Raw genomic sequence first — 136,415 nt, 5'->3', positions numbered from 1 at the left:
TAATTGGGACACACTCGTGGTTGCATTAAGCAATTCTGCGCCAAACGGGAAGCTATCGTTGGCCACGGTGACAGACAGTTTATTTAATGAGGAGACTAGAAGGAAAGGCTCGGGGATTTCCATTCAGTCTGAAGCTTTGGTTACTGAACAACGGGGAAGAAGTCAAAGCAGAAATTTCTCTTCCAAGCATAGTAACTCACGTGGCAAATCGAGGGGTAGATCAAAGTCGAAGACGAGGAAAGTGGTCACTTGCTATCACTGTGGAAAAGAGGGACACTACAAAAGGGAGTGTAGAGCTCTGAAGAAAAATCAGAATGGCAACGGTGAGAGCAAGAAGGAAGAAGGCACTACAGCAGTGGCATGTGATGGAGAGACCTACATCATTTGTGATGAAGCTTATGTGAATTTCACATGTCAAGACTCTACCTGGGTTGCAGATACAGGTGCCTCGTTTCATGTCACTCCTCATCGGGATTTCTTCTCATCTTACACTACCGGGGACTATGGTTATGTGAGAATGGGAAATGGACAGTCATGCAAGATTGTCGGTACTGGTGATGTCTGTCTAGAGACCGAGCTTGGCTGCAAGTTGCTTCTGAAGAAGGTGAGGCATGTTCCAGAAATTCGCCTTAACCTAATCTCGACGGGTCAGCTTGATGATGAAGGCTACAGTAACGAATTTAGCAATGGGAGATGGAAGCTCTCCAAGGGTTCGTTGATTGTGGCACGGGGTCAGAAGACCGACACTCTCTACAGGCTGCGTGCCAGACACAATTCCGGTCAAATTAATGTTGCTGAGGATTATCCTATCGAGCTATGGCATAGGAGACTTGGGCATATTAGTGAGAAAGGTATTCAAATTCTTGCTAGAAAGCAGTCTTTGCCCATTAAAGGTATGCACTTGAGCACCTGTGATCACTGTTTAGCTGGTAAGCAGAGGAGAGTTTCTTTTGTTAGAAGTCGTCCCTCTAGATGCCATCATATACTTGATCTTGTGCATACAGATGTTTGTTTTATGTCGGATAGATCTCTTGGTGGTGCTCTCTATTTTGTGACATTTATAGATGATCACACCAGGAAAGTTTGGGCTTACCCTATGAGAACTAAAGATCAGGTGACTGAGATTTTCAAGAACTTCCATGTAGCAGTGGAAAGAGAAACAGGCATGAAGCTGAAATGTGTCAGAGCTGATAATGGTGGTGAGTATAGAGGTCCTTTCGAGAACTATTGCAGGACTCACGGTATCAAACTTGAGAAGACGGTACCGAAGACACCACAACAGAACGGGCTTGCAGAGAGGATGAACCGCACAATTGTTGAGAGAGTTCGTTGTATGCTTTCTCAAGCGAAACTGTCTAAGCCTTTCTGGGGCGAGGCAATGAGGTCAGCGGTTGATCTTATTAATCTTACACCGTCAGTTGCACTTGATGGAGATGTACCCCAGCAGGTGTGGACCGGCAAGAAAGTATCATACAAGCATCTCAGAGTATTCGGGTGCAGGGCATCTGTTCACATTCCTCGAGATGAAAGATCAAAACTTGATGCCAAGGCAAAACAGTGCATCTTCTTGGGTTATGCACATGAAGAGTTCGAGTACAGGCTTTGGGACCCTGATAGCAAGAAGATCATCAGGAGCAGGGATGTTGTCTTCTTTGAGGACCAGACAATCGAGGATTTGCAAAGGTTAGAGAAGGCCAGTGTAGGCAATCCTCACGAGATCTCTATTCCTGTACCGGTTGATGTAGAGCATCCAATGGAAGAGGTACCTGGTGAGTATGAAGAAACCACGACTGGGGGTGAGATTCCTCAGGTAGATGATGATGTGACTACGGATGATACAGGCTCGCAGTTACAGTTAGAGCCTGCAGATCTACCTAGACAATCTGATAGAATAAGACGATCATCTACAAGATATCCGCCTCATGAATATGTGCTACTGACTGACGGGGGAGAACCTGAGTGCTATGATGAAGCTGTGGCACATGAGCACAAGGAGCACTGGTTGAAGGCGATGAATGAGGAGATGAACTCCTTGTCTGAAAATCACACGTATGACCTAGTGAAGCTACCGCAAGGTAAGAGAGCATTGAAGAACAAATGGGTCTACAGGTTGAAGACAGAGAACTCGCGACCTCGATACAAAGCTCGACTGGTAGTGAAAGGTTTCAACCAGAAGAAAGGAGTTGACTTCGAGGAGATCTTCTCGCCCGTTGTCAAGATGTCATCGATCCGAGTTGTTCTCGCACTGGCAGCTAGTCTAAATTTGGAGATCGAGCAGCTCGATGTAAAAACAGCTTTCCTACATGGTGACTTGGAGGAAGAAATATATATGGAGCAGCCTGAAGGATTCCGAGTTAAAGGTAAGGAGCATTTGGTGTGTAGGCTGAGAAAGAGCTTGTATGGGCTTAAGCAAGCACCTCGGCAGTGGTATAAAAAGTTTGACTCTTTCATGTTGAGCCATGGCTACACACGGACAACTTCAGATCATTGTGTGTTCGTGAAACAATTCTCGAATGGTGATTTTATCATTTTACTGTTATATGTGGATGATATGCTACTTGTTGGTCATGATATGAGCAAGATTACAGAGTTGAAGAAGGAGCTCAACAAGTCCTTTGCCATGAAGGATTTGGGACCGGCAAAGCAGATCCTTGGGATGCATATTTCTCGTGACAGATCAAGTGGAAAACTTTGGCTTTCTCAAGAGAAGTACATCGAGAAGATTTTGGATCGGTTCAACATGGGTAATGCTAAACCAGTTTCATCACCACTTGCTTCTCATTTCAAACTTAGCTCGAAGCAATGTCCTACAAGTGAGAAGGAGAAAGAAGAGATGAAGAAAGTTCCTTACTCATCAGCTGTAGGAAGTTTAATGTATGCCATGGTCTGTACAAGGCCAGATATTGCTCATTCTGTTGGTGTGGTAAGTCGTTTTCTCTCCAATCCGGGGAAAGAGCATTGGAATGCGGTTAAATGGATCCTGAGGTATCTCAGAGGAACATCCAAGGTGTGTTTACACTTTGGCACTGGTAAGCCGGAGTTAGTGGGCTACACGGATGCAGATATGGCAGGAGATATTGATTCCCGGAAATCCACTTCGGGATACTTGATGACTTTTGCAGGGGGAGCTATCTCATGGCAATCAAGGCTTCAAAAGTGCATCGCTTTGTCTACAACGGAAGCCGAATACATTGCGGTGACCGAAGGTTGCAAGGAGATGTTGTGGTTGCAAAAGTTTTTGCAGGAGTTGAGCTTGAAGCAAGAAAGGTATGTTCTACACTGTGATAGTCAAAGCGCAATTCATCTTTGCAAGAATCCCACTTTCCATTCGAGGTCGAAGCATATCGATATCAAGTTTCATTGGATTAGAGATGTGTTGGAGTCCAAGCTGGTGAAGCTAGACAAAGTGCACACCGATGAGAATGGAGCTGATATGATGACAAAACCTCTCGCTAGGGAGAAACTTCATGTTTGCCGAAGTATAGCCGGTATGCTTGAAGCCTCCAAATAGTCGGGAGGGGGAGTTTGTTGGGTATCCCTCCAATTTGGAGGAAGTTGGGCTCAAATTGTATTGGGCTTTTATCGGGCCTTAATAAGCCCAAGAACCCATTTTATTAGGGTTTTTGTTTCAGCAAATCAGCTGAGGTATAAATAGCAGCAGAACAGCTGCAGATTGGAGTAGAGCGGCAGAAGTGCAGCAGCATAGCAGCACAAAACCAGGGAAGAGCAGACAGCAGAATTCTAAGAGCAGGGGCAGCGCGCAGCTGGAGATCAAACCTCGATCGGGACATCAAACGAACTCCGATTGGGACGAAATTTTGACAGCAGCTTCACAACACGTGGGGCTAACTTCTGAACGGTCAGAATTTCTATTCGAGCTCTGTAGGTGCTGTTTCAGCTGATTTTGTGAACCACCCGGTGTGGGTGACGAATTTAGTATTTGGGTGATCCAAGAGAGTGTTTCTCTTGAGTTTGGTGATCCAAGGGTTTACCCTTGATGAAAGACATTGTATAACCTTCATAGTGGATCGTTGATTCGGAGTTGGTCCCGTGGTTTTTCCCCACATTGGGGTTTTCCACGTAAAATTCTTGGTGTTGTTTTACTTTACTGCTTGTTGGTTGATTTGATTAGTTCCTATCTCGATTACACTAGAAGGGGAGGAAGATTAATCGCTGCGTTATTGTTTGGTTGAGTACATCCCTAACCCCCAACAAGCCACCATTCGCCAACAATATGCAGAAAATGAAAAGAAATAATTGCATATGGATAGAGACGGAAAATGAAGCCGGCAATGAAAACGGGACAACACCTGAAAATTAATTATAGATAATATATTACCTACCTGCAACCCAAAAAGGTACCAGCATGATCCAATAACATGGCTGCAAAACACGAATGCAAGGATATTCATGTTGAAGTTGGCCCATCCTGACTCGAAAGTGAAGCCAATCGAAGACATACCAGAGAGCATAGTAAAAAATCTATACAATCGAGGAATGGATTGAACAAGAACAGCTGCAATTAAAAGGTTTTCGGTATAGTTTGCAGCAGATGATCCCTTGAATTGAGGTAGAATCAACAATATCATAATCTGCCAGCAATCAAATAAAATTAATTCTCTTAGATGGTCTTCGACATCATTCATATGTTGTGCTGTAATAAATGATACTGAACAGATAGTGCACAAAACGGCAACAATGTAAAGCAGCACTTACTTGAGGGAACGGTATTGCAATGAAGAGATCTATGAAGAAATACCCTTGCAGGTAATGGAGGGCGATTTCCTTTGGATTGTTGACCAAATCTCCGGCACCAACCACTCTCAACTCGGGAGCTATATAGGCCAACCTAAACTGCAAAAGAGTTGGAAAAACAACACTATTAGTCTATTACAGAGTCTACGACTTGAGACGAATGCCAGGAGAGCAAATATCTTGCACAAATACTATTTGCAAATCAGCATTAAACGACCGTCAGCACCAACGGGAAAGATAATGGAAATTGAGATGTTGATGAAGTTGCGGCTTACCTGAAGGAGTATGTGAAGGATGTACATGAAATCTGTCACGCATCTGAAAACACCTATCATCGTGGTCATGGTTCCGTTCAAAACTATGCACTTATTATCCTGCAGCCAAGGATCCAAAAAACACATAAGAAAAGTAATCAAGACTCTTCAACACTAATTCGATTCAAAGTGAAGCTATAGAGCGGTTAGAAAGAAGCTTTAAATGAAGAACAAGCTCTCCAAGTTCACATTTCCTTCACTCTCTCGATAAGCAGGAAGGAGGCAAAATAAAAGGCTGAGCTTTACCGATTGAACTCCCAGCAAGAAGAAGAACAGAGGGTCGATGAAGAATGCGACCAAGCAAGGTACGACAAAGAACTTGTTCCACAGCTGAACAACTTTAGCATCAGATGCCCATCCGTCCGCATCCTCGAACAGGGCGTTATGGAGCTGCAATAAAGAAACAACAAAAGCAAAGCAATATATGAAGCAACTGATGCCAGTGTAGAAAGAAACTTCATGGCGAAAGAACCTAGTGATCTGAAGATAGAAAGGTACCGAATCAAATTCCCCCGAACTTTTTGATGTTTTACGTTTTGCTTCGTCATAATGGTAATAGGTCGGGCAAGTTCTGCAGTAAGGGTCATTGCACATGTCCAGCTGCCCAGACATCAGGAAATACTCATTTCTATCAGCATTACTTCCTTCAGGCCAATCGTTCGGATCCTTCATACTGAAAGAAGGAAATTTCTGTGTTGTAAGTTCCACCTCCCTGCGCCCTTCCCCACCTCGGTTCTTGTGGGAGAGAGACTCAGGTCTCGGAGCACCATATATTGGCCCGCTCACTGTTGAGAATCTCGTCTTTCTTTCGCTACGTGAAGGTCCCGTGTAATCGACAAGATAAGTTTGATTTTGATCGGAGTCTTTGGAGCTCCAAGGAAGGGATATTGATGCACTTTGGGTTCTGGGTGGTAGTACCCGAATCTGAGGATCTTCATAATCGGCAGAACTTTGCTCTTGTGCTGCTGATGTATCAATATCAAGGGATATTGATACATCTCTTTCGCTGTCAGCCATCTTTCCCAGAGTAAACCTGCACTAGATAATTTATAGGGACAAGTAGACATGAAGACGGGAAATTAATGTCTAAGAGGTGACGTAAAACTTATCGTATTAATGCCTATATCAACTGAGAAAATCCATTTACAATACGTATATTCAGTTTACGAGGATCTAAAAGTTGACAATGAGACGCATATAAAATGGCATATCTTTGCAAGAGAGGCCACCCCCAGAATAGCTTGATAGCTTTGATTTCAAGAGGATTGCTTATTTCTTATTGACAAGAGAACTCTAATCGTGTATAACGATCGATGAAGTAGTTAAATAATCCTGATCATGAACGGCAACTCATAGCCACAGACAGGACCACAGGATACCTTACAATTACATGGTTTCGACAAGAAAAGGGGCGGCCCGTATAATTCAGTAATAATTTGCACCGGCACGAGTATCATGAACACATTCCATATATCAAAGCGTCCTCCCACAAAAAACTAACAACGAGATGATGGTACTATTCTCATTTTCTTCAGTTTCTAAGGCCAAAGACATGACCAAGCCTCGAGTCACAAAGAGCAGTGCTCAAGATTTCAACTAACAATCAAGTTACAAATTACAAGGCCTGCTCAGCTCCAACAGCTGAGCTCACGGCTTTCGAAGAGCAAGTGACCGGAGAATCCGGCCGGACTGACCCCGAATTCTCCTGACTTAGTTAGTTAGTTAGTTAGTTAGTGCCGCTGGAGCTAGCTAAGCTGGAAGTACTTGAGCATTACATCACCTCACTGCAACGAGGTGACGGTTGGGCTTCAGATCCGACCACTGGATGCCCCAGATGCAATGTCCGAACCGGCGAATACAGAAAGCTGACTGAAGGAGAGTGATGGAAGAGACTGTGCCTCGAGAGAGGGAGCGAGGGATATTATAAAGAGGCAGAGGAGGGGAGTTGGACACGGGCGCATGTAAGCCCACAGACGCGACACTGTTAGTGTATTTGATTTTAGAGTTAAATAGAATTAAGTTTTGATTTTAATTATGTTATAATGATTGTGTTATTGAATTATAAGAAAAAAAATGTGAAAAAGTAATGAATAGTTGAGAGAATTTAGTATTTAAAATTAAATTGAATGGTTTAAAATTTTTTTTAAAAAAGTAATAATTGTGTTGTTGACTTTTATTGTATAATTAGTAAAATTAAAGTTAAAGTTAATTTTAAAAATTGGCCCTAAAACCAAGTGGGTCTGCAAATTGCGTGGATGCGCCGGGTGCATGAACAAAAGCTCAATTCCCATCACTTCATATTATTATCCCGGACATAGGATCTATCCGCCTAGTACCTCTCGTTGAAAATTCAGCTAAAAATGTACCTCTCATTGAAATACAGCCAAAAAAAAAAAAGAAAGGAAATCCTCTTTTTGAAAAGATTTTCAGTAAAGAAACACTAGTTGACGACTCATTCCGAATTCGATTCCCGTAATGACATATCTTGAGCCTTTATTTCATTGTTTTTTCAAAATCATGATTGATTCTCCCAATTTGGGGTGGGTGATGGAGGTCACGGGCGGGGACTTTGATATTGACGCGATGTTGGCTCCGAGTTCTTGGGTAAAGTGTTCGTTAGTCAGTCTTGATACATTGCTGGACTTTCTTCTACCATGAATTATGATTTGAGATGTAATGATAAGTATGGTGCTTTATTTATTTTTCACCATTTTCTTATTAAACTAGTCTATTAGACCCATGCACTGCACAAAGTTTATAAAGAAAATTTTACTATGAAAGTTTAAAAAACAATATGATGAACTTATAAGTCATATTAGTATGTAAATTTCTATGCGGCAAATTCATTCTTTTAATAGAAGAAAAAATATATAAATTCTTAAGTAAAGAGTTCATGTAATACATATATATATATATATATATCATTGCAATTTTCAATTTAATTTCTAAGAAAAAATAATTAAAAATTTAAATCTTTTTAGATAAAATCGTGAGTTTTATTTTATGAAAGAATAATACTACAATAAAAACTTTTAAACTTCGCTATTTGCTTGTGCGCCTTTATTATAACTGATATTTTATATCTTAAGTTTATAAATTTAAACGCGTTTAGTTAAAATGATCCAATCACTTATATGGGAGATTCACTTAATTAAGCTTTAATAAGATTAGCTATAATTCTTAAAATTTGTAAAATTAATTTTAAGTTTATATAATGATTATTTATTTTCTTAAAATGATGAATATATTTATTTATTAAAGACATTGTAATAAATGATTAAAATATACTTTCATGCTTCTTTGAATACTTTATTTATAATATGTCTAGTACATTAACATATAAATTAGTAAGGCTGCTAGCATTTTAACCCTATTTATTGTATAGAATTCAACTTTATGTTTATATATATAGTTTAAAAGAGAATTGATTAAGAATTACGGATTAATCAATGCTTAGAATTACTTATATACAGTAACTAAATGGAATTGAACAAGAATTACAAATTAATCAAAAGCACTTAGATTTAGAGTGACCTTTCTATCCCTATGATATTGCAACATTTTCCCTTTTGACCCTTTTTATTGTTTTGTAGTCAAGTTTATATATACTAGTTTAGGGGGTATATTTCATGTTCATGTTCGGCTTCTCTGAAGTTTTTGGTCAAAGAATTTAATATAAAAGTTCGGACTCGGTGTTGGTGGGATCTGGTCATATAAAGAGTAGAAGAAATATACGGCATGGAGGAAAAGTTCATATTTATTGCTGCAATACAAAATAACATTAATTATGATGAAGTTGTGGAGTTGAGAGAATACTTTGCTATACACAATATTCTTAGTGGCTTGGGTATTTCTCATCAGTCTCCACAATGAGTATATTGAGTGTTTGAGGGGAGATTACCCTTCACAGTGCAACATACAATTGTTCATGAGAAAATACAGGTTTTGGCAAATACAATCCGATAGAATTCAAAGACTGACCTTGACTTTTATTTATAGTCATTGCATAGCAAACCTTTATTGGGAATTATCTCCTCCGCAAAACGAAAGGCCACTTGGAGTTCTTTGCTGTCAAAACTATTCACGGGCACTCTCGCGCCAACATTGGTTCCATTAATTATCTTTGCTTCGATTATCCAAGCCCCCAACTGCGTGTTGGTGAGTCTTGTTCCGTTACACTTTCCTAATGCAGGATTGATGTTCCTAAGAAGCATCACTGGCATTCCTTCTTTCAGTTGCATACAGTGATTTGGGATTCCCGGGAGATTAAGAGTATTTAGAAATTCAACATTATGCAAAATTTCTTGATCGGCAACATTGTTTGATGCCTTGTCGATCTCACCCGAGCTTCTGTATTCCCTGCTTGTCCCATGTCATTGATTTCATCTATAGTATCATTCAGTGGGGTGAGAATTGCCCTTTCTCTTAGATATTATTCATCTCGAGCATGATTTCGAAAATTCTGATATGTACAGTCGACAATCTGCTGTACTGGATGATCTGTTGGCTGCACTAAGTATTGTTCTGGTATTTTTGTCCAAGTGGGAAGGTCTTCACCTTCTCTACAGATTGAAGGAACTGTTACATCCCCAAATTGGAGAAGTTAAATGAAGTTAATTAAATTATACAGTAATACCAAGGCTAATCTTGGTAATTGAGATAAGTATTATATATGATACGGAGCTGATCCAAGCACCGGGGACGATAGTCAGGTACAATCAGCTCCAAAAGGTGCTCAGCTCGCCACTTGCTGTTAATCTGAATTAAACTGTGAATTCCGATGATTGGTTTTTGCACCGTGCTACTTTGGATTCGATTTCTAATAGTAAATGCTAGAGGGATAATGATGAGAAGTTTGCAGGAAATGATAGGAATTGTTGTATTACCTTGTCTTCGGGAAATCAAAATTCTTATGACAGCCATCACAGCAAAAATTTCTGGCTGTTTTGTCAACTTTCCTCCTGCATTGGGTGCATGAGGTATAATACCAATCACTTTCCAGCAAGATATCATTGATAGTTGCAGCGCAATAAAACTATTGCTTTCTGTACGTCGAAAAGAAACAACTGTTAACTGGACTGATCATTTTTTTAGGGGATGAATCAGTTAAAAATTTCTTGGTCGGTTAAATATTTACCATATTATCCCTTGATCTTGCTATATCCAGAATCTATAAATATTTAACATATTAATGCATAATGAATATAGACTACTAACTATAGAACACATATGAACATGATATTATATTATATATACATATATATTTATAAATACGAACTTGAAATGTTGTCGGAGCTCATTCGCTTCTGGTATGTCCAAGGTCACATAAATCTTGGTTGATCTTGCGGTCGAAACAGATAAATTATCTGCAGGTAGATGAGATTTTGTATGTGAGCAACGTATATGGCTTAGGCAATTTCAGTAGGTTAAAGTATGCTGAAGCTTTATATTACCACGAAACTCTAGGACTGTTGATGATGAGAAGATTGAGACATTCACTTCAGCACTATTTTCCTTCCTCTGTTCCTCAAAAATTGAAACATAGTCATCCCAAATTGTGAGGCACACATCGTTTCCTCTGCATTAAACAAATTAATTGCTCTGAGTAGATGAATATAATTATAGATTATAAATCATTACTACCATAAATATGCGGACTGAAGGCTGAAATTATCTAAGATAAGTTAGTCATTGTAAGTGATTTTCCGTACTTAAGATCTTCCAACTGAATGGTCATTATTTCAACTTTCCCTTCATCGGTCATCTTTTCTTCAATAGGACTTACAGCAATAATGACACCAATGAGATCTGAAGCATGAACAAACGGAAGGAATGTTACATTTTATTTTTTACAAATCAGTACTTAATGTAGGGAATGTTATAGGCAATTGCATATATGGCCATTTTGAGGGAATCACCAGTCAAGACATGTAGGCCACGTCGCGAGCACAAATTTTCAAAAGCCACAAACTCAAAAATGTGGTGAGCAATTACTGTGTCAACAAGGTTAATTTCCTTTACAGCAGTTGTAGCAAAGAAATAGAGCATATAATAGTTCTTCTCAACCACAGCAAACCTGTCCTTGTTCTTAGACACCGAGAAATTCTCAATTGAATATATCTTGCCCTCTTTGAGAATAATTTTAAATCGGGCAATAGAAGCATGATTGTAATTGCTCCGAAAAAGACCGAAAAGAATTAGATTTGAACAAAGTAATTATAAAGTATTATTACACAGGAGAGAATATAAAAGGAAGGCTTAGACATTTTCATCTATAAGCAATGCTGATCAACTCTTCTCTTCGACGTATATTCAATGTGTCCCACAATCTTGGGACCCGCACTTTGATTTTCCAGTCATCTCTGCTAGATGAAAGATCACTGAGAAAGACATATTCATCGCTATTGATTGTTTTTCTCCTAACAAAAATATACAAAGAAGTTAATAACAGTTGCGAGACTGAAACAGTAGTTGATAGCTACAGAGGAAGGCATAATCAACTTCTAATTTTACAGCTAATGAACACGGTAATTTCACATTCCAAAACTTATATAATGAAAGGGAGTTTTATCCCACTTGTTGATGTATTTCATCAACGATGTCATCTTAACAACTGCACGACCAAGACCAGTTAGAATTTTTCGCAGGGCAGAAGCAAGACCGAATATCCTTTTCCGCCGAGTAAATTGTGTGAGATTATAACGCATCATCTCATCTTATATAGCCATCGTCATCACAAGTCTAGAAATGATAAGAATCTACCGACAATAAATTAACATGAGTTAACATGAATTTTAGTGCTTTCATACCAATGTCCTATTACTAAATTGATTAGATTAGATAATTAGCCATATTATCTATCTATTATATATATGGAAAATGTCCTATTACTAAATTAATTAGATAATGAGTCATATTTATTATATGTTATTAGGATATCGAAGTTATGATCAGTGTGTTATATGAAAAATTTCCTCTTACTAAAGTAAACTCTATTATTACGATATCGAAGTTATTATCTGTGTGTTATACAGAAAATGTCCTCTTAGTAAATTAAACACGACCATTTATTACTATCTTAAAAGATACTGCAACTCTTCTTTTACTATAGAAATACATAGACTTACTAAATTAGACATGACCATTTATTACTATCACTAAAGATAGTGCAACTCTTCTTTTACTATAGATATAAAGACTAACTAAATTAAACATGATCATTTATTACTATCATTAAATATTAGTGCTTTCATACCAATGTCCTATTACTAAATTGATTAGGTAATTAGCCATAATATCTGTTATATATATGGAAAATGTCCTATTACTAAATTGATTAGATAATTAGCCATACTTATTATCTGTTATTAGGATATCGCAATTATTATCCGCGTGTTATATGGAAAACGTCCTCTTACTAAATTAAACATGACCATTTATTACTATCATTAAAGATAGTGCAAGTAAATTAAACTCTGTTATTAGGATGTCGAAATTATTATCCGTGTATTATATGGAAAATGTCCCCTCACTAAATTAAACATGACTATTTCATTACTATCATTAAATATAGTGCAAGTCTTGATATAAAGATTTGCATGTGCATGTGCATTGCATGGGTTGATTAGATAAAATTTATTTCGCAAAACCAAATTAATATTGAAAATTAATATAATTTTTGCACTTTTTATTTATGTGCATCGAGAAATGTTAGTATGGTACATTCTTTAAAATGTATTTAACTAAAAAAAAAAGTTAAAAGGAGGTCACGTATCATATATTAGGATTCATAATCAACTAATTATAATATTATGTCAATTAGCAAGGTTAATATCCCACATTCAATAAATAAAAAACTTGAAAAAGGAAGCTTGATATAATAATTATAAATCATGACGTTTTAATATATATATATACATATTTGAAAAAATAAATATATATATATGAAATTAAGTTTACGATTATATAAATATTTACTCCTATTAATCGCATAGGAGTCAAACTTATCTATGTAGACAGACATATAGATATGATGAAATCTTTTAAAACAATTGACTATATTTTGTTTATTTAAATCCTAAAGTTGAATCTTTTTAATAGTTACTCCTATTAACTGCATGGGAGTAAAACTTATATATGTTGATATATATATATATATATGATGAAATTTTAAAAAATAATTGACTATTACTTAAGTCCTAAGATTGAATTTTTTAACCTATATATTATTATTTATTTTAAAATAAAATTGCATATTATTTTATAGTAGTTTTTCATTATTATTTATTTAAAATAATTATCATTGTACTTAAAGAATTATATATAAAGAAAAATTAAAGAAGGATTCTAATCACTTATTGTTATTGCATTCGTAAAATGTCAATCTATATGTACGACCCCATTAATGGAAATACTATATTACCAAAGGTATATCTATATATATAAAATTGGCAACACCCTAATATATAGGGTTAGAATAGTACATGTCTTAATAAATTAATATACTATATGAAATTAAATAATAATAGTAATAATTATTGTACTTAAAGAATTATATAGATATATAGAAATGATGAAAAGTTTAAAAACTATTGACCATTACTTGAATCCTAAGATTGAATATTTTTCAACCTATATATTATTATTTAATTCAGAATAAAATTTCCTATTTAAAATAGTTTTTCATATATTTTTCTCCCAATTTTCTATTAAAGTTTGGCATTTAATGTATTATCAAATGTAGAATTTATATTTTTCTTACAACTAGCATTTATTAAGGTATTGACATTTCTAACCCTCCTAGACATTTACCTTTCTAACCCTATTTATTATCTTGTTGTCAAGTTTATAGATAGATAGATAGATAGATAGATAGATAGATGACCGAATTTGTTCTAATAAGGAGATGCAAGTAATTATAAGGGGAATGATCTTCTTATTGAGCAAGAAGGGTATCAAATTTTCTTTTATTGCAGTTTATTTTCTCTCCTTTTATTTGCATAATATGGATTATTTTATAATTTATCAAGAAGTTTAAACAGGTCCCATTACCAAAAAAAATTTTAAAAAAAGACTCAACAATAAGAAATGGCTTTTCCGGTAGAAGAAATTCCAAAATTCGGGTATTATTTCAACAGGATTTCTATTTAACTGCTCTACATATATTTCAAAGCATAACATCAATTCAGCAGTAAAAGCATATAAGGAAATTTCATAAAGTTATTTATTTTTTACAACTTATTCAGTTATTCTAAGAAAAATTAAGCATATTACTATATCTAGAAAGGGGCTATTCAAATTCTTTATTTAGAAAGAGTGATTAATTGCTCTACGTACATGCACATATTTCACGAGCAAGTCATTCGTGTGCAGAACATTAATGAAACAGTTGGAAATGCGAGTAAGCAAGTCGAACAACAATGAAGTAGGCCGAGCAATCCCGGTATTTTCTAGTATGGGTTGCATATGACTCGCAATAAAAATTCATTTTTTGCATATAGAAGTTTAATCGTCAGCTAGTGACCTCGACCTATGTAGGAAATCCATTGCAGGATATTGCTCTTACAACTAGTTCAACCCTTACGCGACATTATCACTGCGCAGAAATGGAAAGTGAATGCAATCTAAAGATCATATTTTACGATCGTTTATCATCTATCTTCTTCATGACCACTCTATAAGAACTCTTAAATGGGCTTTGGGGTATTGCACAGTGTACTCGAACTCCGCATGCCTATATTTATTCCTATATGCGATAACCTTTATGATGATCGAAATGAATATTATGAACCAAAATATTCACAAATTTATATTGTACAAGGTAGGAGTGCACATATTTTTACTTGGGAGAATATTGGATGAGGATATCATGTCATGTACTAGATTTCCCATTATTTATTTTGACCCAACGGGGTTTATATCGATGAACATCAGAAGATCAGGAATTGAGAAGATTAGGGTATACCCGAAATCTTTGTTTCACGTTCTTTAATGGAAGAACTAAGAAGAGACATGACATGACCATATTATGCATAATTAATTTTACGGGAAAATATAATTGCACCTCCCCAAACTATAGCCTTTTGTAAAAGACGCTCCCCGTATTTTAAATAATAAAATCCCACTCCCTCAACCAACACAGATGGATTCAAACAGTTTGACGCTTATTCCGCTGAAGTAAGAACTATGATTCGAGTCCATATGAATACAGAAAATTCACGCTCGGAGAGCTTTACCCCTTAATGAATCAATCCAACTCGACTAGATTAGTCAGGCTCAATTAAACTTTCGAATATCAAGGTTCATACTAAAAAAATCTTACTCCCTCAACTATAAAAAAAAATGAAATATTACTCCCTAATCATAGCAAAATGACAAAGTACAACCCATGAAAGCAATATTTAATTGAAAAAGTAATTTTTAGATGATCAAATAAAGTTATTTATTTGTTTACAAAAGTAAATTTTACTTTACTTAACTTTAATTTATTTTATTTTTCTTTCAATTCAATAACACAATCATTACTTTTTTATATTTTTCTTCAAATTCTTTCTTATACTTTTTCTTATTTATTATTACAATTAATTTTTTAATACTAAATTCACTCAACTATTGAACATTTTTCCTCAATTTCAACAGTTGTTTTTCTCAATTTAACAACACAATAATTACTTTTTTATTTTCTTTTTCAAAGTTTCTCACATATTTTTTTCAACTACTTTTGTCTTCATTTCCTCAAATCAAATTTAATTTAATTTAACTTCATTACCAAACACAATGTAAGGATCTCCTTATTGGATGACAGCACAACATGAAAAATTAATTGGTAGAAGTTGTTTACTTCTAATTAATAAAGTATTAAAGAGAGAGAGAGAAAATCGTTTTGGCGACACAAATAAAAAATTTACTCTATTGAATTCCATATGAGGAAAAAATTAACTTTTTATATTTTCATATATAAAATTTTAATATATATATATATATGTGAAAACGAAATCCCAAACTAAATTCTCACGCCGTCACATCATTAAAAATATAAAATAAAGCTCTCTCGCAATATCACGTCATCATTTATAAAGTAAGAAAATTTTATATTTTTATAATATAAAAATAGTTATATATTCATAATATGTTTTTATCAGTATAATTGTGTAAATTTTATATTTGCATATATCAATGTACCTATATATAAGTCAATTCCAAAAAAATAATTATGGATATATTTCCTTTCTTTCAATAAAGATGCCAATAATAAGTATGGTAAATAAATCATGTCGTTGCATTTACGATTACTTATGATTCTCTTTCATTTTATGTTAATAGTATATTCTCAATTATGATTTCTTTACTTATAATACATAAAAATATATTTTAAGTCGTCATGTCCTTATTGTAATAATCATATTTAAGATCCTATATATATTGTAATGAAGAAGACTTTTTCTCATTTTCGTCATGTCCTTATTGCAATAATCATATATAAAATCCTATATATATCATAATGAAGAAGGCTTTTTCTCATTTTTCTTGGATTTACCAATGGCTATGGCTTTTTCAAAAAGAATTACATGTGAGAGTAAGCTTTTGCATTCTCTCCTCCAAATTTTTTTTAAACTTCACTTTTGAAACTGAGTTTTTCTGGTATAATTGAAACTGATCCTATAACGTTAACTTTTTTGGCTTCAATAGGACCTTTAATCAAATTTCAAATTGGCTTCTCAATTGTAACACTGACACTCTTTTGGTTTATTTGCCCTTAGTATTTCTTTTTCATTCTTTTCCATTGAAGATTTTTTTATAAACTTTGGTTGAGTAGTTATACATTACGATGATGATTCTTATCATTTCATAGTTTGACATTTTTTGTTTCATGAATTTTGCTTTTCATTCTTATATGTATATGGGGTTTTAGAAGCAAGATGTTGATTTCTGGATGCACAGACGACTAATTGGAATTTTTTCGATTTTCTCTTATTTATGCAGGCTCCAATTCCATAATTGCTTCTTAATTGTAATACTTTTTTGTTTTATTTTTCCTTAATATTTCTTTTCATTCTTTTCCGTTGATTTTTTTTCCATAAGGTTTTAGTTAAATAGTTATACGTTAATATAGATTATATGTATATATTGATTCTTTTTGCATATATTACAATATATTCCGTTTGTATTATATATATGCATATATATTGATTTAGTAATTTAAAACTTCTAATCTGTATATGTATATGTGCATGTGTACGTGTGCGTGTAACTTATCAAATATATATATATATATATATCAATTCTTTTTGTGTATGTAACAAAATATATTCCGTTGGTATTATATATAAGCACAACGTTATTTTAATTATGCAAATAATATATTCAATAAAATATACCAAATTTCTTATTTGGACTTAATTATAGGAAATTTTTATACCTGATATTACTTAAAATTATTTTAAATTGCATGTAAATGGTAAAAGAATTACAATTAAAAAAATATAATAATGTATGCATATATTTCTATTCCAATTATGTATATATTATTATAGCATTTTAAATATTTTATATTTCCTTTTTTTGAATTTAGATATCTTTTCAGTTGACTATAAATATGTATTTTATACCGTTCAAGTTCTTCAACAAGCAACAATCCATTGATTCTTGAATTACGACAATTTCTTCTATTTCTTCACTATTTGTTCGGAGCTTCCCAAATCGTGTTCCAATTCAAGTGGCGGAAGATCCGATCGGCTCCGTAACCGTAAAATGAGATAACTTCTTATACAAGAGGTGATCCAATTCTTTTTCTTATATATTTCTTTAGAAATTTTGAAACACTCTAAATTTTTGTTAGAAATCAAATTAAGATACCGAACCATATTTTGTACAAATAATTACTTTTTTGTATAATTAATGCATTATTATTTATAAAAAAAATTAGCACAACATGCGGGTTTTCATCTAGTTTCTAATTATTTTCATAGTGAGTTTTCTCCAACATTAATTAGTAGGATTCTTTCTCACTTAAGTTTAGAATCAACATGAATGCAACATAATTATGCTACACATTACAAAATCTTACAATCTTAAAATTGCCTTTAATTTCATAATCATGATGTGACAACCGTCTAATCTAAAAGACTAAGTTTGTAATATATGGTGTGATTTGTGTATTTGTTACTCGATACAAATTACGAGCAATTTTGGGATTACCAAAATGTTACAGCACGGAGTGCTTCGCACACTCGGAGTGTATGCAACTTCATTTTGAAACATTTTTCTTTTCGGAAAATGGAAATTCCTTTTTTTCTGCAAAATTAGTGAAACATTTGGGAAAGTATATTACTAGCAGTTGCCAGCTGCGACTGTGTTCTGTTGGTTTCAGCATTTGGTTTGAAGCAGCTATTGGCAAATCATGCTTGTAAACGAGGCGGCCCATATAAACCGGAGGTACTCAGGATTTTAGATTCGAACACCGATGAAGTATGCCGAACAACACCCTGATATTATAGTCTAGCTATAACTTCACATTAGTCGTGATGAGATTTCACTTTTAGGGTCGAATCTTACTCAACAAGGAGTGGCTCGAACGAGTAGGGTAATCTACCGACTCGTAAACAACTTTTCAGTATCCTGAAATAGAATATGGATGCAATTTAAAGATCGTAGCAAACATGTTATTAGTTATTACATATTGGGTGTCATAGTTGCTGCAAGAAGCCCGAATATATTAGCCTGATGATATCACATTCTCTGCAGATACAAGTACATAAGTTTTACTTGGGAGAAAGTGCGGACTGAGAACTGTTCTCGCGAGTTAAACGTTTCTTCCTGTATCTCCAAGCGACTTGGATTCCGGTTGCTGCAAAGCTTCTCCAGTAGGGCGATACGTACCTGTTGAGATGCAAAGCCATATCACAATTTCTCGACGGGATAAATATCGGTTTTGTGAAGTACTATGACGGAAGCACAACTTTTTGCAGTAATCAGTAGTCTGATCTGCCGTAGATATATTAGATGCTAACCTTATGGCTCCTTGAACCCGAGGATTTCGAAAGAACCTTGCGAAGAGCCTTGTGACTTCTTCAATGTCTGCTGCTCGGAGGGTGAAAACTTCCACGTTCGTCAAGCATTTAACCGTCCTATTACTCTGCAGCCTCTGCCCAAATACTCTAATTCTCTTCCCATCTGCAATGAAACCGAGCAGAAACCGGATGTTAGTTTTTTCTGTTTCACCATTCCAGATACAGGATTAGGGACAATGTTGTAAGCGAACTTAATTACCTTTGTTCAGAGAAGAATTCCCAAGGCACCATGCCAGAAGCTCCTCTCCACAAACATCCCCTTCACATAGATCCGTAACTCCGTCTTCTCCCTCGCTCTGCAATTTCCCGCGCACAATGAAGATCGTCTTATCAACCAGGCCATCACGGCTTAAGATCTTGCTTCCTTTGATGTACGTTTTCTGCCTCAACTTCTCACCGATCATGTCTAATATCGGACCATCCAGGAGCTCAAAGATGCGAACCTGCAGCAGGGTTATAAGTTGTCCTTTTATCGAGAACTAGAGTTCCCACCATCATAGAATTATTGGATATCATATATATATGTGAAAATCCTTTTGTCAAAATGTGACAGGTCGACTGTCAGACAACGTGCTCTTCGAAGTTTAGAACCGGACAGATTGAAATGGAAACTGCAAACTCAAGAATCTCATCGTTAGCAAAGAAGGCCTACTCTCTTCATAAATTTGAAAAGATGGCGTCTTATATCTCTCTGAAGATCTTCCGATAAATTCTCTAAGACCATTTCTTCGTTGATTCCTTGAGTGGCAGCCCAGTTGTACCTCTCAGCTTGACGAACTCTCCTGCACGACAGTATGGACATGATCAGATTCTCTGTCTGTCCTACTAATTATGTTAACAACGGAAAAGAAAATAAAAAAAGAAAAAAGGTCCACCTTCGAAGCTCTTCTGGCAAGCGCCTGTGCCTCATCCACAGCTCGACACCATGGCGTCTCAATGACATCTCTAACATCCTGCAGGCAAAAAAGGGGGCGGAAGATCTGCAGTCAACTCCATTGATATCTCCTAAGTCCTTTATGTTAGAGAAAAAAACAAAACATGAAACCAAAATTGGAAAATCATTTCGCATGTCACTCAAAAATTCGGTGCTTAGTAAGTCTCAGCATATAGATATTGTCAGCAAAGTCAAAAATCGCACCTTCTTCCAGGAGCCTGCAGAAAGTTCTGTATATTCCCGATAAGAAGAGCAAACAGCAAGAGGCCTAATCCGGTAATGGCCATGGTGAAAAGGACCTCCCCGACGAAATAGCTTGGACTTTGATTTCCAGCTAGAGTGCTGATTTGCTTTTGCAAAGAAACATCAAATGCCGACCCAGAGAAAAGATGGTATGAGAATCTTGTATCAAGAATCAACGGAATGAAAATGCCGGAATTATCAAAATTTCAGATGCAAGACAGCTACAAGTTGTGTGCAGCCATGTTAAAGCGAGATGCAGACGAGTACCTGGAATCCCCAGAATAATGAGTAGACATATCTCGTGACAATGCTGTGTTCTGTGGTAAGGTTGACGGCCCTAAGATAAATTCCATAACGGGAAGGATCTTCGGAAAAGCAGTTAGTAGCATTTGTATTGTCCGTCGTGTTGGTATTAAATCTATCAATCTTATCCCTGTGTCCACAATCCATATATGCATCTCGAAGACATTGATTGACCCGCTGAATCACATCGGAAAGACAGAGGAGGGTACTCTAAGGTGAAACAAAAATAACGCTAGACATATCATGTTTAGAAGAAAGTGAGTCAAGCAACCATGCGCCAATAATATGCAGAAATGGAAGAAGTAGTTGCATGCCGGGCACATGAAACCAAGGGTATTCGTAGCAGGTTTCAAATGTCAAATAAAACAACAAAATTGGGAAAAACATGAAAACATTTGAGAAGGAATTATAAACATTGATGTCACGTATCACCCACCTGCAGTCCAAGTAGGTACCAGCATGACCCGACAATGTGGCCAGACAACATGAATGAAAGGATATTCATGACGAAGTTTGCCCATGCTGACTCGAAAATGAAGCCAGTTGATGACTGTCCAGCAAGCATCGGTAAAAATCTGTACAGTCGAGGAATGTATTGAACAAGAATAGCTGCGCATAGAAGATTTTTGGGGAAATTTGCAGCAGATGATCCCTTGAATTTTGGTAGAACCGACAATATCATAACCTGACAACAATCAAACAAAATTGATCCTCTTAGACACTCTTCAACATCATTCGTATGTTCTGCAGTATTAAACGATACTGAACGGATAGTGCAGAAAACAGCAACAACATAAAGCAGCACTTACTTGTGGAATTGGCATTGTGACAAGGAGATCTATGAAGAAATCCCCTTTCAGGTAATTGAGGGCGATTTTTTTTGGATCGTCAACCAAGTCTCCGGCACCAACCACTCTTGACTCGGGAGCTATATAGGCCAATCTAAACTGCAAAAGAGTGGAAGAAACAACACTATTCATAGGTAACCACTTGAGAGGATCACCAAGAAAGCAACTATCTTGCACAAGGTCCTTGGTAAATCAAGCATAAGCAAACCCTCAGCATCTACAGGAAGGTTAACGGAATCGACGACACGAGACCTGTCAAAGATGTTTACCTGAAGAAGCAGGTGCAGGAAGTACATGAAATCAGTCACACTTCTGAAAACCACTATCGTCGTGGTGACGGTTTCATTCAAAACTATGCAGCTATTGTCCTGCATCAAAAGAACAGACCGAAAAACTGCATAACCAAAGGAATCAAGACTCTTTAAACACTAAACTGTATTTATACTGAAGCAATGAAGCGGAAGGAAAGAAAGAGGCTTTAAAAAAGAAGAGAGGCTCTCCAAGTTTCCCATGTCCCTTGCTCTTGATAAGCAGGAACGAGGCAGCAGGAATAAAAGTCTGAGCTTTACCAATTCAACCCATGGCAAGAAGAAGAATAGAGGGTCAACGAAGACAGCAACCAAGCAAGAAATTACAAAGAATTTGTTCCACCGCTGAATGACTTTAGCATGAGGATTCATAACTCCGGGCATACAGCTGGTAATATAGGATGAAAATCTCTTTGCCCATCCCTCTGCATCCTTGAAAGGGGCATTATAGGACTGCAAAAAAGAATAGCGAAAAAAGAAAAGCGTAAGGGCTCCGAAAAACAAATCATGTCAGCTGCATAATAATCCGAAATCTCAGCAATTTATTACTTAAATAGTCAGCAAAACATATTACAGAGTGCATAGGAATAACCAACTGCTGGTTGCAATATTCTATCTAGTTCCATATAGCCTACAAAGAATACAAATCCAAAGGTGTAAAAAGAAGGCTCATGGCGGAAAGAACTTAGTGATCTGAAGATAGAAAGGGCACCGGATCAATTCTCCCCGAACTTCTTGATGTTTTATCTTTTGTTTCGTTCAGATGGTAATAGGTCGGGCAAGTTGTGCAGTAAGGGTCATTGCACATTCCCAGCTGCCCAGACCTCCTCAAGTGCTTATTTTTACCAGCATTTCTGTCTTTGGGCCATACATTCTGATCTTTCATACTGAAAGAAGGGTATTTACATATCGCACATTCGACCTCGTTGCGCCCTTCCCCACCTTGATTCGGCCTGAAGAAATACTCGGGTCTCGGAGAGCCATATATTGGCCCACTCAATGTTGAGAACGTTGCCTTTCTGATGCTACGTAAAGGCCCAGTATAACCGACAAGATGAGTTTGATTAGGAGAGGACTCCGTGGAGCCCGAAGGAATGGACACTGATGCCCTCCAGGTCCTGGGTGGTAACGCCCGAAATCGAGGATCTTCATAACCTCCTGAATTTTGCTCCTGTGCTGCTGAGAGCATGGGAATTACGTCTCTCTCACTGTCAGCCATCTGCTACAGAGTAAACCTGCAGCACATGAATCTAATAAGCAGAAAACTTGACAAGTTGCTCGAAAAGCACGAAAAAATTTACAGGATCGAGTAGTATAAATTGCAGAGAAATGTAAAGTTGCACATCAAGAAAGAATATTAAATGAATCTAATTGGCAGAGGACTTCACTGGGAGCTTGAAAGGCACGAGAAAATTAATAGGAACAAGTTGCATAAATTGCAGAAAAATGTAAAGTTACACATTAAGACAGAGCAGTAAAGTTGAAGATGAGATGTAAACTCTATCGAATGAATGCTGTTGTTCTCTTTCAACTTCGGAAACTTACGTCGATAAAAGAAAATTCATCCCCGACACATAAAATCAGTTTATTAGTTCTTAAAGTTGGCAATGAGATAGAAATATAATGACAGATATATGCAGTAACGAAGCAACACTTAAGTAGCTCGATTCAGAAAGAGCTTCCACTTCAAGAGGATGCTTATTTGTCTATTGACAAGAGAAATGTAATCTTTTCACAACGAGACCTTAAATAATCCTGATCTTGAAAGGCAACTCATATCCATGAACCTGAACAAAGTATTTCCTGCTTGGTTTCGAGAACTATTGAGAGATATTCGGGATATCCGAAATACATTTTCTATTATCTTTCTGTTATCTCGAGATATTGTAATATTCTAAAGTTAGTTTTCTTCTTTTTCGGATATAGAACAGATTGTATATATGTAGCTCGTTACCCCGATGAATAGATCAGAATGATTAATTCTAAATTGGAGTCTTAAGAAGAACAAACCGATGGTAGGATTCAGCTGTTAACCAAACTTGTACAAGGACTAAACTCTCTGTTAAAGCGTCCTCCTACGATGACTTCACACAATGATAGCGATTTTGTTTCTTTCTTAGACGTTCCTTGATTATTGGTTTCTTTCTAAGGGGGAAAACATGCCAAATTCAGTCCCTATTTAATAACTCAGGCCTCCAAAGACATGACCAACCAGCATGAATCAACAAAAAAAAAAAAGTGTTTTCCATCTGAAACATAAGTAAACAAAACAGAGCTCTGCTCCTGCAATTCATTATTCGTCAATGGAAACCTCCTTATTGTATGAACAAAATGGAGAACGGATACCAGCATTGCAAGACAGACACACAGAGCGGTGTTAAGTTTCGGCCGCAAATGACCTGCTCAGCTGTCCAGCTCACTGTCGTTGTAACAGTAAGTGAACAGAGAATCCGGCTGGGCAGGCCCGAATTCTCTTGATCGTTAGTTGGTTAGTTAGCTCCATTGAAGCTAGATGGAAGTCCAGCATTACCTCACCTCGACGAGGCGGCAGTTGGCCTTCAACTTCGACCACCGCCGGCTTCTGCTGATGCAATGTCGGTACCGGCGAAGCTAGAGAGAGGGAGAGAAACAGCAAGCAATTTGAGAAGACTACGACCGCTGACTTAAAAGAGAGTGACAGAAGAGACCGTGCATGAAGACCCGGAAAAGGAGGGACAGTCTTTGCCCAACCAGTACGGCTATGTTTTCTTCCTTCACTATTTAAGAATATAAAGCGACTTTCGGACCTCTTAATTTCGAGTCGGCGTCTTATGCTATTGCACTAAAACCCTCCCCTTTTCTTTCTTCCTTCCTATTAGTTATGGTAGAAATTTTCTTTTTCTCAATTACTAATATTACACTCAATTTGTAATTTTTCTTGCCCATTTTTATTACTGTTTATTACTTTCTTCATACTAGAGGAAAAGATGTTTATCATTAGGAAAGTTATATGGTGACAATATGTCACTGTGACAACGACAGTCCACCGCCTATTAGCCTTCTTTTTGGAGTCTAGGCACGGACCGAAAAAATAAATAAGTTTTGAATTTATGATTACGGAAGTCTTATTCCGATCATTTATCATCTATCTTCTTCACGTCCTCTCTATAAGAACTCGACATTGGATCCGAAATTCCCCAGTATACATGAATCAAATACAGATTTCTAATCTGTTCCTATATAAGATAATCACACGATGATCGAAGTGAACTCCATGGACAAAAGGAGTCACGTAACTATATCGTACAAGGTACAAATACACTACTTTTACTTGGGAGGATTTTGGGACTGGCAGGTGTTGGCACGACTTAGACATTTCTTCCTATATCTCCATGCGACTTGGATTCGAGTGGCTGCAAGGCCTCTCCAGTAGGGTGATACGTACCTGTTGAAACGCAAAACCATATCATACTAGAGTAAATACGTTTTATGGAGTTATTCGATGGAAATGCACCGTGTTTGCAGTCATAAGCTCTGTTCTTCTAATATACATATCAAGAGGAGACATATATTTGAAGCTAACCTTATGGCTCCTTGAACCCGAGGATTCCGAAGGAATCTTGCAAAGAGCCTGGTGACCTCTTCAAGGTCTTCTGCTCGAAGGGCGAAAGCTTCCACGTTCGTCAAGCACCTCACAGTCCTATTGCTGTGCATCGTTTGCCCAGACACTTTTATTCTTTTTCCCTCTACAATGAAAACAGATCTTTAGTTTTCTATTTCACCATTGCATAAGGAAATGGCTAATGTTTTCTCGACATAGCAAATGCAATTACCTTTGTTCACAGAAGAATTCTCGAGGCACCAAGCTAGAAGCTCCTCTCCGCAAACATCCCCTTCAGATAGGCCAGTGATCCCGTCCTCTGCCTCACTCAGCATTTTCCCTCGCACAACGAAGATCATCTTTTCAATCAGACCATCACGGTTCAAGATCTTGCTTCCTTTGATGTACGTCTTCTGCCTTAACTTCTCACAGATCGCATCTAGGATTGGATCGTCCATGAGTGCAAATATCCGGACCTGTAATGGTTGTTCAAATTTGACCATTTAGTGCAAGCCGATCTAGTATTTTCATCCTTGTAAAATTATGCAAATACACGGATTTGGATGTGTTTGGTGCTGAATTTCTTTCGAGGATTGAATATCTTCCATGGGAAAAGAAGGTTTACTTTCTTCACAAATTTGAAGAGATGGCGTCTTATATCTTTCTGAAGATCCTCAGGTAAATTCTCCAAAAGCATTTCTTCATTGACTCCTCGGGTGGCAGCCCAGTGGTACCTTTCAGCCTGAAGAACTCTCCTGCAAAAATGGACATCATTAAATGACATATCTATCAGTAGAAAACTGCAATCTGCACATGGGATCTGATGAGATGATTCATTAGGAGGAAACAATTATGTTGAGAACAGAAACGAAAATCAGAGAAAAAAGGCTAACCTTCGCAGCTCTTCCGGCAAGCTCCTGTGCCTCATCCAAAGCTCAACATCACGGCGTCTCAATGACATTTCTAACCTCCTGCAGGGAAAACCGGGACGTGGAAAATTAGTGCATGCTGGTGAAACAAAACAGGTGAAGTGATTTTTATGCGTGGAATAGTGCTAATCGAGGCATCAGTCTACAGACTTTAATCATTCCATTAACTTGTCAGGAGGGCCTCAGTTCTAGAGTGAACCGTGCAATTGTAAGCTTCTATAAGAGCTAGAAACGAGAGGTGGGGAAAGGGAGAATCCTTTTAAGAGTAGGAAGATTGAAAAAATATGTCGATGGCATATAAATAAACTTGTTTGAAGTTAGAAATCACACCTTTTCCCAAGAGCCTGGAGAAAGTTCTGCATATTCCCAATGAGAAGAGCAAACAGCAAGAGGCCTAATCCAATGATGCCCATGGTGAAAAGGACCTCCCCAATGAAATAGCTAGGTTCTTGATTTCCAGCTAGAGTGCTGATTTGCTTTTTCGAAAAGAATCACAAATGCCAACACAGAGAGAAAAGGCAGTATGAGAATCTAGTCTCGAGAATCAATGGAGTATGTCAGAATCATCAATTCTTCAGATGCAAGATAGCTAAGGTTGTGGCAAAAGAATTACGTGTGGAGATATTAATCGAATGTTTACAGCGGTGTTAAGAAGAGATGAAGATGAGTACCTGGAATCCCCAAAATAAAGAGTAGACATATCTTGTGACAATGCTACCTTTTGTCGTAAGATTCACAGCCTTTTCATAAATCCCATAATCAAAACCATCTTGTGTAAAGCAACCGGTAGCATTTGTATTGTTTTTCCAGGAACCCCACGTCGTATTCGAGCTGAATTTACCAATCTTATCCCCATGGCCACAATCCATGAATTCACACAGACCAACAGGGCCACATGCATCTCGAAGACACTTATTGACCCGCTGAATTGCACCATAAAAGGGAGAGAGAGAACTGTTAGGTGGAGAAAGGACAATAGCTGACAACATATCATGTTTAGAAGTTTGAGATGCACAAATTAAAGGTATAACGTATCACACTGTTATTCAGATTTTATGTGTGATCACTCGGAAAACAGATTGCCTACTCTTGGTTTAAACACATTTACAGGAACTTCTTAGCTGCTAATGACTTCATCAAAATCTAATTGACACTATTTTTGATTGCTACATGGAATGTCTAGAATAAGACTGAGCATACGTCAATGATTTGCAGAAATGAGAAAAATAGATGCATAGAGAAGAAGTCAGGCACATGAAACCGAGGTTGCCACTAGTAAGTTCACGGTTCCGATGAAAACTAAGGAGAAAATAACAAACAGGGAAAACACATGAAAAGCAACTATGGTATTAATGTGGTATGTTACCCACCTGTAGCCCCAAGAGATACCACATTGATCCAACGACGTGGCCAGACAACACAAATGTGAGGAGATTCATGACAAAGTTGGCCCACGCTGACTCAAAAACGAAGCCAGTTGGAGACTGACCAGCAAGCATAGGTAAAAATCTATATAATCGAGGAATGTACTGAACAAGAACAACTGCACGTAAAAGATTTTTGGCATAGTTTGCTGCAGATATTCCCTTGAATTGTGGTATAACCAACAATATCATAATCTGCAGGCAATCAAATAGAGTGGTAATAATGTCAGAGCTCATTACATGTTAAAATTGAATGACTGAACATCCACATGAAGTCCATACGAACTCATTCACCCTCTTAAGCTTTCTTTGACATCATTTATATGGTATGCAGCTATATAAGATAATGATCAGAAAATGCAGAAGACAGCAACAACAGCACTCACCTGTGGAAGCGGGATTGCAACAAAAAGATCTACACAGAAATATCCTCGCAGGTAATTAAGAGCAATTTTTTTTGGATGGTCAACCAAATCTCCAGCGCCAACTACTCTTGACTCGGGAGCTACATAGGCCAATCTAAACTGCAAAAATTTGAAAAAAAAATTTTGAAAAAGAACACTATTATCAGCTGAACGATTAAGAGATCACCAAGAAAGACACTATCGGGCAACATTAATTGTAAGTAATAAAATAATACATCCAAAGCAAATTACTTATAAGCAACTCTCCAAAACGCCACTGGAAAGGATAAGCATTACCCCATGCAGTCGCATATACGATATTCATTGCAAAATGGAGTTTTCCATTTTTTCTCCTTAAGAAATGACTTTATGAATTAATTATTATGGGCCAGCAAAGCTGAAACTCTGACCATATCAACAAGAAACAACTACAATGGAAGAGACAAACCCTCCGCAACTACAAGAAGGATAAAGTCTACAGCAGGAGACCTCTCGAGATGCTAAGAAGTTGCAGCTTACCTGAAGAAGTATGTGGAGGAAGTAAATGAAATCAGTCACACTTCTAAAAATCACCAGCGTCGTGGTGAAGGTTTGATTCAAAACTATGCACTTATTCTCCTGCAATGCAACCAAGGATTGGAAAAAAACATAACCAAAGGAATCAAGAATCTTAACACTTAACTTACATCATACTGTAGTGAAGGGTAACAGCTCGGCGATAAAGTGGTAGAAAAGAAGCTTTAACCAAAGAATATGCTCTCCAAAATTAGTCAAGTTCTTATTCCTTTGCTCTAAAAAACAGAAAGGAGGCAACAGAATAAGAGGGTATGATTTACCGATTGAATACCCAGCAAGAAGAAGAATAACGGGTCAACAAATACAGCGAACAAGCAAGAAATCACGAAAAATTTGTTCCACTGCTGAACAACTCTAGCATGAGGATTCATAACACCGGGTATATAGCTGGAAATATAAGAGGAAAATCTCCTTGCCCATCCCTTTGCATCCCCATAAAGGGCGTTATGAAACTGCATATAAGAATGGAAAAAACACAACCTTCATTAATTTGGATAGAAAGTCAGTCCCATCTACATGAAGAAGCATACGTTCAGTGGTTAATTACTCAAAAAGATATATATATACACACACACACACACAGAGAGGGCACGGGTTGAACCAACTGGAAACTGGAAGCATGTGATACTGGTTGAAATATTATTTAACTACTTCATCCAGATAAATACATTTCTCAGACTAATCCTTGTAAAAGTAAGATATGCGAGATTTAATTACAGAGAACTGGTTATTCTTGAAGATTGAAGCAAAAAACAGAAAGAAAAATCATGCAGAATGTATAAAACCCCATCAGGACCAGCACTTACTGCAAATCCAACCCAAACCTTACCCCTGAAGGAGGAGAGAAAATTTGAACTCCATTAAGTACGACCTTTACACAAATATAGGCATGAGAATGTGTTGATAGAGACTACTCGGTGGACAGGGCAACATGAAACTGAAAATTTGTGAATGTGCAGACACCAACACATGTTGGCATTCCTACTTTGTGTATAGCCTACAGTTTTTGAGCTAGATATAAGCAGCACGACTCATCCATAAGAAACCGGGAATCCTTCCAATTTGAACGCCAAATGCTCTAATTAAACTGTAATTTTTTTTGGACTTCCAACTGCATGATGTGAACTCAAAGAAAAGAAAAATGGTGAACTTAAGTATATCATGGTTAATTTCTTTGAGATAACAAATAATAACACTAAATGCGTCATATGAATTTGATGAGAAACCAAAAGATGAACTCCAAATTTAGCACAATTATGTTGAAGGGAACAACTGATGCTGTAAGCCAAAGAACTGGTAGAGTTTATTAGTCTTTCGTCCGGGAGAAGACAGACATTAAAATAAACAAGAGGATTTCCAAAATTGTCAGAATAATGGCACAACCCTCGGAATAAGAGTTCATTGACGAGTGGAAGTAGATTTCATTGGTTATTGTAGTCGTTCAACTGCAAACCCAGAGAGGCAGAAAGAAGATTCTTGATATGAAGATAGAAAGGTACCGGATCAAATATCGCCGAACTTTTTGATATTTTACTCTTTGTTTCTTTGGAATTGTAATATGTCGGGCAAGTTGTGCAGTAAGGGTCATTGCACATGCCCAGCTGCCCAGACCTCAACAAATGCTCGTTTTTACCAGCATAACTGTCTTCAGGCCAATCATTCTCATCCTTTATACTGAAAGAAGGATATTTCTCTTTTGTAAGTTCTACTCCTTTGCGCCCTCCCCCAAATTGATTCAGGCGAAAGGGATTCTCAGGTCTTGGATACAATGGCCCGCTCATTGTTGAGAATGTCGTCTTTCTTTCACTACGTAAAGGTCCAGTACGACCCACAAGATAGGTTAGATTTTGGTTGGAATCCATGGCGCTTGAAGGAATGGACATTGATGCGCTCCTGGTCCTAGATGTTAATGCCCGAAATCGAGGGTCTTCATAATCGGCTGAATTTTGCTCTTGTGCTGCTGAGAGCATTGGAATTTCATCTCTTTCACTATCAGCCATCTTTTGCGGAGTAAATCTGCAGAACCTAAAATCCCATCAGCATAGAACTTGAGACTACATTCCATTAGGACAGAAAAGTAAAGTCGAAGATGAGACAAGCAATGCATTTAAATTGCTATCCTAAAAAGTTAATGGTGAAAACTATCGAATTAATGCTTTCACTCATTTTCGACTTTTGGAAACCAATTTCAAGAAGAGTTCATCTGATTCCCTGCAAATCAATGTGCAATTCCATTTACAATACATATATTCAGTTTACAAGGATCCAGAACTTGGCAGCGAGGCAGAGATAAAATTGACAGATCTTTGCAAGAGAAGCAATGCATAAACAGCCTAATTCAAATAGAGTTTTTACTTCAAGATAAAGTTTATTCTTCGTTCAAGGAGAGGACTTTAATCTATGTATAAACACGACATTTGGTGATCCTGATCTTGAATGGCAATGCGCAGCCATGAACATGGACAAACAATATCCTATTCAGTTTCAACAAGAAAATGGGTGGTAGGATTCAGTAATGAATTGAACAGATGAACAAGACTTTGCAGTCTATGAAAACATCCTCCTACGACAAACCGGGATGATCTCAATCTTTCCTTTTCATTTAACATTCCCCACTTCAGTTTTTTTATCAGAGGAAAAACTTTTCAGTTAAACTCTCTTCGTGAATTGTGCCTCCGAAGACATGACCAAGATCACGGAAGATCAATCAAAACCAGAAGCTTTCCCATCCAAAGCACGAGTATCCAATCTAGCTAACCTTATCCTACTCGGGAGCTTGCCAAAATTCAATCACAAAGACCATCAAAACTGCTCCTCCGACTCACTACTTGTCAACCCGACCCTTCTTTCAGTGTGAATGAACCACACACAAGTGACTACATCTCTGCTCGGAGCTCGCTCGCACTACGGGGCAGAGAGCAGAATTCAAGCACGATGCAGCTACAGCTACAGCATGCCGAGTTGCTTTAGCTCAATACCGGAACAAAATTCGGACTGACCTGTACACCGAAAAAAAAAATCGTACTGGCCTGAATTGATCTTCTGACAGTTAGCTCCGCCGGAACTGGAAACAGAGCATTATCTGAACGCAGCAAGCTAACGCTTTCAATTCCGACCACCGACGTCTCCTGCTGATACAATGTCCGTACCGGCGAAGCTAGAGGGAGAGGGAGAGGGCTTAGACTCCGTTCATTACGTGGAGAAGAGAGACACCATTGAAGAAGACTGAGAACGCTGACTGGAAGAGAGAGAGAGACTTTGAAGTCTCAGACACAGAGAGAGAGGAGAGAGATGGCAGAGAGAGGGGGGAAGAAAGTGAGAGGTCCATGATGCTCTGGACCCGGCGCATGTGAGCCCAGGGACGCAGCCTGACGGCATCTCCAAGTTGCTTGGAGCGAATATGTCCGGCCTCTTCGTAGCGTGGGCGTACATGCGGCGGGCGCATCTGTAGGGACCGCGAAGGCGGCTTGGCGTCTTGCTATTGGGCAGTTGCCGAGAAGCTCAGCCTTAGCCTCAGCGGGTTATTGTTATTGACTCGGACGGACATAGACTTTTCCCAATTCGTACGGCAATGCTCTCTTCTTCTTTTCTTATTTTATTTTATTTTATTTTAAAAAGTTTATCCTCATTTTTTTATGTTCCTTTTTATTGTCTATATTTTTATTCATAATTTAGTTTTAGGAACACATGACGTTCGTCCTAAAATTTGTAATTATAATCTCACTCGCGCTAAATAACATGCCCATTGCCCCAAAAAAAATGCAAATTTCGATGTCGTTTCAGTGGATGGTCACTACAACTACCTAATTTGATTGTGACCGTGACAACTCAAGAAATAATATTTGCCATTCGAGTTTATTCTCGAGAAGAACTTCTAACCGTATTAGTTATAATAAAATCGTATTTTATAGTTCTCATCTGATAGGTATGTGAAAGGGAATGCGTCGTATGATTGGAGGACTGTATTTGGTCTGTAATTAGAAGTTGACAATTTCTTTATAAGAAATTTAGGAGTATGTTAACGTTCATGCTAGCCGCATGGTGATGTGAGTATATCGATCTGAATGCAAAGCGCAACATATGAGAGAATTAGTGTTACAAAAGTGATTAATGTGCCATAATTTTTTTAATTATCATGATTTGGATCGCCTGGGTTTGGTATCCCTTTTTTTTTTGTGAAATTTGATTAGTGTATTCTTTTTTCAATCTATTCTCTCTTCTTCTTTTTTTGGAGTTTATTTATTTTCATGCGCATGCAAGAACAAGGGACCCACATAAAATTGTTTATTTGTTATTTAGGTGTGAAAACCGTGGTGGTCCCAACAATGATTTATAATTGTCAATCTTATTAGTTAGCGCGTAAGATTATTTTAATAATTTGGTTTGATTTGGACAAACTAATTGCATTGCGTAAAAAACAAATTGAAAAGCTTTTTAGTCATATTTTTTTATCTATATTCCTTTTCTGGAAAAATAAATTAAGGAAGATAGAACCATCTGACAAGTTTTGGTTGTTCTTAACTTATATAAAACTGGGAAATTGTCCCAAAAGGGGGGACCTACAATTATAATTGGGGGAATGACACTTGAGATCCTATATGTTTGCCAATTTTTGACATCGAGTCCTAAATATTTCAGTTTGGAAAAATAAGTTCTAAAAGGTTTGGAAAAGTGACACTTTTGGTCCTAAATCTAACTGACCGTTATCGCCATGTCACGTGGCCGTTAAATGCTGATGTGGCGCTTCGTGATTGGTCACGAGTTAGTTCGGGTCCGGATGCTGGGGTGAATCGGGTCGGGTTCGGATCCGGACATCTCCTTCTTCGCCCGACTCCCTCCCAATGTCTGAAACCCTCTCTCTCTCTGCTTGTCACTCTCTTCGATTACAGCAGTCTCCGATATTGTTCTCTAAACCCATCTCTGTTTCTATTTGTTCTTCAAAGGTCATGTTTCGTTGAAATTAAGGAATAGGGTCGATGCTGTTTTTTTCTACTCAAGCTGGGAAATTTCGCACCTTTGTTTCTTGCATGCGCTACCCTTTCGATTACTTGGGAAAGGAAGCACCTGCTCGTCCGAAAATGGGTTCTTGCCACTTTGAGGAGATCTGAAGAAGAAGAAGAAGAAATGTAGCAGAAGAAAATGGGTTCTTGCCACTTTCAATCGAACGTCCGGACCCGAACTGACCCGAAATATACGAGCAAATGAGTCTGCTCTGCTCCTCCTTGGCACAGTGACAGGGAGCGGCCGCGGCCGGGGGGGGGGGGGGGGGGGGGGGGGGGGGGGGTGTGGTGGGTGGGGGGCGAGAAAGAGTTAAAATCTAAACTGAAATCATCAATATCCTCCCACCGGCCAAATTGCCGCAAGATTCTAATTTCTCAGTCAAGAAGAAGTTTCTTTTTTTACCCATTTTGGCTGGAACTCACATTAGATCTTTCATGCTGTTTAGTGGCTACAAATTCAGAGCGAGAAACAGAGCAGACCTAACAATTTCAACAGAAAATTAATTCGATTGACGGAGAAAAACATAAGGGCTTGCGTTGGGAGAAGAGATTGATGAACCACTGCCTCCAGTAACTCCACCCGACACGGAGATCAGATCAGAAGACATAGCAGCAGCAGCAGAAGTATATCGGAGACTGCTGTAATCGAAGAGAGTGACAAGCAGAGAGAGAGAGAGAGAGAGAGTGGGGAAGCTCCACAACACAGCACGGCACAAAGAGGAGGAGAGAACAGAGAGTTTCGGACATTGGGAGGGAGTCAGGCGAAGAAGGAGACGTCCGAATCTGAACCCAACCCGATTCACCCCGGCATCCGGACCCGAACTAACTCGTGACCAATCACGAAGCACCACGTCAGCATTTAACGGTCACGTGGCATGACGGTAACGGTCAGTTAGATTTATGACCAAAAATGTCACTTTTCCAAACCTTTTAGGATTTGTTTTTCCAAACTGAAATATTTAGGACTCGATGTCAAAAATTGACAAACATATAGGACCTCAAGTGTCATTCTCCCATTATAATTGTAACATATTTAATAAATTAAATGTCTGGCTCTGACTGGTTCTTGCCTGATAAAACTTAGGGATGAATAGATAGATGAGAACCTTATTTGCGGTATAATCTTGTTGATGAGAATAATTTAATAACAGGAGCTAAGCTAAATCAAGGTTATGGTCATGAATTTCTTTGCTCACATTGAATATTAACTTTTTTGGCGACTTCGACAAAATAACTTAATTATTGTGCATTTGGTGAAATGACGTCAAAAATCATATATAAAGAATGTTTCCAAAAATTTGTTTTAAAAAGAGTACTTATATGGGGAGACTAAAACGACATGTTTATGTATTTGTCAGAGCGCCTTTTTTTTTTGTCGAGAAACTATTCTTAAAATACGGTTTTCGACAACTTGCTCCAAGGTATTATTAGAAAGAACACATAAATACATTCTTTTTAATGAAAAGGTTCACTTTTTCGCACAAGAAAGAAAGTATTCCAAGGGAAAGTAGCTGGCACGAGTCATCAACTCCTACTCGATTTTTGTCAATAGAATTTTCATGCCCTTTTATTTTATTTTTTTTAATTGTATTGAGTCTATAAAGTTTTATTGTAAGTGAAAGAAAATATTCCAAAAGTGATCCTTGTTTTGCAAAAATCATTGGGCTATATTGAGCTTTGTACAGAAAAAGCTCTATGTATTTTATAGTTAAAGTGGAAGCTTATTTTCCGAAAAAGAGGGCAAAAGTTAAAAAAAAACGGAGCATTATTTTTTTTTCTAAAAAAATGAAATTGCTTTGCCCCTTTTTCCCTTTCGATAATTAATAAGAAAACTTTGAATGGCTTTTGCTTTATTAATGCTTTTAAGCTTTCAGTTTCCCGTCATGCTGCCAAATTAGTTGGCATGCAGTTAATGCCGATGCAGTTCTCGCCTAGTTGCATGGGAGCTTCTTGTGCAATTACCGCGTACAGAAACAGATGTGAATTTTTGGCTTTACGGTACCGTACCGGCAGTGTCTTCGATAGCATGTCCGGCTAAACGGTTATCACCTAATATAGTTCGTATACCGACTCGGCCGAAGCTGTAGTTGCACCGGGAAGAGTACTCCTGTATCTGAGAATACGTATATATCAACTATCGGATCGGTCCATCATTTGGCTCTGTCAACAAGAAAGGCTCACCAATGACCTTGTGGAAGGTTGAAGGCCTACATCTGGTGGCCAGGTCCCGCGCAGGGCTAACCATCGCCATCCGGCCATGAGCTACGGGCTAGTTCATGTTGAGCTCAAGGCTAGAGGCTCAAGAGAGGCCCACCGTAGGTGCGCTGTTGAGCTCAGGGCGACGCAACCTAATTCTCGAGTTTTGTCGTTTGTTAAGCAACTGTCTTCGATGCTTTATTTGTTAACTAAATGAATCCTGAAATTCTCTGATTCCGAATTTTTACTCAATCATATGAGATTTCATCGGAATCTCAGTTTCGATCTTCTCGGTTCTTTTGTGTCCCAATTTCATCATGTCAAGCCAAATGCTCCCGTTAGATTACGATGTGGGAGTTGCAAAATTTTCAAAAATTGGTTCTTCCTAAACGCATTGAATTGGACTTTCTTTTACACCAGACCATGAAATTTCTCCTCTAATTCATAGCAAACTTGTTATTTTTCGCTCGTTGGTTAAAATACCTCGAATCTCCTTGGAACAGAGATAGCACAACCACCATTCAACTTCTTTACGGATATATATATATATGGCAAGCATGTATGTGCTCCACAAAATATTCAACTTACACGTAATAGTGCAAAACCTCTCCTGATAACCTTGAGGTTTTAGATTTGAAACTCAAAGAGATCACCCTTATTATTTTATTAGTTATTAAGATTTTCATTTCATTTTACTAGACTCATAGACTTTCGGGAAAAAATAACAAACTTAGAATATTACAGGCCAAAAAATAAATTAGATGAAAATGAAACTTTAAAATAAAAGTAACGTCAAATAACCAAATCGACTAAGACATTTATATATATATATATATATATTAAACTTAAATAGATGAAGGGAGAACTGGTCCAATTAAGTCCGGCCTCGTCGAGGCCAATAGATATCACATGCTTTGGAAAAATCATTTTGTTTTAGGCGATGCATAAAAATCAACGTTTGAAATTTCTGCACAAGAAGAAAGAGTTCCAGTGGATCCAGCATTTATCAAACTTAATTTTATTATCAAACACAATGTAAAAGTCTCTAGTTCAATCATCATCGATAGACTTGTGTGCCTTTTTAATTATTTCGCTTTATTACCCATACTCGTACTAAGTCATTGTCATCGGCCACATTTACGATCAAAAAATATTCAGCGAACCAACTGCAGAGGATCTCAGGGCTGTTTGGTTTTGAGCCTGAAATCGGAATGAAGGGAAATTAAAAAACGGAATGACTAATTCCAACGTCTATTTGGTTTACCATGAGATTAGAGTTCAATTCCTCTGTTGACGTTGGATTTGATACTTATCTGGAATGAACTTTTGTATTAAGATTATTATTCATAATAACCTTTTCTGATAAATAACCACCATCAACATAGAGCAGACAAAGCTCGGTATCGATCAGGCATAAAAAGATAATTGGACGACACAAATTTGAAAGTCTTCTACAACATTATCTATAAAATATCCTTAAAAAATATTATCATTTTAATTTCGATGAAATCTATACCGTATATAAAAGTACGATAAATTTCTTCAATTTTTAATATTTCAAAAATGTCCTTATACCATCGTGACTTTTCCACGCACATTTTCGATTCGTGACTTTTAGTCACATATTTTCACTATATATATAAACTGATTTTTTCTATTCATTACTCATTTTCGACACTTTATTAACTCGCATCTCTCTCAACCGAGTTAGTCATTCATCACATGTATGTTTGTCATATTATTATTTCTTAACGATTTATAGTTCCAAATTTTAGATGCACCATATGTTTGTTTTCAACGTCTGTTGTCCTAACAAATTTATACATTATTTGTCTCATCACTATGAATCACGTGATTATTTTCAAAATTTTCTATTTTTCCAATTTTTGTAAAAAATATTTGTATCCTTCGTAAATTTCTACATTTTTCATACATTTTACTCTCACACTTTTGATGTGCTTTACTGCTTTGTTAGTATGACTTTTTTTCACGTGCTTTCAACTTTTTATTTATCGCTCATTCTTGGCATTCGTTGGCTCACGTGTCTGTCATATATTGCCTCAAACGAGTTAAACTTTGTACATCTCTTCTAAAATAAGACCTTTCCCAAAGTGTTTCTCTAACTTTTTTTTTTCATTTTTTCCCTTGGTAAATTAATAATATTACTTTTTTACCCCTTACTCAAATAATGCGAATGTTACCAAACATCACATCTTTTCAGTAGCACGACAGCTTTTCATTCATTTTAATAGTAAGAACTTCCATATATTCTTTCTCATGATCTTTTGACTTGAAAGCACCATTTTCTACTTTTTCATAATAGAAACTATCTAGTATGTTCTTTCTTATAATTATTCACTATGACGAACACATCAAATATGAAATAACTTCTCCATTCAACTCTCATGATTCCTCTCTCCACTTTTCTATTTACATTTGTATCTTTTTTATTTTCTCTTTTGGTTTTTAATTACTTCTCTTTTTAATTATTCTTATTCTTTGACTTTGTTAATTGTTGGAAAAAATTTATTGTATTCTCTTTCTTTAACCATAATCCTTTTTTTTTCAAGTTTCAAAAACCAACTTATACCTATTCTGTCTTACGACCTTTTGATTTCAAGGCACCATTTCATACTTTTACACTATAAAAACTACCTAACATGTTCTTTCCCGTAATTATTTACTCTGACAAACGTATCAAATATGAAATAACTTTTCCATTCAACGCTCACAGTTCATCTTTCCCGTTTCCTATTTACATTTGTATCGATGGATTCCTAAAATTTATATTAAGAATTTTTAAAAATTATTTTATAGATGGATATTTTCTAATGAGTTACTAGCATACATACCGTGATTAAAAAATTTATTTTTTTACGAATTTTTCAAAATTTTATATTAATTTATTTAAAAACTTATTTAAAACATTAAGCCACCGGTAATTTATTTTCAAAGTCATAGTAAAATTTTTTATGGGATTTTATGGATACAAAAGTATGCATTTGAGAGAATAAAAAAGAAAGATAAGAAAAGTTTCAAAAAAAAGAGATATCATATTATTAATTTCTTTTTTATTTAATTTTGTCTCCTCTCATCTCATGTTTCTTCTTCTCTCCCTATTATTATTCTCTTCTACCATTTTTTTCATGGCTACTGTAGTGTCTACCACCACCACCTACTAACAATGTTGCACAAGCTTAAAGTTTTCATCCTGTCAATGTCCTCCTTCATGAGCTCTATATACATTTTTGTTCTTACTCCTCGAGGATACATGTGTACAAAGGGAGAGATAAGTTGCTTCCAACATAAATTTAATATCGATTATCAATATAACTTATCAGTTTGCAACTGAAATTAAATTTACTCTTGTGCCTTAGATGGGATCTAAAGTGCATTGTTTGCTTTTTATTTTATTTGTTAAGTATAAATTATAATATATAATATAAATTACTAAAATAAATTTATATATACATAAAATCAAGTCTGATCAACTTCCTTCCAATATTCTTTCTTAAAACTTAAACCCAACCTTTAAGGTCTTCAATTTTTGGAATTTTTGATCGATTTGGGTCGGATTTTTTTGAATTTTCGAGTTATGGGTGTCATTGCAAAACTATTCGTGAAAATAATATTTTTATTAATTATTTTGTAAGCTTTTATTAAAAATTTAAACTCATTTCTCTATTTGTGCTTTAGGATATTCTATTGAAATGAAAGTTCAAGTCAGAAAAAAATACATATATATAAACTGAAATAAATTTCTTGAAATGAATTATGTTAAAATTGCATTAATCTCATTTTTTAAATTTGTTCCAATGTTTTAATCTTACTTATCAATTTTTTATTATTCATACACTAGATTTTGCATTAACGCTATGCGCAGTGTGAAAAAAAACATACTTTAAAACGTTGCATCTATATTTTCACCATTGTATAACATTTGTAATTCTATATAGTTGTGCTATAATAACAAAAATTAAAAAAGAATTGTGATGAAAATTAAAAAATATTTTTTTAGTGAAAGAAAAGAAAAATAACTTAGGTTGAGATAGAGATACAGTGGGTGTTAAAGACAAATAAGTAAAAAGTAGAGCGACTTATCAAAAAAAAGGTAAAAGTAGAGCAGTAAATGATCACGTATGAATTGATGGAGGAGCAAGATAAGATGTATGAGTTTAAAATCTAAGCAGTTTTATAGTTTTATTGTTACTTTCAGTTATACTTTTCTTTAATAGAATAAAAAGTAATGGGGATAATTTCGTAAAATTGGACAAAAACTTATACATATATTTAGATATAGTGATTTGTCATTAGTATGTTAATTTTTGCATATATTTTTTATATGTTACACATGTGTAAATACTATTATTAATATATACATATATGTGGAATTTAATATTATATATTTATTTTATTATAAAATCAAATGAAATATTTTTGTGAATATTATTAATTTCCTTTAATAATTTTTATTTTTAATTTAATATTTAAATACTCTATGGGGTCCACTTGATAGATTTCCACATACCATGTCTGTAATGTTAGTGCCATATTAGAAAAATCAGTTAAAATTGATAGGAAAGTGATGGCACACTAGACGTGATAAGAAACTCATAATTTGTAATTTTTTCAATAAAAAAATTGTGCTAGAAATAATAAAAATGTCAAAGTTTTACTTTTTTGGGTCATCAATCTTCGCGAATATTATTAACTATTTTTTATTTTATTTATTTATAAATTGATGTAAGAACAGATTTATAACTAGAAATTTTCATAAATCTAATCAAAAGGAGACAATATTAATTTACTTATAATTTATGTATATATATATAAATATATTTTAAAAGAGTTTTCTTATATATTATGTTGTTCGAGTATTATGTATTTTAACTTTATCGAAAATGGTTTCACGTGCAACACGCGTGTAAATTTACTAGTACGTCTATATGCATATCTGCACCGCACATATATATAACCATTATACTGTACATATAGTATAACATATATGTTCGGATGAACAGATTGGCGAGGCGAAAATGGGAAAAAGAAATATTACACTGACCAGTCTATGAAAATAAAAAAAAAATTTAAAAAAATCTCATTCCCGAAGCTCATTCCATGGGGAAGGAGTGATTCCCCACTTTAGGTGAGTTCTTTTTGGAGTTTAGGGGAATCAGAATCGAAACATGAAACATTCACAATTAGAAAGAGGCGTTCTAATTCCGATTCCATTTCATTTATTCTTACGAACCAAACGGATCCTGACATTGATATCGATCAGCGAAACCGTCAAGCTCCACGGGTGGGTTGGTTAGACTAGTCCAACTGAGGGCTGAGGCCCTCAAAGAGCCTACAGATATGGGCCCAATGGACAAAGCCCACAGTGGCTTTCCCCGCCGAATCCATTATCATCGCCGCCATGAGTTCTCGTTACCGACACTGTCGGGTTCTGGTCGCTTCTTCTTCCTTGTCGCCCAAGACAAAATACAAATATATATATATATATATATATATAATTCAATTCAAGCAACTCCCTCTCTCTTGTGGCCAAAAAAAAAAAATAGAAAAATAGAAAAACAACTCTCTCTCTCTATTGAGGAAGATCGAGGAAAACCTCAGCCCAGGGAGCTTCTTGAGCATCAAGGACGGCTTCTCGTCTCTGATTCTTCTGCAGATTATAAATTGAAGCAGAGTTCTGAAGACTTCAGCAATGGTGAGCCCCGAAAATTGCCTCCTTAATATTCTGATTGAAAACATCAGGGTGTTTCTTTTCCCTTCTCAGTTTTCTCTTTTGTTTATTGATTCGATTTTGTTGAGTGGCCCATTGAATTCTCTGCTCTTCTTGTCGTCAGACGACGACGCCGCTGGTGGTCGGAGCGGCAGTGGCAGCTGCGGCCATGAGCGGGAGATTCTTGATCGGAGCATGGAATGCTTTCAAGGCCCGCCCTCGGGTCCGGAGATTTTATCCTGGCGGGTTTCAGCCAGTCATGACCCGGCGAGAAGCTGCTCTCGTCCTCGGAGTCAGGTGCGTGCTCATAATTTTACATTTTGGTCCCTGTGTTATTGACCCCAAAGCACTTTGCACCCGAAAAGTGAGTCAATACCCCACCAAGGACCCTGCAGTTTTGAGCGTGGTTCCTCATGTTGCCTTCCCGACCAAATAGGACCGTCGTCTAAAGTATTGATTTGAGACCTTCTGCAAGCGCATTTCAAGATTCGTAGGAATTGCTATGAAGTGGCGTATGCCCAAATCAAAATTTGGCAGACCATATCGGCGACCAGTAATTTTGTTGTGTGTTAATTCGTTAGCTTTTGTGGCTAACGTTGATCTTATTATACATTAGGGAGCATGCAGTGATGGAGAAGATCAAGGAGGCTCACCGGAGAGTGATGGTGGCAAACCACCCGGATGCCGGAGGAAGTCACTACCTAGCTTCCAAGATCAATGAGGCCAAGGACGTCTTGACAGGACGGACCAAAGCTTCGGGATCCGCTTTCTAACCCCCTTAAAATTCCAAGATTCAATTCTGCAATTGCGCGCAACAGAATGTACTTCCACCGTGGTCATTCTCTCCTGCTAACGTGCCTTCTGCTTTGGTGTCCAAGGCCATCTCTTGGGATATATCATTTTTTTCTTGGTGGTTTTGATTGATTATAATCGTGCATCGATATCGGATTTTACAATGTTTGATAAGATCTACTGATTACCAGTAGAGCAAGCATCTACAAAAAATTTGCATATGCATCACATCAAGGATCAGTAAATGTGTCGGTGTAATCCATCTATAAATTTAACGAAGCATCGAACTTTTCTTACAGCAGCTAACTTTAGTATCAATATTTTAGTGATATCAGAACTTCCGAACAAAGCATTACGATAGAATATATATATATATATATATATATATATATATATCAAACTCCTACCCGGGAATAAAACCAAGCTACTTGAAGCAGAGAAATTGAAACTTGCTAAGGAAGTCGATGTTCAAGGCCAAAAGTTTCTTAATTCACTCAAAACACTCAACTGAAGTGAGAAAGAACAGGATCAAAAAGAATACAATGCCACACTCCTGTATACAAACGAGTTGAGGGAAGACGAACAAACCAGACCAAGCATAGGATCTAAGCAAGCTCAACCGAGTTAAAAGGAAGGCATATCTCAATTAGGGGGGTACGAGGAGGACCTAACCAAAATTGAGAAGATCAAGCATATTTCACACATCACTGAAACTCATTTAGCTACACATGTAACAAGAATATAGACACTTCCCTGGAATGTGAAGACGGGATCTGCAGGGATGATAAATCAAGGTACAAACCCGACATCCTTGAAGTACTCATGCTCGAGAGCGCTCCGTGCTGTAATTCTCCGGCTTGGGTCCAGGCACAGCATTTTCTGGAAATAAGTTCGCAAAGAACATTCTTAGGGGGAAATGTTTACAAAGCGGGTGGGTCTTTTCTCCACTTTCTCAATCTCGGAATATAATCAACATGAAAGTCAGATTCGGAGAAGCAGATTGAAGCTGCAGATACATATCCTCAGACTTGGATTGAAAGAGTATATATCGATGATATGTTAAGTGATAGCATTGTCTTTGCTTCCTGATAATCTTCTAGTCTCCACATCTTTTCTTTTGGAGGTCGGCTTAACTTCATTCTACTTCTATATTTTTACATGTTTAGATATCTTCAACAATGATTCAACTAAAACTAACAGTTGTTCAAACTGCATTAGGTGGACTATTACCGCCTTTATTATTCTGTAACTCAGAGGATATTGTTATATGTTTATGCTTAGAATTTTTATTCACAATGATAATCATCAACAGAGAACAACAGTGCAAGAACGTTCATGGTTTTCATTCTCATTTCCGGCCCGACTTGGTTACTCTATTCTGAATGAAAACATAAGAAGAAAAACTCACAGAAAGGAGATCAATTCCAGCTGAATCAAGGCCTGGAACCACCTCTTGTAGGTTCTGCGAGGTATAAGTAGCAGGTTTTAGTTTCAGATATCAATTATCTGTGTCATGAGCAACTTATTTTATGAGAAAGCATGATTAATTGATATCAGAAAGAACCAGAGGATAGGTCAATTACCTTTGGTGGCCACTTCGGAAATGCAGATTTAAAATCAGGCAGAGAAGTCACTCCAGGCCATGTGTCTTCATTTGGAGTGCCCATGATTCTTCATATCAGGAAAAGAAAAGAAAAGAAAAGCAGGTTAATTGAATTATGTTTCTTTCTCCTATGAAAGATCCAATCCATGAAGAAAACCAAGTGAGTTGTAAGTTCTGAGCACTAGGCAACTCTTAATTCTGAGCATAATTTAATGACCCAAGAAGTTTTAGATATGCAGAAACCGATATTTGACTAGCAATTTCAACGACCTAATCAAATATGAATACATGAGCAATAAAAGGCAGATTGAAAATGGCATTTCTAAAGATTTCGATAACAGTTAGCACCTGAAAATCTTAAAAATCTCATCAATCTCGGAATCTCCAGGAAATAAAGGACGCTGGTTCACCATCTCGGCAAATATGCAACCTACTGACCAAACATCCACAGGAGTAGAGTAATGACGGGATCCAAGCAGTATTTCTGGAGCTCTGTACCATAATGTCACCACCTACATTGAAAATTATTTATTAAGTATGTCTAGAACTTTTACATAAGAACAGTGTATTGATCATATTGTAATTTAGTGCACATTAGTACAGATAAAATGACACTGTGGTGGCAGATCATACAAAAGTTACATAGAAAGGGTATGAAACAAAAGGAATACCTCATGTGTAAATGTCCTAACAGGGATTCCAAATGCTCTAGCAAGCCCAAAGTCAGCAAGCTTCAAAGCATTGGTTCGGCGGTCTATAAGCAAATTCTGAGGTTTCAAATCTCTGTGCAGAACTCTATGAGAATGGCAATAGGAAATGCCCCGTAGGATTTGGTAAAGGAACGTCTGCGGGCAAAGAATATGGCCATTAGGTAAAATCAGGTAACAGGCATTATCTTTTTCAATCAATACTCATACAGGCAACATGCTACACTGCGATCAGGGAGAAGGGAAGGAGAGATTCTAAGCGAGAACCTAAACAATTGTATATCAGCAGGATCCTCCTGAGTCTTGCATATAATTAAATAGTTTGAAACATCAATTTTTCTACATTCAGTTTAGGCAAATCTTTCAAGCATAAGAGTGAAAGAACCTCCTAAAGGCACACAACTTCCACTCACTTTGACTAAGCGTGGATCCTTAGAAAATTCTGGACATGAATCCATGTGCTTCTTCAAATCCAAATCCAGGTACTCAAAAACTAGATACAGGCGCTTCTCGCTATGCACTACATCCTGCAACCTGTGAGCCACAGAGTCAGAAAATTCATTTGTTATATTAAGGAACAAAATTAGTTAAGACGAGCAATTCCTAAAAAGTATGACTACCTATGCAGAAATTCAATCCAAAAAGTTATTTCAAACCTTTTAGAAGGATAAAACAAAAGCATTTCAGAGTGCATTTTTAGGCAGGAACATCTTCTTGTACTTTTTGCTATGAATGCCATTATTATATACTAGTACTACAGGCACGAAAGCATATAATGCATATAAATCAAGTTTGAGTGCTTGTTGCCCCAACCTCAAAAACTGAAACCAGTCACAAATTATTAGACTAAGATTGGAATCTACAAAGTGTGCCACAAACTAGTTATCAGCTGAAACCTCACATTATGATTAGACTAAGGCTGCAATATACAGCAAGCAATATGCTGCAGACCATTGTTTAACTTTCTACTTTGTGCATGCATCTGGACAGTATAACAAACCATAATCAGGGAAATCGAAAAGGAATAGCTAAACTTGAGATAACAAACTAGGTCAGGAAAATACACTTCAGCAAATTACAGCAGCTGCGACGCGCACCTGGAGCCTAGGGAGGAAACGGCATTCAGTAACTTCCTGATTACCTCTGTGGCCCAATTCAAAGTCGAGTTTTCTTGATATAAAGGTACATTGGGACCACTGAATTAGTAAACATACTCCCTACAAAGAAAGTTCTCAGATGGTACTAGTCTAATGCCATGCCAAGGCAATAGGATAACCTATGCTCATTATTGTATTTGGGTAGGGAAAATAGTTACAGAACAGCATTCTCAAGGTTCAGATTGTAGGAAAACACAGTCATAGGGAGCTCAATGAAATCAACCCACAATCAGCAATTTCCAAGATTGTACCTGACTATATTTCCGTGCTGCATTTCTTTCAGGAGTGAGATTTCCCGAATCGCAGTGCTGGGCACTCCCTCGTCTTCCTGCTCTAGTCGGATCTTCTTCAGAGCAATGGTCTCATTGGTTAAACGGTCACGAGCCTTATAAACCACGCCATATGTTCCTTCGCCAATTTTCTCGACTTTCTCGTACTATGACATTGCAAGTCCGAGAAAAAGAAACACAAAATCATAAAGCATAAATAAGATCGAATTGGACATAACAGTCAGAAAAAATAAATGATAAAGGGGATAGAATAACTATATACCTGATCCATGGGTCCAGACTCAATAGCCTCGGTGCCTCAGTAGCACCTGACACCAACTCCCATTAATGACGCGGATAAAAGCAGCGATAACAGATCGATAACACACCAGCATTTGATATAATCATGCATAATAAATGTCAAACTCCGCTCTTATCTCTGCACTCACAGATGCAAAGAGGCGCTTCCAATTATCTCCATCATCTACCTCAATCAGTACCATTACCGCCAATTAAATGTGACAGAGAAAGCACCACCGGACCTCAAACCGACCGAACCAGCAACACTTCGAAAGCATATCTGAGTGGAAACCAACCACGACGAGATACTACTCGAGCCACATTAGATAATTAATTAAGCTAGAAAAAGCGCCACCGCTGCTTCCGGTGATAAATCAGGCAGATCGGCTCCAGAACTAAGCAAAACCTAAGTCAGGCAACAATTCGCGGGACTCGATCCTACAGCTCGTCGATCGAGGCAGCTAGTCCGAGCGGTTGCTCCGCCGCATTGCATCGGCACAACCGATTCAGCGATTGCTTCCGGCGGAGGAGATACGACACGAGTACGACGACGGTTGCGATGAAGAGAGTGAGCAGAAGGGAGGGAGAGGGGAGGAGGAGGAGGAAGAAGCGGGAGCTTACCTGGTCGGAGGAGGAATGGCGGGTGAGGAGCGGGTGGGGGCGGGGTTTCTGCTGCGGTGTGCTTTTGCTCTGTGTGTATGCGTGGAGGAACTGCTAAGAGAAGCGCCCTTTTTATTGGGGAGAGTAGATGTTGTGGACTATGGTCAACAAGAGCCTTCTTTTTTACAATATCCCATTCCCTTGGGTAATTTCTCATTTTCTCATTTTCCCATTTTTCTTTTTTATTTATTTATTTATTTTCCCATGGATAGTCACATGATTCCCCCTCCCCCGCTCTCAAATTTTCGACTTTTATTATTATTATTTACTTGTCATTCAATTTTCTCCACCAGAAGTGATGTTTCGAGTGTGGATACTGGGTATATCCGAAATAGATCGGAATATATCCGCTATAGTAGGGTCCGAATAACTCATATTAAAAATATAGTAGGATTCGGATATTAAAATAAGGAATCGGTGAAAATCGGTTTAGATTATGATTCTTATATATTGGGTATTCATAATCGAAATCGGAACCGATATCTAGATTCGGATAATAACTTCCCCATTATATTATATACGTATAGTTATATTCATATATTCCTATATTTAAAAATATAATCACTAATTTATAAAAAAATTAAATATATATTGACATTCTATTTTGCATGGTTACTAATTATGAATGAGACATTTTTAGTTTTATTTAGTGAGACAATAAAATTTAAAGTTTCAATATGGTATTCGGAACATGTGATATAATACAGGTTCTAGATAGGTTCCGATTTTCGGCCTCAACAAGATAAGATCCGGATATTGTGAAAAAAAAAAAGGTATCCAGACTCGCACACTCGTAGTTTTAAGCTCTTGTGTGCTGTTGGATCAACTTTGCGTGGCCGACTTATATGACAAAAAATTAGCACGTTGGAGTAAGGAACGGTTTATAAAACGGATTAGATAATTTTTCGGTCTTTGCAGGTAATTGATTTTTCCCCCAAAATTTATAGATAAATGATTCTGATGATATGTATAAGAATATAAAATTTGCGGGCCATTAAATCTCATTTTTATCCACACCAATGTAACAAAAGGTGATAAAACTCAAATTACCCAATCCAAAGTATCAAAATATAATAAAATTCAAAGAATCAAGAGATTTTTCATAAACTTGCGATATCTTGGTTGTTTGGTGAATACTAGAGGAGATTCATGATGGGGAATACAAGTCAACTTAGATGATTGTGTGATTTTTCATTGGAGATCCCTTCAGTATCTTTATCTATGAACTTTCGTTAAATATTCCGAATTCGATCTTTTAGTAATGATAAAATCCTCATTACTTAAGGAGCCTTTCGGCTTTGATATGCGTCAATGGTCCACGTGTTTTCGCAGTGTATGCGTGCAATTATATGAAGGTGAATCGGCTTGCAACGATCAAGATAGTGCTAATGAGGAGCAATGACAAATATGATATTTTTGGCTAAAAAAAAGAAAAAAAACTCGAGTTCAACATGATGATAACTAGGAGAAAAGGCAAATAGAATGGACGAGGTTCCATATATGTAGTCTGATGAATTCACAAAGTCGATTCGGAACTCAAACTTAGGCATGAGCTTGGTCCAGCTCTTTGATTCAGGCTCAAGCCAGGCTTGATCTGATGATCAAAAGCTCGCGGCTTGTCTATTCGATACACAAGATTAAACTCAAGGCCCAAATCCAAATCTCCAATCTTTGCGGAGATGAATTTAGACTGGGCCCACACTTAACTTAAGCAGTTGCAATGGCTGATGGCCACTCATGAAGAAGGATTTCTTTTCCACACTTTACATCCACGCCTTTCGGCCCAACCCCGCCCCTCTTGCCAATGCCAACCAAACCATCCACGGGCTAATTTCCTATTAACGGATTAAATTTTTTTTTTTGGGTGAATACCTATTAAGGGGTGTTGAATTTTTGTCCATTAATAGAAACTTTGAAATAAGAGAAAAAAATAGAATAAATATGACAATTACTATGCTAGAAAAGATTACTTGTTCAATCAATTAATGTAAATAAATGAAATCAATAAAAAAAACTTAAATTATATAAAATAACACAAAATTTTAAATTTTTAAAACAACCGTTAGTCAAATGAGTTCGTGCAATTTTGGACTGAGTATCCTAAGTTCCAGCTCCACTTCCTTAGCTTGTACTTGGTTTTTGAGTTGAATTAGTGATTAAATTCCATTTGATTTTGTGTAATAATTATAAGTGTTGACAAATATATTAATGTGTGATAATATATATGTATGTATATATAGATATGAAAGTAAATAGAAAATTTAATAATTAAAAAAGATTAAAAAATATAAATGTGAGAAATTATTATTAAATGGAAGAAAAAAGATAAAATAATAATTATTATATTGTTAAAATTTGAAAAGAATAGAGTTCAGTTGAGTAAAATTGAATTATTATTTAAAAAATAAATGGAAGTACCGAGCTTGAAAATATAAATTCAAAATCAAGCTTTTATCAAGTCGAGCCCGAGTGGCTCGCACCCCGTGAGAGGCTATTTCACGGCCGGAGGGACGAAAATAGAGACTTTTCAATGTAATTTTGTGCGGTGCACATGTTAGGGTGCGAAATGAACTAAGCTTCAAACTTTAGGGTGCAAAATGAAATTTCGCCAAAAGATCGCTGGAATGGCGTCATCACCCTCACTCCCTCGTCGTGGCGCGTTCGGCGTCGACTGACACTAGCATCTTTTGCTTTTCACAATAATCGATGAAAGGATGAGCGGAGATGCTGTCGTTTTCGTTCACTCGTAGCAGTAGCTGCTCCTGCTCCCCCGTCCGCCTGGTTCAGCCGCTGCCGATCACTTCTCCGACGGCCGGCGGGACTCTCTACGGTCGCCTGGTCTGCGCGTCCCCGCCCAACCGAGCTCCTCCTGCTTGCTCTCGAGCTGCAGCTTCAAGCTCGAGGATCACTCCCATGGAGTCCGATCGCAGCAGCAGCAGCGACGCCGCCGATCAATCGCCGGCAGGTTTCGGTTTCCTCTGTAAGAAGGCCTACGCTCCTCCTCCATGGGCCTCTCATCTTCGGCCCCTCCCCTCTCACGTCTTCTCTCTCGGCCACGTGAGGCTCCCTGTCCCGCTCTCTCTCTCAACTGTTCATCTCTGTAACAATCATTGAGATTTTCCTTCATCACCATTAACTACTGAAATTTGTATTGATGAGAGTGGCTTTCGTTCTTGTTCAGCTACCAACGCCAATTCACAGATGGAACTTTCCTAATCTGCCAAAGGGCACAGAGGTTTGGCTGAAGGTGATTTTTTTGGATTCCTCAGCTTTCTTCTTCCATTTATCTTGTAATGGTTGGCTGCGTAGGTTCGAATTTGCTCAGAATTGATGCTTGAAATCCCATTTTCACTCATATCTCGAAAAAATGTAGCTACAACAGTGGTTGAACCCACAAACTGATCGACTAGATCAAATATTTGATATGTTTCTGAGCTGTCTAGGATGTTCTGATTCAATTCTGTGTTCTGTTCAGTTTGTCTGTGGTTTTCCTTAGCTTGTTCCGTATGTTCGTAATTTCTTCTTCTTTTTTTTCTTGATAACGAGGGTGTCTGGGCTTCGCCCGACTAATCCCACGGTCCACATGAACACCCTGCAAGCCCATGGGACACGTAAGTCCAGCCACAGGCCATGCAGATCCCTCAATAGGGAGTATTCTCCTGCATGGCGTCCGGGCGTGATTTGAACTTGGGACTTCCCCTTGGTCGTCACACCCTTAGTAATTTCTTTCCGTGTTTATCTTTCTTTTGTATTTTCTGGGTTGACTGAGACAAAGAAATTCTGGGTTCTACAGCGAGATGACCTTACAGGTATGCAATTGAGTGGAAACAAGGTCAGAAAGTTAGAATTCTTGCTGGCAGATGCAGTAGCTCAGGGTGCTGACAGTATCATAACGATTGGGGGCATCCAGAGTAACCATTGCCGAGCAACAGCTGTGGCTACAAAGTATCTGAATCTGGACTGTTATCTTATTCTACGCACCTCCAAGGTCAGTCCTAATTAATCCTCTAACCAAAGCAGTGAAAAACCATTGATGCAATTTTCCCTCATATGTTGCAGGTTCTCGTTGACAAAGATCCAGGATTGACGGGCAATCTTCTGGTAGAGCGCCTAGTTGGAGCTCATGTGGATATCATTTCCAAGGAAGAATACGCAAAAATTGGAAGTGTGGTACGTATCTGAATGCTGAACTCATAATTATCGTTGATTGCAAACTAGATCCTCTGTACAGCATATTCTATTGTAGATTCCGGCCCTAAATCCAATATGAGAGCAAGTATGACTGCACTTTATAATATATAAAGCTGCAGCAGAATCCCAATAAGGGGTTGCGTCCTCTTTTGGGATATATAGTAAATGGAACTAAAATGTCTATAGCATTTTAGCTGACTTATTTAGGTTTTTTCCTACTCATTGAAACCTAATTAGTATAATATTACTTCAATTTCATGCCATATGGTTCTTTCTATCTTTTTTGATATGTGAATATTGTTTCCGCCATTTTTTTCAGACCCTCACTGAAATCCTGAAAGAGAAGTTGATAAAGGAAGGAAGAAAGCCATATGTTATCCCTGTTGGTGGATCAAACTCCTTAGGCACCTGGTGAGACTAGGTCATTATAGTCATCATCTTTCTTTGAATGGCTGTCGCAATTTGATACATTTAAATTTTACTTTCAAAATTGAGTCATTCATTATCCTTCGAATTGTTACTTATGGATTTCTCCCTCTCAATAAACTATTCCTCTCCAGTATTAAGGTATGAATCTTATATGCTTCAATGAGTATGAAAATGGTCTTAACCTTAACTGCTTATACTTATCATCTTTGTCTATGGATGAATATGAAGGACATGAACAATTTACTTGGCAACGATACTTTGTTCTTATTATTGGAGTTGATAGATGTTTTGTCTGTGTTATAGATATTCCATCTGTCGCGTATATTCTTATTTTCCTGTCGGGATAGAATTGTGTCTGTGTTACTCCACCAGGCTGGAAACCAAGAACACCGATCTTTTCTCACTCCATTAAATATTATCTGATAACCTGCCCCACTGTGTAAATGATTATATTTCGATACCATTATTCTAATATGCATCCACTAAGCATGTTGACTTTTCATCATCAGTTAGCATCATAATTTCTGAGCAAAGAGTAACGGCAACCACATATCTTAAGTTTCAAGGTTTAAATTTCGCTGAGGTTCCTATTACAAGATAGGATTTAGCTGCTCTGACAATATAGGGTTGTTTGATTGCATGCAGGGGTTATATTGAAGCTATTAGAGAGATTGAACGGCAGCAACATTCTGGGAGTGTAAAAGTTAAATTTGATGACATCGTTGTAGCTTGTGGCAGGTTCTTATCTAACTCCATTTCTTATGTCTCTTGCAGCAGAACATGCTTTATGATGAAATTTTCTTCACTCTTCGTTGCAATCAGTAGTTTTAAGTACTACTCCTGCTTATTCTTTTCTCTGTAAGATAACAAGTATCAACTACTTGTCAGATAAAGACATCATAAATATGTGTTGTAGTAGTAGAACCCATTCAAAATGTACACTGAGATGTCAGCATGATTATTGATGTGGAGGATGGATCTGGATAATCCAATAGTTTTCTTGGTTAAAAAGTCATTGGTTTAGAACCTTTGTGTGAAACTTATAAAATCAGTCAAATTGTAGATAAGACGTTCAAGTTAATTCATGTCGTTCTTTTATTTTTTTTTCTTTTTCTAATAGTGGGGGAACAATTGCTGGTCTATCATTAGGATCGTGGCTGAGCACATTGAAGGCCAAGGTTTTGAATTGTATATTCAAGGATGTTGCTTATTCACAATTCTTTCTGAATTGAGTAACGATGTTATATGTTCCTTTTGCAGGTCCATGCATTCTCTGTTTGTGACGATCCTGATTACTTCTATGACTTTGTTCAAGGTCTGCTTGACGGACTTGAAGCAGGCGTTCTCTCTCGTGATATAGTGGACATTCACAACGTGAGTGTTTAATCGCTGCAAGTTTAATGTAATATCAAAATAGTTTCACACAGGCTACTTAATGTCTTGCACTCTCTATCACTTGACTAGTGGAGATTGAAAATTCATTTTGCTTTACAATAATTGATTTGCTAATTTTGAAATTCAGCTCATATGGCAGTGTGATCCCTATAATACGTGAAGGATATTTTCCACATATGTTTATATGAAACGGGTGAATTCCTTTATTTAGCTGTTCTGAGAAACCTAAAAAAAAATACTAGCATAGTAAAACATCACTATAAATATAGAAGGGAGTTTACATGATAGATTTTACCACGCAGGCCAAAGGTCTAGGTTACGCAATCAGCACTGCCGAGGAACTGAAATTCGTCAAGGATATTGCCACAGCGACTGGAGTTATTCTAGACCCAGTGTACAGGTATCATTCCTCTTGCCTTATTCTTGTTGTTTGTGTTGCTTCCACTCCGCCTAGACCTGATCTTGGATTTAGTCTGGGTTTTAGCCAGGACGAGGGCTGAAGGTCAAACCTCAATTTCTTTTTCTTTTTTTTTGCGAGCCTCATCCTGAAGTTGATGTTTTATCAGCATTAAAGTTGAATGTTCATATCAATACTCAGTGTAATCTTCTTCTTTTTGTTTTTGTTTTTTTGTTTTTAATTTTCGGTTGGCCTTTTCTTGTATGGGCTCAATTTTGCACCCAATTTCACTAATCTTCGACTGGGCCTATCGGGCCAGGCAGCCCACCGTTAGGTTCCAGGCTTCTGTTCATGGAGATAGTACTTAAATAGTATCTCATTTCAGACTTACGACATGCAAAACCTGTTCCTCGGTATAATGATACTTGTTCGTGGCACAGTGGTAAGGCTGCTTATGGGATGATGAAGGACATGACAGAGAATCCGAAGAATTGGGAAGGCAGAAAAGTCCTCTTTGTCCACACGGGTGGCCTTCTGGGCCTATACGATAAGGTTGATCAGTTGGTTTCCACAGTAGCAAACTGGCGTCGAATGGACGTCCATGAATCTGTTCCCAGGAAGGATGGCACTGGGAAGATGTTCTGAAGAAGAACTACTTCTCAAGGTATCTGCGGTCTCCTGTACTCTGTAGGCAGATTGAAGTCCGTTTATCTCATCATTCGGTGAAACATGTAGGATGGTATATGTTAATAAAGTGCCATTTTGGTTGTGCTTAGTACTATTCCACTGCCTGTTAGCCCTGAACTGAAGCTACCTTTATCTGTTGTGAGAGGTGCCCAGCACCTTCAAGTTATTCAGGCCGACTTCTTTCCCTACTTGACTGGTGGGTCTCGACGTCGAGCTTTCTCCTGTTGCGATATTTGCCGATGCAGGCAGGCGTTGGTCTGCTGTGTGGAAGCGACTCGCTTCCCTTTTGGGCTGGGCCTGGCCTCATCTGCCAAGACTCTGGTAGTTCTGGGTTGCGATGACCCAAATCACCTGTAGCAATTTGTTGTAATGCCGGATGGCCATACTCGAATCAGATAACCTGCTATCGTCTTGGTGGTGGTTCTTCCTGTTCGGGTAGCTGTGCCCATCAATACCTTGGGACCCGGCGATGCGATTACCCAGTGATCGGAACCTCGTGTGTTCTCCGACGAAGAAGTAATAATCCTCTAGGACGCGAGGCCCATTCGTGTGCACGGACGAAGAATAATATGTCGGGCCCAAGTCCGGCTCAGACCATATCGGGCACTATGACGGATACGCCAGCGATGATGGGGACAAAGATCTTCAAAATCGACGGATTGATTTTGACTGGGCACCATGAAGGTGACGTGGCGCGAGAGAGGTGCCACTTTTCAGAAACCAACGGTCAACGTAGGAAACGTGGAGAACTGGGAGAGGAAACCGCGGAGTCAAAGCCAAACCTTGATATTCCCGAGAAATATTGACGGTTTGTTATTATTTATTACTAATATTATTATTTTGCATAAATCCTAGTATCTGAGCCCTCGACTATTTCAGTCAAGTTGGATCGGTATACTGAGAGATAAAACTCTCTTAGCATAGATGTTTTTTTACAATGATTTGAATCCGAGACATTATTTAAGTGAAATGAGCGTCCAACTGCTTAAACCAAGTCACATTGGTAGTATATTTATTATTCGATGCTCCTTGTAATGTCAACATTCAGGCGAGCGGCCCCGTAAATAAGTTACCCTGATAAGAAAAAGTAACAATTCAAGAGGACCAGTAGTATCCGAAAAATTCCTAGTTATTCATTAGTTCCTTAATTTGTTACTCGGATTTCATTCGTCGACCCCGACTCACTAACATGTGTTCAATCAAGATGTCGCAAGGTTCTTGACTTGCAAATCCAGGATCGATATGAGACTCCTAATTGAACATATTTGCTCGACTTCAGAATTCGATTCTAGCCGGTTTGCTGCCATATTAAGATATACAAGATGAATGAGCTTTTGCCATATGTAGATTTCTTTTTAAAATTAATTCTCAAACTAGTCTCTTTAAAAAAAATAGTTCTCAATCCAGATTTTTCAATAAATTAATTGTTTCAGATTAACCATTAATTTTGAGAACTTTCAGAAATAACCCCAAAAGAAATAGCATTGCAGGGGACTAGAGCAAGCGGTGACCTTGACTGTATCAATGGCGATCGGACGCTACACCGGTGACAGCGAATCTAGCGATGGCACTATTGCTTCAGTTGAGGTGGTTTGCAACCGTTAAAGTCGTTGTCAACCTCAACTGGAGGGCTGATGTTGTTGACGAAGGGTGTGGAAGACTCATGCAGTGAAGGCACAATGATGACCACTGCCGCTCCAGTTAAGGTCGTTGGCAACGTATTAGACTGATGTCGACCTCAACTGGAGTGCTAATGGTCAGCATTGAGGCCTTACCAAATGGATCCTCCTTTAATCTCTCTTTACAGGCTAGAGAGAGTGGGGCCCAACGCCGTAAATTACCACCATATTTGAAATTGCCGGTAGTTTCAATGGTCACCAACAACCTCGATCGGGGTGGTGGTTGCTAAATTTGGAGCGCATGGCCCCTTCTTATATGAGTTAATCTATCTTTAGGGATATTTTTACAAGTTATTTGAATGCTAGAGTTAATTTGAAAATGGACTTATCCTCATAAATATAGATTGGAAAATATTTTTTGATGAAGTCTATTTTAAGAATTAGTTTGAAAAGTAAGTCTAAAATGGGCAAAGACCCCAAGATGAATCCCCTGACAGAAAGGACCGCTCCGGACCAACCCCCCGCGTTAGGCTGCCTGTCGGAAATGAAGGATCTCCGTACGGCTCGACGACTCCAGTGTATTTCGGATCAATCACAGGTTCCAAGAGTTGTCATGCCACGTGTCGCGTTGCTACGACCGGCGCTATCCGTAATAGAAACGGAGAAAGAGACAAAACAGAAGATGGCTGTTAATTACTGTTATCTCCCCTCTCTTCATTCAATTGAATTAGCATTGCATCTCATCAGCTTCGTATCTCATTAGTATACCATCTTTCTCGATCTGTCCGTGTCCATTCGGAGAATACCAGTGATAGCAAGTGAGCGAAAATGGCGATCACGACTCGAATCACCGACTCAGAAGAACATGTCCACTCCACTTTTGGCTCCAGATACGTGCGCGATCCTCTTCCCAGGTATATGCATCTCTCTCCCCCATGTGTGATCGACTTAGCTTTGATTTGTCGTGGGGTCGATATGTGTTGGGGGGTTTGATTTGAAATGGTTGTTGGAAGGTTTAAGATGCCGGAGAAGTCGATCCCTAAGGATGCGGCATACCAGATAATAAACGACGAGCTGATGCTGGACGGGAACCCGAGGCTAAACCTGGCATCATTCGTGACCACCTGGATGGAGCCCGAGTGCGAGAAGCTCATCATGGCTTCCATCAACAAGAACTATGTCGACATGGATGAGTACCCCGTTACCACCGAGCTCCAGGTCCCTAGCCTTATCTCCGCATGTGTACATATACGTAAAAACCACACGTATCCATAACGCGTGTGTTCCTGGACTTCATTGACTGCAGAACCGATGTGTTAACATGATCGCGCACCTCTTCAACGCTCCCGTGGGAGAGAACGAAAGCGCAGTTGGTGTCGGAACTGTGGGCTCATCGGAGGCGATAATGCTCGCAGGCCTAGCCTTTAAGAGAAAATGGCAGCAGAGAAGAAGAGCAGAGGGCAAGCCCTGCGATAAGCCCAACATTGTTACCGGGGCCAACGTCCAGGTCGGTCCAACACTAGGCTAAGCATGTTTATTTGATTTTTCGCGTTGTCTCTGAAAATTGATGTAATTACTCTGAAGTTTAGTGCAGTGTGCAACATGTTTTTGTTGCGTGTAATCTGTGGTAAGCTCGTTCGAATCGGGCCTTTTGCATACTTTGTATTGTTGCCACCTGCAGGTATGTTGGGAGAAGTTTGCTCGGTACTTCGAAGTCGAGCTCAAGGAAGTAAAACTGCAAGAGGGGTACTACGTGATGGACCCGAGGAAGGCTGTTGAGATGGTCGATGAGAACACGATCTGCGTCGCAGCCATCCTGGGGTCGACATTGACGGGGGAGTTTGAGGACGTGAAGCTCCTGAATGAGCTCCTCATGCAGAAGAACGCGCAGACAGGGTGGGACACCCCGATCCATGTGGACGCGGCGAGTGGAGGGTTCATTGCCCCGTTTCTCACCCCTGAGCTTGAGTGGGATTTCCGGCTTCCGCTTGTTAAGAGCATCAATGTTAGCGGGCACAAGTACGGGCTTGTGTATGCAGGAGTCGGGTGGGTGATCTGGAGAACCAAGGACGACCTGCCCGATGATCTCGTCTTCCACATCAACTATCTCGGGGCTGATCAGCCAACCTTCACACTTAACTTCTCCAAAGGTAATGAGCGTTTACAAGTTCAATCTCTCCAGGAAGCGTTTGTCGGGACCAACAGAACCAGTTTATATCAATTGGACGAAGAATGAGATGCACGAACACTTTAGGATACTCGTGATACCAGAGACATTCTTCCCTTACTTCATTAACAATCTCACTTCCTCAGTTCATTCCGGTTTAATACGTCGTTCTTCCACTCCTGACAGGTTCGAGTCAAATAATAGCGCAGTACTATCAGTTTATCCGGCTGGGATTTGAGGTAATTCTCAACTTTCTGCGTAACAGAGTTCATGAAATCGCGTTCTTTCTCTTCCGTGCTCGAGAGTTCTCTTGTGCTGGTTTATCTGTTTCCTCAGTTCTTGACCAATGTAATTGCTTGGAGCGCAAGCCTGCTAGGAATTTCTTCGGCTATGATCAATTGGTGCCTTTTGCACAAATTAATGGAACAGACAAGAGGTAGAATTCGGCAGTAACCTGTAAATATGATTGGTATTTAAGTAAATCTCGGCGAGTGGTTTGATAGAACACCGAGATCTTCCGTCGAGGATTTATGGGATCCTCTGTAATTGTTGAGTATACCTTACTCTTCCTTTATTTCAGGGATACAAGGGCATCATGGAGAACTGCATGGAGAACGCGCGGGTCCTGAAAGAAGGGATCGAGCAGACGGGAAAGTTTGAGGTCCTGTCAAAGGACGTAGGCGTGCCGCTTGTCGCATTCATGCTTAAGGACTCGAGCAAGCACACCGTGTTTGACATAGCAGAGAGCCTGAGGAGGTTCGGTTGGATTGTGCCAGCATACACGATGCCGGCAGATGCCCAGCACATCGCGGTCCTCCGGGTCGTGGTCAGGGAGGACTTCAACCGGAGCCTGGCGATGAGGCTCGTGAGCAACATTGAGAAGGTCCTCGGGGAGCTGGAAGCCAGGGCCAGTCGCATCTCCGTGATCGCCGCCACTGTCACCAAAGTCGCCGGAGAGGAAAAGCAAGTGGTGAAGAAGACGGTGGAGCAAATCCAGGAGGAGGTAACCCGGCACTGGAAGAAGTTTGTCAAAGGCAAGAACACAGGAGTCTGCTAGCTTAGTCCGTTCGACCTGACCTATCGATCGAGAGACATCATTGTATGGTTCGTGATGATATAACAGGCCCACCTCGATTGCACCGGTGGGACATGCCATGTCCCTGGAGGAGTAAGAAGTAATCTCCGGACGGTAAAGTCTACGCGAGTTTTTCCTTTCCGATAGGTGCAGGCCTCGCTTTTCTTCTGAAGCTAGGACGCCGGCCGGGCTGGTGGACTGAATAAATCTTTAGCCTTGGTTGGAAACTATAAGGCTGTTCTTGCATCTTTGTTTCGATAAATCTAGTTATCCTCCAATAATGACCGTGCGGAATGTTGTTCGATCAGATGGTATTTTCATCTTTAAGCATAAATCATTTATCTCGAAATCGGCTCGTGTCAAAAGTGTCCTTGGGAAGACAGATCCGCCTGGATAACATTTGCAGAACAGGCTAGCTCGTGTTGTTCCCATCATAACATATAAATGAATGCTATGGAAGCTGAGTTTGTCGATGAGGAGAAATGAACGAGTCAAGCTAAATGCAGGTCGATTCGATACATTGATTATGCGGTCATTCTAAGCTCGGATATCCGTTATACATATCCGTGATGCTAAGCTTGTCCGGAAATAGAGAGAGATGGACAAGGTTATAGTCTCGTTGACTGAACAAGCTCTTGGAATTTGGAAGGTCGCATCCCATTACGGAAAAAGATTATTACCGATTAATCGTCCCTTAGAATTTTCACTATATAAGGAAATTTACATGTAATTTTTTGAATTTCGATGAAATTTTTTGTCCCCTAACTCGTACTATTTGCCATCTCAAGAATCTCACCCCCAACCATGCATGACGCAATTCGAACATCGTTGATATATATATATATATATAACGCTGGAATGGAATGCACAGAGATATCACCCGGTCCAGATGTTAGTAACGAGCCCCATGATGCTGGCGGGTTTCTCCGATGGGCCTTTAACTCCTACTGGGCCTAATGATATAAATATATAAAAGATAAAGCATAGATATTTGATATACTCCCGGTGCAATGAGCCCTAAGGCAGAGAGATCGGGCGGGTCCGGTACTACTAGTTTGGGCTCACCGCGCGCCGGGAGCATAGAATATATAACCTCTCTCTCTCCCCCCTGCCTCTTTAACATTCGAGGGGGGTCCCATTTTCCCGCCAAAACTGAAGAGCCCATCAAAATCCACTTGCCGGCGCAGCAGCAGCAGCGGCGGCGGCAGCAGAGAGAGAGAGAGAGAGAGAGAGAGAGAGAGAGAGGGAGAGATGAGTGCGGTGGCGATGAGGAAGAAGGTGCAGAGGAAGTTCAAGATGAGGGGCTACGCCGTCAAGGTGGACGCCGTTGACGCCATCATCTCCTTCGCCTCTCAGTTCTCCAACGACGAGGACCAAGACGAAGCCCTCAACCTCGTCCTAGACCAGCTGGAGCACGAATCTCGTACGAACTAAATAACCTCTCCCCCCTCAGCCCACACTCTCCCCAGATTCCATTATAAGCTCGTGATGTATCGAATGTTCATTGATATGAATGTCTCTTGTGGTACTGTGTCGGTGGCAGTGAAATCTTCGATAATTGACAAGGAACCCGCGCAGCGGGTGGTGAATCTCTTAATGGAAGCCATGGCGGTTGCCGAGGATGAAAGCCCCGGTGCAGTTTCGCAATCTACGGCACTTCGGGTAATCGATGCGTTTGTCATCCCCAAGTTTAACTACAATCCAATCAAGAAGATCTTCTATGCGTACGTCTTTATATGCCGATCCCGTCCTTTGCATTGATGGATTTGATTGGACGAGTTAACTGATTAATTTGGTTTCTATAATTCTGCGTTCGCAGGCACCTTGGACCCCTGCCCATTCATGGCGAGGCATCTGCTAAGACGGCTTTGTACAGGGATAGGTTTCTGTTGCTGTCTCAGAGACTCTCTCGTGATGAGTACTTCTCGAGGCCTGCTTTTGATACCGAAATGGCACATCTTGGAAGCTGTGAGGTATTACATCCTTCTTGATGTCAGTCTCTTGCAGTTAAACACAAGCTTACTTATGTTGACTTGAAAGGTCGAGGGCATAACAATTATTTAATGTTCAGATACATCTCCACGACCTTCGTGATGTACGAGAATTGTTTCTGTCTTCACAACACTTGTTTGAATATTGGCAGATATCTCCGATCCAGTCTCTTGTTGGTCAAACCAGAAGAAGGTGGGTGATGGGCATAATATCTCAGCTGGAGGACGGCCATTTCTTTTTGGAAGATCTTACTGCTTCTGTAGAGATCGATTTGGCCGATGCAATATCCTTTATTCAGTTGCTTTTCTTATTTGGTTCTGAAAATGGACTAGATTTTGTAAGTTCGGTCCTTTTGGGTTCTTTGCGAACCACTTATACAATTTCTAGTACATTGACTTTAACTGCACCAGCCATGTTAACATTTTGAACTTCAGTGAGTCCATTAAATATGTGTTTTCAGCAACCCATGTGGAACCTTTTTCGTGGAGTGTCTACTTCCATGTATCGTCCTCTATATTCTTTTGTTTTGTCCATATTATTTGAATGGGGTTCAGTCCAATGTGAGGGAAGAAAATTGGAATATGGAGAAAGATGTTGCTAATCTGAAAGTCAATAACGAGCCATCCAGAACTTATTCCATGTCTTATGTCCACCAATATCTTGAAATGATCTGTCTTGCTTTTATATTCGTCTATGCATTCTGGTCTTACAGTTCAAGAGTTGCTGGTAGTTGTAGCTTTTACTAAGTAGATTATAATGTATGAAGATGCCACTACTGTTGTCCTTGACGAGCAATACAAGATAACAACCGGGTTCTTTTCTGAGAACACCATAGTTGTAGCAGAAGGTGAGATGCTGCTCGAGGGAGTTTTCAAGGTTAGACTTGTTCTCTCTTTCATCTGGAAGCTGTCAAATTAGCTCCTCATATGTTGTAGATGACCTTATATTTCTTGCATGCTCACTGAGTCCTTTTGAGGTTTTCCTAATTATTGCTAGTACTGAATACTAATACTACATACTGATAGTGGTATCTGAATCTGCGTCCTTTGTTTTGTTTTGTTTTTTTGGGATAATTATATGTGACTGCTTCCGGCTTCTTTAGATCAGTTTATTGAGAGAGAGTTATTCAATACAGTTTTGAGGGGTTGAACTCTTTTATGCATTATACACATTTCAATATTCAATGCGCCAAAAAGGGGCAAAACACCATCTCGTGGGGTTCATCTTGTTATTTTATCACGTTACTTTGTAGATCATGATTGCTAGTCTAGCGGTAAATAACATAAGCACGCACACAAGCACCAAAAACACATTTTGTATTAAAAGTAAAATATCTGGATTCTGCTTGCTGCAACTGATGTTCCCAATACCAAATATGCTATCTTTTCCCAGCAATCATCGTAATCTTCATTTTAATCCCTAAACAGTTCCTCGTTTTCAATATAAGGCTTACCCCAACCATGCATTTTCATGAGCGGTTGAAATTTTTTAAGTATAGTTTCCAAGAGTAGCTACGACTCCGATATCTCGTGTCTTGAGTGCTTATCGCTCTGTTATTTTATGGTTTTAAAGGTCTTCACCTGTGGATTCCCTCCTTTAGAAGACAGAGATAAGTCAATCAAAGCACTGTCAGGGCAAGACTTCTTTGGAGGCGGTATATTAACCAAGGAGGAGACTGTATCCAATGATTTTATTCACCAAAAAGGGCAGTGATAATGCTTTATTTCATTTGTCTGTAGCTTTTGAAATCATATATATACGGTCTTCCTTCACCATTTTACAGCTCAGACTTGCCGAGTTAGAGAAAAGGGCAGTCAACGATATGTTTGTCATATTGTCCGACATTTGGCTGGACAATGAAGAGGTTGCTCACCTTTAAGCTTTTCCTTTATCTGTTATCTGCTTTTCATGATAAATTTTTTCTGATTTAATTACGCTCTTGTCCTTAGAGAAGGCTATGCGAAAGCTAGAGATTGTCTTGAATGGTTTCGAGAACGAGAAGGTGGTTCCTACGTTGTTTGTCTTCATGGGGAATTTCTCTTCTCACCCGTGCAACCTTTCTTTTCATTCATATAGCAGCATCAGGTGTGGATTTCCTTGAAAGAACATCTGCTTGTGTGAAGAACTTATCTGTTTTTCCTCGTTTTGTTACAATGAAGAGTAATGAACATGGGCTTGCAGATCGCATTTTGGCAAATTAGGGCAGATGATAGCAACACACACCCGGCTAAAGGAGCAGAGTCGATTTTTATTTATACCAGGCCCTGACGATGCAGGTCCAGCAAAATAAATTGCTATTTTGGGTAAATGTACTTCTCTCAGACCTTATGAACTCCAAAATAGCTAATGTATTTCTATTACAATCTGGACAGGTCCAGCAGCAGTTTTACCCCGATGTGCTTTGCCAAGATATGTCACTGAAGAGTTTCAGCAGCACATTCCAAATGCCATTTTTTCAAGTAATCCCTGCAGGTAATTTTCAGGATAATCAAAATACATTTAAGAGATGCCCAGCAGTCTGGTTTCCGTCTTTCTGTTCCAAGAAATGCTTTTGCATTGACACTAATTGCCTTGATATATTTGCCCAACAGAATAAAGTTCTACAGTCAAGAGATTGTATTTTTCCGCCAAGATTTGTTGTATAGGATGCGTCGCTCATGTCTGATACCTCCCTCCACAGAAGAAACTAATGATCCCTTTGAGCATGTAATACTTCGAAGCATACTTTCCACAGTTATTAACATGTTATTGCCTCAACTTAGATTTGATGTTATTAGTGATACTGATTGCTCTTACTTATCACAGTTGGTCGCGACAATAACGCATCAAAGTCATCTCTGTCCTCTGCCTCTGATGGTTCAACCTATTATTTGGAATTATGATCACTGTCTCCATCTTTATCCTACTCCACACACGGTAATGCTCATCTTCCACTTCTTCCATTTTGCGGTTTGTGCATCACGACGCCCATCAAACATGAGAAAGCTTATACTTTGCTGCAATTTTTTTTCTTTTTGTTTCCCCATTCAGATAGTTTTAGGTGACAGAAGCGAGCAAAAGGCGTTCACTTACACAGGAATCACTTGTTTCAATCCTGGTTCCTTTTCAAACGACGGCACATTTGTGGCTTATCGCCCTTGTACACGGGAGGTTGAGTTGTCAGCGCTCCCAGAGTGAAAGGACCAACCCCATTTTTTCGACAAGCCATTATGAACCACAAGAATTACTTTCAGAATCATGTCAGCTCAGATGTACCATTTAAAGGGTAAACTTGTATAGTAGGGTGACCCCAACAGGAACTCTAGATAATATTATTTCAAGATCTGATGCTCTCTACTTTCCTTCAATTACCGAAGATATTCGTGCCGGATTTTGGTGGGAATTCTTGCGTTGCTTTAAATTTGTTAAACATTGCATGTATGATTTGTCCGAGATGAACACTCCTGAGAGGGATAGGCAGGTATGCCATCTGAGTAGCTCAGGTATAAGATCTGAGAACACTGCTCTTCCTAGAGGCGTCTCTAGCAATGGACCAATCAACCAACCTCAACGGTTACTTCTGTGTTTCGAATCTGGGATGCGTCATCATGAATTCAACATCATCAGAATCTAGCTTTTTCATAATTTGATGATCAAGATTTGAAATCTAACGTACACGAACTACGATTTTTTTCATTTTATACATGTATGTCAGGGAACATTAACTGTTCTTTGGTTTTCGCTTCATGACATGCCCTCATCTTGCAAGAGAATCTCGTAAATATCTGTTCGCAGATTCAACTCTTTGTCCCGCATTACTTCCTGCAAATCCGATAGTTCTTTCGGAGTCAGAACGGAACTAAGCTTGTGGAAGCCATCGAGCCACAACTTCTTAGACCTAGACAGACATATGAAGCAATGATATCCATTAGTAAGTTGCAACAAATAAACTTGGAATCACTTTATTCGAACTTAGATCACAGCAAAAACATTACAGAGATGTTATAATTGTCACATTAGAATCATGATATAATTTGAGTCCATTAAGAACTTACCATGGACAAGCATGAATAGCTCGGAAGAAAACCCGCCTTGCTGCATAATGGTTTCTAGCTACATCAATCTCATATGCAATGTAGCACCTCCAAAGTACTACTGAAGAACGCAACTTCTCATTGGTCAATGCCCTCTCAAACAGCCCATGTATTCTGTGCTCGGAATTGGCCTTCGTCATCTCGAAAGCCAATGCGAAAAGCCAGACAATCACTGAAGGTCTCCTGAATGTATCACCAGCACGATTGAGTTACTATCTCTATCAAAAAGTCGCATGTATTGTGAACTTACAAAAGATGTATTCCATGCTAAACCAATACAAAGAAAAGAGGAAGAATAAGCCAAATGATGCTAAGCTACAAGTTCCAGCTACAAGCAACCCGTTTAGCAAGATTAGGTATTTAAGGGAAAGGAAAAAGAAATACCATACTTGCAAGAGAAGCTGTCGAAGAACCACCGCAGCTTATTCGGGGTGGTGTAGACATGGCTTATGTCAACTAAAGTGCTAAAGAGGTCGGGATTGAAAGGGTAGATCTGCAAGCCCTGTATGATCATATCCCACATCTTTGGCAGGGTCAACTGCTTCTGATGCCTCCGAAACATCCTCGAGTAAAAGTTGTATAAAAACTCGAGTTGATAACTGTTGCTTCTCCTCTCTGTAGATTGGGGTAAGAAAAAAGTAAATAAACAGAGGGTTAGAAACTTGAGTTTTACAAGTATTCAATCAGAAAGACTGTATGCAGTTGAATATGATACGGAATCTTTCGGATCAATGTGGAATTATTGATCCTGATATGGAACTATGCCTACTCAAAACATAAGAAACTGAAAAATCACAGCACAAGCAAACTCTCTGTTCTAAAGCTTCATGATGAAGACGCCTCTGTCCATTGCTCCATTTAAGGTTCCACCAACTTATACCTATTAAAAAAGTTATGCTCTTCTCATATTAAAGAACATAAAGGTTCTCTAATTGTTAATACTGTATCTGCTACTAGCCTACTACTTGGTACTGAAACTGGCCCGTACAAAAGGATAAATGCGCATAGATAATGCTGGAAATTACCTGGAAGCACCATTGAGAAGGACTGATCGAGAACTTCGATACCTGCAGCCCACCCAACAGTCAACTCCTCAAACAGAGCTGCTGAGCAGACAATAGCAACAGATTGGTCATCAATGGCCCCTATTGTCCATGCAGAACGTACTGTTTTGATTCTCTCTTTAAAGCCTCGACGGGCTCTCAGCAATTGCAAGTTTGAAGGTAGACTTTTGAATGGGCTGTATGCTACATCACTCCCAAAGCAAGTTAAAATGTGGATAGCCCGGGACAAGGATTCTGAACCTTCATCCAGACCACTTGAGAGCTCCATCTCCGCATACCATAGGTGTAAAAGGGGTGCAGTTGATTTTAGATTCTGAAGGATAGGTGAAATCCCGGGTTAGCCATTGTTCAGAAACTATGAAATTATAAGGGGACAACTGTATAGATATATTGATAAAGATCATACCGGGGGAAGCACTTCAACAGATGATAAAGCCATGTCAAATACTTTTCTTGCATGATCAATGTTCCCGAAAGCAGCTTCCCTCCGTGCATAAACTCCACAAAGTAAGACATCCTGCAACGACAATAGGGAAGCAGATAAGATGAATATTCTAGAGGAACTTGGAACAAAATGCTTTATGAAAAAAGAAGGGCTGTGCTAGCAGCTGCCATGCGAAGGTAGAACTGTATAACAGCTCGAGAAAGGAGCAATACCTGACGATCTTTCTTCAAGAGGCTTTTGGCAAGAACTCGGCACGGAGTTGCAGAATTGCTAGAAGAGTTCGTTTCAGTAACAGACAACTCTTCAGCAATGAGGACAGCTTCTTCGAGGTTGTAATTTCGAGGGAAGACATTTAGACAGAGTAGGGCAGCATTTCGAAGGAATGTCATCATATTAGTCCTCTGATGAAGCTTGTTTTCGCCGCTTAGGAGGAACTCCAAGCTATTATGGCCATTAGAACAAATTTCTGCCTTTGCTAAAATATCGTGAACACTCCTCAAATGCTGAGATATATTTTCAGGGAATGCCTCAAGGCTGAGGATTTTCTCCATCCAACTTGAGCTGTTTGTGCAAACACTGGAACAGAAAACCCATAAAAACCAAAAATAATGAGAAGTCCCACAACACGAAAACTAGGCAAAGAAAGCAATCATCCTCCTCTAAATACCTCTGAGATATTCTTCCACCATAAAAATCAACAAATTGCGAGACTAGAGACAGACGTGCTTCCTCAGAGCTCAGTGAGAACAAAAACTCACTAACATCTTCATATAGTATAACACTCTGAAGCTGTTCATCGTCTTCCTTGTCAGGTTTCCCATCGTTGGGAGAGGTCCCAGCTGTAAGAGAGTCAAATTAATTTTCAAAATGAGATATAATAGCAACAAGTTCAAACAGATATAGAAAGATGATGAATGTGCCACCGTAAACTCAAAAATTACAGAAGCTTCTAGCAATGGGAAGGAATAAGGAGATAAATGAACACAAACAAATACATAGACAAAGAAAAGAGAGACCGGGTTCAGAATGAATAGGCATCCATTGATCACAATCTCTGGAAGACTCTTCCTTTGACCATCTAACCCATGTTGAGGGGTCTTTGACCTCGACATTCGCCCCAGCATCAGCATCAATGCCTAGCATTTTCAGTAAAGTTTCAGTGTCATCTTCCTGTTTGAGATCTTCAGGCTCAACCTCAAGCTCCTCTGGGAGTTCCTCAAAAGCTGCATTGGGGATCTCCACTGCATCTTCAGTTGTTTTTGCATTCCTGGATGGAGGCTCTAACCAGCCAGTCCAACCACCTTTTTCATCATCTAGTGAAGACTCTTCTTTCATAACCCTTTGCCTATCTTCCTCTTCTTTCTCCAACCATGTGGCCCAACCAAGTGCCCCTTCTTCTCCAACTCTTGCACCACCACTGTTCCAGAAATGTTCTAAAAGCCTTCGCTTGTTCAGCTCAGTCAAGTGCAAGGAGGGACAAAACAAACTAAATTCAATTTCAGCCTGGAACAATGCAGTGGCCAATTCCTGGTAACCCGCTTGCCATTCAAACCTACAAAGACTGAGAAATATATCAACAAGCCCAACCTCCAATTGAGTGGTAGCTTTATCAGGAGATCCACCAATGTGATTAACCTGCATCAAGGTCAACCATTGCCAATTATGTCCCCTTACCATCAAAGAAAACTTTTCATCAAAGTGGAAAAATGCAAGACCGGTCATTCATACGCAGAAAACTAGAACCTTATGTTTAGGTGCCTGCTCTCTTGCACATGGATAAAAAAGGTACTGGTGTTTGATGATGCACAATATAAGTTCATAAAGTCTACCTAGAGAGATTACATTGACACAAGCACCAACTTCTCTGAGTATATCAGGTTTAACAGGCTTTAGAAAGCCAAATTTCAAGCAGCAGGCGTGCACCGCTCCTACTTTTTCTGGAAAATGCTACTCGTGACACCTCTTGCTGTGATTCCTTTCACCATATCCAACTAGAGGTTTAACCCTTCAGAACTACAAGAAGCCAATCATTGGACCGTGTAGACAACATAAATATTTATAAATCATTCTTTCAACAATCAGATTCAAATGCCATGGGATTGTGAGACAACTATAATAGCAACAGGCAAGAAGTTACATCAGAAGCAATGGGTAATTTGTTTCCTAATTACTGTTACTAACATCGACTCTACAATGGTGCATAAAGTCATCTAGAGAGTGCAATATCCGAGGCATAAACCTTTTCTAGACAAACCTGGTGCCTTATCAAGCTTCTAACAAGATCTTTGACGTTGCATATCAAATGTAAAGGGAGAGGTTCAACAATAAATACAGTAACCCAATTTCCAATTAGGCAAAGAAAGTCAGCACCTGCCTGGATTGCCTGCTGCATGCTGAAGATAGGGCTTGGATTGCATGAGCATACATCTTCCTCAACTCAGAAACTTTGAACCTGGAAAATTCACCTTGTAGAACATGCAAAAACTCCCGCCACAATCTGCAACTTCCTGAATGCTGTACGAGTATCTTTTCCCATCTTCCAATGAGCGCATCACTGCTATCTCTACTCTGATAAGCCTTCAGAAGGGCAAGTAATAGATCCTCATTATCTGGATTGAGTTCAGTTGCCTTCTCTAAGATACTGATCTTCTTTTCAAGAGTTTGCAGACGGGCACCTTTCTGGGGTTGCATACTCGAAACCTTATCTTGAAATTCAGCAAATTCCAACCATATTCTCTCATCATGAGGATGCTCTCGAGTCATTTTGTTGAACTCCCGTGTCTTCCGCAGCACCTTGTCTTCCCATGACTCCTCTATCGTGGTTCTTAAGGTCGAACTACCATCAGCGCTCTCATGTGAGGTCTCAGCTTCTGATAAAGGAATAAAATCATCCAGAACTACATCATCGGACTTCTTGGGTGCAAGAATCCGAAAGCGCCTATAACTTTTATGACGTTCCAAAGCCGAATATCTGGGAGACCAATAGCGACCATCGGATTTTAGTTTACTGTCCAGTGCATCGATGTCCTCATCCCTGTCAAATACAGATCCCTTTCTCTGATAAGACCTTCCAAACCCGAGGCCAAAACCTTTATCTGAACTGAAAGGCTTATAGCGGGCAACATCCATTCTGCACAATAATAAACCGTCAATGAGTCCAAATTTGACAATACACCATCAAATCATTTGTACAAAACCTTAGAAAACTTTAGACTGTCACTCGATATTGCATCACAAAACGGAAAGATTAAGGCAATCTATTCAATTCCAAATTTCCCCAACTTAGATAACGAAATTATTGAATCAAAGACCAAGAACCTGTCATTTACAATTCATTATTAATGTAGCATGTCCTGTCACTTAAGCATCTTGTTGAAGTTGCTCAGACCTAATCACTTCTTCTATTGCTTGGCAATATCATTCTCATACTTAGCGGCAAACAAACATTGATTGATTCAAAAGCAATCTGCAAGTACCTGTAAAGACTTCCAAATGCCAAGTTATCCCGATCCCCGTGGGAATCGAAGTAATATTCCTTCGCCGGCTTAAAGTCCGGGCCGGCCCACGCACGAACACCAGATTTCCTTGCCCCGAATTCGGCCCCCACGTCTGCTCGCTCCCTCGATCTCTCCCTCTTCCGCTTCTTCTTCTTGCTCCTCCTTTTCCTCTCCCTCCTCGTGTCGCCATCCGACCCGGAGGATTCCAGCAGCTCGTATGAAGCCTTGGCGGTTGCCTTGTCCTCTCCCTCCCTGTCCTCTTCCCATTCAGGCTCCAGCTCCGCGTCGCGGCTGTGGAGGGAGGCGACTTCGACGTTTACGGTGGAGAGGTCGACGGTGAAGCTGGAGTTGCTGAGCCACTGGGGGGCGCTCGGCGTGGCGGGGATTGACAAAGACGAGCTTGCTAGAGGAAAGAGAGATGCTGCGACTTCGACCTGTTGCTGCTCTCGAGGTTCCACTGCCAGAGCTTCCGTTTCCATGACGTCTTCTCCGGCAGGTGCAGCTTCTGCTTCGTCCGCCATGGGAGCTCACTGCTCTGCAATCGAGAGGGAACCGGTGGCTTCCGATTCCGATGAACGACGACTACCTGGTCCCACCGGCGGTTATGGGCCGGTCCGAGCTCGTCCCTAGGCCCAATGCTCGACCCATTCCTTTTTTGGGCCCATTGTCACGGCGGAAAGCCCAATCTCCAGTCTACAGGAAAGCGGGATTTTTAAATTAAGAAGCTTTTGACGGAGATGGCAAAGATTACAGCTGAACGTCGGATCGCGCTCGGATCACACGGCGCAGATCGCAAGGAGAAATGATAATGGTCACATGCTCGGTGCAGTCCACACAGCCGAACAGTACCCTACCAAATCTCATATTTAAATTATCCGAATATCCGAATATTAAATAAATGAATAAATAAAAAAATTTAAACGATTATTTTGAATTTGGCATGTTAATAATTTCATAATATCTGAAGATCAAAATTACCTTCAATAAATATATATATATCCTAAAGATCCACTAAAAAATTAATTTCTAATTTAGGTTTGAGTGTGATCGGCCCTAAAAGACTAATATTTCTTCTCGATTGTAATGGAAATTTGTGAGTTTAATTCAAAAAAATAAAAAGTATAATAAAAAGGCTTGAGTAAATTGTAAACCTAGAATAATTCTTGGGATCCGTGACTAAATTTTTAGGCACCCCAAATATAAAATCCCAAAACAAGTGTACAAAAAAATTTAGAATTTGTACAATTATGCAAGTTCTATAAAAAGTTTTTATACATACAAAATCACAAACTTTTGTATAAGTACTGTTGGGGTTTCCATTTGGGGTGACTGAATTTTCAATCACAGATCCAATGATTTCCTTTAATTCCATAATGAGAATCACTCGGAACATACTAAGCAACGACACGTACCAATACCATTGTACTATACTTCCTAGCTCAAGAAATAAAACGCTTCAAATCGTGAGTTATGATTTTTTTTTTGTTTTTAATAATTATTATAATTATAATAGCTCCGTTGCGGCTCCTGCAGGCCAAAGATAACCCCGGGAAAAAGAAAATATTCTTTTTTTTTTTTTAATGCCATTGCATCGTTGTTTTGTTGCCCTGTTCATAGCAATTTGTAAAAAACATTACTTTGCTGTGTGTACAGTAGTTTTGGTCTCAAGCTCTCTGTGTGATTCTCTCTTCTTCTTCTTCTTCTTCCATGGCGACGACGGGAGCAAGAGAGCCTCTTCCCTGCTGTTCCATCTTCACGAAGTCTAGCTCCCCCTTCCCCCTCTGATTCGATCCGTAAGTCGTACTCTGCTTCTGGCACGGTTCAATTCTTTGGATTCGATCGAGCTCTTCGGAGCTCAGTGACGCTGTGAATGCTTGCCTTGGTGGATACAGAGTGTGGTAGGGTGGGGAACATTCGTTGTGGATTTGGGGTCTGTTGATTTTTTAGGGTTTTTGGGGTAGCTGTGGATCTCTTGGGGAGCTTGGAGTTTCAGCTCCGGGGGGTTTCGATTGGTGTCCACCCGGATTCCTGGAAAATGTGGGCGGGAAACATGAAGTAGCATGATTGGAGTCCTCGCTAGAGCTGTTCGGAGATTGAACATAAGGGAATTTTTTCTCTATGGGGAATATTCTGTTCTTTATTATAGAGTTGTTGCAGATTATGAGTTGCTCGAAGTTTGGGATTCGAACTTGAGCATTGGGGCAAGTTTGAATTTAGCTAACGGTTGAATGATGCCTGTTCTTCAGGACTTGTAGAGGCTCAGCATCTAGTCGGGGTCGACACATACTTCTATCTTAACAGGTGTGTACTTGCTCAACTGAGCTAGCCGATATCTTGTTAAATTTTCTGTTTCAGTTTCTTCTTGCTTTAACTTGTTTAAAATATCAAGGATTAGGGGAAACATAGTGTGCACGTGTTTTGTAGCGAGTATTTGTTAATGGCCCTGTACGTTGGTTCAGGTGGTGCTTGTGGGTCTGGTGCTTGACAATGGCTGAGTCCAGCTCAGTTGATGTGATTCTTGATTTTCTGCGGAAGAATAAATTTACAAAAGCAGAGGCAGCTTTTCGTAGCGAGCTTGGTAATCGCCCTGATTTGAATGGTTTCCTTGAGAGACTTGCCCTAGAAGAGGACTCGGTTAAATCATTGCCTGAGCAGAATGGTGATAAGCCAACTGTTGTAAATTTAGTGTCTAGCAATCAAAATAGTGGTGAAGTCTCCACAGAACTCATTGTTAAAGAAATCGAGTGCGGAACTGGTAGAAATGGCTCGGAAAGCAAATGGAAGAATGCTGCATCATCTGCAGAGCATGGAAAACCAAATGAAGTGAGTGGGGCAGCTGATAAAGGCTTTAGTTTTCCTAAAGGTTCGGATGATGCAGTTCTTGATCTGTATACATGGAAGTTTAGTCCAAGCAATGGACCTGGTGTAACTGCCGTTTATAGCAAGAGTAACGACTTCTCGAAGCTTAATCCTGAGCCTCCACAGTGCTGTACAAATGATGCTCCAGATGCTGGTAAAGCTGATGCAGTCTCTGGGGAAGAGATTATTTATTCCGGCGGAAAGAGAAGTTCGTGGATAGGGAGCACCAGTAAAGCCCAAGTGGAGCCGAAGTATGACAAAGTTGTCACAACTGAATGCAAGGAAGTTGACCAACAGCACAAAATTAGTAATGCATACTCGAAAGGAAACTTCGTGGATAATCCATGGTCCAGAAGTGAGGTACCCACAACGTCGTCAGCTGAGTTGTGGAAAGATTGTTCTGTCAAGACTGTCTTTCCTTTCTCCAAGGGGGATACGTCCAACAGCTCTGATCGCATTACTGGATCTGACAAGAGAGAAGGAAAGAAGAAAGCAGAGACAAGTGACATCAGGGCAGCGATCAAAGAGCAGGTAGATGAGGTGGGCAGAGCAATGTATTTTGGGAAAACAACAGGGAATACTGACCAAAAGTACACGAGCAGCTTGGGTTTTCCCCCATTATTTGACACTCCAAGGGAAGAGTTGCCAAGGTTGCCCCCTGTCAAGCTTAAGTCAGAGGATAAGTCCTTGACATCTAACTGGGAAGAGAAATATGACCAGGATAGACTGAAGATCCCAGGTGCTGATAGTACTTTCCTAATAGGGTCCTACCTAGATGTTCCTGTTGGACAAGAATTAAGCTCTTCAGGTTAGCCTAAATTTTCGTCCATACTGATCATCAATCTAAATGCTTCTGCCCTCTGTCATTTTTGTTCAATAGCTGCATTCGTCTAGATGATGTCTTCTCTCTGCGTTTCTTCAGACCTGCCGTATGTCTTTTATAAGTGGCCTTTTTCCGTGTACAAAGTCTATCATGTTCCTGATCCGTAATTGAAGTAGTTGTCATCCTGCATTTTATCTTGTTACTTGACTGCATTTCGCTTAATGAGTTTACACGGCTTAGATGGATTCATTTCATATTTTGTCTTGCATTTGAATTGCTGGGAAATAAGACCAATGCAATGTGCCCATTTTGTGTGTGATTGTGGACGTCTATTGGCCTGCATTTCCGAAGATGGACCATCAGATCAAATTTATGCAGATTTTAAACTATGCAGATTCATTTTCTGAAATTCCACTTCCAGAAGTTTACATTGTTTTCGCCTTGCTGACTTGATGTTATCTTTGGTAGTTAGTATTTTGAAAGGTAGTGCTTCTTTTTAGATTCTTACCATTGTCATGTTCTGTATGTCGCTAATGAATTTTCTTAGTGGTAACCCCTTGTGCATGTGAGCAACCGAATGTACTTTGCAATTCTTGCTGCTTGCATATGTTTATGATAGTTCATGTTAAATTAGGGATGATTGCATAAGCCAATGTACTTGCATTTGGTCATATCTCTTTTCAAGCTTTATGTAAATCTCTTTTTGTGATTGCCTTGCCTTGTATTTGTGTTTCCACTTGGGTCTGCGGCTGTGAATTTTTCATCTTTAAGGATAATTCAGGTGGGAAACGGCTTGCTGGAGGCAGTTGGCTCTCAGTCAGTCATGGAATTGCAGAGGATACTTCTGATCTGGTGTCCGGTTTTGCAACAGCAGGTGATGGGTTAAGCGAGTCCATTGACTATCCAAATGAGTACTGGGATTCTGATGAATACGATGATGACGACGACGTTGGCTACATGAGACAACCTATTGAGGATGAGGCATGGTTCCTCGCTCACGAAATCGATTACCCAAGTGACAATGAAAAGGGAACAGCCCATGGGAGTGTTCCTGACATGCAGGAAAGAGGTCCCACAAAGGATGAAGATGATCAATCTTTTACCGAGGAGGATTCTTATTTCTCAGGGGAGCAGTATTTTCAGTCGAAAATTGTTGAACCTGTCACAGCATCGGATGACCCACTTGGGCTGGCAGTGAGTGAGGTGTATAAGAGGGTTGATGATAATGATTTGATTGCACGGTATGATGGGCAGTTGATGGACGAGGAAGAACTGAATTTTATGCGCTCTGAACCTGTATGGCAGGGCTTTGTTACACAGTCTAACGAACTTATCATGTTAGAAGATGGGAAGTTGCTGAGTGACTCTGCTCGGCCACAGATCGATGATACACGTACAGATGAAGATCAACACAGTTCTGTCAGATCAATTGGTGTGGGCATTAATAGTGATGCTGCTGATATTGGCAGTGAAGTTCGGGAGAGTTTAGTCGGAGGCAGCAGTGAAGGTGATGTAGAGTACTTCCACGAACACGATACTGGAATTTCTGGGTCCCGAAATTCGAAAAGTGAAGCACATGACACATATCCTGGTGGGTCGAAGGGGGACAAGAGGAGAACTGAGAAGCAGGATTCTAGTAAACAAAAAGTGGGGAATGATAAGAGTGTTGGAACACAAGTGAAGGGTCAAACGGATGGGGGTTTTTCATTTGTTCCACCTCTGAGAGATGATCATTTGGTTCAGGTGGGCTCCAGCAAACCCCTTTGGTCGAACAACTCTAATGCTCTACTTGCTTATGAGAATGAAGAGACACTGAATGCTTCGGTCAGCAAGAATGATGACATGCTTACTACATGGAAGAGAAAAGGCAGCGATTCTTCAACTGCTAAAAGTTCACCAGATGAAAATAATGCAAATGCCACAAGATCGGCCAATTCTTCTCCCTCCTCGCTCTCGAATTATGGATATGCTGAGAGAATCTCAATGAAGAAAGAAGCAGATGAAAATGTTGGCAGTGCTAGGGAGGAGGATCCTGGAGCAATTCTCGAGGATGAAGAAGCAGCTGCAGTGCAGGAGCAGGTTAAACAAATCAAGACTCAGGAAGAGGAATTCGAGACCTTCAATCTTAAAATTGTCCACAGGAAGAACAGGTATATATTCTGCACTGTAAACTTGAATTGAAAGTTTTCATTGATTTCTGCTTATATTTATGTAAATACAACTGGGCAGTGGTTGCTAGAACTTAATGTATCTATTGCTAAGAGAGTTAGAGGTTGGAAATTAAGATAACTTGTCGAGCTGAAAAATGTAGAGGGTGAAAGGAAGAAAAAGGTTGTAGTATCTGCAGCTTTTCAGATAGTCCTTTTTGCCCATTAGTTTTCTTAACTACACTGCTCTACCATTATTGCAGAACGGGCTTCGAGGAGGACAAGAATTTTCATGTCGTTCTGAACTCTGTAATTGCTGGGAGATATCACGTTACAGAGTACCTTGGTTCTGCAGCTTTCAGCAAAGCTATACAAGCACATGATCTGCACACAGGCATGGATGTCTGCATGAAAATCATCAAGAACAACAAGGATTTCTTTGATCAGAGCCTTGACGAGATTAAGCTACTAAAGTATGTCAACAAGCACGACCCTGCTGACAAGAACCATATCCTCCGATTATACGATTACTTTTATTACCGGGTAAGTCACAATTACATTGACAAACATTAGCTTTCTGCTTGCAGATTGAACTTTAGTATTTGTTTTGGTTTACTTTGTAACTGTTTCTCGGATCTTATATTTGCTGGCTTTACTTGCAGGAGCATTTGCTAATAGTATGCGAGCTGCTAAAGGCAAATTTATACGAGTTCCATAAATTCAATCGAGAGTCTGGCGGGGAGGTTTACTTCACGATGCCACGGTTGCAGGTTTGTATGATGCCATTGTATTTCACCATCTATGCATGGCTAATGTGAGCAAATGCCTTACGTTCTCTTAGAATAACTTGTGCAGTCAGTGACCATTCAGTGCTTGGAGGCACTTCAATTTTTGCATGGCCTTGGCCTCATTCATTGTGATCTGAAGCCTGAGAATATATTGGTGAAGAGCTACAGTAGATGTGAGGTGAAGGTCATCGATCTTGGGAGCAGTTGCTTCGAGACAGATCATCTGTGCTCCTATGTCCAGTCGAGGTCATATCGTGCTCCGGAAGTTATCCTGGGACTCCCGTATGATAAGAAGATAGACATTTGGTCATTGGGATGCATATTAGCTGAACTGTGCACTGGCAATGTGAGTTCTGGTCATGAAACATCTATTTGCTCCTGGCCTTTTTGTATTATGCGGAATGATTTTGATTTGGTCTGTAAATCCCAGGTCCTTTTTCAAAACGATTCGCCTGCAACGCTGCTTGCTCGTGTGATTGGTATCATCGGCCCCATCGAACAAGAAATGATGGCTAAGGGACGAGACACGTACAAATATTTCACGAAGAATCACATGCTCTATGAGCGGAATCAGGTCAAAAATACATTTTAATCTGCTTAGTGCTATTTTAATGTTTGCATTAGCCTGGGTTTGGCTCCTCTAAGGCGTCTCTCTTCAACCAACAAAAAGAGCTATTACTCAATGAGTTTTCTTCATCAGTTTCAGTGTTGCATCGATTTTTCGTGCTTATCTTGTCGGTGAGGAAATCGCAATGAATTATGAAAAGCATGATAAACAACCCATACTAAGCCTTTGAGAGTTGACGTTCTCTGTGCTGGCTCATCTGTCTTTATATTTGGTATGTGTTATAATAGTTCTTTTGTTAGAATAGATGTTATTGAGTCTAAACTAGTTTTTAGCAGACGTCAATTGTGATTATTTGGCTTATCGGAAATGGTAGGTGTAGCTTTTCTCTTGCATCATGTGTTCATTTTCACTTGAAATTTTTCCTAGAAACTTTCCTCATGAAAAGATGAACATTGCTAGTATTAATCTCACCATTAATGTCGATTCCAAATCCATTTGGTTTAGGCTCGACCAATTATTGAGAAGGAAGGTGAAGGTAGGGTTTTCACCCGAGTTGCTGGGAATTCTTTCTAATTCTATTGTGCACCCCTTGTATCTTCAGGACACCAATAGACTTGAGTACCTGATCCCGAAGAAAACTTCCCTGAGGCACAGATTGCCGATGGGTGACCAAGGCTTCATAGACTTCGTTGCTCAACTGCTCGAAGTGAACCCAAAGAAGCGGCCTTCCGCCTCCGAGGCTCTGAAGCACCCATGGCTCTCGTACCCTTACGAACCCATTTCATCTTGAGCCCCTCTGAAGTGTGGCACAGTTGCCCTTTCCGTATATTTTGCTCGACAGGTGTCTTATCAGAAGGGGAAGGAGGCATGACCCCGAAACACATTCTTTGCCTGTTTGTTCGGCCATCTGAGAAGGGTCTCCAAGTAGGTCCACCCCTTCACACAACCGCCCGCCTTATATCTCCATGTCCGCAACTCTAGTGTCATAGGCGGTATTGGTTTCTCATCCTCCCTAACGATACGAAGCTTTGTTCGAGTTATTTCCTCCGGTGGAAAAAGAAGTGATTTCCGCACCCGGATTGTATCGTCATTAGTTTGCCATTCCCTTTCTTTATCTCTGTTGTATGGTGGGATGAGGACTCCTGGAAAGTGTTGTAAATGATGTGTGATAATTCTTTTTTTCACTTCATTAGGTTATTCAGTGATAGCTTTTGTCAATTTATACGTCCCTCCATTTTTGGCTGTTTCATTTATTCAAAAGGGCTCTTACAAATGCAACTTTGTTAAAAGGCTTTTAAAAGAAACGTTTCATTTAATTTCGTTTCCGGTGAATAACTCGACTCTGCTCGAGATGTTGAGCTTCTCGAGGGTTGCAGTTAACATTGATAGGTTCAAGTATCGAGCCTTGTCTCGACCGTGGTCGGGCAAAACTTGTGCAGTGCCGATAGCTAGTGCCCCGAACGGTTGGAAGCATGCAAAATTTCTTTAAACTGGAGAGAAAGTTTCAAATGTATTGATTTGATCAATCGGATGCTCGAAGGGAGTGGGAAGGTCTACAGAATCGTACGTCCAGTTGGGACTGCAATCAATTACAGACAATCCTCCTATTCTTCAGCGATGTGAAGCTACGGAGAGGAATTTTTTTTTTTTATAATAGAGAGTAAACGTACCACTGACACGTGTCGCACTGACAAGAGGACAACAAGACAGTGGGGGCCATCATCAGAGTCCTTCGCGATATTCCGGCGGCGGGATGACACCACAGCCTCCGTGCTCATCGGGAGCCGCGCAGGATGGATTTGCTGTCTGGTTCACCGCCGCCGCGTGATCGACTTCGACCTGACCGTTGACCAGGCTACTGACGGAGGCCGGGTGGAGATGAGGAAACGGCAGGAACAAGGCGTGGACGACGACCTTCGGGTTCTTCATCACCTCGGGGAACTTGACTCGCACGTAGTTGATCCTGAGCGTCGGAAGTCCGCCGGAAGACGTCACCACCAGATATTGGCCCCTGTCGAGCGTCGGCAGTACGGTTCCCACGGTGAGCTTCTCCAGATCAGTGATCGCCAGGTAGCGGTTCGGGACGATGTGGAACCGCATGTTGCTGACGTAACTGTGAGAGCCGCCGAAGATGGACGCGTCATCGATCGCGAAAATCGTGGCGTTATGTAGGCCTACGAGGTCTGGGAACTTAATCTTCAACCCGAGCGCCAGGATGCCAAATCCGCTGGTGCGGAGTCGAAGCATTGCGTCGCGTAGCATCAGACGCATCACCGGAGAAGGAGGAGCCGCCGCGGTGTGCTGCGCCGGGAACACCAGAGGAGTCATCTTCTCGACGCTGCAGGAGAACGGCGAGAGCGCCGAGACGAAACCGTGGAGTCCGTGGACGACCACGAGGCCGTTGTTGAACATGTCCGGCTTCGTGATCTCGACGCCGTTGATGAAGATCTTCGTGCTATTGGTGGCGCCGTTGGTACCTGACGTGACGGTGAGGCAGTGGCCGGAGCTCATCGTCTCGACCTTGGTGCCAAAGGCTAGCGTCTGGAGGTAGTTAAAGGCAAAGAGTCCAGGAACGACGTGCTCGCTGAGGAGGCGAGCGGCGGAGCAGGAGTTGCATGACCTGATGGAGGTGTCGGAGGGAGCGAAGACGGTGGAAGGGCCGTTCCACGTGGTGAAGGAAGGTGAGTCGGCGAGGGAAGGAACCGCCATGGCCAGTTCGTGGAACCCTAGGTGAGAGAGGATCGGCTCGAAGAGCGCTGTCGGGGAGAGCGAGTCGTGGAGCTGCTGCTGCTGAGAATGCAGCGGCGATGATGTGAAGGAATCCTCGAAGGATGTGGACCATGTGGCTGCAGTGGTGGGGAAGACGATCGAAGCGTAGAAGATGAAGGCTGCTGTGAATTGCAGAGCTCGAGACGCCATTGGAGAAGAAGGGAGAAACTGTGCTTGTTGAAAGAGAGGAATGATGAGATGCTTCTGAAGACTTTCACTGAGCTTCCGATATTTATATAGCGTTGTCCGTTGGAAGCTGTTACAGAGTCCGTTATGGGAATGAGCGCGCGTGGCTCACTCGCCTTCAAATATTTGGCGGGAAGAAGCGCGTACTGTGAACGCGACTTACTCGACGGTATTTCATAGAGTATTTTTAAAACTTACAAAAAAAAAATTCGTAGATGCACGTAAAAACTACTATTTCTCGACGATCTAGCCCCAGTAATTAAGCTCCAGTGATCTTAAAATCACAAAGAGAAAGTGAAGTCATCAATTGATTTTTTAATACCCAACCATCTGTAGGAAAAGATAGCAGACAAAAATGAGCTAGCTATGTACTCTAGAAGATGACTAGAGGCCCCGAGAGGAATGTTTCCGTATAACTACAATCGACTAGACCGAGCCGACTAGATGCTATATGAAAACCGATCCGAATCACGAAAAACTCCAACTTGTATATGTATGCGTATATATGTGACGAGTAGTAGATAGTCCCACTTAGGTAAAAATAATAACTTCATTTTATATGGAGAATCAAACCACTTAACCTCGAGTAAAGACCTAGTGCTTGTCTCGTCGCTATTTTTTCACCCCCAACGTATAACGTTCTTTTATTTTATTTCTAAATGATCTTAATGGATTAAAAGAATCCGAAAAAAAAAATACAACTCGAAAATAGATATTTTAATATAACCTCTTCACTATAGTGTTTTTCTTACACATTTTATGGTTTGATGAAAAATATCAAATTATATTATATATTATATAAGAAAAAAAACAAAGGAAATTCAGCCTCCCACCATCTATTCATTATTTTTCTGACTATACGGCAAGTTTGATGGACGCGCTACTCATGTCGCGTCGGAAGCTCCTCTAACCGTCTACTTGGCGCGAAAACGTTCAGCAACTTTAAAAAGCTCCAGACTGTGCACCGGTCATCGTCGTCTTCTACATCCACTTCTCCTCCCATGGCGATAGTCCCAGCTCCGCTGCTGACCTTCACGGCACTTTCCCTCCTCTACTCCGCCGCCCAAACCGCCGCCACCGGCGAATTTTTCTTGTCTACACCGCTGCCATACCAGCACCTCTCATCCGCTTGGCTCCTCGAGCCAATCCTAGCAAACCTCGGCTTCCATGAGCTCTCCATGGCCGTCAACGGACTCTCCGACTTCCCCGCCGTTGCCCACTGGGACGGCCCCACTACTCTCTTCGCTCCCTCGGATGCCGCCGTCGAGTCCTGCTTCTCCTGCTCCGTCCCTCGGATCCTCGCCGAACACATGGTTCCCGGCCTCTTCTCTTCCAGCGAACTCCGGGATCTCGCAGCTCACGGCACCAGGATCGAGACCATGAACCCCGGCCACTGCATCACCCTCAGCTCAGACAGCGCCGCCGTGATCAACAACCAGGGCCGAGTCTTCGTCGACGCCGCCGAGATCACACATCCCGATATGTTCAACAACGGCCTGATGATCGTGCACGGGCTCGGGGACCACCTCGTCTCTCTGCTTCACCCGCTGTCCTGCTCCTCCACCGCGAGATCTCGATCTCCACCGCCGTTCCTGGAGCCGCCCGTGACGGCCGCCGCATCTAATCCTCGGCTCGTTATGAGCCTGATGCTCCGGGATGCGATGGTCCGGCTGAACACGGGCGGGTTCGCCGTCCTGGCGCTGGCCCTGAGGGAGAGGTTCGAGGACCTCGTTGCGCTCCAGAACGCGACGCTCTTCGCCATGGAGGACCGCTCGGTGTTCTCCGACCCCCGGAACTACGCCGGCAACGTCTGGTTCCACATCGTCCCCAACCGGTTCCTCGCCATCGGAGACCTCGCCAGCCTCCCCGTGGGGTCCACGCTGGAGACGATGGAGAGGGGGAGGAATCTGGTGGTGACGAGCTCAGGCGAGCTCTCCTCCGCCCTGCAGATCAATGGCGTACGTGTCAAGATCCCGGAGGTGGTGAAGAACGCGAGGCTGGTGGTCCACAGCATCTTCCTGCCCTTTGTTCAGCTTCGATCTGGGCCGTCCATTGACAACGTGATCGACGGCGGCGGGGAGGTCGACGTCAACCGGACGGCTCCCGGGTCGCCGCCAACGCCTCGCCAGTCCATCGAAGATCAAGAGGGATGTGGGCTGGGCCCCACAGCAGTTGAGGATTCCCATGGGCTTTGATGTTGGGCTTCGGCCCATTTGAACACGTTTCTTAACCCCCCCCCCCCCCCCGGCTGTTTGTAAGAATTAGTAGTAATAGGCCGCAGGATGACTGCTATAGATAAAATTGTTAACTGTTGAATGTGATGTAATGTCGTGAACATAAGGCAATAGAGATCGATTCAATCTCGGTGTTATTCTTCGATGCCTTAGACGCAAATATTTTCCGAAAAATATGAGTTGTTCATATCAAACAGTCTGATCTATACAAACTGTTCACCTATGTGCACAAATCTCATTTTTCTTATCTTATCCTTCAATACGAAGAAACTATAAAGTATATCTTACTAAAATTTATATGTACCTAACTCTAGCCTTGAATGCTTATTGATTCATTAGATCCTGCCATTAAGAATAAGGTAGAGTGGTCCAAAATTATTTGGAATGGAAATTAATTTAGTTGCTTTGGTGGTTTCTTAATCGGTTGAGTAGTTTGATTGGGAGGGATCTTTTTGTTTCCTTCACATTTCCGTTGGAATTTCATCGCTTTTCTGATGGTTGGAGGCAGACCTAATAAGGACGTGCCTCCCTCCATTTGTTAGGATCACACTAGAAGACATATAATGTCGATGAGGACGCAATTTTGTAACATATATTCCACTATATGCTCCGTCGTAAATTCATAATCAATTTCAATGCCTCGGAATCTGAATGATCGCAGATTCTGAGCTCCCTAACTATCTATAATGAGTCGGGTTACGAGAAGTATTCAGCGTCATTGTATTCGATTGCGTGAAATATTCAGCGTCATCATATTTGCAAGAAAAATTGAGCCGAAATAGATTCTTAAGGTCTTCTAGAGTTAATAGGTTAGGAGAGGCTATATTAACTAACCCTTTTAAAGACAGAATTAATTTAATCCACCTAAAGAATTCATCATTATAAATCAACATCCGCGTGTGTTTTCCTAGCATTTTCTCGTAGTGGTCATGGAATTAAAAAAAAAAAAAAGAACGGTGGTTTCTCGGAGTATTGATCATTGATTCGCGCATTATGCGGTATTAGAGTATATAAGGACATAATTTTTGATGTCATATTAAATTTTTATTAGGCTTATACGGACATGTGTCTATATGAGTCTAATAAAAATTTAATACGCAATCATTTGTGTTTTATAACTGTAAGTAATATTTAAAGTTAAACTCATGAATATCGATGAGATAATGATTTTAAAATAATTTATGCATCTTGTTCTCTATGTATTATTAATAATGTAATGAATTCATCTTTGTAATTAAATAACGCGTTAATACAAAGGATACAAATGAACGTTCGATTATGAGCTGAGGAAACCTCGAACGGAAGAAAAACTCTCGTAGTAGGAGTATGAAAAAATTATATATAACCGATACGAATTTCAAATCCATTACTAAATGGATTAATAGTCAACGATAGTGGGACCCCGTTATGTGCCGGGGACAGGTCCATGCACCGGGCCTGTGAAGACTTTGACCGTTTGACGGAGGGCCGGGGCTTTGCTCACGCCGTTCACGAAGAAAGAGAGAGAAAACAAAGCGTAAAGCGCACCTCAGTTACGGTGTTAACGTCGGTGGCACGTTATTAACGCTACTCATCTCTTGTTTGTTATTTATACTCCATTTAGTTTCATAATTAAAATTACAAAAATTTTAATTTTAACTTTAACTCAACATACTACGCAATAAAAATACACAGTTCCTAAGTCAAAAATTTTAATTTTAACTTTAACTCGACACACTACACAATTATTTGTCCTTTTCCACAATCAAAATTAAAATTACTTTAGTTATGAAATCAAACGGATTATTAATTTATTTTCTATTGAATATAAATTAATGATTAAGAAAATAAAATAATTATCCTAAAGAACCCAAGAAATTGGAGCTTAAGAGTGGACCGGTGGTGCATCCAAATCTATTCGGGCAACCCATCTTTCTCAACCTCATGATAATTTAGTGCATTCTCTCCCATTTTCATGTCGAGGATTTAGTCGGGTCCAGAGTATGTAGAAGATTGCATAAGACAGGAGACAAAGATCGAAACAATTTCAATATATTTTTCTAATGTATTTGACGTGTAATAATTGAATCCGAGAACATTGACAAGTTAGATTTGGCGAATTACAACACGATCCGTGGACAAGAACGAGACTTAGGCATCGTTATAGGACTCACGCTGGACAACTAGTTCGGTATGTTGCACTTCTTATTAGGGTATGAGTGCGAGTGTAATGATAACTTCAAACAAGACTCTCGGATTTGGGAGAAGAGTAAGATGACATTTTGAATCAGCAAAACTTCTTTGATCTTGAATTGTTATGTCATGAGTATTAATACCGGGTGGATATTCAAAAAATATAGGATAAAAATGGACATTTGATGCGAGATGACAAAGGTACAACCTATAAATAAACATGCAAAATTAATACTAGAAGCTAAAGCAATGAATTCCTCAATTGGTCATCCGAGTTCGGATCTAACTCATTAGATCCAATGAAAGTGACTCGCCTAGGCCATATTAATCCCGTCTAACATGGCCACGAGACTGCTTTGCCCTATCGAAAATGAAATCCGATCTAATGGTTCAAAATATCATTGGATGTGCTGAGCCATATCAAGTCCGATGCAACATGGATGAGGTCAACTATTTATTAATACAGAAATGTCAATGTCATATTCAATTGCGATATAATCGACAATTCACGAGTTTTTGACTGCCACATAAAGTAATATACACTATACTATTACATAAAGCTTAAATATATGCATAAAAAATATCGACATTTACACTATATATATATATATATATTTCTTTTGCTTAGTCGAATAATGATTAATATTTATTTCCTGAAGTGAATATTGTTGATGTATATTTTAATTAATTTTTAACAGTTAATTAATTACTATTAATAATTTAAGTTAAATATTTTTGCCTAACAAGATCTATCCGTCGTTCGTTGGGATAGAAATAAGATCCCCGAGGAAACGAGAGAGCTCTCAAGATTCTCTCCCCCCTCTCCTCTTTCCACCCCTCTCTCGCTCTCTCTGCTCTCCGAGGAGAAGACCAGGCGATGGGGAAGCTCGCGGCGATGCTCGTCCTCGCCGTCCTGGCGCTGTCTTTAGCCGATCAGGCGAGATCCGACGCCTCCGACCACCGGTACAAGGAGGGTGACGCGGTCCCCCTGTATGCCAACAAGGTCGGCCCATTTCACAATCCCAGGTAAATCGACCGAGCACTTCACCTGCGAATCGCGTTTCGTGCCTTTCGGTTGCTGATCTGTGGATTAGGTTTTCTCGAGCTCGGATCTGAGTCCAGTGGCTCGACTTGGATCTAGCAACGCGGTCAATGGAGTCGAAGCAGCTGGCCTTTAATGTTTGTTCACGATTTCCTGTTAATCGTAGGGATCTCGGAGTGATTGATAGCGAAAAGAGGGAAAATTTTCAGTTTACGCATGTCAAATCGGTTCCATTTCTCCAGCAAATGTCTTTATAGACAATTGATGGCATTAAAGTTGGCTATTTTTTTTGCTATATGTGGAACATTGCTTCCACTCATACGATGAGTGAGTAGATGAAACAACGTAGAATCCTTTGGCATGTTTGCAATAAGCATTTTCCGGAAGCTCAGCACGTAGTTTGGTCGACTGATGCGAATATCTCTGCGTGGTCAATATTAAGGAATTTTTATGTTTAACTGTTTAAGCTAATCTTCTCTAGAATTTGTTGAATCGGATTGGTTTGCTTGAGATCTAGTAGGTTTTTTCGTTTGGGGGTCTAAAATGAATTTTCTGCATGCTGCAGTGAAACTTACCGCTACTTCGATCTTCCATTCTGCATTCCAGGTTTGCATCTCGTGTGTATTCGGTTATTTTTTTTGTTTATTCTGCTTCTGTCTTGATAATTGATCGTAAAAAATCCTATCTGTATTGCAGCTCACTTGAAAGAGAAAAAGGAGGCTCTTGGTGAAGTATTGAATGGGGATCGTCTCGTCAGTGCTCCATACAAGTTGGACTTCCTAAAGGATAAGGAGTCAGATGTTGTTTGCAAGAAACGGCTCAAGAAGGAAGAAGTAGCCCGGTTCCGCTCTGCTGTCATTAAGGACTACTACTTTCAGATGTACTATGATGACTTACCGATTTGGGGCTTCATTGGTAAGGTGGATAAGGAAGGCAAAGATCCTAGCGAGTACAAGTACTTCCTCTACAAGCATATTCACTTTGATATCTTCTACAACAAGGACAGAGTGATTGAGATCAACGTTCGCACAGACCCTAATGCCCTTGTAGACCTAACAGAGGACAAAGAAGTCGATGTTGAGTTTATGTACACGGTTAAGTGGAAGGAAACCACCACTCCTTTTGAGAAGAGAATGGATAAATATTCGCAGTCATCATCTTTGCCCCATCATTTGGAGATCCATTGGTTCTCAATCATAAACTCGTGCGTCACTGTTCTTCTCTTGACTGGATTTCTTGCCACAATTCTCATGCGAGTGCTCAAGAATGATTTTGTCAAGTGAGTACAATTTTCTCCTTTGCTACTGTGTTTCTTTTTCTTCCTTCTGTACATATAAGGTGCGATTTTGTAACTTTAGTAGCTTACTCTTTCTGATTGACATTGCTTTCAAATAGGTATGCACATGATGAAGAATCAGCCGAAGACCAGGAAGAAACTGGGTGGAAATATATTCATGGTGATGTGTTTAGGTACCCGAAATACAAGTCGCTGTTTGCAGCTGCACTTGGTTCTGGCACTCAGCTGTTCACTCTGTAAGTTGCTTGAATTGTCCATTTCGCAATATTAGCATCAGGGATACTTGGGGACTTTGTTTCTTTTCCATAAGCATACTTATCATTTTCTGATTTAGTTGGTACTATTTGTAGCACTATCTTTATATTCATCCTGGCGTTAGTTGGTGTGTTTTATCCCTACAATCGGGGTGCTCTGTTCACTGCATTGGTGGTTATCTATGCACTCACGTCAGGAATAGCAGGATACACTGCTACCTCGTTTTATTGTCAACTGGAGGGATCAAACTGGGTATGTCAACAGTAAACTCTTTATTTTTATTTTTTTTAAAAAAATTAAATATACGTAGTTATCAAAACTGAACTCTCAATTTTTATTCTAGAGAGTTGTTTGTTGATTATTCTTTTAACCTCTTTAATGACAGGTTAGGAATCTGTTGTTGACTGGATGCCTTTTCTGTGGGCCCCTGTTTCTCACATTCTGCTTCCTCAACACTGTTGCAATTGCATATACAGCCACTGCTGCTCTTCCTTTCGGCACTATTGTGGTAATAGTTCTCATTTGGACTCTTGTAACGTCACCATTGCTGGTATTAGGTGGGATTGCAGGGAAAAATAGCAAAGCAGAGTTCCAAGCACCTTGCCGCACCACTAAATATCCCAGAGAGATTCCTCCGCTGCCTTGGTACAGGGGAGCGATCCCGCAGATGGCAATGGCTGGTTTCCTACCATTCAGTGCTATATATATCGAGCTTTACTATATATTTGCCAGTGTTTGGGGCCACAGGATCTACACAATTTACAGCATCTTGTTCATTGTGTTTATCATCCTCCTGATAGTCACAGCTTTCATTACTGTGGCTTTGACATATTTCCAACTCGCTGCGGAGGACCACGAGTGGTGGTGGAGGTATAAATCGTATTTCTATCTCACTTTTGCCGAATGGTACCTTTATTTTATATGTTGAAGCTATGTCTCTCTTTTACAAATTCATATTTATGTTTATGTTCGATGAATGCCTTGCAGTAGATCTTATTATGGATTGCCCTTACATACTATTTAGATTGCTCGTGTATCATCCGTCAGTTGCGCGATGTTATTTTAGTAGCAGTTGCTTGTGGTTTTTTCACTTCCTGAACTCATTCTCACTTTTGTTGTTGAAAAGAAAGCTTATGATAAACTTTCAACTTGCTCAACGAGATGATCTGTACTAATATCTAGTACCATCTTTGGCAGATCTTTCCTCTGTGGTGGATCGACTGGCCTATTTATCTATGCCTACTGCCTGTACTACTACTATGCTCGGTCAGACATGTCGGGTTTCATGCAGACTTCCTTCTTCTTCGGCTACATGGCATGCATCTGTTACGGGTTCTTCCTCATGCTTGGCACCGTTGGATTCCGCGCTGCTCTGCTCTTTGTCCGTCACATATACCGGTCGATCAAGTGCGAGTAGGTAGCACGCCATGCCCCTGACGAAATCTTTATTCTTCCCTTCTTCCTCCCCTCTCTTTTCCTTTTTGTTTTGGTTCATAGGTGCTGTGTAGAGAGGGTTTTATCAAGTAAGTTTTGTAGCGCATTCTCTTGTCTCGAAAGCAGAAGCAATGGCCTCAATCTCACCAAAGTATGTTGCTTCTTTAGGGATTCTGATTTTACTTACGATATGGTTGAACTGTTTGTATGGAAATAGTATGTATCATCACTTGCTCGGAGGAAATGCATTTCTTTTCAACTCTCTCACGTGCCTTCATTTCAGATTATGCATTCTTTTTCTTTAGTTTGAGCGTTGAGAAAGATTACGATAAGCTCGACTTGTTTAGTGCCTGAGCATAGATTTGGAGCATTTAGTTGTTTGGATTGAGAGTTACGGTGGGCTATGTAGGGGAGGGTTATGAGTTTCTATACAAATTTGCATGGAAACCCGCATAATCCTCTTTAATCCCCCCTGCAATCCCAAACAAGCCATTAGAGTTCACCATTATAGACTCTGCATGTAAAAACTTTTCAACTGAGGCAGATGGAGATCTCAGTTGGCCTTTTACTCTGGTGCGACAGAAGACTTAATGTAACTCAGTGAGGCACTCTTTATATTAGATCGAATGAACCTTTCTGAGTGTGGACTGGACCGACTGATCCATGATTACCTGTAGAACGATATATTCTGTAGATGGGATTGCAATAATCGATTGTGTGCTGCAATGCACGACGACTTTGCCGAGCCTGATAAGTGGAAGTCTCAGTTAAAGGCCTTGTATACAAAACAGTATTTATCTTGTCATTGATATAGCCTTCTATTGCTAATCATGCATCACATCTATTATCTTGTCCTCGGAACTGAGAGCTAGGATCGAATCGACATTGATATTCCCTCGTGAAAGGTCTTGGAAAGAATCTGGGTATAAAGAAAAGGCTGGACTACCATAGAAAAGGTTGGAAACTGGCAGCTTCTCAATCTAACGGTTCGTAGTTCATGCCGACACTAGTAGCGAAGAAGTGGTCAAAGCTTAAGGAAAGCAAACAGGTCAAGTAGGACCCCTGCATTCGACTCCTCTCTTATATAATTCGGACGGGGTTTTGGTCTATCACCTAGTCTAATCTCTCTCGCCTCCTCGTATGATCATGCAGACCATACCCGCACCGAGTTTACAGCGTTCACAAGAATTGGTTTCTGAAGGTCACGAGATTCAAACCTGAGCCTGACTTCCTTGTGGTCTGAGCCACCCATCCGAGCCTGCAGCACATAGCATTTTCCCCGGTTTTGGCAAACCTCTAAACTCAAAGCCCATCTATGTGGAAATAGAGAAACACTTATGTAATTGTAATTACATTAATTCTTTTTTTTTCTTTTACTTTGTTCGGCACTACTCTGGTATGTGGAAGCGCAATAGGCTGCCGACTAATTCGGTCAAACTGGGTCAGCGCATTAAAATTCTCCGGAAGAAATGAATTTTCTCTATTAGGTCCCGAATCAAGTTAATTACACGGTGAATTTGAGTTTAGTGGCTGAAACTGCACGTAAAAAAGAGAAGCTTTACTTCTCTTCTGTGGACAAGCAGAGACGAAGAAGAAGAAGAAGAAGAAGAAGAAGAAGAAGAAGAAGAGGAAAGCTCTCAACTTTCAGTTTCGGCCGTCTCCTCTTCTCCTCGGAATGTCTACCGCTGCTCTCTCCCCACTCCGCTTCTCCTTCCCTTCTGCCGCCACACTCCCCACCTCCCACCCCTCCAAGCCTACATTCCCTGTATGCATCACCCTCGCCCATAATCATCATCTCTTCTCTTCTTCTCTATGGAATTCACCTGACCCCCATTGTCACTCGCCTTGCAGGTCTTCGGCTCTGCTCCTCGGAGAACTGGTCCGAGGATCCTAGGCCCTCCTCCTCCTCGTGCGGCAATCTCCACCTCCGGACACCATCAAAGTCCGTTCTTACTTCCCCATTTCTCTTCTTCCTCGATTACTCTTCTTATCGATGGAGCTCGCGTGCTTATGGAGCATTTCGACTCTGCAGGCAGCTATGATCCGGAGCTCCGGAAGGTCCTCGAGCTCGCCACGGACTCGGAGTTGTATGAACTCGAAAGGATCCTCTTCGGTCCCAGGTACTTGAGCTTAATCTTCTAGCAATTTCCATTTTTCCCAACTCTCATTAATCTGAAGAGATGTGCAAATTTTGCAATTTATGATTGAGCTACGTTCGCGGTTCAATATTTGGGTCTCTTAGTAATGTGAGCTATGAAAAGAAAAAAAAAACATGGATTCTGAGGCATAGATTGATGGGTTGATCTTTAAGGAAGAAAGTATTTGCTGTTTCTGCTTTTTCTGACTGTTCTGTGAACTGTGTGTTGCGATGTGCCCTTTAGCTACTTCAGCCCGTTATTGAAGTCAATTACGAGCGGGGCTGATGTGGACTATGCCGTGATTGGAGAAGATCTAGAAGAGAGGGAGGATTTCTTGGCAGCTCTTGAGTCGCGGTTCTTGTTCCTGGCGGCCGATGCCCGCTCAGTTTTAAGGTTACTGATCTATCTGTGTTGTTTTGGGTGTCCCTGAGATTTCTCCGATAAAGTCCAGTAGTAGACTCGTTTGAGCAATGTCGTTAAAAAGTTCATGCTTTGAGTGATTGTGCATCAGCATTTTTTACTCGATGAAGTAAAAGGAAAAGGAGCAGATTAATACGAACCGCTATTGACTGATGTTGCCGGGCGTTCTTGACAGAGGGTGGAGGCCTTCTTACAGAAATGTCTTGCTTTCCGTGAGGAAGAAACTGAATATTCCTTGCTCGAGCAAATTGTCGACTGAAGACTTGGAAGCTGAAATTTTTCTTCATCTGTTGTATGATTATTCGAGGTGATATTCCCTGTCAAAATCCTTTTTTTTTTCTTTTTGCTAGATAAAATCCTTAAAAATGCAGAAACCCTATCCAGTTGTATATGATTTTCCATTCAATTAGTTGCGCACTAAATGATGATGTTGAATGAGAGATAGAATAGATTTTCATTTGAAGCACTAGAAAAATGTGGTGTGATTCTTGAGATGCATTCTTATATGTTTCATAAATTACTGAGACTATCAATTTGATTACCAGAATAAGGATTAACGGAGTAGATGTTGATTTGGTAGTGGGACTATTGAGATGAAATTTGGTGGTCCACTACGAGCATAAATGGGCGACTTCTATATATCAATATGAAGGAAGAAGAGACCTGAATTGGAATGTTTTACGTAACATAATTGACAAGCTTTTCAGGGTTGCCAGTTTTGAGCCTTTGCTTGTCTTCACGAACTCTTGCTTTGGTCTGTATTTATGGACGCTGCTTAGTTTATTTTGTGAGATAATAAAGATATCAACTGCAGCACTCCAAAGCTGCATTGAAATGAGTAAAGTGGCTGACATCTAGTGGATACTACAACGTTAAACTCAGTCATTTGCTGCTTCTATTGTATAAACATGGTGAAGTCTTTGAAACATTCAGAGGGACCAGTTACTGTACATAAGAAACAAGATTCATCATGATTAGAAAGTTCATTTTTTTTTTTTCTGATTTTTGGCTGAGAAAAATTTAATGTCACTCAGTGGCCTTTATGTAGTGAAGAATTTGGGAGTAAGAGTGTGTGGGGATCTTCCAAAGCTTCTGATGCTGAAAGTAATCTAGAACTAGGTTATGATCAGCAAAAGATTGAAGCCCTTGCTGCTTCAAGAGTCGGGTCTCAGGAACTGCACTCATTGATTTTCAAGGTATACTACCTTTATCCCATCATTCGTTTTCTAAAATGTTTGCTGCATTTTTAACATCTGACTAATTGTATTGGATTTATTGTCTTAATGTGGTTACTACTGCATATTTTATTACCTTAGGGTGGAAGTATCCTGACTCTGGCAAAGATTTATCAAATGGTATGGCATCAATTTTTTGAGAACCTTCCCTTCTCTAGGCTTGACAAGTTATTATCTGACTTGGTTATTCTGATGGTAGATAGCTGGAAAATTATCTGGGAAGGTTTGCCTAGAGGCTGCTAACTATCAGATAAAGAAGGAAGTGCTCAAGAAGGTACATGATTGACAGTTCACCATTATTTTTGGAGATGTCAATGCATTCTTTTTCTTGGGGCATCTTTATGAACGTAGGTTTTCTGCGTCATGTTCTGAAAATGAAACTGAACTAAAGTTCTTCATTTTCCAGGGTGGGCAGTTAGCTGCTATCAACCTCGAGTCAAGGGCAGCATTGCTCGCTGCAAGACAGGTTACCATAACTACCAAACAGAATCCCAATTTCTTAATCTTATCCTGTTTCTTGAATTGCTAAGTTAGCACTTTGCAAATATCTTGATTATGAAAAACAAGTTTTACCTTTTCATAATTATTCCAGATAAAGCCATTTCATTGTTCATATTCTCTCCATTGATCTCTTCATATCCACATCCTTTGGGCAAATCTTTTCATTTGGGATCCTCGAAAGCAGTTTGCATTGCAAGTTTAAGACTGTTGGAGTGCTCATTTATGGTGTTCTATGTATATCATCTTAAGCAATATGAAAATCCCACAGTACACAGAGTTGAATGCAATCTTCCCTTCAACATTTTATGGCAATCTCATTGCTTCTCCGAGTTCTCTACTAACTCGGATTTGATGGACAGGGATTAGCTGGTGCTGCATCAACATATCTTGGTTTTAGGAGCATGATGTCTCTTCTCGGTCCAATGTAGTGTAAACCTCCCTTCACATTATGTGCACCCTTCATAGCGTCTTGCATCTGAAAACATCTGAAGAAAACCCTAGACTGTTGCTTGACTTGAGGCTTCATGAATGCATGAGCGAGTTAGTTATAAGATTGTTGGATTTTTGGTATGATTGAAATTTTTAGGACAAAAACTGTAATGACTCTCAGTGATGTAGCTATTCTATGTTATAAATAAGCAAGACACTCTGCATTTGTCATCATACAAGTAGACCAATCTTCAATTCTGGAAGAATCAGAAATGTTTTATCATGAAAATAGGTTACTTCTGGAATATAATTTGACAAATAATTCTTCAACTCGACTGCATTGCTATCGTCAGTTACTAAGATACGGGCATTTCCTACTTGCCGTGGATGAGTTTTAACCTGAAATGATTGGGGCAAATGACCTCTAATTGTTCCCTCTCTGTTAGTTATTTTTGGGTTAGTTTGGTCAGGCAGTAAGTCATGCTGTAGCATTAAACTCAAAAAATCAAATATATATAATTATAAAGGTTAATTATATTGTTTCTGCAGGATGTGGGGAACCTTGCTGGCAGATGTTGTCATTCAGATGCTTGGAACTGATTATGCTAGAATCGTCAGAGCGATTTTTGCTTTTGCCCAGGTAAGTACGATATACCAATGCAATGTATATAACAAACAACCATGCCCATATCCTTTCAGGCATATAATTCTTCTGCTCGATTGTGACTTGTATAATTACATGATCTTATCTCATGAGTGGTTTAGATGGAGGGATTTGGAGGAAAATAAGGGAGAAGATCTGGATGGAGGATATTACTCCTCCAAATCCCTCCATTTAAATCAGGAATTCTACAGTCTTAACATACATAGTCCTTTACATCAGGTGAAAAAGATCATAATTCGAATGAAGAGATTTGGAAGAATAGCGGACTACCTCATCATCATTTCCTTCCCATTTCCCTCCGGATCCCTCCACTCAAAGCAACTGTTACTCTGACCTCATCAAATAGCTTTTTTTCCTGCTATCTTGAAAGGACGTGAAACCCATTAAAAGTGCTGGCAAAGTAACCTGAATGATGCTTTCTACTTAGCCCATTGAATCTGAGCAGCGACATGGCCATCCCTTTGATCTTGGGATACAATTAAGCTTTGAGTAGCTAAACTCTTAGGATTTATATGATTACGGGACGTGGACATTTACTTAGTACTTGGTCGTCTATCTGAGATAAAAATTCGTTTCAATGGGTATATACTTGGATTATAATGCTCTACTTTCTTTGCAGATACGAATCACACGCACCTATAAATAATCAACAGACCGAGGCTCGACAAACTTTTGCAGTTTTAGCAGTAGGAGGTAATGTTATGTCTTTTATGCAGATGTAGATGCAGACTAGAGGTTTTGCTCGAAATCCATCTCCTTGCTTCTGCGGAAGCTGAAGAATATGGAGTTGCAATGTTGGGATTTTGGTGTGGAAACTGTACATAAATCTTTCCCTCTGTCCATAATATAATAGAAAATTTGCTATTTTCTGTCGCGCCAGTTTTATTGTGCTCATCTTCCTTTTTTCTGCCTTAAATTTTTTACTGGAATATCCCGTGTTTTGGAGCACCCCGACTGGTTCTTGATCGTGACGTGCAATCTGTAGCGGACTATTACAGTCTCGAGCATGGTTAGGAGAAAAGATCCTGCGCCGGTGGAGATTTTAAAATTTATCCAAACTCCTCTCCCATCCAATTGTTTTGAAAAAAATGGAGAGTTCATATGTTTTTCTGCAATTGAGAGGATGGAATCAATCAATATATAATATATTAAAGCGGAAGAGTGGACTCTGTAAAGCTTGGGACTTCTCGGCTGCTCCCGTAATGGCCACTCTTCTTCCATGGGTGTCGCTGCCCAAGGACAGTTTACGGGAAGCCAAGTACAAGAAGATGACAGATATACAGAGGGTGTCGCTGCCCTGCCGCTAACTCCACATCGGTCCCTCTCCCCAAGCTCTTCGATTTCTCTGTTGATTATCCCCCAAAATTCGCCCTCATCCGCCATCAGTACATGTTCTGTTCTGTAGCCCTCAGAGCTCTCCAGGAGAGGATCCACATGCCTGACCAGATCCTGCAGGAGTTAGCTCAGCTGCAGGTCTTCTTAGTCCCAAAATGTCCAATCTTCAATTTGTTGGGGGCTGAGCTGAGCCAAATTCTCCATTTCCAAGCCTTTTTTTTTTTTTTTTGGGTTATCACTGAGGAAATTTCAAATTGGTATCTCGAGGTCTGTATTTGCTGATACCATTTCAGTGCTCTTAGCATCAGAAATCAATTTAAGCTTCTCTTCGTTGATCCTTAGTTATGTTCCTTTGCTTTATAGCAGCAAACAAAGATTCAATTTTTCACTTTTTTCTGGCCCCATCGCATTCACCAGTCCACTGTTATCCCCGTAAGAAGCAATAAGCCAATAATAACTCAGCGGCACTTGAATGGACTCTATATAGAGACTTTTAACTTCATCTGTGTCGTGCGCGAAAACTGTTGTCGCAAACTTTTGATTGGAAAGGCTTGACAAATGAGATGCTTTTTTTTTGCAGATATTCGTTGTGGGGCGATGTTTGTGGCCGGTCTATTTGCTGTCTGAAATTCAGCAAGGTGATGAAGTTACTGTTTGTTCAGTCTTTGGTGAGAAAGATTGGGTTTTCATGATAAACATGTAGCTTGATGAATAAATAATGTACAGACTTTATGAAGTCATCAAAGATGATTAAAACCTGCACTACCGAGATATCATTCTATGCAAGTGTGATTCACTCTTTATCTGCATCGATTGGCAATTTGGCACTGACTTGTAGATATTATCTACAGAACATGTCCTGCAGAGCTTCCTTTTTAAGATCTGTCATTTGTTATTAATTTCAATTGACGACAGTCGTGTTGTTCTTAACCCGTGTAAGGATTACAGGCCAGCTGCACAAGGTCATATTAATGCAAGCTTTATCTCGGTGCGTAGCCAGTATCCATCCGAATCTATTCGAAACATTTCGGAGCGTTTATTTATGATCCAATCCTTTTAAAATGTCTCCTTAATGTAAGCTTCTTCAAGTGAAGAGGCGTCTCGGTTTATAGCCACCTAAGGTCCTTTGCTGCTCACCTACGAGGACTTACTAGGAGATGGTACTTCAGTACTTCTTGTCTAGCAATAGTGATGCTTAATAAAGGTTGTGGATGGGGTAGTTCAGGTCATTTGCTCTTTCCTTGCGTATTATTCCTTTTTATTTTCGAGAGAAAATAGAGTAAAAAGCGAGAGTTTTTCTTCCCTTACAGAGCCTCATGTTTTTTATTTTCATCCTAGGTGTAAGTCTTTATCCGCAATAAGACTTTTTAAAAATATCTAAATACATTTTCTCTAATATATAGTATTATAACGTTCTCTGATAAGTGTGGTGTTACGGTTATATTTATAATTACTTAATTAGAAACAAAATATGATGGATAAAGAGGAAAAAAAAAAAAAAGAAGCGTAAGGCCCATCCTGCGTCTACAATACTAATTTGGAAAATAATTTTAATGATCTTCCATATTGCATGCTCTCTATCATTGGCAGTAAGTTCGTATAAGCTACCAAAATATATATAAGCTATTTTTTAATTATATTTCTAGAATATGTTTCATAAATATCAATTGAAATATATTAAAATAAATCACAATACGCGGATAAGAAAACTAGTTGGTTCTAACAGTTAACAATTATGAAAATCAATTTGGCTTCTTTGCGTTAATTTCGGACGATGAAAGAACTATGCTACCACCGACCTATCACCTATGCCACCATCGAAGTTGGCGGCGGAGAGGTCGTCCTCGGCAGTTGGCAGCCATGGCCAGAGGAGGAGGTTGATGGTGGCAAAGGTTATTAGTAGCAGAGATAACGGGCAAACGTAATCAATGGAAGCAAGTGGCTGCGGCGGTCTGCAGGGCAGGTGGCTGCAGCTGCCAACAGCGGAAGCTGTCCACTGCGGTGGCCAGACAGACCAGCGAGCAGGCAGCCTGTTGTGGATGGGCGGACCATGGCGATAAGCAACGCCATGGAACCTTCTTGTTTTCAGAAATATCTTACAAGAATCGTATTCCATAAATTCTTATCGCAAAAACTCGCGAACTGATTTTCATAATTGACTGAAAATAAATATCAATGTACATCGACCATCGCATTGACTGTACATCCCCTCGGTTGCGAGTTCATTCCTAGATCTGGTCCATGAATTTCTCCTTCGAAGCAAACAGAGTTAACAGGACCAACACGAGATTGTAGGAAAGGTTCTTATTGAAAGTGATTGTCTCACATAAAAAAATTAAAAATAATTTTTAGTTTGGAAATTGTCCAATAGCTTATAGGCCCATTGAAATTTTACATGGCATCACAGCGAGTCATAATTTCACGCGCCCATATGGGCTCACATTACATAAGATCTAATGTCTCTTTGTGTTTGGCCCGTGTGTGGCTAGATCTAGTTTCAACGCAACTAAAAGTGCACCTTATATTAGTTAGGCCTGAGTGCAGAACTCGTGGTAATTAGTTTGGTTTGTCCGCAGAAACTCATACCACATTAGATCTAATTGGTTTGTCCCCCTCGCCCCGAACCTGTAAGAAAATATCCGGCTTGGTTGGAGATAAGTCCAATAGTTTATAGGCCAAGTGGTTGGAGATGGATCCAATGTTTGGCCCGTGTGCGGCTAAATTTAGTTTTGCGGCAGCAAAAAATGCGCCCTATGGTGTGGAACTCCTGATAATTTATAGTAATTAGTTTGGTTTGTGCGGAAACTCACACCTCATCAGATCTAATTGGTTTATCCTCTCGCTCGGTCACGTAAGAAAATATCCAATTTGATTGGAGATGGGTCCAATAGTTTATGGACTGAGTGAAATTTTACAGGTCTGATGGCTCCCGAGCTGGCCGTCCTTCGGTTGTCCCTCGACATTATAATATGAAACTTAGCAGCTCACGAGAATGTTCGAATATCGATCCACTCCTTCCTTTCGTTCCCATTTTCCCATTTGTTCATTCATTCATGCAACTGTTCCCAGGCTTGAAGCACATGCGATTTTCTGGGCCTCCCACTGTTGATCTGCGTACCGGTCAAAGATTATCGGCTATGGAACATGTTTTCTTAATTGTCTGATGAAACAAGAGTTCCCACCCAGAAAACACAGCATCCTCGTACACGCCTTTAGTACGAAGAAATGACACCCCGGTTCGGGATGATTTCATCGACCAGGATTCGACTCCGAAAGCCCTTACGGGCTTTCCGCCATTGGCTCATACGAGAATTGCAGGCTAACGGAAAATGTAGACCGACAGTCGACTAGAAAAGCTTGGTTACGTATTTTCCTCCTTGTGACTTTGCTCCCTAGCTGGTAGAGATTCAAGAAGCCATGTCACTATACCTTTTCCTTAAACTGTGCATTGATTTTCAAACATCATTCAGTCAAGGTTTCATTTTCCGCGGCGCGACCTGTTATTTCATTTGTATATTCATCGACTAGGAATCGGTTCACAAAGCCTTTTTACCGGGTTTCCCATTATCTGCACGCCTAAGAATTCCCGAGCTGGCAAATGATGTAAACAGGCGGACTGGTAAAAGCTCGGGTTAATATTTTTCGCCCGACTTTTCTCTCGTGATAGGGATTCTCGAAGTCATGTGTGATACATTTTTCCTTAACCTTGGCCTTTGATTTTCAAGGGTCTTTCTGTCTTCTTTTCACTTTCGGCCATGATAATATACGTAATTCCAGCTTGATTATCTTCAACAGTCAAAGTCCTTAAACTCCCCAAAAGAAGAGAAAGTAATGGACTTGTCCTCATTTGATTTGATTCGAGATAGCGAAAATGAGATAAGAGTTCGGGTTCGGGTTTCCTGAGTTAACGAAAATGACGATCGATGGAGAGATAGGTTCATCCGAAAGAAAATTAGGCTTTATTGATGAGAAAAATGGGCTGGTAACTTGGTATTGTTATGATGTACAATTTTTTACATCAAAACTGTCAATAGAATTCCTAACAGAAAACTTACAGCCAAAAGAATAATGTAAAGAATGTCCTTTCTTCCCCTAGCCCTTCAAAATGACCTCTTGATGTTCTTGAAATCGACCGATTCGATGCATTCGAGCCCAGCCCTGTAAGGGTTCATCAGCTTCAGCAGCTCGGTCGCCTTCTCCTTCGTCTCGCTCTCGCACCCGCACTGCAGCATCAGCAGGAGCTTCTGGAACGCCCCGACTTGGAGGGCTTCCACCAAAGCCTTCCCCTGCTCGTCCGATTTCTCGTACTTCACCAGCCTCCATATGGTTGAGACCGAGTATTTGTTGGTCAGGGCCGTTCCCCTCAGGAGCTTCTTGACCAGGACGGGTATCGCTAGGCAATTGTCATAAGCCTTGTCTCTCCCTTCTTCGGATCCGCAGAGCTCGTCGAGGACCCGCAGAGCCCTCTCGCAGATGCTTCCCTTGGAATCTACCAGGAGTTCTAGGACAGTGTCCAGCAGGCCTATCTCGAGAAACTCTAACTCGCTTGAATGAGACGACGAGATAAGGTTCGATATTATGCCGAGAGAGGATTTCGTGACTGTTGGGCAAATAGGCTGTTCAATGAGCTTATATAGCGCTTCAATTGCTCCTTCGAGTTCTCCTAGTTGCCGTGCATATTTCGGGTCGGAAGAGAGCTCCTCGAGGACTAAAACTGCGTTTCTACGAGTCGAAAGATCGCCGCTTTTTGAGAACAGAACGAGCCTGCTCAGAGAAGCCGGTGACCCCAGGAAGCTGTGAGCTTCAACATCGAGTGGGAGCATCCAACTCAGAGCAGATAATATCTCCTCCAACAGCTGCAGGGCTGAGCTCCGCTGAACTGATTGATCCGCAAATGCATCAAAAGCAGCAGATAGGACCGAATTGGCGCCGTTTGCGTCAATGCAGCTCCGGTTACGGTCACTCTCGCCACCCCAGCTGCTGATCTTCCGAACTGATTCCAAGCAGCGGTCCTGATCAAGCGACCGGATCGATTCCGTCAAGCCAGAAAGCATCCACGAGACCTCAAAAGGGGTGACCGGGACTCTCGGAGTAGGGACCCTCTCGATCCCGAACTGGCGGTTCTCGACGGACCAGTCCTGGATCATCTTGCGAAGGGCATGGTTCGGAATCTGATCAAAGCTCTTCAAGACCTGGTTAGTTACAGGGCAGGTAAAGTTCCCGCCTTGGAGCCACTTCTCAATGCTCTCCCTATCGTACGTGATCCCGGACGACACGGTCACGGGATCTCTCATCAGGTCGAGCGATATCGGGCAGAGGAAGTGGTTCGGGATCACAAGCTCTAGCTCGGGTCCGCCCTTCGGATGACCATTCCCAGGCCCGGTCTGTCGGGCAGCCGTTCTTGATTTTCTTCTCCAACCGAAACCCATCAGTGAAGAAACTTAAGAGCCAAGAAAGAAGCCGATCAAATTCGAAGCCGTTTTCAGGATGATTTGATTGAATGAATGAATGAATGAATGAATGAACGAACGAATTTCTCTATGTTTCTGTGGAAAAGGGGAGAGCGTCCATTTGGGTATATATATATTTTGGAGAGAGAGACTCACACGGTATTCGGTTCAATTTCAAAGTTCCGACCTTTAACAGAAGAAGAGAAGGCGCGGGGGGTGAAAGAAGAAGAAGAAGAATTCAAGGAAGGTGTTCAGACTGAAGAAGGGAGTCTTTTCTTTTGCGGGAATTTTCCTTCTGCTCCCTGAAGTATGTTTTACAAACATTTTGCGCCATGAAGTTTTCATCGCATCTAAGTGCACCCTGAAATTTGTGGTTTCATATATGCATGAGCTAACACCAGCTTCGCCGGAGAGTGTCATTCGGCTCGTGCATTAGTTGCTCTACGAGATTTTTAGAGGAGGAAAGAGCTGAATTTATGGATTTTGGATCAGATCACGTAATACTCATAATCTCATATGTAAATGTGGCATTGAACGATTCATAAACAACTTGCAAAGCATTTTTCTTTTTTAAATTTTTTTAAGGTTTTCATTACTTTTCCTGACGTGGCGTGACACAGTTCATCACATAAGCACTGTTTTCCACAATGTCAAATGGCAAAAATGCCTGACGTGACAATAAAATCATTGCGCCTTTTCTTGCCAAAAAATAAAATTTGTGCCAAAATTGATAAAAGGGTACAAAGTTCATAATTTTTTGGATCATTAACCCTAATAAAAGCATTGTTTTTATATAGATATATCATACATAACTGTTTTGCACCGTTTATAGATTACTATCGAGAAAAAATATCTATGACCTTAGAAAAGAAAAAGAAAAAGAAAAAGAAAATCTTGAATCTTATAAATTACCAAAGAAAAGGATAGTTCGGTACCAAATCATTTTGTATCAAGTACTATATATTGTTGAAGATTAACATGTGGGCTATACGAAATTTTCATTAAAACCCGTAAGCGGCATTAGAGATTACGGTGCATAGTGGAACGAAATGGAAACTTCGGAGTCCATTTTCGAGGAAGTCTAAATTTGAGGGAGGGGACCTCTATGTCAAACTTCAGGTGCCAAAAATGAAATCCATGCAATTAATTTGTGTGCTAAAGCAGAGATTTGAATATTGACCGTGCAAAATAATCAAATGCCTTAATGAGAAAATATTTGATGAAATTAATAATTCAATTAAATTCCACCGAAAAATGATAATTCAAATTTTAAAACGTCAAGATTGGGGTGGGGAAACGGTAAAACTAAAACTCATTCAAAGGACGAGTTTTGAGTCGACAAAGAGACGTTAGGTTGACCCTCCGACGTTTGACGGGTCAACGCTGATTCTCTCTTTCCTAATTCCTAATTTCCTACTACATATATATTATACTGATTCAACAACGTTGTTGCCCCTCCTCCTTACGCTGTTTAGACACGCGATTCATACAATATATATATATATATATATATGTATTCATTTTTTAAGAAAAGAATAAAGACTTTTTCCGTAATTAAAAAGTCTGCTGCAGAGGAAAATAGGTAATAGCTGTTCACAACATGCAGTCGAAATAGTATTAATTGCATCGAAATTTCAATTGAAGAGAAGTGACTCGATTCTGTGTCTTTTTCATGTTTTGAACAACAATGTTTGATGTGGCCCAAAAAAGAAAAACAACAATGTTAGATCAGAATCCGAATACAGTAAAGGTGACCGAGACATGGGCGAAACAAAGATACATATTTGATCGTAGTGGTTCGAATAATGATATATATCTTCTCTGATTATGATTACGAGTGGAGGGCGGCTACGATGATTATAAGAAGAAAGATCAAAATGATTCGTCAGTACAATTGCAGAAATTTTAAGTACTCGAAACGCGGTTGAATGGGAACATGGTAGTGCTCATGGTATGCATAACCTCATCCTCTTTTGCTTGAAATGAAAACTGGGACGTATTGTGTTCCAATAACCAACTGCAAGATCTTATCGATGTAATATGATCCAGGCTTGTAACACTAAAAATGGCTCGATCTAATCCAGAAGAGCCGTAATGATTATACACAATGCAGCTGAAAATTCCGATCGAACTCCACTGAAGGAACGACCGGAACTCAAAACTTCAACCTGTTATAATAAAGGAGCGGGCAACATTCCGCGTACAATCCTTCACGAATCATGGAGCCATCTTGAAATCGACTTTCATTATCGAAATTAAATTACAGATCAACAGTTCTAGGTCAGACAAAAAAGAGTGGCAAGGAACTGATCAATCATCTATACTACCGAACATTTACACCAAAACCTTATGAGTTATGACAAGGATCTGTAAGACTGAGAGAGTCCACCCTTATTCATCTCAGCAAAACAAATGCTATACAAATCGGCAAAATCAATAATCAACCCCCCGGAGAAAAGAAAGAAAAGCACAATATTCTGAGTCAGCATCGAACTTCACCAATCTCCTACTCGAGCAGCGACTTTCTCTGCAAATGAACATTTATGGCCCGGGCAAAAATCGATACGACTAAAGCATCACCAGCTATGCTTCAATTGTGAATGACAGATGGTTCAGTGCAATTTAAACCATCAGGTCTTACTTCAGAAGCTTCATCTCAAAAATCATTTCATCATTCTGGCCTGATGTAAGGAGAGGAACTCAGCTCCGTACTGTACATGGAGTCATCCCCAACAAACCCGAACATGTTTGCTTCCTTCTCCTCGTCCCATCTAAGAACCTCCCTCACGTACTTGAACGCCTCATCAACATATGGCCGTTCCCGAGCCCGGGTTTGCCAAACAAAGAGCTTCCGGTTACTGAGGGAGTAGTAGAGCTCCTTGAATTTCATTGCCACAAAAAAGTAAGCTTGGAGGGCAAGCGCCTGATTGTTACTGTGGGGCTTAACCGGGTTAAACTCGGTGAACCATTCGCAGGCTGATAAAGGGGCCTGGTTTATTTTTTCCTCAAAGGCATCATATTTGTTTAGAAGGAGAATGAAGGGACTGTCCCTGAAAGAAGGATGCCTTGCTAAGCCCTCGAACAAGTCCCTGCTTGCCAGCATTTTGTTGTAGAGAGGGCCATCCTTGCCTTGAGCCAACATCTGATCGTATTCACTCAATGCCACACAGAATATCACCGCCCTCACGTCTTCGAACATTTCTAGCCATTTACAGCCATCGTGGAGTCCTTTCGAGTTTATGCGGATTAGTTGGTACCTGACATATGGGAGAACCTCATCAAACAATGCATGATGTTTCCAGCAAGCAAATTAAAGAGATTAGGCTTTGTTTCTTCGGAATTGTCTCAAGATCGATTTTTTTCTAGGGAAAACTTTTTGATGCAAAAAGGTATTTCTTGGAAAGAAGAGAGCGAGTTTGGAAGGAAGCATTACTTGGCCATCGCGGGTGAGCAATCAAAATTTTCACTAAACATCTCGGACATGGGACTTCTATCATCAAATGAGAAATCAATGAAGGAAACCCCATTGCTCGGAGTGACTCCCTCAGCGTATAAGATATCCTTTTCAGAAGGCTCATACTCATTGCTCGATATCTCAATTGCCTGGACTCATAAGATAAGGACCACCATGCATTAAGTCATGTAGATGCTTACTTAAGTTTATATACAAAATATATATTATTAAATTGTGAGCATACGAGCAGAGTGGTTTGAGTTTTATGAAGGACCATGTCTGCTGTTGAAGGAAGATGCACAAAAGACATACCCGATCTAAGAAATATTTTGCAACATCAGGAAGTGAATTCAATTCTGCCCTTCTCCTGTATGTTTCCTGAATAGCAGGGTCCTTCCAAACCTCGTCGACAATAGGAGCATACTCTCGTGTTGCGGCAGGAAAGAAAGCATCTAAGTCCCCAGTTGCCATAATATCAAGCAACCACTCGGAAAAATGCTTAAATCTTTGATTTATTGAATAGATGCATTGCTTGCTTTCCTCAACTCCCATTTCACCTGTATTTTATGCAGGAAAGATTATCAGCAATGACCAGACAAGAATTAAATCCATGAGTCTCTTCAAAGCAAGAACAGAAGAAGCATGATGTGACGAGACACTTGGCCAGAACTAGAGCTAGCACAGCAACAGCACAATTTGTGCCCACAGGAGGAAGTTCAAGTACCTGAGGATTTAACAGGACCTGAGGATGATTCTACAGTTTCATTTGCACCCCGATGTCTCTCCATTAAAGCTTCCTCTTCGAACCGCTCTCGGCCTTCAAGTAATATACTGAGGTACTTATACATATTGCTTTGAATCATAAGCTTTATATTTTGCAGCTCTTCTGGACTGAACTTATTCCCGTAAAGAAATTTTGCCTGTCCAGGAAAGAAAAAAGTACATCAAGTAGCTGAAGAATTTCTGTTCACTCAAGCTCAGAACATAAATGGATTACGTTACAAGTCCTAATTACAAGTCACACGCGATGAAGTTTTACCTGCTTGAAAATAGTGCTAGTTCCAGATCCTTCGAGCCCAATTAACAGGAGTTTCTGAACTCTTCCCTGTTCCAAGTACTCTGGTACAGATCTATTTGAATAGGTAGATGGATCCTCTTTCGTCCCATGAGGATTTCCAGGTGGAACAGGTAGTGACAATAACGAACAAATGAAACGAGTAGACGCCTGCCTACCAAGAAGCAAAATTCAACTGTATAAAAAATCAAAGCAAAAATATTTGACACCTAAAATAAATGAAATAGCATTAGCTCAAGATCCACAGATTCTAAAAGCACCTTTCCCCATATGTTTCCTTTTATGTTATTTTGACCTTCTTCCTCGTACGATCCATCGTCATACACCCAAAAATGAGTATCCCGGGGGCATTGTACATTGGCAAGCTGAGATAGAAAGCAGCAAGCATAGAAATTAATATAAAGGCAATATTCACAACAAAATTAGCACATAAATTTAAATGAACAAACAATTAGTCTCAAATAGAAGATGTGCAACTTTGTTGACAAGGAGCTCTTAATACACCAAAGTAGTAAATGTGGGATCAACAAATCTTTTGATAATTCATATAGATTCTTAACTTTCATAAAAAGCATAGAACTATCATGCTTCTAGCATAATCAGCCTCTCCTATTTAATTGTCTAGTAAATCAGTAAAAAAAGTGCTCTCACGGCAGAAAGAACTTTGTTTTGCCAGAAGAATAAGAAATCTACCTTTACATTTCTAGTTTAATATGATCATCGAGATACCCGTAATTTCTATATCAAACACATTACCAATTTAATCAGTAGAATAAAGGGTCCTCACCTTTTGGAAACCTAAGATAATGAGTTTATTGACCCCATTACATGAGAGATGCCATGAGTCCTATCAGTTAAACTCCAAAACACTACACTTGTGAGAGAGAACTGCGGCACTGCCTCCTACTCCCTTTATATGTAGTAGAAGAAAGTCTTGCACCAGTCCATCTCTTAATATGTTTAAGTCAGTAGGGATACCTTTACACATGCCTTCTAACTTAATATCCTGTCTCTATCAATTTACCCAGTATGTCCATTTTACATCAACATCAGCTGTTTCATGAATATAAATTTCAACCAACCAACTGCATCCTTATTATGCCTAATAAATGCCAGGTTTCCTTAAGAGCTAGTGGGAAGAACCACAAAACTTCGCAATCATATTTGCAGGACCAAGCTGATGGCATAACATTTTAGCTAGGGATGAAAGGACAAGCAATTTCCATATTCTGAGTCGAATCATTGACAGATCTTACTGAAACACCTCACTGCAGGGTATTGCACGTAGACTTATTTCATATTCCAGCATAAACTAACCTGAGCAGCAATACATGTCTTGAGATAAAGCACTATCATTTTGCATAACCCGCAACCAATATATATTCTCAGATCTTTCTATAGCCAATGCAATACTTTTGGAGGGAGAACGGTTTCTCCTGAGTTGAAAATTGTAATAAGTCAAAAGCAATTCTGATTCATATGATTGGCTTTAACCAAGGGAATTTACCTTCAAAACCCGGAGCTCCACCTTTGTTATTTCACGGCCATTTATGTAAACCTTTGTATTCCCATTGCTGGCGTCAGTCCGAAGCTTACCCCCGATGTTCAATTTGGAGCTAATTATCCTATCAGGTTTTTCTCCTTCCTGAAGACCGAAAATCCGTGCAAGAGGTACCAGATGAGAAATCATCAAACATCAAACATCATGATCACACTTTAACATACAAGCACGACAATGGAATGGCCAATAAAAGGAGCCTTCTTTTACCTTTCCCCACATCCCTGAATCCTTATCATACCAATATTTCCCGGGTTTCAACTTCTGCGGTGGGAGTGCGCACCCCAGAATCTCGGCCAACTCCTCCTGCCTCAGCTGCCTCCCGTTCACGTAGAGCTGCTCAGGCCTCAGCTGGTTCGCGGCACACTCCTTCTCAGCCTTCATTATCTGCCTCACCTCCAGAGGGCTGCAAACCCTAGCCAAAATCCTCGAACACTTTCCCAGCCCAGAGCGCCGGGCCTCGTCAATCGGCTTCCCAATGCAGCTGACGCACTTCCTCCCCTCAGGCATCGACCCCATGGCCTTCAAGAGGCAGTTGCCGCAGTACTTGGCCCCACAAACAAGGCACGACTCTCGCTCCTTCAGCCTATTCCCCTTCCCACAGCGGCTACAGACACCCCGCTTCCGAGACGCCGCCTTCTTGGTGGCAGCGGACGGCGAACCCACGGCGGTAGCCGGGGTGCTCGACGCCGGTGACGAGGACGAGGAGTTGCCATCTTCATAGTTGTCGTTGTCTTCGTACTCGGAGTCCCTCGGCGTGTTGAAGGTGACCACAGCAGCTCGCCTCGGCTCAGCATTCTCAGCTCTAGACTCGGCATCATCCAGATTCAGAACTCGCGAGTCCACGCTGACTGTGCTCTTGTTGTCTCCCTCATCCAGCTCCGGCTGTTCCAGCTGAGCTCGAGCGGTCGAGGACGCCCTCCCGCTGTCCACAGGAGAGTCCTTGAAGACGGAGCCATTTCGAGGCCGGTCAAAGCGCGAGATCCGGCCCGGCGGTATCGGGGCCACCACGGGTATCGAGGAGGAGAGATCGGATCGAGATGATACGGACACCGGCTCGGCGATTTCGACGGGATCGACCCTGGGGACGGAGTAGGGGACCGGGGGGCCGTCGTACTCGACTGCGATGGAGTAGTCGAGGTGGTCCTCGTCTGGGAGAGGGACGCCGGCGGGGAGCATTCTCCGGATGACCTGCTCCCACCTCTTCTCCCGGTCTTCGTCCTGCTCCGTCGCCATGGCAGGAAGCTTGAGTTAGCAGGTTCCGATATCGATTTTGGGAAGAAGAAGAAGAAGAAGAAGACGGAGGAGAGAGAAAGTTGAAGTGAGATGAGAGAGAAAGAGTCAGAGGAGAGTTGGTGTTGTTGGAGAGGGAAAGTAAACGGAGCTGACTAACGGCGGTGAGGTGACGGTGGCTCTGTTTAAACTCGGTCAAGTATTCCGTCTTGCTCTGGCAGCTTCGGTTGACGCCGATCTGGCCGCCACGTGTTTGTGCATCATTGGCCCAGTTAGGCACCATTCCATTTGGTTCGATCAGAGAATCTCGGACAGGGGACAGATCGTACCTACGAAACGCATGAAGAATCAAAAAATGATTAAATGGGGGAGTGAAAAAAGTAGTGGTGGAATTCCATATGCCATCCATCCAACCATCCATCCATATGTTTTACTAGTTCCCATCATTTTCTAATCTCACCTTGGAGATGGACTATGCACTTTTGATGGAGCTGGCATCCGAGACCAAGATCCTTGATGGGTCTTCTTGCTTTTAGCTGGTGGTTGAATGTTCGAAGGAAAAGTATCGAAAGTGTGTGCTTCGATGCTTAAGTCAGGTTCGACTTCAGAGTGTATAATCGTGTGCTTAGATGAAGGCTACTGGATCGGGGGTTGATGCGGTTCAGTGATATCTAAGTCGACCTCAGATGATGTGTTGCCCGACATGGTTTGCCAACTTCAGCGGGACATTGCGCTAGATCGGCCACCAGGGGCTGCCGCACGACCAACTTCCTAGACCTAAACCAGCCAGAACTTTCGCTCTGGCAGCTTAACCAGATTGCCTCATCCTCAAGAAATTGTAGAAGGCGACAGACTCTGCCAGTGATCCCGTTCATGGTTCAGAGATTAGTGGGTGGATGAACAATTGGAGGAGACAATCTTCACGAACCCTTGAATGTGACCACTTTGATCACGAGCACTTGTACGCGAGTACTTGAACACGAGCACGCGTACAAACAATAAACACTAACTCAATGAACACGATCACAAACTTGATGGGAGAAAATCTGGAAGTACGAAAAAACACTTTCCGAAGATATGATTTGTCCCCATACTGTTACTTTTTTTTTTTTTTGGTTACATAAGTCACCATGGGGTTAAGGTAAAGAATTCTCGAGATATAACGAGATTAGATTTCTCAATTAGAAAACTCGGAACATTCACTTGCTATCACTCGTCTTCAAGAAATGTTTCGAGTAAATCAATGGCGCCAAAAGCCCCCCCTTTTTTTTTTTTTGCATTGAACGGGTACATTGAAGAGATGTTTCCCTTCGTAATAAGCCTATCAAGCGGGACGCGTCCATTCGCCACTGTAGTATACTGCAACCAATACTATAACCGACTGCATGTGCTTTCTTTTCCTCCTCAGACATGACTACCTCGATCTCGGCCTCGGCCTCGATTTCTTTTAACTGAAACCCTGATTTGATCTGCAAAGTATCGTGAATTACACCAAATAATTTTACCGATATACAATTCCATTGGATTTGCAGTTTGATTTCTCAACAGATGTGGTCGATGCATAGCCACCTGAGCCCAATCTTCGGTCATCGCCATCCTTAGCCGAATAGACGAAGGATTCTTTTACCGAGCCCACCTCGCGGTATCGCTTTTGGGCCTCTGGATTAGCCCAAATCAGAATCCAATGGGCCTATTTAGACTTATCCTAAGCAGGCCCACCAGTTGTCAATGGCCCATTGAAGTGGACCAACAGTACACGCAGTTGCAGAGGCAGAGCGACTGGATTATTCCAGTAGGCTCCTAGGTGGGGTCGGCTGGATAATATCGGAGTCCCTGTCCCTGTCCGAAAGTTCCGTCCTCCGAAGCCCGGAGCCACAAGCGGCAGTCTTCCCCGCTCACCACGTGACGCGTCATTCATTCAGCCCACCGCCACCACCACCTGATTCACGCTCGCTGTCGCCGGAGTCTCCGGTGGGCCCCGCAAACGACTGGACGACGTTATAGCGGCGTTGTTCCAGTCCTAAAAGATCTTCTCCCTCATCTCCTCATGCGGTTTTAAATTACCTTTCTAGCCCCTTCCCCCCGGGACTACTCCCTTATTTTTTTCTTCTCTTAAATTCTTTTTCTTTTTATTGTTTTCCGTTTATTAATTCCATACGTGAAGGAGTTTCATGGCTTACCCTAACAACAGTTTTTGTCTCAATTTACTTGATTTTATACTTAATCGCATACCATATTAACATAATTTTCATCTACATGAGAAGAATGCTATGTAAAAAGATTTGGTGGTTGCAAAGATCGGCATTTTGATCAAAATCAGCCATATCTTCGTAATAAAATCACTAGTACTCATAAAATTCATGTTACGCTAATTGGTGATATAATTGCTTGATATACACGTAAATATAATAAATTTATTTTAATATTAAAACGAAACATATGCAATTGATAAAAAATTGTGATCATAACACTACTTTTGGCATTAAATGAGCAGAATATAAAACAAATCGAATGATTATAACAAATATTCTAATTTACATGATAACTATTAATTACTCATGTGCATTTTAAATTTAAATATTACATTCTCAATATGTGTCATATTCCAAACTTATAAATCATCTGAATGATTAAACTTCTCAATGTGATTGTCTTGATGACCAGCAGGTGTCCTCGAACCTCAACAAAAAAAGGAAGTCCATGAAACACGTCTCATTTCAAAGGAAATTTTTTTAACGAAATTATCTAAGTTAATAAAAATAAAATGGTCAGGAAGGGGAGAATTTTATTTATTTATTTATTATAAAAAAAAGGCGGCTGGCAAGAGGGGCATTTCCGTCAGCTCGTTCTTTCCGACACCATCCTAAACGGAAATAATATGTAGCCTTCTCATTGACCCATAGATTCATCGAAATCCGCCCGATTAGTCGTGCCCAAGTTGTATTCTTCCATCCCTGTAGGGTTTATTCTCTCTCTCTCCTCGATTCATTTCCAATCCATTCCTAGGTTTGATTCAGATCGTCACACTGTTCCTTCGACCTTCTCTGGTTGCGGAATCTTTTGCTGCCGGGGAGCTCTGATTGTTAATTGAGATTCTTGGTGAGATTTGCGGATTTTGCAGCTCTTAACAATGGAGTCAGCCGCCGTGACCATCTTTCAGTCGTCGCTGGGCGTCGCCAGCTCTTCTTTAACGTCCAGGTCGGGTAGCTCGGCCGCCGTCAATGGACCCATTTCTGTTAAGTTTGGCGCTAAATTGGGGCCCTCGCTGAAGGTAATTTTTGTGGTTCGATTGATTGAGGAGTTTTTCTTTATTCAGTCTCTCTTTCATGTTTGGTTTTTCCCTATTGGTGTCATTGGCTGTGTCGAACTGCAAATATGGTTTTTGGGATTTTTTCTCTTAATCTAATTGTTGCATTTATCATACGTTTGTGTCTTGGGTTTAAATTAAGCTTGAATATTTGTTCTTGATGGTTTACGGAGAACAATCTTTGTCCTAATCATCATTTCGTCGGGGACACGAGGCCATTTCTATTTAGTTGAAGTTTGTCGGAGATTTTGCGTCAAAATCGCAACTTTATGATCATCTGTGGATTTATCGTATGGGGGTAGATGCCGGAAATTTGTAACTTCATTCTTGGTATGTGCTCTGTCTTTCTGTTTGTTTCCGATATGCTGAAGACTGAATAGTCATCCACTTGGAATTGCAAGTTAACCATTGTTTTTCCTGTCTGCTAAACTCTTCCATTTATTTTTCCCTTTTCGCCTGTTGGGTGGGGGGACTGGTACCTGATTGAGCTTTGTTGGTCGCCTTTCGGTGATATAAGTGAATTACCCCCTTGTTCCGATGTAGTACGTTTGCATTAGAGATCTTATTGTTGGGTTATGCACGGTGTTGTTTGTAGATCCGTTTGGTAACCTTATGCATTTTATGGAAGAATTTGATTCGTGAGCTAACTGATTGGCGTATGGCAGCATTCCGCTTCAGCATCACAATTGAGACCAGGGCAGTGGAAAGGGGTTCGTGGAAGCAGGAGAAGCACAGGAGTCAGAGCATCACTGTCTCCAGAATCTGCTGGATCATCTGCACCGATTGCCCCACTTAAGCTGGAATCTCCAATTGGGCAGTTTCTTTCGCAGATCCTAGTCAGTCATCCACACCTTCTGCCTGCTGCAGTTGAGAAGCAGCTTGAGCAACTTCAGACGGATCGTGATGCAGAGAATACGAAGGAAGAGTCCTCAGCTGCTGGCACGGACCTAGTCCTATACAGGTTAGCAGCTTTGTCGACACTGTTCCACTTGATAATATACACGATCTTGGTCTACATCCTAAATCCGATTTATACGTCTTTGAAAATATCAGGAGAATTGCTGAGGTGAAGGCTAATGAGAGGAGAAAGGCATTGGAAGAGATCTTGTACGCTTTGGTGGTGCAGAAGTTCATGGATTCTGATGTATCTCTAATTCCTTCTGTAAGTTCATCTTCAGATCCTTCGGGCCGGGTAGACATGTGGCCAAGCCAAGAAGGAAAGCTGGAGCGGCTTCATTCCCCTGAAGCCTATGAGATGATCCAGAATCATCTTGCTCTTATTTTGGGAAACCGGGCAGGTGGTTCCTCCTCGGTGGCGCAGATAAGCAAGCTTCGGGTTGGACAGGTCTATGCAGCGTCAGTCATGTATGGGTACTTCCTTAGGCGGGTTGACCAAAGGTTTCAGCTTGAGAAGACGATGAAGATTCTTCCTGGAGGATCGGATGGGGATGAGTTTAATGTACAGCAAACTGTAGGGGAAGAGAAAAATGCAGGCTCTGTCGGTGACTCTCTTGAATCTATGCAGTCTCATCCCGAAGTTTCATCTTGGGCTGGTGGGATCAGCAGTGATGGTTTCGGTTATGGGATGAAACCGTCCCGATTGAGAACTTACGTGATGTCCTTTGATGGGGAGACACTTCAGAGATATGCCACGATTAGATCCAAAGAGGCTGTAAGCATCATCGAGAAGCATACAGAGGCTCTATTTGGACGGCCCGAGATTGTGATTACGCCAGAGGGCACAGTCGATTCTTCTCGGGATGAGCTCATCAAGATCAGTTTTGGTGGGTTGAAGAGGCTCGTATTGGAAGCAGTGACATTTGGTTCTTTCCTGTGGGATGTTGAAAGCTACGTAGATTCGAGGTACCACTTTGTGCTGAACTGAAAGGTGATACCATGCTTTATTGCCTCTCATAAATACGAGAGGTTGCACTGACCAGCTTGACGAAATGAATCGAGTGTACACTAGATGATTATTCCGTTATCTTGTGTCTTGTTTGTACATATATTTATACTTTCTGCTGTGGACAAGATAATGGTTAATATGAGTCCGCCAAAGTACTCATCATTCGCTTTTGCCATAGTCCACATGGCTGAGCTCTCTTTGATTTTACTATGCATTTGAATACATGTTCTGGAAACGAATCCTGGTCTTTCAGATCCATCTGCCCCTTCGCTTTATTGTTCCACGTAATACGCATAACTTGCTCATTTTGGTAGGTTTGGCAGATCCGTGTAGTAAGATAAAAAGCATTTGAGAGTTTTGGGTCCGTTTATGATTCATTACTGTCATCATTTGAACGATGTCTTCCGAATTGGAAATTAGAACCATACAACCTATTAAGAGACCCAACTGTAGTAGAAACTCTAATTGCTAATGAAGATGTATCCTGGACATCTCTATACAGCGGAATGTCGGGGTTTAGAGAGACTCAGATGATGCAAATCTTTCCCCGATATGTCGTAAAATGCTATTGTCGCGTCGGTTTCTGTAAGCTGCATGGACATGAAACCTTGCCCATCATAGTAGAATTCAACTCCATCTCTATCGAGTTCGTCCACATCCCCTTTCCAAGCCTTTGATCCGCCTCCACTGGTAAGAAACTGTATGCCGCTGCATTTCATTTACGAACTTAAATGAATCAAAGCCTCTTATCATGTGCAACTGCTGTCATCAGGCCATATTAGGGTGGAAAGAATGGGAAAGTTCTGATCTGTTTCGTATTCTTCGGTTCGTTTCCGAACCAAACATGGTGTAAGAGGGCAAGTTCGATTCGTACCTGCTTCTGCTGCTAATATGTTCTAAGCAGTGGTCGTGCCCATTAATATACATATCGACTCCGTTTGCCTGAAAGTTGCATTCACAATAAAGAAGTGTTACGTTTCCATGTTTCCTCGGAATTATCTGCGTTAGAAGTACTCTGCATTTCCTTTAGTAAATGCGAGAAGGCCACCTCAAGAATCGGTAGTAACAGCTTCCCAAGCTCCTCCGTGCTGCGGTGGTGCCCGATGCTTTTGATCGTGTGATGCCCAATGACAAACTTCCAGTTTGCTTTGGAATTTCTGAGCGTGAGATCGAGATCCTGGTCACGATAAAAATGCAGCACGAACTGGTCAAATCTTTGGCTCAGGAAAAAGAGATTTTCTGTTATCAATGGCCATTTAAGCAAATTTTCTAAAGTTATCGCCTGACCTTCAAGAGCTTCGAGAGGTAATCCTTCCTCGGGAGCACGCCTCTCCAGTCAAATGTGTGCTTGTTCGGCTTCCGGAAATACTTGTCAATGAAGGGAGTTGTGTCGACGAAGAAAAACTCTGCAACTTCTGATCACCGGAAAAGGAAATTAATGCTCATTTCTCTGCGGCCCATCGTGGGTTTGACAAGTTCTGCTTCAACTTGGAACGTCGAACGGAGATTTTATGGTGAATAATTTTCTCACCGAAAATGGAGAAATATGGACTTTACCTGTTTGAAGAATGAAGGACCTCAGGCAGAGCCACCTTTCATCAATTCTTCGAAGGGCCGGGTTCAGCTGCGCCTCCACGTCTCCATGATAGTCATGGTTCCCCAGAACTTCGGAAAACAAAGATGATTCAGAATGTTGAAAATCGGGATAGAAAGAAGAACAATTGGATAAAGCTCGAGATTTCGCAACTGCAATGAAAGTAAACTACTAAACTTCCTGAGACGGATGCTGCAGTGACCGGTGTACACTAAAGACTTGGGTCTTAACTTACCAGCGTACCACTGCTTCTGCAGGCTCTTGGCAGTGTAGACTCTTGTAAAGGACTCCACGAATGTGGGGTCGTTTATGCTGCTCAGCCCATTGTTATAGAAGTTGTCTCCCGTCGAAACTACAAAATCTATATCCATTCTTTCTCCAATCCTTCCCATCTATGAGGAAACCAGAAACCGAACATGGTGGTCAAACAATGCCTCTTCCTTATATAAGCATGGTTATTCGTCGGTGAATAAACTAGTCCTTCCCCATGATACAGCAAAAGATGAAAATAAGACGCGAACCTGAATGGCAACTTCAGATTGGTTGTAGCGGCCCCGCCTTCCCCAGTCCCCGACCACCAACAAGCTAAGGGACCCGTCAGATCTTATTGGGTGCTCGAGTCGCATTAGCTCTGCTGATGTATGCAGAAAGCACATGAAAAGCATGGCAAAGAGCCATAACATGCCCGAGAGCTTGGAACAGTCTCTCCTGTGGATCGCCATTCCTGGAACTCGATTGGTTGAAGCGTAGAATAATAAAAGCCGTCGCGATTTAAGAACTTAGCTGAATGGAACCTGCAAAAAAAATGTGACCTGCACGAGTCCGATATCGTGTAAATGAAGAGTGATCAGTGAAAATTAATAACCACTGAATTTCACATTTCCATGCATGCGTCTTTCTCCTTTTGTAGAGAGACGAATGCGTGACAACATGTGCTTGCATAAAGGCCAACGTTCGGTCGGTTTCCTGGAAACTTCTGACGTACGAGTACATGTCTTTTAGGTCTGATGAGGTGAGAGAGATTAAATTAATGTGGGAAGTTTCTTCATCTTGGCAGTAAGCGAAACAAATAATAATAGGTTCAAACCTGCTGGAAGTATCTTGAGGCCTGGGTTAAGTCGACGCCCGAGAAGAGATCAATCTCAGGCAATAAGATGAAAACACCTCGTGATTTCACCAAAAAAACTGAAAGTAATAAGTAAATTGTCGAGCCTGTTTCATAAATTGTAAGGATCAAGACTGGTGAAACTTGGGTTGAGCCTCATGACAAATTTGCAGCATTTCATGTACGAATCACCACCAGCACAGTGTCTCTTGGTGCTTGTCTGCAAGGACTTCCTTAGATCGGTTGATTTGTGGGATGTTCACGAGTTCGGCAATTGATCACCACGAAACAGCATCTTTTGTTGTCGAGAAATTGAAGAATATATTTTCTGATCAGGTCCAGATGACAGAAGCATGCGGCTCTCAGCTCGTAGTAGTGGAGGAAGCTAACCGTAATCCCGGTTGTACTGGAGAAAGCTTTTTCGTATGGCCAATTACATGTGAAGGCTTAATCTGTTAACGGGAATGCGATATTGCCCACACTTCCTCAACCAAATCTTTGCTTTCCCAGGGTTTTCGCGGTAACAAAGATCTTTCTTTTTGGGTTTTTGCTGCAATTCTCGAACAATGATAGCATTAAAATTTCTGAAAATCGCACCGTCTAGTGAAGAACAAACGGCTCCGAAGAAGAGAGAACTTCTCCAAATAATCACACATCAATGTTACCTAATCAAAGAATTGACAAAGAACATTTACACACAAGATCCTTCCCCCACCATTGCTAAGGAATGAATCTCGAACCTCTGACTACAAATTCTATTCCTCTAACTAATCACATTGTCTTCCTCCCCAAGTCATCTTATTCTAGATGTAGGTCTAGGGAGCTCTACCTCTCTTACACCGACGGGTGAAGCCTCTTCATCGCATTCCACTCGTGCAAGACCTCCCCGAACACATCGTAGAACACGATCCTTGCATTATCTGAGGTTAGCTGAACCGACATGAATCCTTGCCCGTCATAGAAAAACCTCACGTGTGCTTTGTTTGTTGATCTGATGTCTCCTCTCCACGCCTTGGACCCGGCCCCGCTTGTTAGAAATTGAATCTCACTGCAAAAAGTGATAACGATAGTGTTTTAACATGCTTGTTGCGCTTTTCTAGGATGACTACCACTGGGGAATGTCGATGTTTTGGTTGGTTCTTACCTTCCTGTGTCCTGAATGTGTTCGAGGCAGTGGTCGTGCCCGTTCATGTAGAAATCGACATTGTTCACCTGGTCATTGGATTAATTCGAGTGAGTATCGGAAAGTCTTGTTACTAAACAATTAAGTATTGATAGCAAGCCAGAATCAACCATAGAACCACGGGTTGGAGTCATTGCCTGATAGGTTTAGTATCCGATCCCGTTTTGGAAACTATTGTTTGAAAATTACCCGAAGAATTGGGAGAAGCAATTTCACGAGCTCTTGAGTGTCGCCATGGTGGCTTATGCTCCTGATCGCGTGGTGACCAACTGCGATCTTCCATGTTGCGGTTGACTCCCTCAGCGCCAATTCCAGATCCTGTTCCGAGCAAGAACTCGCAGTAAATAATCAATCCATCCATTGAGAATTATAAAAAAAAAAGGAGCATCGATATTCCAGTCTCTTGCTCCTAAGGTTAAAAGAGGAAGTACCCCCAATAGGTTCTTGATGTACATCTTACGGGACTTCACGCCGCGCCAATCATACGTATGGCCCTCTGAGTCGGTGAAGTACGACCTCACGAACGGTGTCGTGTCCACAAAAAACATCTCCACCAACTCTGCAGGATCACAACAATTACAAATTCTGATCCCACCACACATTACCACACACATTGAAATCATTTTCATCGATCGAGTCCGAATTGCCGAATTTGATCGGTTTAATAAGCACCAACCTGAATTGACAATGAAGGACCTCAAGCAAAGCCATCTGCTGTCAATTTTTCTGAGGACAGGGCTCAACTGGGCCTCTGCATTTCCCCTGTAATCATGGTTCCCCAGAACTGCATTTCGAAAAAACACCAAAAGGACAAACAATCAATCCAAATCAAGCAAAATTTAAGTAAAGCTTCGACCTTTATATCAGTGGAGGCTGGAGAATCAGTAGATTACCACTGTACCACGGCTTCTGCAAGCTCGGAGCAGTGTAGATTTTGGAAAAGGACTCCTCAAACGCAGGGTCGACGTCGCTCGTCAGCCCGTTATCGTAGAAATTGTCTCCCGTTGATACCACAAAATCGATGTTCAGCTTCTCCCCAATCATTCCCATCTGCCCAGAAACAACAAAAACGTCACCTTTAGCTCTGTTTTTCAGCTGAGGAAAAAAAAAAGTTTTTCATTGATGATGTTGAAGAGGGAAACTGACCTGAAGAGCAACTTCAGACTGATTGTACTCTCCTCGTCGGCCCCAATCTCCGATCACCAGGAAGCTCGTTGACCCGTCTGCCTTGACGGGCTGCTCGAATCTCTCAAGCTCTGCGTTGGTGAAAGGAAAGAAACAGAGGAGGAGAAGGAGGAAAGGGCAGAGACCCAGAATCGTCTTCTTGCTGCAGAGACCTTCCATGGCGCTGCGAAAGCCCAGCTCGGCCAAGGAAGACTCAGAACACAGAAAGAGAGAAGAAGAACAGGAAACCCAACAAAGAAGTGACGAAGATTTACTTTGTCCGGCGGATCGAATCTCCGATAAGGGGAGGCTTCGGGTTTCTCTGTTTCAGTTAAATAGCAGCAGGGGAAGAACGCCATTGCCGTTGGAGCTTCCGTTGCTAATTATACTGTGGGGAGAGAAGTTAAGGCCGATGATTAGCCGCTGGTTAATTAGAGATGATGGTTGGTTTTAGGGGAAGAAATATTAATTCGAGCGGTTTCAGCGAATGGAAGTATGCCACGTGGAGTGGCTGCAGGGGTCAAGTCAAAACCTTGGGCTGTTTGCTGACGTGGCGATCATTGATTGGTTGTCGGAGAGGTCTGGACTCCTGCTTCCTGTAGAGAAAATACAGATAGCATTGTTTTGTGATAAGACAAGATAAATGCAAAAACTATAAACAAAAAACTAAACAAAATTAAACAAAAGGAGATTAACAAAAAAAAAATGTAAATTATGAGTTGTGATGCAATTCAAAAAATGTGATTACGTTAGATTTTTTTTTTGGGGTCAATTCTCTATATATTGATATATTATTTTTTCAGAATTAGCTTACAATCAATTAGAGATTGTCGTTGCTAGTCGGTTGAACTACTTCGATATTTTATGACTTGAAGAAAGATTGGCTTTTTTATTTTTGGATGAATGAATAATATTATCCAAAAATTGGCCTTAGCATTTTGTGATTCACATAATGCGATATTATCTCCAAGGATCTCAAATTATTAGATAATATATTGGAATTTTTTTTCTAATTTGGGAAAAGATTTTAAATTTTTTTTTCTAGGAAATAAAAAAGAGAAATGTCCGAATATGCCGAGGGGATCTATTAGTGGATAAAAGAATATTCTAAGAATCGACCTTCCGAGATCTGCTGTGGGCCTCACTTCTGAGTCGGATTTGTCTAACTACTGTCGGGTGCCACGTACCCGTCCGCACTGTCATTGTTCATCAATTGGATGACTAAATTCAAATTTGCAATTGGTCCTCCACATCACATTACAAAAATTGCATAATGGTCCTCCAACGAAGGATTAGTATAATTTGGTCCTTAATTTGATCCAATAGAGCACGACATCATCCTCTTACCAATTGATTTCCGAGATCTTTGCACTGAGAAGGTTCTATTCTTGCATATTACGATCTCTGTGGTAATGTTAGGAGTGATGATATGAGGATTGGTGAAGGAGGCGGACATGGTTCGAGGTATTTGATATGAGAGGGCCGCGATATGCATGAAATTATGCTATTGATGAGCAGGAATCATGCATGAAGTGGAGGATTTGAGGTAGAGGATGACATTGCAAGCGTTACTGTAGGTGGCTGTGTGTCGGTGTTGTCGTCGTCATTAGGGTTGTGAGCCATGCTCGCTCTAATACCATGGTACGATCGATATAGAGAAAATTGTGGAGATTCCCTAGCTGAAAAGGATAATTTATTTACTGCAAAATAAAATTTTATTATAAAAGATGAAAAATTTTCGATAAGGAAATATGGAGGATTCTCTTAAAAATTTCGTTCCATATTTTAATCGGTTAATTAGATACGATCTTTTCCAATTTGCCATCATAACAAAAAATATCTAATATATATTTTCACAACTGAAATCCATCCATATATATATATATAAAATAAATTAAACTAAGTAATAAATGCGCATAATAAATCTATAAATATACTAAATAAATAAGTATATCAATACAACAAATTTCTCATATTATATAGATATAATTCCAAAGTCATTTTTAACAAGTTATTAAAAGTCATTTTTAATCAAAGAATTATCAAAGATTTGAATTAAGTATTTTAAATAAGAAAATCACAAAATGCTATTATAAAAATCGTCTCTAAATCGTTTAAAATCAATCCAAAATTTAAGATATTAAAAATTATCGTTCAAAATTAAACATTAATTGTTGAAAACTCTAATCGTTCATAAGAAGTAAATTCATTTTTAACAATTGTGATTAATTACTATATGGTTGCATACGTGTACATATGTAAATAACTAGTGCAAGGATTGAAAACTTAGTTTGTTAAGAAAGTTACGCACTCGAGATCTACCAAGATCACGAAAATCTATATTGACAAAATTGAAAAGATCCCAAGTTCAGGAAATATTTATATGTTAACAAAAGAAAAAAAAAGAGAAAATTTCTAAGTATTGATGCAAAATGTCTCCCATATATATATATATGGGCTGCAGTGCAGTATCGCTCCTCTTGATCAGTTAGCTCTAGTTCTACAGCTGGTAGGATTCGAAGGGAAGGGAAGGATTTTAAGTTTGAAAAATATTAAATTTTGAAATCCTCTCTTCCCTTTGCTTTCGCTTGCTTCTTAATCGATCGATCATGGCCTGGAACAATGAAGAGTCGAAGCCGTCCAAAAGGATCAAAACTGCAGTCTGCAACTCTGGTGAGCTAGCCGAGAAACCCTTATGGCTACATGAGTCAAACAAGATTAATTTCATCCAATCAATTAATTTAACGATTATTTGCAGCACGCAGGAGATTGATTAATTAGTATATAATGAGGATGCACGGTGCATGCGTTTGGTAATGATGAATGAATATTATTATGAATTTGTGACATAACCAGGCCGGCTGGCCGGCCGCGCATTACCAAATTTTATTGGATGGTCACTTCTTGATTGATCAAATGTCTGACCTTATTAGTCGGATTTCCATGTGCCATGCTGCAGGTCTGGATTTCCATGTGGCATGACCTGGTTCGGTGAATCTATGCAGGTTGTATATTCAGTTTGGAGCTTGAAGCTGGCCTTGATATATATAATTATAATAATTCTAGTAATCTCAACCATTATATTATATAATTCTTTGCGAATTATAATTATCGTCTTCCAAATTCTAGGCATTTTTTAACGATGCTTCCACCGGTGCCAATTCTGCTTTCGCCGGTGCCGATGCAGCTTTGGCCGCTGCCGATGCTGCTTTTGGCACCGCCAGTACCGCTTTCGCAACTGCCATGTCTTTTGGTCCAGCTCCGCGCCCAGCACAGGTATCGCTCATAACTCATAAGCATGCATTAGACTTACTATGAAGAGGAACTTTGTTATCAACGGTTAAAAGTCGATTGTTTAGAATAATAATAAATATATACATATCTATATAATTAGTTACAAGATAGTTATAAGAGAAAATGTATGTGAGAAAGAGGGAAAGATAATAGATAAAGATCTAAACTACTTAATCATTAAGCAAAATTACTTAATGAAATAAGTAGAAAATTTTGACTCAATGAGTTATGTTATTTTGGTGATCTTTATATCTTATAAAATTTTTCTCATCCTTATTCGTTCCTCCCTTCCTCCAATACATTTCTTTCCTTAACTGATTAAATGCTTAATTTTTAATCACTTAATTGATCAAATACGACCTTCTACTTTCATCAATAACAAAAGAATATTATATATGTTTTACAATATAATTTTTCTTATGATTCATTTGTTGCTATTAATTACTCTTTCCTTACTATATTAAACTCTTTAACTACTTTAAATACATATGAAAATTATAAAAAACAAAATATAATGCAATACAGGGGTAATAGTACTCAATTTAAGTTTTATTTAACATTTAATTATTTTATTCTTAAAAAGTGTAACATTAGATATTATGTAAAAATGTCAATTCAACTTCAAAAAATTTAAAATGAAATATTTTTTATTTGAAATTCTCCAAAAAAGTTAAAACTTAATACAACTTAAAATAATTTTTTAAATCTGCGGTTACCTAGTATCATTGAATTACTGTAATTTATAGCTTCAGTTTGGAACATGAAGCTAGCTATAGAATAATTCTAGTAATGTCAACCATTATATAATTTAAATAATTATAACTTAAATAATTTAAATAAAAAATTCTCCAAAAAATTAAAATTTATATAGCTTAAATAATTTTGTAAATCAGCACAATGCGCTAGATATATAATTATAGTAATCTCAACAATTATATAATTACTTTGCGAACTCTAATTATCATTTTCCAAATTCTAGTCATTTTTCAATGATGCTTTCGCCTGTGCCGCGATGCTGCCCACACCGCAGATGCCCCAGATGCCGCAAATGCCCGGATTTTTCAACATATTATATTTAATTAATAAAAAATAAAGGTTCTTTTAAAAATAAACGTTCTTCACTAAATTAAATAACTTTAGAGGTCAAATATATTATATTTAGTTAAGTAGTTTTTGATTTAATAATTAAGTAATTTAAACCTTTGTCTCTCATCTTTGCCTCTTCCTCCTACTTATTTTCCCCTATGAAACTTACCTTGATGTCTGGCCGTGGAGGCTTGGGCTGGATTCTTGCCACGGGCTAGGTCGCCTAGGGTTGCCTCGCATACTCAAGTCCTATTTCTGTTGGTTGGGGCTGTTGTTGATAAGGTCCGGGCTGGGATTTCCGAGGGCATTGTTGTTGTTCTGATTGTTGTTGTTTGACATTTTTCATTGCTTACTACGTGAGACCGAAGCTAGCTCTCTTGATTGATGTGATTAGATGCGCTAACCTGATCTAAGGAAAGAAGGGGAGCTGAAAAATACGTGAAAGCAAGTATATTCCTGGGCATAGTCGTTCTTCGTTGCCCCTCGATGGAAATATATACACTTGATAAATGCAATTTTGTAGCCTTAGATAGATCACATGTTTTTGGATGATTTTTTTTTTCCCGAGGCATAGATGGATCACCCATTTTGCAAGTTTGCCCTCACACAATACTAATTGTAGACAAAAACATATGCACCCTACATTCCGTGTGTGACACATTGATACGTTATTCTGTACTGTGTTAAATTATATATCCGCTAAGATTCATATACAATTTGTAGAGGGCTAAATCATGTCAGACTTCATATGGTTATATTTGACCAATAATCAAGTGGTTGCCATTAATTATATGAGAATTAGTTGCACAATTCTCATCAACTCCCATAGTGAACCATGATTGAGAGAATTTTATTGGTTGAAATAAGAGCGGTATAGGACCGATTTGCGTAGATGAGGTCACTCTCATTCATTGGAAAGTACGTTGGATTATCCATTGATATGCACACGCAACATGCAATATGGAAAAGAAGTTCGAGCAGGTTCTACCCTATATTTAATATTTATGGCCATAGAGTGAATTATGGGTCATGCCAACGTTTGTATGTTCTCTTGTATACATATTTCAATAGGAATCGTATGTTAGACAAAGATTATGTTGAGTCCACTTACAAAATTGAGAAAAAAACTCGAGCACTGCATAACCACAGCCACGGACAAAACTCAAAAACACCAAGTAGAAAAATAAGTACTTATTATAAACTCAGTTAATATATATCTGCAATGGCTTTTCTGAATCCATATTTGAAAGATAATGTTTGGGGGAGAGAGGAGATTCACCTCTTAATAACCTAATAAAAAGTAACGATCTAGGGGGAGCTAAGTAATTTTATCAGGATCAACCATCTTTTTGAAAATCTAATATCCAGAAAGAGGGAATTACTCAATTACAGCAGCAGATGATGATGGTTAATTAAAAGCGTTAGAATGATATAATCATTTTAATTTTTTAATTGCAAAATTTTATCAATTCATCAACTTACCAATAAATTGTAACTCAGTAGGTAACGCATTAGTCTTAAATAAAGAGGGAAGGGGGGGAGGAAAGGTCCCTCTATTTCTTGTCGAACCCGCTGGCAGTAGTAATATTCTGATTATAGACTTCCAGCCGGTATTCCTCTGATATCTCATTTGGGTCTCACTGCGTTGACCAGCTCAGCCTTTCGAGTCTTAGTATAGCTATAACTCAAATCGGACGTTCCACGACGGGATTTTTACCCATATGGTTCCGCCCCTATGGGGATTGTTATGCTGGTTTGCTATATACAACAAGGGAGCAAGTTAAGCTCCAGCAGCCAAACATCAAATTTTATTTAAGCCGACAGAGTAATCGGCTATAACTGAATTTCCTATCTTGAGGTCACCATTTGGAATATACAATATTTTCATCCTCATCAGGACTTCAAATACTCGGTGAATCAACGTAGCAACATCAGCAGCCTTCTTTCAAAAAATCTTGTCCTATTGAAATTAGCATACATTCAGCAAAAAAAGTGGTGTGAATTTCGAGTTTTCGTGTTTATGTTTATCGAACTTTCCACGATGAACAAGCCTTTGCTTGATTCCTACAATCAGATGGGATAAGAAACTAGTTATGATTTCACTCACCATTTCCCGATGCTGAGCCGGCCACTCTGTGTTATCAATCTAATCTTGAGAGAGTTTTGATCCGCTTACGGAGGAACTGCACATAAATGGCATCAACCGGAGATCATTAAGTTAGGTAGATCGAGCTTAGCGGTAGATTTTTCCCATTATAGAAAACGTCGAGTCATCAGACACTTCATAGGCCCAAATTCTCTAGGTGGGCTTGGGCTTTTCCAATTGGAGGCCCAATCCTAAAAAGCCCAATTGTTAGCAAATCACAGTGTCTCTTGACAGCCTGTGCGCCTCTGCAGAAATTATTCTTAAACCAGTTTTTTTTTTTAAATAATGTTTTAGAGACTTGTTGCTGTAATATAGTACTTGCTCCGAGAACCGTTTTCTTGAGCAAAATTTCTACGGACAATGTTTCATCCTATGGCGTCAAGATAGGTCGTGATATATATATAGCTAAAGCACGTAAAATATATGCACTAATTATTAGATGCAGTCACTCCGACAAGTTCATCAACAAGTTTGTGAACTCGAGTAGAAAACTCTTGATTAAGAAATCTCGTCAGATTTTGCATATAATAGCATGAACATACTCTGCTCCACCACTGTCACCTACCTGCCCCGCCATGGTGAGTGACTCCGTACATTGCTTGGTCGACTGCCATATAGTCATGATTAATTATCACCAAGTCTGATTTCTGGCTTTGCACTATTCTATTCCTGTTCTTTTAGTGTCACGCTCTAACTTCCGTTTCTTAACCAGGCAACAGAGTAATAATAGTGGAAGGAGAAAAGGCAAGCTCAATGTTGCAGCTTCTTGGACATGTTACTGGTTTCGATTTCGGGGAAATATTTTAAATGCACATTTCCAGGATAGATGAACTAATATCGGAATAAAACACGTCAAGCTGTTTGTGTTGTCGAAGAGGAATCTGCAGAGTTGCCTAGCCCATCCGATGAATAAATCAACGACAGTTTGGTGTATAGGTAATTCAAGCATGCATATGATACATCATTAGTAATTAATTAAATAATGTCAAATCTACACGGTACAGAAGCCCTACTTTAATGGTTGTGCTTTGTATGTTGTGTAATTAAATATAGATTAAAAAATCTTCACAATTTTATAATTTGCGCAATTTCCATTTAACATGGAAATCTATAGTACATAACATAAAATAAAATTGGTATATTTATTATGTGTTAAATGTATTAACATAAATAAATAATTTTATTTCCTGTAGAAATTTAATGGATGTTAATTTTATTATCTATAAAATGATTCCTAATTAAAAAATCTTGAAACTTTTATTAATGAAATAAAATTGATTAGAATTGTAGCATAAAATATTGTTCATGGTCCATTTAAATTGCATGAAATAGGGAAATTGATACTAATCATTCGGATAATTGTCATAACTATTTTTCACTAAAAAATTCTTATTGCTTCTTCCTCGCTATATCAATGTGAGATAGTTTCATTTAAGATTTTCTCTTTTCAAATTTTCCATTAGCAAGACAAGAAGTCTACATGTGAATGAAGAAAAAGAAAAACGAAACAATCAAACAGAAGTATTTAAAGCTAACCAAAGTTTAAGGGCAGAGCTCTTCTCTAAGCTAGTGCCGCTGTCCCTTGCCGACTTGGGTGCTACTTTTTTTTTTTACTTTTTTTCATTTTAATTTATATTATAACTTCTGACTTTTGCTAGAAAATGTACTAATGGGATGAGGACTTGACTCCTCGGATCAACCATGCAATGGAACAAAACTCCAAGAAAAGGAAGGGAAGATTGATGAGAGACTCCGACAAAAGGAGCAAGAAATGGACTGGTCTTTTGATACGCGGGTGAAAGAAACAATGCAACTTGTGCTATCGGAATATGGAGGTGTTCCTCCGGCTCAACAAGGTGATGATTCTGATGTTTGATGTTTTGTTGAAAATTAAGTACTAGTGTAGCTTTCGAACTTTTGATGGAAATCTAAGGCGCGTGTCACGATGGTTTGACGTAACTTTAAAACCGTGTTTTGATGGTTTGAACTTTTGACATAATATTATGGTGATGGTGTGACAATATATTATGGCGTGAGAAGTTTATGGATTGAGGTATGTAAATTTTGCTAAACAGGATATGTGAAATTTTATTTTTGCGATGGAACTGCGACATAACCACTTTGGTGAAATCTGTCACAAACATATTTGAAACAAATCGATTGGTTACAAATTCGTCACACCACATCAGAATTCCATCAGAGATTGGTCACAAAATCACTTGAACTTGTCGCAAATCCGTCAGAAATACTATGAAAACTATCCATCACAAACTTCTCACATACTGCCATTATAAAATCTGTCACAAAGGCATCCATTACAGGTTCGTCAGAACGTTTGTCACAAATCGCCGTCACAATTCTGTCACTATATGTCACTATTTGTGATGGACTTTAATCGTTCGAGTTATTAATTCGTGAAGGAACAATATACAAGTTGTGACGGACACTTCTGTTACAAATGTTGTGATAGGCTCGAGATCTATCACAAAAAAGCTTTTGTGAGAAGGATATTTGCCACATGCTTTATCCGTCATAATTATACTTTTTGTGACGGATTTTTGGTTCTTTGTGATGGACATTTCCGTCACGACTGCCTTGTTTTCTTGTAGTGTGTGATTTTCATTATAATTTTTGTAGGCATCTCTTAATGTATGAAACTTGCAGATCTATAAATACTATTGTAATGTAAACATTGATCGGAAGATATTAATTTTAGAAAATTTTATAATGCATTTTATTTAATTTATTATGATATGTATTTAAAAAGTTAATTGAACAAATTATATGATTACTATTTAGTTATGCAAATATGTCTGATTTCCAATTAAAAGTAATGTGTGTTCATTTGAAGAATTGCTTGGCATTAAAGAATTAAAAGTAAATTTATCATAATTATATTTTCCTTATGTTAATTATATAACCTAAAATGATATGTAAATTTTTAATATTTTATTAAATCTACAGGGATATAAATTTATAAAAAAAATAAATTCTTCAATTATAATATTCATAGTTTAGAATATTTTAGTACATATATAAATTGAATAAATATATTAAAAAAAAATCGTGCATCCCACGGGTTGTAGGCTAGTGTCACGGGCTCACTGTTTGATGCCCGTGCGGGCGTCCAGAGATACGAGCACCGAGGCTCCCTGGACCAGCCCTCCCCAGGATTAACTGGCTAACACCGGTAACCGACCGATATGAAGTACAACACCCAAAGTACGTACCTGTGATAGAGCAGCTCATATTAGCCCACATACAATGAAGGCAATCAGTATACAGTCATAGGAACTCCATTATCGCACTTGGGGAGGGACTAGGAAGCTGGCCCATGACATTCTCCCCAACCCAATCCGCAAACGTCCTCGTTGCGGGCTTGTCCGTGTAGCAGTCCCAACGCCTTACGTCGCCTTCACCCCACACCACAACCCTCGTGGTGTCAGTACCTCAGCAACAACACTGCCTTCACCCCACACCACGTCATAATGGTGTCAGTTCCTGAGCAGTTCGGCTCCCACTACACAAACTCCCCCACGAACAAGGACATGAGGACACATCAGGCTCCATGACTGTTTACACCTTCGTTGGTTGTTGTATTATGTGTCTTCCCTAGCCAGGTTACCATTGGATCGTCCCAGTGAGACACCATGACCAGCTTACTTGCTGAACGAGGACCAGCGACTCTCGAGACCCAAGCTTGGAGTCTCCACACTTTCCTCTCGTAGGAAAGCACTCCCCTGCCTGAGCCGAAGCGTCACAACGCTTGTCGCTTGATCCTTGTCGAACCTGCATCATCATGGCTTACTCCCACCAAGACTAGCTCTGATACCACTTGTCACGGGCTCACTGTTTGATGCCCGTGCAGGCGTCCAGAGATACGAGCACCGAGGCTCCCTGGACCAGCCCTCCCCAGGATTAACTGGCTAACACCGGTAACTGACCGATATGAAGTACAACACCCAAAGTACGTACCTTTGATAGAGCATCTCATATTAGCCCACGTACAATGAAGGCAATTAGTATACAGTCATAGGAACTCCATTATCGCACTTGGGGAGGGACTAGGAAGCTGGCCCATGACACTAGCATCCGCTCTGGTATGATTAGCAGAAATTGTCAATTTTGTTCTGTGCATAGGATGTACCCACTGGCCACTGCCCCCTTAGAGTACCAGTTTCTTATTCAATTTTGCAAATGTTCTCTTAATTTTGTAGCATATATCTCATATCCATGACTTTATCAATTATCCGACTATTCCCCCTCTTAAATATCTCTGGCCTCCTCTTATTCAAAAGCCTGGATCCAGTCCCGTCTGTGCAGCTGCCTAAAAAAGCCTGAATGCTACAAAAAGAAAAAAAGGAGGAAATTAGACAATAATGCAAGTAAACACACAGTTTCATCTCTATAGTATGTACAGTGTTATTAAATCCATGCAATACACATACATATATGTATATAGGGAAAAACTCTATGTCTCTACCTATATATACATATATATAGGGAAAAACTCTATGTCTCTACCTATATTTCTATCTCTTCTCTCTGTTTTTAAAATGAAAATATTATAGGTGATGTGAAAACTCATATTCTGATGATCACATTGCCTTTTATTGTGACCCCCTTGAATCATGGGAAAATTCACGAAAATGTATACCCTTGAGACATATCACCATTAAAAAATAGATAGACCCTTGAAGTAATTAAAATAGAAACTTCCATTTTTTTTATGTATTTCAAGTTATATTTTTTCATTCGAATATATAGTTCACATTCATCAGAAAAAGATAACTCACGATGAATCAAAAAATAATTTAAACAATCCCACCATTCTTTTACGTACTGTGTAAAATTAGATTCAATCGCTTACATACTTAACACGATGCACCAGTATTTTATTCAACAAAAGTATGGATGTAGGGTAATTATTACATAACAAAAACCTTATAAAAAGTCATAGAGAAAAACCTTTTTCAAAATTTTATGTATATGAAGACTGAAATGAGAAAACAATGAGTGGGGAAAATGGAATTGCAAACAGGGAACTCCTGTTTTTCCGTGGTTTTCTGATTTGGCCTTTTGCCTTGCCTAGGGCTTCGCAGAGAAAAAGGACCAACAAAGTCAAAAGAGAGCCAGAAAAAAAAAACCAAAAAGAAGGAATTAAAAAAAAATTAAATCAAAAAATAAAAAAAGTAAAAGAGAAAAATATAAAATCAAAATAAAAACTATTTATAGAAGTTTTTTCATAAAGTGTGATTCAGTTAGTAAACTATTCTCAATGTGGACGAATTTTACCTGCATATAACGCATTAATCGAGATTCAAAAAAAAAATCTTAATCACCATGAAATCAACATTTGAATAAAAATAAATTAGTTTCAATCAATAAGGTAAATATATATCTCAGGTTTATCGATAAGTATGGAGTAATGAGGACAATCATCCTCTTAAGTTTTAACATTTTAAAGAAATCTGAATATTATCGTTCGAATTTTTATATTTGCTTCATGTAACACGAAAAATTTATCATTCTATTTATCCTCTCAAGAACCTCACCCCTCCGAAATCAAATCCTGAATTCATCCCAGCTCATTTAGGAAAGAATTTTCACCTTAAAGGCAGAGACACAAGGCTATCAAATCAATAGCCCTTTCCCCTATAGCCCCCTGTACACTTTTCCTTTTTCTTGTCAAAAGCAAAAAAAAAAAAAGATTATTGGAATTGCTGCAAAAAGCTTTCGACCTATCTCTCTCTCGCTTTTCTTTCATTCTCTCTCTCTCTTATGGTTTCAATCATAAAGCAATCGAGTGCAAAATCATTAATTCCTCTGCCTTTTTCTCTCTCTTCTCTCTTCTCTTTCTTTTCTCTGTGTCGTGTAATGGTTTACAGATTTGGAACAACCCACACTCACATTTGTGTAATGCAGCTAAACATATGTGAGGTTTGGTCACCAAACATCATTAATAAAATCATAAGCTAATATAAGTTCCGGCGCATGAACCGCCCAATTAACGTCGCACACGCGTCTAAGGACATGATAGAGGACACCGTCAGCAACACGACACATTACGAGAGCGTCGGAAGAGGTTATTTCGGAAAAACGAATGATGCAGTGTTAATTACGTCTTAACCGAACCCTCAATACGTTTGACATTATTGGCCTCTTCGGTCTGGAGGTTTCTTGACTTGAGCCATGGACTTACTAAAACTACAGAAATAGACTGCAATTTAATCAATCACAGACTTTTTATCTTGTTACATAATCAACGGAGAATGTGCTAGAGCAATAACTAACATATAACAAAAATTCTTCTTATTTGCACTAAAAAGGTATATTCTAGTTAATTCACAACTTTTAGGGACATCAACTTGGCCTTTCCATCTCTGTATATAAATAGCTTTGCTACGATTATGCACTTTGATTAGATCCCAATTTGTTGATGTAATTTGAGCTTTCCCATCATTACACAGTCAAATAATCAATTTCCACACCTAAAAGTTTGTAATAAGCCATAACCGTTCAAGTTTGTGGATACAAATTAAAGCTGCCCATCTCCTTCAATTATATGTTCCATATCAATCTATAATATCTATCTGTTACCTCTACATATATTCATTCGTGATTCGTAAAAGTCGTCTTTCTTTCAAGTCTTTGAGCTTATAACCCAATAACCAGCCGTCTTTTTAATCTATAATATGCTTTTTCACGAACACCATCTCGATCTCCATTTCTACTTCTAGAAGTACACTTGGACTTTTGGACTTTTCTTTGTTGATAGAAAACTATATATAGTTTGATTTTCAGCAAATAATTTCAGTAGATGAGATGCAATCCGAATATTGTTGATGCAACTCAATAAAATCATTTCCACGGGCCTGACAAGCATTTTCTAAATGCTTATGCTTCGGCGTTTCTCTTTCATCAGATTTCCACATAGTTAGATCAACCGAAAACCCAAGGATTTTGATACATTGATCGTATGGGATCATCAAGAAAGATGAATAATTGCCCTGACTTGCATGGTGAAGAACAGTAAATGGGGGCAGGCCAGCGGGTGGTTTTGATAAGTTAATAACTTCACCAAAATGCCTACCAGTGAAGTGTCTTATCAATGTTACTACCGCTCCAAAATTCTATATATGACTCAGAACGACAAACCAAATTTAATATAGTATAATTCACCACCTGTTTAATAAGAAATTTTTTTTTTTAAAAAAAAGGAATTTTTCCCTAGTTTTCTGCTCAGCTGACCGACCAAATTGACAAGTTCTCAGATTAATTAAATTCAAACATCTGACACAAAGAAGAAGAGCACACATTTCATTAATTTGCCAAATAGAATATGGATTTTATTAGATGGAAATTTCATTTTTATATTTAAAAATCTGCATTTTTTTTTGGTTTTATATGGAAAAATTGCGTTCACTGAGGAATTATTTTCAACGAATAAAGTGGTCCAACAGCTTTATATGGAAACAATTTGCATATATCTCACACCCCAAGGAAAAAAATCAAACAAATAAATAAAAAAGAAACTTTTCTTATAGCTTTTTAATTATTTGACCATTGTTGTTATACTACAAGAGCTTAGAAAAGTAAAGCTTTTGTGGATATATACGTGCACAATTAACTAAAATGTGAATGCAAAATCTAGAAATTGAAATGCACATATAAGTAATATAGATGCATGTAAATTTTTTCTCAATTTTTTAAATTAAATTAAATATGTTAACTTTCTAGATTTCCAGATAATGAGACGGAAATTACAAAAGAAGGATGTGTAGTGCGGTAATTCGTACGTACTCATCTCTATTAATCTAACTAAGGTTCTTGGTTCGATTCTTGTTGGCGGAACTATACATGTGCCCCTTTATCTATTTTTTAATTTTATTTATTGTGGGTTCCTTTGTAATTGAAACGAAAAAGGGAAATTACAAGTGTTATCGGATAAACCTATTTTCTTGTATTGATTTATTTGGATAAATTACTTTCAGGACTGAAGTTTTATTGGAAATACTCATAGATCGAGAGGCTTGACCAGTATTTCTTGCTATTGACAGTCGAAAAGGACCAACAGGTTGTCTGGTCAAAACCATAGCACACGTAAACCTAATGATCGGAAAGCTGGGGGAGAAAAAAAATTAAAATTAACCAAATTAAAAAAAGAAGAAGACACAAAGAGAGAAAAAACACAGACCTCAACATTTGGAGAGAGTATGGAATATTAAATTTAGATAATTAATGAGCTCTCAGGAATCTTCTGATTGCTTTTTCTTTAGAACCGTTTACTTTATCTACGTTAGGCTTTGAATTAATTCAATTCATTAGCATGGTAATTTAAAAGTCTATGCATGGGTCCTTGGAACTCGGATTTGATAAATCTTAATCAAATCATAATTAATCATATAATTTATTTATATATATTGTCGTGGCCCTAAAGAGGGGGGTGAACTCGAGGAAAAATGTTTTATTCCCGTGTGCCTTAATTGCACCAAAGAAAAATGTGCTGTTTTTCTAGGAGAGGATGGGAGGAAGAGGTGGAGAAGGTTTTAAATGCTATTTTAAAGGGTTGGGTTCACCCTAGAAATTTGACAAATTTGTCATGTGTTAATAGTCAATGAGGGGGGAAATGTCATGTGGGGGAGGACGACGACGACAATATCATAAGCCTCGATTTTTCTAAATTCTCTAGACAAAGTAGTTAATGTTTGAGGATTAGAAGGGGGGGGAGGGAATATTTGGGAGAATGAAAAGGAACAATCATCAATAAATTAAAAATATATTATTATTATTATTCTTCTTCTTTTCAAAGGGATATACATATACATAATATGTGTATATATGATTGGTGAGGGAATTAGGGTTTTTCTCTTGTGTGATGGCAACAATTCTTTGCAAGCAAACAAACAAGCCTTTAAGGATCATCACATTCACACACAATTAGGTCAAAGGGGTAGATTTGAAATCAATTATATCCTTATTGTGACATTTACATCCTCTCTCCCAAGAGAACATACTACTGTCATCACCCCACAGTTTCAATGGGTCTAGTCTATATCCGACACGTGCCACAAGGAAATCCATGAAATGCCATCTCTAATTCATCCTAAGTATATAATAACATAATATATATATATATATATATATATTGTGTGTGTGTATGAATTTCACCATCCATCGTATTTGATGTATAAAAAGTAAAAAAAAAAATGTGGGGTTCAATTTAGAAAATGGGTGTAGCATGGGTCTAGATTCATGAGGTTTCAAATTTGATTCACTTCAGTGAAACTTCATGTATTTTTATATTTTCTTTCCTCCATTCTTGTATTCAAGTTTAAATATATACAAAGCATTTTTACACGTTCAAAGTTTCTAAAAAATATTCACCCAAAAAGCTATTTTTACCATTGATGTATGCAGACTGTTTAGTTCTATTTATATCTCTTATGCCTTCGATATGTTCTACTCTTTCGTATGTATTTAGACAAATTTTAGTTAGTATTTCTCGTTCACGATCACGTTACTTGCATTTCAAAATTGATATCCTTGTTATTTTGTTTCAAAAAATTAATCGACATTTCATATTGATAATTATCCCAACTATTTAAATGAAAAATAAAAACATTATATATTTACATACAAATAAACATGATGTATCCTTCAATGATCCAGTGTGTCTATATTTCGTGTATAAATCGGTCCAATAAATCTCATAAGTTACATCTAACTAATCGGTAAATTTAATATCATTAAATATCCGATTAATCAGTCGCACTTTATTAGATATATTGGATCGATTTATACACGAAATATAGACACACCGGATCCTAAATTGGGAGCCAAGTGGCACGTCCATGCCAGGTGGCTATAAAATGACCATGCAACTCTTTCTTTTTCTGTTTTCTTACATTTACATATTTAATTTTAATAATAAGTGAATTTTTCTACCATTATGTATGCATAATACTTTGTTATTACCTATGAAGTACGCGCTTTAAAATAGTCTATCTTCATAATTTTATTTCTATCATTAGCTCCTTATATATTCTCATTTATTTTTTACACTAATTATAAGTCTAAAATTGAGTAAAAAGTATAGGCAATATATTTTCAATTATGAGCGAAATCATTTAAAAATAAATTATGTTTTTTTAATTTGGAAAAGTATATGATGTTTTATTTATGCAATAACGAATGTTTACTCTAAGAATGTGCAAACTCGTGTAATTTATTATAATATTTTAATGTTGGTAAGAAAATTACATTATTTTAATAGGCAGTGCTCGTGATTATTTTATAATTTTTATTAGTTAATGAAACAGAAAAATCATGAAGAGAATTAAAATTGTACTTTGGAGAAATTGAGCCATATCTTTGAAATTCCATACTCGAGACGAGACAGTTGTATTGTATCAAGGAAAAAAAAAGAGAATTAATTGATTTAGAGAATAATTTTGGAATAAAATCCAACCGGAATATATTGAAAAGAAACATCAAATAAAGTACGTTTACACTATTTATTACATGCAGAGCGCAATAATATAACGTAACCAAGAGGTGTGTCAGCACATAAATGGGTTATGTCCATATGCTTTATATTCCATTGACAACCAACAGAAGAAAGCAATAATTATGGCCGACAAGGAAAAATTTCCCTCTGAGCTTTAATTTGGAGATAATTAATAATTTATCCCAACTAGGATCTTTAATCATAAATTGCCTTTTTTTAAATTTTTTTATACATTTAATCAATCGATTAACAAGTACTTTTTAGGTAATAATTACCAAGAGAATCACGCAAAAGGGAGACAACCATGAAAAGTAACATTTTTGGACTAATTGGATTAGATCAAATTCAGTGAAAAGTTCATGGCGTGTTGCCAAAACTATTGCCATAATGGTGCTAGTAAGCAAGATGTAAATCTAGCTAATTTTGTCCTCATTTTTTTCTTCCGCTTACCAGAGAGATTTATGAGTCTGATTCATTCTTCAAAATTAAAATACAAAAATACAGGATGTCACATTAATTGGTAAGAATTGGATAAAAAATCTCTTGATTTCAAATGAGAAGTTGCGTCATTATATTATATCTTCTTTTTTAAAGAGAATTTAATGCCAACTATAGACCCATCTAAATTTCAATTGAGCAAAATCTCCGATCTTTAGCACATCATTGAAAAAACAATAACATTGGTTGGGAAGGGGCATTCAAATTAGGGGCATGTAGATCTGGGTATCTTTTTTTTCCATGATATTTGGACTTTACCCCTACAACGGACATGTTTTAAGATTTTGGAACCGGACCATACACTGTTAAGTTTTAGAATTGGAACTTACTTGGAACATGTTTTATACCACAAATTCCGGGTATCGTGTTAGAACTTGTAATTTTTTTTCTCGCTAAATAAAATCAAAAATGTCTTATCCATAATCA

At 39.5% G+C, this 136,415-nt stretch overlaps 19 protein-coding genes and 1 long non-coding RNA gene across 32 annotated transcripts in view; 9 read left to right on the top strand and 11 right to left on the bottom strand.

Moving 5' to 3' along the window:
- Nucleotides 1-6,950, bottom strand: part of LOC116213654 (probable cyclic nucleotide-gated ion channel 20, chloroplastic) — a 10,244-nt gene extending 3,294 nt beyond the window's left edge. Inside the window, exons 1-6 of the mRNA XM_031548675.1 lie at nt 6,850-6,950; nt 5,568-6,102; nt 5,316-5,459; nt 5,031-5,129; nt 4,717-4,854; nt 4,221-4,592 (exon numbers count right to left, since the gene is read on the bottom strand). Coding sequence (XP_031404535.1) covers nt 4,221-4,592; nt 4,717-4,854; nt 5,031-5,129; nt 5,316-5,459; nt 5,568-6,086 — 1,272 coding nt within the window. The 5' untranslated portion in view covers nt 6,087-6,102; nt 6,850-6,950. The remainder of the gene's footprint in view (nt 1-4,220; nt 4,593-4,716; nt 4,855-5,030; nt 5,130-5,315; nt 5,460-5,567; nt 6,103-6,849) is intronic.
- An 11,736-nt stretch (nt 6,951-18,686) lies between these two features.
- Nucleotides 18,687-24,516, bottom strand: LOC116213862 (probable cyclic nucleotide-gated ion channel 20, chloroplastic). 4 transcript variants are annotated; one of them, XM_031548971.1, is made up of 13 exons: nt 24,305-24,516; nt 22,487-23,009; nt 22,102-22,227; nt 21,736-21,834; nt 21,428-21,565; nt 21,055-21,303; nt 20,583-20,828; nt 20,277-20,422; nt 20,014-20,091; nt 19,791-19,920; nt 19,338-19,581; nt 19,079-19,241; nt 18,687-18,947 (listed from the first exon to the last, which is right to left on the bottom strand). In XM_031548971.1, exons 2-13 carry the CDS (start codon nt 22,991-22,993, stop codon nt 18,830-18,832), a joined length of 2,244 nt encoding a protein of 747 aa, XP_031404831.1. In that variant the 5' UTR covers nt 22,994-23,009; nt 24,305-24,516; the 3' UTR covers nt 18,687-18,829. The 4 variants fall into 4 exon arrangements, with proteins under 4 accessions (XP_031404831.1, XP_031404828.1, XP_031404829.1 ...); XM_031548968.1 differs by having other exon boundaries at nt 22,036-22,227; nt 24,305-24,515; XM_031548969.1 differs by having other exon boundaries at nt 22,036-22,227; nt 24,310-24,515.
- Nucleotides 24,517-24,838: 322 nt separating this feature from the next.
- Nucleotides 24,839-31,939, bottom strand: LOC116213861 (probable cyclic nucleotide-gated ion channel 20, chloroplastic). 4 transcript variants are annotated; one of them, XM_031548966.1, is made up of 13 exons: nt 31,687-31,939; nt 30,187-30,712; nt 28,948-29,139; nt 28,631-28,729; nt 28,094-28,231; nt 27,654-27,902; nt 26,955-27,206; nt 26,614-26,759; nt 26,248-26,325; nt 25,980-26,109; nt 25,587-25,830; nt 25,337-25,499; nt 24,839-25,198 (listed from the first exon to the last, which is right to left on the bottom strand). In XM_031548966.1, the coding sequence occupies exons 2-13, from the start codon at nt 30,685-30,687 to the stop codon at nt 25,081-25,083; spliced, it is 2,310 nt and encodes a 769-aa protein (XP_031404826.1). In that variant the 5' UTR covers nt 30,688-30,712; nt 31,687-31,939; the 3' UTR covers nt 24,839-25,080. The 4 variants fall into 4 exon arrangements, with proteins under 4 accessions (XP_031404826.1, XP_031404824.1, XP_031404827.1 ...); XM_031548964.1 differs by having other exon boundaries at nt 30,187-30,703; XM_031548967.1 differs by having other exon boundaries at nt 31,717-31,939.
- Nucleotides 31,940-41,315: 9,376 nt separating this feature from the next.
- Nucleotides 41,316-42,799, top strand: LOC116214250 (mitochondrial import inner membrane translocase subunit TIM14-3-like). The gene is made up of 3 exons (XM_031549627.1): nt 41,316-41,596; nt 41,736-41,908; nt 42,228-42,799. Exons 1-3 carry the CDS (start codon nt 41,594-41,596, stop codon nt 42,382-42,384), a joined length of 333 nt encoding a protein of 110 aa, XP_031405487.1. The 5' UTR covers nt 41,316-41,593; the 3' UTR covers nt 42,385-42,799.
- A 15-nt stretch (nt 42,800-42,814) lies between these two features.
- LOC116214248 (cell division control protein 2 homolog A) lies at nt 42,815-47,209 on the bottom strand. 3 transcript variants are annotated; one of them, XM_031549625.1, is made up of 9 exons: nt 47,061-47,209; nt 46,423-46,578; nt 46,122-46,306; nt 45,127-45,247; nt 44,678-44,851; nt 44,355-44,518; nt 43,987-44,074; nt 43,812-43,865; nt 42,815-43,282 (listed from the first exon to the last, which is right to left on the bottom strand). In XM_031549625.1, exons 2-9 carry the CDS (start codon nt 46,429-46,431, stop codon nt 43,193-43,195), a joined length of 885 nt encoding a protein of 294 aa, XP_031405485.1. In that variant the 5' UTR covers nt 46,432-46,578; nt 47,061-47,209; the 3' UTR covers nt 42,815-43,192. The 3 variants fall into 3 exon arrangements, with proteins under 3 accessions (XP_031405485.1, XP_031405484.1, XP_031405486.1); XM_031549624.1 differs by having other exon boundaries at nt 46,423-46,468; XM_031549626.1 differs by lacking the exon at nt 47,061-47,209 and adding an exon at nt 46,589-47,051 and having other exon boundaries at nt 46,423-46,468.
- LOC116214251 lies at nt 45,441-46,115 on the bottom strand. Its single transcript, XR_004158259.1, has 2 exons — nt 45,778-46,115; nt 45,441-45,695 (listed from the first exon to the last, which is right to left on the bottom strand). It is a non-coding gene; the product is annotated as an uncharacterized LOC116214251 (long non-coding RNA).
- Nucleotides 47,210-49,757: 2,548 nt separating the features above from the next.
- On the top strand, nt 49,758-54,292 carry LOC116214882 (bifunctional D-cysteine desulfhydrase/1-aminocyclopropane-1-carboxylate deaminase, mitochondrial). The gene is made up of 10 exons (XM_031550368.1): nt 49,758-50,156; nt 50,281-50,346; nt 50,893-51,087; nt 51,159-51,269; nt 51,610-51,701; nt 52,365-52,457; nt 52,840-52,897; nt 52,980-53,093; nt 53,417-53,514; nt 53,952-54,292. Exons 1-10 carry the CDS (start codon nt 49,824-49,826, stop codon nt 54,154-54,156), a joined length of 1,365 nt encoding a protein of 454 aa, XP_031406228.1. The 5' UTR covers nt 49,758-49,823; the 3' UTR covers nt 54,157-54,292.
- A 2,209-nt stretch (nt 54,293-56,501) lies between these two features.
- LOC116215636 (glutamate decarboxylase 5-like) lies at nt 56,502-59,408 on the top strand. The gene is made up of 6 exons (XM_031551422.1): nt 56,502-56,731; nt 56,831-57,035; nt 57,124-57,324; nt 57,499-57,967; nt 58,171-58,223; nt 58,565-59,408. Exons 1-6 carry the CDS (start codon nt 56,646-56,648, stop codon nt 59,039-59,041), a joined length of 1,491 nt encoding a protein of 496 aa, XP_031407282.1. The 5' UTR covers nt 56,502-56,645; the 3' UTR covers nt 59,042-59,408.
- Nucleotides 59,409-60,218: 810 nt separating this feature from the next.
- Nucleotides 60,219-64,433, top strand: LOC116212794 (DNA polymerase epsilon subunit B). Its single transcript, XM_031547493.1, has 13 exons — nt 60,219-60,482; nt 60,603-60,783; nt 60,879-61,032; nt 61,203-61,334; nt 61,850-61,927; nt 62,624-62,728; nt 62,835-62,915; nt 63,006-63,136; nt 63,233-63,327; nt 63,424-63,523; nt 63,643-63,757; nt 63,857-63,967; nt 64,082-64,433. The coding sequence occupies exons 1-13, from the start codon at nt 60,311-60,313 to the stop codon at nt 64,226-64,228; spliced, it is 1,602 nt and encodes a 533-aa protein (XP_031403353.1). The 5' UTR covers nt 60,219-60,310; the 3' UTR covers nt 64,229-64,433.
- A 217-nt stretch (nt 64,434-64,650) lies between these two features.
- Nucleotides 64,651-70,697, bottom strand: LOC116212793 (nuclear exosome regulator NRDE2). Its single transcript, XM_031547492.1, has 10 exons — nt 70,110-70,697; nt 69,004-69,763; nt 67,650-68,268; nt 67,301-67,472; nt 66,846-67,209; nt 66,595-66,705; nt 66,150-66,501; nt 65,514-65,739; nt 65,086-65,307; nt 64,651-64,928 (listed from the first exon to the last, which is right to left on the bottom strand). Exons 1-10 carry the CDS (start codon nt 70,649-70,651, stop codon nt 64,775-64,777), a joined length of 3,522 nt encoding a protein of 1,173 aa, XP_031403352.1. The 5' UTR covers nt 70,652-70,697; the 3' UTR covers nt 64,651-64,774.
- Nucleotides 70,698-71,725: 1,028 nt separating this feature from the next.
- LOC116212792 lies at nt 71,726-78,544 on the top strand. 3 transcript variants are annotated; one of them, XM_031547490.1, is made up of 9 exons: nt 71,728-71,923; nt 72,377-72,431; nt 72,590-73,797; nt 74,684-75,962; nt 76,223-76,502; nt 76,622-76,729; nt 76,815-77,093; nt 77,178-77,321; nt 77,917-78,366. In XM_031547490.1, the coding sequence occupies exons 3-9, from the start codon at nt 72,618-72,620 to the stop codon at nt 78,103-78,105; spliced, it is 3,459 nt and encodes a 1,152-aa protein (XP_031403350.1). In that variant the 5' UTR covers nt 71,728-71,923; nt 72,377-72,431; nt 72,590-72,617; the 3' UTR covers nt 78,106-78,366. The 3 variants fall into 3 exon arrangements, with proteins under 3 accessions (XP_031403351.1, XP_031403350.1, XP_031403348.1); XM_031547488.1 differs by having other exon boundaries at nt 71,729-71,923; nt 74,594-75,962; nt 77,917-78,544; XM_031547491.1 differs by lacking the exons at nt 77,178-77,321; nt 77,917-78,366 and having other exon boundaries at nt 71,726-71,923; nt 74,594-75,962; nt 76,801-76,957.
- Nucleotides 78,545-78,735: 191 nt separating this feature from the next.
- LOC116212795 (fasciclin-like arabinogalactan protein 21) lies at nt 78,736-80,465 on the bottom strand. The gene has a single exon (XM_031547494.1). The coding sequence runs from the start codon at nt 80,232-80,234 to the stop codon at nt 79,038-79,040; it is 1,197 nt and encodes a 398-aa protein (XP_031403354.1). The 5' UTR covers nt 80,235-80,465; the 3' UTR covers nt 78,736-79,037.
- Nucleotides 80,466-81,271: 806 nt separating this feature from the next.
- Nucleotides 81,272-82,465, top strand: LOC116213650 (fasciclin-like arabinogalactan protein 21). The gene has a single exon (XM_031548672.1). The coding sequence runs from the start codon at nt 81,272-81,274 to the stop codon at nt 82,463-82,465; it is 1,194 nt and encodes a 397-aa protein (XP_031404532.1).
- A 2,956-nt stretch (nt 82,466-85,421) lies between these two features.
- Nucleotides 85,422-88,968, top strand: LOC116212790 (transmembrane 9 superfamily member 2). The gene is made up of 7 exons (XM_031547486.1): nt 85,422-85,702; nt 86,284-86,324; nt 86,415-86,997; nt 87,114-87,251; nt 87,366-87,522; nt 87,656-88,140; nt 88,468-88,968. Exons 1-7 carry the CDS (start codon nt 85,554-85,556, stop codon nt 88,685-88,687), a joined length of 1,773 nt encoding a protein of 590 aa, XP_031403346.1. The 5' UTR covers nt 85,422-85,553; the 3' UTR covers nt 88,688-88,968.
- Nucleotides 88,969-90,254: 1,286 nt separating this feature from the next.
- LOC116212791 lies at nt 90,255-94,970 on the top strand. Its single transcript, XM_031547487.1, has 12 exons — nt 90,255-90,469; nt 90,556-90,646; nt 90,737-90,824; nt 91,086-91,235; nt 91,438-91,569; nt 92,311-92,458; nt 92,579-92,617; nt 92,697-92,771; nt 92,904-92,963; nt 93,358-93,422; nt 93,977-94,067; nt 94,711-94,970. The coding sequence occupies exons 1-12, from the start codon at nt 90,380-90,382 to the stop codon at nt 94,735-94,737; spliced, it is 1,056 nt and encodes a 351-aa protein (XP_031403347.1). The 5' UTR covers nt 90,255-90,379; the 3' UTR covers nt 94,738-94,970.
- Nucleotides 94,971-99,362: 4,392 nt separating this feature from the next.
- LOC116212789 (U-box domain-containing protein 21-like) lies at nt 99,363-101,004 on the bottom strand. Its single transcript, XM_031547485.1, has one exon. The coding sequence runs from the start codon at nt 100,853-100,855 to the stop codon at nt 99,527-99,529; it is 1,329 nt and encodes a 442-aa protein (XP_031403345.1). The 5' UTR covers nt 100,856-101,004; the 3' UTR covers nt 99,363-99,526.
- A 2,087-nt stretch (nt 101,005-103,091) lies between these two features.
- Nucleotides 103,092-108,199, bottom strand: LOC116214008 (extra-large guanine nucleotide-binding protein 3-like). The gene is made up of 8 exons (XM_031549215.1): nt 107,174-108,199; nt 106,913-107,050; nt 105,666-105,770; nt 105,370-105,555; nt 105,055-105,250; nt 104,643-104,887; nt 104,310-104,479; nt 103,092-104,133 (listed from the first exon to the last, which is right to left on the bottom strand). Exons 1-8 carry the CDS (start codon nt 108,197-108,199, stop codon nt 103,548-103,550), a joined length of 2,652 nt encoding a protein of 883 aa, XP_031405075.1. The 3' UTR covers nt 103,092-103,547.
- A 2,900-nt stretch (nt 108,200-111,099) lies between these two features.
- Nucleotides 111,100-113,665, top strand: LOC116213682 (UV-B-induced protein At3g17800, chloroplastic-like). Its single transcript, XM_031548711.1, has 3 exons — nt 111,100-111,467; nt 112,169-112,464; nt 112,557-113,665. Exons 1-3 carry the CDS (start codon nt 111,327-111,329, stop codon nt 113,386-113,388), a joined length of 1,269 nt encoding a protein of 422 aa, XP_031404571.1. The 5' UTR covers nt 111,100-111,326; the 3' UTR covers nt 113,389-113,665.
- Nucleotides 113,666-113,764: 99 nt separating this feature from the next.
- LOC116213683 (purple acid phosphatase 3-like) lies at nt 113,765-115,877 on the bottom strand. Its single transcript, XM_031548712.1, has 7 exons — nt 115,525-115,877; nt 115,239-115,395; nt 114,967-115,074; nt 114,697-114,824; nt 114,458-114,586; nt 114,284-114,351; nt 113,765-114,117 (listed from the first exon to the last, which is right to left on the bottom strand). The coding sequence occupies exons 1-7, from the start codon at nt 115,723-115,725 to the stop codon at nt 113,904-113,906; spliced, it is 1,005 nt and encodes a 334-aa protein (XP_031404572.1). The 5' UTR covers nt 115,726-115,877; the 3' UTR covers nt 113,765-113,903.
- A 366-nt stretch (nt 115,878-116,243) lies between these two features.
- LOC116213684 (purple acid phosphatase 17-like) lies at nt 116,244-118,878 on the bottom strand. 3 transcript variants are annotated; one of them, XM_031548715.1, is made up of 8 exons: nt 118,438-118,875; nt 118,185-118,341; nt 117,968-118,075; nt 117,723-117,850; nt 117,481-117,609; nt 117,253-117,320; nt 116,938-117,156; nt 116,244-116,658 (listed from the first exon to the last, which is right to left on the bottom strand). In XM_031548715.1, exons 1-7 carry the CDS (start codon nt 118,633-118,635, stop codon nt 116,943-116,945), a joined length of 1,002 nt encoding a protein of 333 aa, XP_031404575.1. In that variant the 5' UTR covers nt 118,636-118,875; the 3' UTR covers nt 116,244-116,658; nt 116,938-116,942. The 3 variants fall into 3 exon arrangements, with proteins under 3 accessions (XP_031404575.1, XP_031404574.1, XP_031404573.1); XM_031548714.1 differs by lacking the exon at nt 116,244-116,658 and having other exon boundaries at nt 116,665-117,156; nt 118,438-118,639; nt 118,731-118,878; XM_031548713.1 differs by lacking the exon at nt 116,244-116,658 and having other exon boundaries at nt 116,665-117,156; nt 118,438-118,874.
- Nucleotides 118,879-136,415: the final 17,537 nt, after the last annotated feature.

This window comes from Punica granatum, chromosome 7 (genome assembly GCF_007655135.1).
Source record: "Punica granatum isolate Tunisia-2019 chromosome 7, ASM765513v2, whole genome shotgun sequence".
Taxonomy (NCBI): Eukaryota; Viridiplantae; Streptophyta; class Magnoliopsida; order Myrtales; family Lythraceae; genus Punica; species Punica granatum.
The sequence above is the reverse complement of the archived record's forward strand: the minus strand, read 5'-3'. Positions and strand labels throughout refer to the sequence as shown.

What these genes read in the sequence shown, in the direction of transcription:
- LOC116213862 (XM_031548968.1), bottom strand. Translation starts at nt 22,993, where the DNA reads ATGGCTGACAGTGAGAGAGACGTAATTCCCATGCTCTCAGCAGCACAG. An exon ending in CTGCAGGCTCCTGGAAGAAG is followed by an intron (nt 20,092 to 20,276) that starts GTGCGATTTTTG and finishes TTTTGCCTGCAG; the next exon opens with GATGTTAGAGATGTCATTGA. An exon ending in TTTTCAAATTTATGAAGAGA is followed by an intron (nt 19,582 to 19,790) that starts GTAGGCCTTCTT and finishes ACCCTGCTGCAG; the next exon opens with GTTCGCATCTTTGAGCTCCT.
- LOC116213861 (XM_031548966.1), bottom strand. Translation starts at nt 30,687, where the DNA reads ATGGCTGATAGTGAAAGAGATGAAATTCCAATGCTCTCAGCAGCACAA. An exon ending in GTTCGGCGATATTTGATCCG is followed by an intron (nt 29,140 to 30,186) that starts GTACCTTTCTAT and finishes TCTTATATGCAG; the next exon opens with TTTCATAACGCCCTTTATGG. An exon ending in TTGCAATCCCGCTTCCACAG is followed by an intron (nt 27,903 to 28,093) that starts GTGAGTGCTGTT and finishes GATTGCCTGCAG; the next exon opens with ATTATGATATTGTTGGTTAT.
- LOC116214250 (XM_031549627.1), top strand. An exon ending in GCTCTCGTCCTCGGAGTCAG is followed by an intron (nt 41,909 to 42,227) that starts GTGCGTGCTCAT and finishes ATTATACATTAG; the next exon opens with GGAGCATGCAGTGATGGAGA.
- LOC116214248 (XM_031549625.1), bottom strand. An exon ending in CAGCACGGAAATATAGTCAG is followed by an intron (nt 45,248 to 46,121) that starts GTACAATCTTGG and finishes TGTGGCTCACAG; the next exon opens with GTTGCAGGATGTAGTGCATA. An exon ending in GAGATTTTTAAGATTTTCAG is followed by an intron (nt 44,075 to 44,354) that starts GTGCTAACTGTT and finishes CCTGATATGAAG; the next exon opens with AATCATGGGCACTCCAAATG.
- LOC116214882 (XM_031550368.1), top strand. Translation starts at nt 49,824, where the DNA reads ATGCTGTCGTTTTCGTTCACTCGTAGCAGTAGCTGCTCCTGCTCCCCC. An exon ending in ACGCAAAAATTGGAAGTGTG is followed by an intron (nt 51,270 to 51,609) that starts GTACGTATCTGA and finishes CATTTTTTTCAG; the next exon opens with ACCCTCACTGAAATCCTGAA. An exon ending in ATATAGTGGACATTCACAAC is followed by an intron (nt 53,094 to 53,416) that starts GTGAGTGTTTAA and finishes TTTACCACGCAG; the next exon opens with GCCAAAGGTCTAGGTTACGC.
- LOC116215636 (XM_031551422.1), top strand. Translation starts at nt 56,646, where the DNA reads ATGGCGATCACGACTCGAATCACCGACTCAGAAGAACATGTCCACTCC. An exon ending in CCGTTACCACCGAGCTCCAG is followed by an intron (nt 57,036 to 57,123) that starts GTCCCTAGCCTT and finishes CATTGACTGCAG; the next exon opens with AACCGATGTGTTAACATGAT. An exon ending in TTACCGGGGCCAACGTCCAG is followed by an intron (nt 57,325 to 57,498) that starts GTCGGTCCAACA and finishes TGCCACCTGCAG; the next exon opens with GTATGTTGGGAGAAGTTTGC.
- LOC116212794 (XM_031547493.1), top strand. Translation starts at nt 60,311, where the DNA reads ATGAGTGCGGTGGCGATGAGGAAGAAGGTGCAGAGGAAGTTCAAGATG. An exon ending in CCAGCTGGAGCACGAATCTC is followed by an intron (nt 60,483 to 60,602) that starts GTACGAACTAAA and finishes TGTCGGTGGCAG; the next exon opens with TGAAATCTTCGATAATTGAC. An exon ending in TTTTCAAGTAATCCCTGCAG is followed by an intron (nt 63,524 to 63,642) that starts GTAATTTTCAGG and finishes TTTGCCCAACAG; the next exon opens with AATAAAGTTCTACAGTCAAG.
- LOC116212793 (XM_031547492.1), bottom strand. Translation starts at nt 70,651, where the DNA reads ATGGCGGACGAAGCAGAAGCTGCACCTGCCGGAGAAGACGTCATGGAA. An exon ending in GGTGGAAGAATATCTCAGAG is followed by an intron (nt 67,210 to 67,300) that starts GTATTTAGAGGA and finishes TTTCTGTTCCAG; the next exon opens with TGTTTGCACAAACAGCTCAA. An exon ending in CTTCTCAATGGTGCTTCCAG is followed by an intron (nt 65,740 to 66,149) that starts GTAATTTCCAGC and finishes CCCAATCTACAG; the next exon opens with AGAGGAGAAGCAACAGTTAT.
- LOC116212792 (XM_031547488.1), top strand. Translation starts at nt 72,618, where the DNA reads ATGGCTGAGTCCAGCTCAGTTGATGTGATTCTTGATTTTCTGCGGAAG. An exon ending in ACAAGAATTAAGCTCTTCAG is followed by an intron (nt 73,798 to 74,593) that starts GTTAGCCTAAAT and finishes AGGATAATTCAG; the next exon opens with GTGGGAAACGGCTTGCTGGA. An exon ending in ACGATTACTTTTATTACCGG is followed by an intron (nt 76,503 to 76,621) that starts GTAAGTCACAAT and finishes CTTTACTTGCAG; the next exon opens with GAGCATTTGCTAATAGTATG.
- LOC116212795 (XM_031547494.1), bottom strand. Translation starts at nt 80,234, where the DNA reads ATGGCGTCTCGAGCTCTGCAATTCACAGCAGCCTTCATCTTCTACGCT.
- LOC116213650 (XM_031548672.1), top strand. Translation starts at nt 81,272, where the DNA reads ATGGCGATAGTCCCAGCTCCGCTGCTGACCTTCACGGCACTTTCCCTC.
- LOC116212790 (XM_031547486.1), top strand. Translation starts at nt 85,554, where the DNA reads ATGGGGAAGCTCGCGGCGATGCTCGTCCTCGCCGTCCTGGCGCTGTCT. An exon ending in GGCCCATTTCACAATCCCAG is followed by an intron (nt 85,703 to 86,283) that starts GTAAATCGACCG and finishes TGCATGCTGCAG; the next exon opens with TGAAACTTACCGCTACTTCG. An exon ending in GGCACTCAGCTGTTCACTCT is followed by an intron (nt 87,252 to 87,365) that starts GTAAGTTGCTTG and finishes TACTATTTGTAG; the next exon opens with CACTATCTTTATATTCATCC.
- LOC116212791 (XM_031547487.1), top strand. Translation starts at nt 90,380, where the DNA reads ATGTCTACCGCTGCTCTCTCCCCACTCCGCTTCTCCTTCCCTTCTGCC. An exon ending in CCTCCAAGCCTACATTCCCT is followed by an intron (nt 90,470 to 90,555) that starts GTATGCATCACC and finishes CTCGCCTTGCAG; the next exon opens with GTCTTCGGCTCTGCTCCTCG. An exon ending in AGAAGGAAGTGCTCAAGAAG is followed by an intron (nt 92,772 to 92,903) that starts GTACATGATTGA and finishes TTCATTTTCCAG; the next exon opens with GGTGGGCAGTTAGCTGCTAT.
- LOC116212789 (XM_031547485.1), bottom strand. Translation starts at nt 100,855, where the DNA reads ATGGGTTTCGGTTGGAGAAGAAAATCAAGAACGGCTGCCCGACAGACC.
- LOC116214008 (XM_031549215.1), bottom strand. Translation starts at nt 108,199, where the DNA reads ATGGCGACGGAGCAGGACGAAGACCGGGAGAAGAGGTGGGAGCAGGTC. An exon ending in AAGGAAACATATGGGGAAAG is followed by an intron (nt 105,556 to 105,665) that starts GTGCTTTTAGAA and finishes CTTGGTAGGCAG; the next exon opens with GCGTCTACTCGTTTCATTTG. An exon ending in CTAGCACTATTTTCAAGCAG is followed by an intron (nt 105,251 to 105,369) that starts GTAAAACTTCAT and finishes TTTCCTGGACAG; the next exon opens with GCAAAATTTCTTTACGGGAA.
- LOC116213682 (XM_031548711.1), top strand. Translation starts at nt 111,327, where the DNA reads ATGGAGTCAGCCGCCGTGACCATCTTTCAGTCGTCGCTGGGCGTCGCC. An exon ending in AATTGGGGCCCTCGCTGAAG is followed by an intron (nt 111,468 to 112,168) that starts GTAATTTTTGTG and finishes GGCGTATGGCAG; the next exon opens with CATTCCGCTTCAGCATCACA. An exon ending in ACGGACCTAGTCCTATACAG is followed by an intron (nt 112,465 to 112,556) that starts GTTAGCAGCTTT and finishes TGAAAATATCAG; the next exon opens with GAGAATTGCTGAGGTGAAGG.
- LOC116213683 (XM_031548712.1), bottom strand. Translation starts at nt 115,725, where the DNA reads ATGGCGATCCACAGGAGAGACTGTTCCAAGCTCTCGGGCATGTTATGG. An exon ending in ACCTCTCGAAGCTCTTGAAG is followed by an intron (nt 114,587 to 114,696) that starts GTCAGGCGATAA and finishes TATCGTGACCAG; the next exon opens with GATCTCGATCTCACGCTCAG. An exon ending in CATATTAGCAGCAGAAGCAG is followed by an intron (nt 114,118 to 114,283) that starts GTACGAATCGAA and finishes AATGAAATGCAG; the next exon opens with CGGCATACAGTTTCTTACCA.
- LOC116213684 (XM_031548714.1), bottom strand. Translation starts at nt 118,635, where the DNA reads ATGGAAGGTCTCTGCAGCAAGAAGACGATTCTGGGTCTCTGCCCTTTC. An exon ending in GCAGAAGCCGTGGTACAGTG is followed by an intron (nt 118,076 to 118,184) that starts GTAATCTACTGA and finishes TTCGAAATGCAG; the next exon opens with TTCTGGGGAACCATGATTAC. An exon ending in TGCTTCTCCCAATTCTTCGG is followed by an intron (nt 117,321 to 117,480) that starts GTAATTTTCAAA and finishes TCCAATGACCAG; the next exon opens with GTGAACAATGTCGATTTCTA.